At 46.4% G+C, this 144,179-nt stretch overlaps 1 protein-coding gene across 1 annotated transcript; it reads left to right on the plus strand.

Moving 5' to 3' along the window:
* The first annotated feature begins 110,323 nt into the window (after positions 1-110,323).
* On the plus strand, positions 110,324-112,138 carry LOC120978008 (52 kDa repressor of the inhibitor of the protein kinase-like). Its single transcript, XM_040406273.1, has one exon. It carries the CDS (start codon positions 110,324-110,326, stop codon positions 112,136-112,138), a length of 1,815 nt encoding a protein of 604 aa, XP_040262207.1.
* The last annotated feature ends 32,041 nt before the right edge of the window (positions 112,139-144,179 follow it).

Consider the following 144,179-nt stretch of genomic DNA (forward strand, 5'->3'; position numbering starts at 1 on the left):
ATCGTCCGGGCCAGGCGTAATATTGCATGTTACCTGGATCGCCCAGGCCGAATCCAATGTTGAACGTCACCTGGATCGTCCAGGCCGAGTTTTAAATGTTGCATGTCGCCTGGATCGCCCAGGCCGAGTGTAATGCCGCATGTCACCTGGATCGTCCAGGCCGAGTTCAAATGTTGCATGCCACCTGGATCGTCCAGGCCGAGTTTTAAATGTTGCATGTCACCTGGATCGTCCAGGCCGAGTTTAAAGGTTGCATGTCACCTGGATCGTCCAGGCCGAGTTCGACGTTGCACCTCATCTGGACCCCGCTGGGCCAGCTGCGGCAGACCTCAACTATGTCAGTTGTTTGCTACCTGGATCGTCCAGGCCGAGTTTTAAATGTTGTATGTCACCTAATTCTCCCAGGTCTAGCCTCCACAGATACCTGTGATGTTATTGTTCGTTACCAGGATCGTCCAGGCCACGTTAAATGTTGTACGTCACCTGGATCGTCCAGGTTCAGCTACCGTTGACTCCGCCATGTCATCTATTTTGTCTCCCGGGTTCCCCAAGACAAACTAACCGCTTGGCCAACAATTAGACCGCCAGATCCAGCCGCCCGGCTACCACACTATGTCAGGCGGAGCCCTCCACACTCCCGCACACTATCCTGACCCGCCTTTAATTAAGAGCCCCCCGGACGGCTAAGGGTCTCACGGTCCGCATCTTGCCTCCACGGCTACGTTATTCAGTCTACTTAATGTTCCCCCTCAGATTCCTAGAAGTGTCTACCGACCACCATCGTCTCAAATTCAGGCAAAGCCCCGCAAGGAGCAGGTCTTGGCCCGGTTAAAAGACTTGCCAATGGTGACTTGCCAATGGTTATCCACTATTTAGACGACTTCCTGATAGTCGAAAAACAACATCCTCACCCGTCCGGCCTAGTCACGCTAACGGAAACCTTCAGACAGTTACAGGTTCCGATAGCTTCAAATATAAACAGAAGGGCCAGCCACCCAGGTCACCTTCCTAGGCATCATTCTGGACACTGTCCGGATGGAAGCCAGGCTCCCAGCAGAAAAACTGACCAAGATCCGAACAGCCATAACTAAAGCCAGACTCGCAAATTCCGTCACCAAAACGGAGCTCCAGTCTCTTCTGGGGATGCTTAACTTTGCGACCAGCGTCATGCCTCAAGGCAAATCATTCATGTCGAGGTTGCTTCAGCTTCTCCCCGAAGCTCAAGATCAAGGCAGCACCATTCCCCTAGATAGCCATGCCAGAGCAGACCTGTCAATGTGGGAATCTTTTCTAGCGGACTGGAATGGCGTTGCTTTATTCATCCCCCCCTCGAACCACGCTCTCACCCATTGTTTTTTCGGACGCAGCAGGGTCAGCCGGGTTTGCAGCCATTTTCGGCAACCACTGGTTGGCAGGTGGGTGGCCCCTAGAACTAAGCTCAGACACAGAAGCCTTAAAGTCATCTCCTCTACTGGAGTTATATCCAATAGTCGCTGCGGCTCGAGTCTGGGGCGAACAGTGGGCCAACTCCTCCGTCTTGTTTGTCACGGATAGTCAGGCGTTGGTCGACATCCTGGACAAACAAAGAGCCAAGTCACCCAGGATCATGTCTTTGCTGCGCAGGCTAGTATGGCTATCCCTTTCCCTCAACTTCCATTTTTCAGGTGAACACATTCAGGGCCAAAAAAATGTAGCTGCAGACGCACTGTCCAGATTTAATTTTACGGTTTTCTTTCAGGAAATGCCCGACGCGGATCCCTTGGGAGCCTCAGTCCCAGCATACCACACCCTAGTCATGGGTTAGAAGCTTTTGTTTCAATGGCGAAATACCTCATGGGCCAGTCTCTAGCCCCAAATACGTCCAGGAACTACAGAGCGGGGTTGAAAGCGTTCGATCAATTTAAGCTTCGCTATCCTCAGGACGGCCGGGATGAAATATCCTACCTTCTGGCGTTCATAGCCTTCTGTCACTCCCAACAAAAACTTTCACACAGTACCATCAAATTATACCTAGCAGGTCTCCAACATCACTTCATCCTCAGTAACCCAGGTCACTTTTCAATTTTTTCAAACCAGGCCATCAAGGCGGCTCTCAGGGGAATCCAAAAAAGTGCCAAACAGGCTCCCACCAGCAGGCAGCCAGTATCCAGCGAGTTGTTCAGGGACTTGTCTGCCGCCCTGGACGGCAACCCTTTTGGGCCCCTCACCAGCACGGTAATTCAAGCCGCCATGTTCCTAAACTTCTTTGGCTTCCTCCGGCCAGGAGAGTTCACTGGCAGCTCGCTGGGCCATGGCTGTCTCCGCAAAGAACAGCTGTCTCGGCACAATAATAATTTCATACTCAGACTCCCGCTGACCAAGACAAGACAGACGGGGCCACCCACGGAAATAAAATATGTCCCCACCCAGAACAACTGGTGCCCAGTCCAGATCCTCAACAAGTTATTGTCCCTGTTACGAACAGTACCTCCTGACAGTCCTCTCCTGCCGTTCAAAAACAAGCCACTCTCTTCAACCCAATTTATATCCCATATCCGCTCCCTGGCGGCCGGTCTCGGGTACGCCCCCAAAGTCATTTCGGGCCATTCATTCTGCATCGGGGCAGCATCTGCAGCGTCAGGGCACAAGGTCCCCGCTCACGTCATCCGGTCCATGGGGCGCTGGAGATCGTCTTGCTTCAGCAGGTACATCCCCGATCCACACAGGGAAATCTCTCAGGCTTTCCAGTTATTGGCATTATAGATTATGTATGGTGGAAGGAATTCGAATAAACTGATTTAGTCAACACAGTGTCCTTGACTTTTTGCCCTCTCCAGGCCTACCCACGCCCGTGGCTCCAGGCACAACCCAGCCATATAGGTCAGGTTCGGCATGCCTTACCCACGACCAAGACGCATTCAGCCCTGCCCATAAGTATTAAGGCTGAGATCAGCCTGTATTTGTGGGCAGGGCGACGGCACCCTATATATACCTGCCTCCCCCGTTCTCCAGTGGTGTGACTCACTTACCCCTCCCTCCCATCCCCTTTTCTCATACAATCCAACAGGGTATGCCCTCTCCAGGCCTACCAACGTCCGTGGCTCCAGGCACAACCCAGCCATATAGGTCAGGTTCGGCATGCCTTACCCACAACCAAGACGCATTCAGCCCTGCCCATAATAAAACTATTATAGATCTGACTGTGATCAGTTTTGATCACTTACAGATACTATAAAAGTACAAATGCTGATTAGCGATATGCTAATCAGCGAATAAGTGACTGCGGTGCGGTGGGCTGGGCGCTAACCGATGCTAACTACCTAACCAAGGGGCCTAAACTATCCTAAAACCTAACAGTCTATACCAGTGGGAAAAAAAAGTGACAGTTTACACTGATCACTTTTTTCCCTTTCACTAGGTCAGTGGTCGGCAAGCCGCGGCTCGCGAGCCACATGCGGCTCTTTACAGACTTCAATGCGGCTCTTCTGTGTGCCGGGCGCAGTGGCTTTGCAAGGGGGGTGCGGGCCGCACCAGTCTGATGGGGTGTCACCCGGCCGCCGGACTGACTTACTGCAGTGCAATTTCAATGTGTTACATATTTTAATTAATCACCTTGGTAGGTCTGGCTGGCGGCTGCTGCTACAATGGGGTGTCACCCGCCCCCGATGGGGGCAGGTGACACCCCATTGTAGCAGCAGCCGCCAGCCAGACCTACCAAGGTGATTAATTAAATTATGTAACACATTGAAATTGCACTGCAGTAAGTCCTGGGGCCTTACTTACTATTTACTTTCAGTGCGGGCAGCGGGCCTGCGGCTGTCCTGCCTACAAACATGTATGCCGTGTGGCGCTCAGGCCAAAGGAGGCGTCACTGACTGTCAGTGGGGTCGCGGTGGAGGGAGGCGAGGAGGCGGAGCTGCTCTGTCTGCTGTGGCCTGTAAAAGCTGCCCCTCCAGGCTGGCAGCAGAAGAACACAGTCTGTGATAACTTGGCCGACCCTGCTGGACTCTGGAGAAGACACCTTAAGGCAGAGCCACCTGAGATTGGAGCCAGGACCAGACCGACCCCACTCCAGCCAGACCCCAGTGATATATCAGGTACTGTAAGTGTATGGCTAATGATGGATGGGTGCTGACATGGGGGGCTGATGGCTGACTGCTGACATGGGGTGCTGATGGCTGACTGCTGACATGGGGTGCTGACGGCTGACATGGGCATGATGGATGGGGTGCTGACATGGGGGGCTGATGGCTGACTGCTGACATGGGGGGCTGATGGCTGACTGCTGACATGGGGGGCTGATGGCTGACTGCTGACATGGGGGGCTGATGGCTGACTGCTGACATGGGGGGCTGATGGCTGACTGTTGACATGGGGTGCTGACGGCTGACATGGACATGATAGATGGGGTGCTGACATGGGGGGCTGATGGCTGACGGCTGACATGGGGGGCATGATGAATGGGGGCTGACGGCTGTCATGGGGTGCTGACATGGGGGGCTGATGGCTGACGGCTGACATGGGGGGGCATGATGGATGGGGGCTGACATGGGCATGATGGGGTGCTGACGGCTGACATGGGCATGATGGATGGGGTGCTGACGGCTGACATGGGCATGATGGATGGGGTGCTGACGGCTGACATGGGCATGATGGATGGGGTGCTGACATGGGGGGCTGATGGCTGACGGCTGACATGGGGGGGCATGATGGATGGGGGCTGACATGGGCATGATGGGGTGCTGACGGCTGACATGGGCATGATGGATGGGGTGCTGACGGCTGACATGGGCATGATGGATGGGGTGCTGACGGCTGACATGGGCATGATGGATGGGGTGCTGACATGGGGGGCTGACGGCTGACATGGATATGATGGATGGGGTGCTGACATGGGGGGCTGATGGCTGACGGCTGACATGGGGGGCATGATGGATGGGGGCTGACGGCTGTCATGGGCATGATGGATGGGGTGCTGACATGGGGGGCTGATGGCTGACGGCTGACATGGGGGGGCATGATGGATGGGGGCTGACATGGGCATGATGGATGGGGTGCTGACGGCTGACATGGGCATGATGGATGGGGTGCTGACGGCTGACATGGGCATGATGGATGGGGTGCTGACATGGGGGGCTGATGGCTGACGGCTGACATGGGGGGGCATGATGGATGGGGGCTGACATGGGCATGATGGGGTGCTGACGGCTGACATGGGCATGATGGATGGGGTGCTGACGGCTGACATGGGCATGATGGATGGGGTGCTGACGGCTGACATGGGCATGATGGATGGGGTGCTGACATGGGGGGCTGACGGCTGAGATGGATATGATGGATGGGGTGCTGACATGGGGGGCTGATGGCTGACGGCTGACATGGGGGGCATGATGGATGGGGGCTGACGGCTGTCATGGGCATGATGGATGGGGTGCTGACATGGGGGGCTGATGGCTGACGGCTGACATGGGGGGGCATGATGGATGGGGGCTGACATGGGCATGATGGATGGGGTGCTGACGGCTGACATGGGCATGATGGATGGGGTGCTGACATGGGGGGCTGATGGCTGACGACTGACATGGGGGGGCATGATGGATGGGGGCTGACATGGGCATGATGGGGTGCTGACGGCTGACATGGGAATGATGAATGGGGTGCTGACATGGGGGGCTGATGGCTGACTGCTGACATGGGGGGCTGATGGCTGACTGCTGACATGGGGGGCTGATGGCTGACTGCTGACATGGGGTGCTGACGGCTGACATGGATATGATGGATGGGGTGCTGACATGGGGGCTGATGGCTGACGGCTGACATGGGGGGCATGATGGATGGGGGCTGACGGCTGACATGGGCATGATGGATGGGGTGCTGACATGGGGGGCTGATGGCTGACGGCTGACATGGGGGGCATGATGGATAGGGTGCTGACGGCTGACATGGGCATGATGGATGGGGTGCTGACATGGGGGGCTGATGGCTGACGGCTGACATGGGGGGGCATGATGGATGGGGGCTGACATGGGCATGATGGGGTGCTGACGGCTGACATGGGAATGATGAATGGGGTGCTGACATGGGGGGCTGATGGCTGACTGCTGACATGGGGGGCTGATGGCTGACTGCTGACATGGGGGGCTGATGGCTGACTGCTGACATGGGGTGCTAACGGCTGACATGGATATGATGGATGGGGTGCTGACATGGGGGCTGATGGCTGACGGCTGACATGGGGGGCATGATGGATGGGGGCTGACGGCTGTCATGGGCATGATGGATGGGGTGCTGACATGGGGGGCTGATGGCTGACATGGGGGGGCATGATGGATGGGGGCTGACATGGGCATGATGGATGGGGTGCTGACGGCTGACATGGGCATGATGGATGGGGTGCTGACGGCTGACATGGGCATGATGGATGGGGTGCTGACGGCTGACATGGGAATGATGAATGGGGTGCTGACATGGGGGGCTGATGGCTGACTGCTGACATGGGGGGCTGATGGCTGACTGCTGACATGGGGGGCTGATGGCTGACTGCTGACATGGGGTGCTGACGGCTGACATGGATATGATGGATGGGGTGCTGACATGGGGGCTGATGGCTGACATGGGGGGCATGATGGATGGGGGCTGACGGCTGTCATGGGCATGATGGATGGGGTGCTGACGGCTGACATGGGCATGATGGATGGGGTGCTGACATGGAGGGCTGATGGCTGACGGCTGACATGGGGGGGCATGATGGATGGGGGCTGACATGGGCATGATGGGGTGCTGACGGCTGACATAAGAATGATGAATGGGGTGCTGACATGGGGGGCTGATGGCTGACTGCTGACATGGGGGGCTGATGGCTGACTGCTGACATGGGGGGCTGATGGCTGACTGCTGACATGGGGTGCTGATGGCTGACATGGATATGATGGATGGGGTGCTGACATGGGGGCTGATGGCTGACGGCTGACATGGGGGGCATGATGGATGGGGGCTGACGGCTGTCATGGGCATGATGGATGGGGTGCTGACATGGGGGGCTGATGGCTGACATGGGGGGGCATGATGGATGGGGGCTGACATGGGCATGATGGATGGGGTGCTGACGGCTGACATGGGCATGATGGATGGGGTGCTGACGGCTGACATGGGCATGATGGATGGGGTGCTGACGGCTGACATGGGAATGATGAATGGGGTGCTGACATGGGGGGCTGATGGCTGACTGCTGACATGGGGGGCTGATGGCTGACTGCTGACATGGGGGGCTGATGGCTGACTGCTGACATGGGGTGCTGACGGCTGACATGGATATGATGGATGGGGTGCTGACATGGGGGCTGATGGCTGACGGCTGACATGGGGGGCATGATGGATGGGGGCTGACGGCTGTCATGGGCATGATGGATGGGGTGCTGACGGCTGACATGGGCATGATGGATGGGGTGCTGACATGGGGGGCTGATGGCTGACTGCTGACATGGGGGGGCATGATGGATGGGGGCTGACATGGGCATGATGGGGTGCTGACGGCTGACATGGGAATGATGAATGGGGTGCTGACATGGGGGGCTGATGGCTGATTGCTGACATGGGGGGCTGATGGCTGACTGCTGACATGGGGGGCTGATGGCTGACTGCTGACATGGGGTGCTGACGGCTGACATGGATATGATGGATGGGGTGCTGACATGGGGGCTGATGGCTGACGGCTGACATGGGGGGCATGATGGATGGGGGCTGACGGCTGTCATGGGCATGATGGATGGGGTGCTGACATGGGGGGCTGATGGCTGACATGGGGGGGCATGATGGATGGGGGCTGACATGGGCATGATGGATGGGGTGCTGACGGCTGACATGGGCATGATGGATGGGGTGCTGACGGCTGACATGGGCATGATGGATGGGGTGCTGACATGGGGGGCTGATGGCTGACGGCTGACATGGGGGGGCATGATGGATGGGGGCTGACATGGGCATGATGGATGGGGTGCTGACGGCTGACATGGGCATGATGGATGGGGTGCTGACATGGGGGGCTGATGGCTGACGACTGACATGGGGGGGCATGATGGATGGGGGCTGACATGGGCATGATGGGGTGCTGACGGCTGACATGGGAATGATGAATGGGGTGCTGACATGGGGGGCTGATGGCTGACTGCTGACATGGGGGGCTGATGGCTGACTGCTGACATGGGGGGCTGATGGCTGACTGCTGACATGGGGTGCTGACGGCTGACATGGATATGATGGATGGGGTGCTGACATGGGGGCTGATGGCTGACGGCTGACATGGGGGGCATGATGGATGGGGGCTGACGGCTGACATGGGCATGATGGATGGGGTGCTGACATGGGGGGCTGATGGCTGACGGCTGACATGGGGGGCATGATGGATAGGGTGCTGACGGCTGACATGGGCATGATGGATGGGGTGCTGACATGGGGGGCTGATGGCTGACGGCTGACATGGGGGGGCATGATGGATGGGGGCTGACATGGGCATGATGGGGTGCTGACGGCTGACATGGGAATGATGAATGGGGTGCTGACATGGGGGGCTGATGGCTGACTGCTGACATGGGGGGCTGATGGCTGACTGCTGACATGGGGGGCTGATGGCTGACTGCTGACATGGGGTGCTGACGGCTGACATGGATATGATGGATGGGGTGCTGACATGGGGGCTGATGGCTGACGGCTGACATGGGGGGCATGATGGATGGGGGCTGACGGCTGTCATGGGCATGATGGATGGGGTGCTGACATGGGGGGCTGATGGCTGACATGGGGGGGCATGATGGATGGGGGCTGACATGGGCATGATGGATGGGGTGCTGACGGCTGACATGGGCATGATGGATGGGGTGCTGACGGCTGACATGGGCATGATGGATGGGGTGCTGACGGCTGACATGGGAATGATGAATGGGGTGCTGACATGGGGGGCTGATGGCTGACTGCTGACATGGGGGGCTGATGGCTGACTGCTGACATGGGGGGCTGATGGCTGACTGCTGACATGGGGTGCTGACGGCTGACATGGATATGATGGATGGGGTGCTGACATGGGGGCTGATGGCTGACATGGGGGGCATGATGGATGGGGGCTGACGGCTGTCATGGGCATGATGGATGGGGTGCTGACGGCTGACATGGGCATGATGGATGGGGTGCTGACATGGAGGGCTGATGGCTGACGGCTGACATGGGGGGGCATGATGGATGGGGGCTGACATGGGCATGATGGGGTGCTGACGGCTGACATGGGAATGATGAATGGGGTGCTGACATGGGGGGCTGATGGCTGACTGCTGACATGGGGGGCTGATGGCTGACTGCTGACATGGGGGGCTGATGGCTGACTGCTGACATGGGGTGCTGATGGCTGACATGGATATGATGGATGGGGTGCTGACATGGGGGCTGATGGCTGACGGCTGACATGGGGGGCATGATGGATGGGGGCTGACGGCTGTCATGGGCATGATGGATGGGGTGCTGACATGGGGGGCTGATGGCTGACATGGGGGGGCATGATGGATGGGGGCTGACATGGGCATGATGGATGGGGTGCTGACGGCTGACATGGGCATGATGGATGGGGTGCTGACGGCTGACATGGGCATGATGGATGGGGTGCTGACGGCTGACATGGGAATGATGAATGGGGTGCTGACATGGGGGGCTGATGGCTGACTGCTGACATGGGGGGCTGATGGCTGACTGCTGACATGGGGGGCTGATGGCTGACTGCTGACATGGGGTGCTGACGGCTGACATGGATATGATGGATGGGGTGCTGACATGGGGGCTGATGGCTGACGGCTGACATGGGGGGCATGATGGATGGGGGCTGACGGCTGTCATGGGCATGATGGATGGGGTGCTGACGGCTGACATGGGCATGATGGATGGGGTGCTGACATGGGGGGCTGATGGCTGACTGCTGACATGGGGGGGCATGATGGATGGGGGCTGACATGGGCATGATGGGGTGCTGACGGCTGACATGGGAATGATGAATGGGGTGCTGACATGGGGGGCTGATGGCTGATTGCTGACATGGGGGGCTGATGGCTGACTGCTGACATGGGGGGCTGATGGCTGACTGCTGACATGGGGTGCTGACGGCTGACATGGATATGATGGATGGGGTGCTGACATGGGGGCTGATGGCTGACGGCTGACATGGGGGGCATGATGGATGGGGGCTGACGGCTGTCATGGGCATGATGGATGGGGTGCTGACATGGGGGGCTGATGGCTGACATGGGGGGGCATGATGGATGGGGGCTGACATGGGCATGATGGATGGGGTGCTGACGGCTGACATGGGCATGATGGATGGGGTGCTGACGGCTGACATGGGCATGATGGATGGGGTGCTGACGGCTGACATGGGCATGATGGATGGGGTGCTGACGGCTGACATGGGCATGATGGATGGGGTGCTGACATGGGGGGCTGATGGCTGACGGCTGACATGGGGGAGCATGATGGATGGGGGCTGACATGGGCATGATGGATGGGGTGCTGACGGCTGACATGGGCATGATGGATGGGGTGCTGACGGCTGACATGGGCATGATGGATGGGGTGCTGACATGGGGGGCTGATGGCTGACGGCTGACATGGGGGAGCATGATGGATGGGGGCTGACATGGGCATGATGGGGTGCTGACGGCTGACATGGGCATGATGGATGGGGTGCTGACATGGGGGGCTGATGGCTGACTGCTGACATGGGGGGCTGATGGCTGACTGCTGACATGGGGGGCTGATGGCTGATATGGGGGGCTGATCTGAGGTATGATTAACATTGGGGGTCTGATTGGTGGTCTGACCTGAGGTATAATGGAAAATATTGTTTATTATTATACGCCTCTAAAACCTATGTGCATATAGGGCGAAAAGTACAGTCCTCAAATCAGATTGAAGCAGATCGAAGATATCAGGACCACACAGAGGAGAAGCCAGCTGCTGCCGACAGAACCAGGACCAGGTGAGCTGCGGGCGGGGAGGGGGGGGGGGGGGGGTCACCGAGATGTAGCTTTGCTTGTGTTGCCAAAAAATCCTTGCACAGGCTCTGGTCACGTCCACGTGACAGGGCCGGTGCAAAGAGTCCCACAGTACATAATGTGGGCAAAATATACCTACTTACATAACATGTCCAATAAATACATTTATTTTTTTGTGAAAAAAGGCTATTTTACATTTTTATTAGTGATACTCTAAGGTGCCAGGGGGTGTACCCTGGCATTTTTATTATGGTACACCACCTGGCACCATTTTCCACATAAAAATAAGTTTATGTATTAAGAATGTTATGTAATTAGGTATATTTTGCCCACATTATGTACTGTGGGACTCTTTATTTATTATATAAAAATATAGGGGACACGTACTGTGCTGTAAAAATATTGCTATTGCCAAAGTCAGGGGGTAAGCAGGGTGGCCACCTCCAGGCTCTATCATTGTGCCACTCTTTGGCCTTCTCATACTGCCGCCAACTCCTCACCCTGTCATTTTGCCTCTCGGTGGCCTTCTCCTGATGCTGCTGCCCTGAACTCCAGACTCTGTGCTTGTGCCACTCGGTGGCCTTCTCCTGATGCTGCCAACTCCAGACTCGGTCAATGTGCCACTTGTTGGCTTTCTCCTGACACTGCTGCTGCTGACGCCAACTCTAGACTCTGTCATTGGACCACTTCGTGGTCTCCTCATGCTGATGCAAAATCCACACTCTGTCATGCTGCCGCTTTGCGCCTACCTAATTATATCTGGGCGCGGGGGGCATTTCCAAATTTTAACCTGGACTCCAGGTTGGACCTGGAGAGATGTCAGGCACTCAGAGCCCTCTCTGTGGGCACCCATCCCACACCCTGGGAAAAAGTCTATGGGTGTACCAATTTGCCTTAGACTTTTTCTGCCATTCATCAGTGCAGGGCGCGCTATAAACAGCACAGGCAGCGCATTAACTGTAGGCAGGATATTATAGCTATGTAAATGATAAAGTACATGGAAGACAGACCATATTGGTATTCAGGTTAAATTGCCATGTTGGCACTTTGCGATCAATAACTGGTTTTGGGTTGCAGTTTGGGCACTCAGTCTCTAAAAGGTTCACCATCACTGCTCTATACTGGGCCCCCACTATTTACACACACATAAGATGCCATATATGCGTCATCCACAGATAAATACCAGTGCGTCTTCCACAGATAAATAACAGTGCGTCATGGCTCCAAAGAAAAAACAACGAAAAACGGACGACGAAAACCGTGAATTTAAAGTGGAATGGACCGAGATTTTCGCGTTTCAGAACATAAATGGCTTTCCAACCTGTCTTATTTGTAAAGAAAAATTGGCGCATAACAAAAAATCTAATTTGGAGAGACACTTTACAACAAAACACTTGTCCTTTAGTAATAAATATCCTGTTGGTGATGCAAGGAAGAAAGCACTTGGGGAACTTCTGAAGAGTCAAGAAAAATCAAGTTCTGCGTTTAATCAGTGGGTGCAGTCTTCCAACTATGTTAATTTTGCAAGTTTTGCGGTTAGTCAAGAGATTGCTAAGAGAGGCAAACCATATACAGATGGCGAATACATAAAATGTTGTTTTATAAGTGCATCAGAAGAGTTATTCAGGGATTTTAAGAACAAAGAAGAAATTCTAAAAAAAATTAAAGAGTTGCCATTGTCTGCTAAAACAGTGAAGGATAGAACAGCCAAAATGTCTTCCAATATAACCAACCAACAAGTTGATGATCTTAAAGTGGTTTCAGCTTTATCAATAGCAGTTGACGAGTCTTGTGACTTAAATGATACAGCTCAAGTTTCACTTTTTGTAAGATTGATGTCAGCTACAGGTCCTAAAGAAGAACTTTTAGGATTATTGCCACTGAAAGGTCAAACACGTGGAGAGGATATAGCAAATGCTGTAATTGGTTGCATTGAAAAATATCATATTCCACTTGATAAAATCGTCTCAATTGCAACAGACGGGGCAAAAAGTATGACCGGCGTAAGAAAAGGTTTTGTTGCTATTATGAAAGAAAAAATTAGTCACGAGATACTTACATACCATTGCATCATACATCAAGAAGCCCTTTGTGCGCAGACATTTCCAGAAGAAATATGCAAAGTTATGGAATTGGTGATTAAGATGATCAACTCCATTTTATCTAAAGCTCTTCATCATCGCCAATTTAAAGAATTTTTAGTTGAAATGGAGAGTGAGTACGCAGATCTTCTGCTGCATAACAAGGTACGTTGGTTATCAAGAGGAAACGTTTTGAAACGTTTTGCTTCCTTATTATCAGAAATCAAAGCATTTTTCCTCGAGAAGGGTTTTCACTATCCAGAATTAACAAACGATCAGTGGATCCAAAAACTGTATTTCATGGTGGATGTTACTTCCCATCTGAATCAGCTTAATCAGAAACTACAGGGGAAAGGAAACACCATTTTTTCGATGTTAGAAGAAGTTATTTCGTTTGAAAACAAATTATCTGTTTTTGCTCAAGATTTTGACAGAGAAACTTTGATTCACTTTCCAAGCCTGTTGAAACATCGCCAAGAAAATAATTCTGATATTGACATTACCTATTTTAAAACAGCACTTTTAAATATGAGGGAAGCTTTTCTCAAGAGGTTTCAGGAATTCAGAAAAAGCAAAGCGACGTTGGCCTTTGTTAAAAACCTCTGGATGCCACTGTAACGGAATTAAATTTTTCTCCCTTTAATATCGACATTGGCAACTTTGAAATGCAATTGCTGGATTTAAAAAACAAAGAACTGTGGAGCTCGAAATTTGAACGTCTTTGTGCTGATTTAGAAAGATTGGAGAAAAACAAATGTGAACTTAGTTCACAGCACAAGTGGTCTGCTTTGAAAGACCTGGAGAAGGAAGATATGTTGATTTTTAACACCTGGAATAGTATTCCTGACTCATATAATCAACTAAAAAAGCTAGCGTTTGCTGTTCTTTCCTTGTTCGGGTCTACATATTTATGCGAACAATCATTTTCAAGCATGAACCTTATCAAGAGTAAATTGAGAAATCGTCTCATCGATGAGAACCTGGAATCGTGCCTAAAATTAAAAACAACAACATACAAACCTGACTTACTCAAACTATCCAAGGAAATGCAAGGCCAATGTTCACATTAGTGGTTGTGACTTTGTCAGTCATTGTCATGATGTAATTTTCTCTACATTGTAAAGGAAAATTTTACGGAATTTAACGTTATCGATAAAAAATATCGTTCTAAAGTTTTTGTTGTATTAGTTGTGTTATTTGTATCCTCCCGACCTATGTGGATACTTGCATGCAGAATATTCTCAATAAAAAATTATTGAAACTAAAAACAGTGTACCATCCTATGCATTTTCGGTTTTAAAAATGTGGCTCTCAAAATAAATTTCAATCGTGGTTTTGGCGAGATTTGGCTCAGTTGAAAAAAAAGGTTGCCCACCACTGCACTAGGTGATTGACAGGGGCGATCAAGGGGCGATCAAGGGGTTAATTGGGGTGATGGGGGGTGATCTGGGGGCTAAGTGTGGTGTTGGTGGGTACTCACAGTGATGTGTACTCCTCTGCTGGGACCAACCGACGAAAAGGACCAGCAGAGGAGCACAGAAGCCATTTAACACCTTATATTTATAAATATAAGGTGTTATATGGCTTGTGATTAGTTTTTTTGAAAATCGCCAGCCTGCCAGCGACGATCATTGGCTGGCAGGCTGGTGATGTAATACCCCTTTAACTTTTGCCGGCCCGCGATGCGCATGCGAGGGCCGGCTTTGAGCGAAATCTCGCGTCTCGCGAGATGACGCGCCGATGCGTGACTCCTGCATTAGGTGGTCCGGAGGCGGTTAAGAAATTCTATTTGTTACGAATTAATTAGTCACAAATTGCTATAAATCAGGTATACCCAGGCCACACTGCCTTAGGGTATGGCGACACGGAGCGGCCATGCTGCGGTGAAGAACCACACGGCCAATTAGACTGTAGCTACTTTTCATTTAATAATGAAGACCACATTGTATAGTCGGTCGTTTTTATTAATGGCCGTGCGGCACCTTTAATCAGAGGTTGTTGCCGTTGTGGGGTTTGGCTGGTTAGGTGGGGGCACAATATGCTGGCATACCCACTTCTCCAAACCCAGCGCACTCCTGCCCTGCAAGTTGGAGCCCTTATTCTGCAATCTGCTTTTCTTCCTTTTCCATCTAATACCGATTAAAATATGCTATCAGGAACATCCAGCTCCTCCTCTCTTCATCTTGCTGACTTTTCTAGGACATGGAGACTGTGAAGGATGATTTGGAAGAAGTAAAGTCAGCAAAAGAGGAGGATGGTCATCATTAAGACCTAGTCCCCCTAAAGGGTGCAGAATGGATGGTATTGGTTGGCGTGCTGGCAGAGAAATAATGAAGGCTTCCTTCTTTTTGGTATTGCATTACATATTTTAGTTTACGGCTGATGTAGGAAAAGAAAATGTAGGAATAAATAAATAAAACTGACACAGAATATGTCTCCTTTTGGTTGGCACCCTGGACACTGGAATAATAAAGGCTTCTATCTTATTGATATTGAAGTCTTCTATTAATCATTTTCAGCAGCATTGTCCCTAGCACATGAGTGCTTGCCACGTCTCTCCCTATGCTCAGCTCACAGGATGATGGTGGAAACCCCACAGGATCAGGATTTTGTAGGGCTGTGACATCACAGGGGTATGGCTATCTGTGGATTGGCTGGTTACACAGCATTATGGGTGATCTTGCGTTCTCGGGCTTGTATCCTCTACACCTAGTTTCACTTTGTAACACGTTCAGCCGCCATTTTAGAAAAACCTGATTCATTACCACAAAGCACAAAAATATTGGATTTTTTGCGAATCAAAGTTTTCCTGAACTTCAGAATGAACTTCATAATTATGGAAACAAGTAGACAGAAAAGTTAGCAATATGGATAATAACAATACATTAGAAAGTGCCTTGTATTTACTTACTCTACATAATAAATGCTACAGTATTTGCTGAAGTGACACAACCCCTTTAACAATCAACCTATTCTAAATTATACGTTGATGATCATAGATACTAAACATTATCTATTTACTCATCACAGAGAACCCAATTAGAGATGAGCGATTTTCAAAAAAATTCAATTAGGTCGGTTCGCCGAATTTTCCGAAAAGATTCTATTTGATCTGAATTTATTCTTGCCGAATCACGTTACGAAAACAGTTATTTCCTGGCTGCAGAGAGCCTGTAAAGTGGTGTAGAACACTGTCTTGCAGACGCATAGGGAGTCTGCTGTTGTAGTGAAACAATACTGTTAGTCAGCATGACACGCAGATGACAGAAGTTGCTCTTAGAATCACTTCACACTTCACTCATTTTGTCAATTACGGAGCCAAAACTGACAAAATAACTCAAGTGTGAACTCAGCCTTACAGGTCAATGTTAGTGCCAGGTATAAAGAACCATGCAGAGGAACAAGATCCGACTATAGCGTCAAAGAGCGCATTCCTTTTGCACTGTCGTCAGCTGATTCCACATAGATGTCTACAGAACCTATTCTATTAAACGCTTATACAAGTAGAGACCCCCTGACAGAGTGGAGAGGATGTCAGCAGTAAGTTTGAGTTGTCGTCACTGATTATTTTGCCCTTCCTCTGAACTGTCAGAACAATAACCTGCATAAAACGGATCTGATGTTGAACATCCGCCTTCACTGGGTCAGAATTTGGTCAGTAATTCCTCAGCATTGCTAACCCCCCCCAAAAAAAATAAAATAAACAGGAGTGGATCCAAATCAGAGATGACATGTGAATGGAATCTTTGCATGTCTTCTGTGTTTTGTACCCACTCTTGCTTTTGGCTACCAGATCACAAGTCAATTCTGATGCAAAATAGGGACCATATCATAACCTTACAGCTGCTACATAGACAGGATCTGTTGTGCGTCTCTGTGAGGGATGAGACTCCATCTTGGTGTCTGCAGCGGCCATTTTACATTGTATGACCTTTTTGAAGTTAATAGTTTAGGGACTTTTCTTGCATGTCAAAATTTCTGCAGGGAGTAACTTAGCCCCTACCTTTGCTATTCTCCATAGATGGAAACTGCTAGCTATGACACTTATTTCCTGTATTCTGAAATATATGTATCTGCTGTTAACTGACATTTTACACCTTCTGCTTCATAAGCATTTATATATGTCTAGATGTTTTGTGGTAAGTGTGTGGGTGTATAACCGGAACTGGAGAAACTTGCTTGATTACTCAAATGTGTCGGTCAATCAATGCTCCATGAGTACTCATTACTAAATCTATGGGCAATGATGATTTAGAACTCAGCATAAATTAGAGCATGGGGTCTTTGCCCCCACAATTTCTTTGGCGCCCAATGTGGGGCTTGACCAGTGAACTGTGACCTTACGGTTCCAGCCGCAACAGGAGGTGACCCGGACTCACAGATACTACAAACAGTGCTGTAAGGTAAGAAGCTTATTCTTACAAAAATATATTTGTGTTTCCTGTTCACCTGGGTCCGAGAAAGTGGGTCTATTGAAATTTCTCTGACAGTCAAGCCTTTTAAAATGGTAAGAACCTATTTATGCTGAGATATGGAATTTGATTGGTCTTGGTCTTGGGAAACGCTTGGTTTGGTTATTGGTGTTGTGATTTACGTACTAGTTGTTGTTGGGATTTTGTATCGTATCACAGAAAATGCCCGTAGAGGAAATAGTGAACAGTGGAGTCCTCTAAGAAAGTGTTAAGACAATATAAAGTTTTCCTACCTGTAATATAGTTGATACACTAACAGGAGATTAGTGAGGAAATCGGCTATAAGGAAGCAGATAGATGATTGTTGAAATTTAGTTTCAACTGTAGATATTTCAGATGTCTGGTAGAGAAATTCTTAACACATAGACATGGGCAATACACATATCTGAGGGATATAAATTAGCCAAACAGATAGTTGAAGATGCAGAAGGGAAACAAGACAAGAAAAAGATAAAGAAGGAGTTACAGAAGGCGGGTATGAAACATGGTAACTTAGATTCAGAAGTTTGGGAAAGGTTCAAAAGAACACATAGTGGTTGGATGAAGGATCAGGAATGTGAGGAGGTTGTGGAATGTTGGTGTCAGGCAGCAGAGAAAGTGAAGAATGAGAAATGGCCAAATGTAACATTTGGAGGAAATTTGTATTATGACACAAGTGTAAAACATGACAATGACAATGAGACAGAAAAGAAAATATGTCCGCCACCTTCAGCTCCCCCACCGTCATATTCTGGGACGATGGATAGACCAGGCTGGACATGTACTATGTGTGGAAACCAGAATCTTGACTGGACGGAAACTTGTAGAGTATGTGGGGCACCCCGACCTAGACTGCGTACAGGACTCTATCCGGTCAACATACGTACCGGATTCACCCCACAAGTCCCCCCACCTTCACTAGTGGATGGAGGAGGGGGACCTGGAGACGGAGGAGACAATCAAGCCCCTCAGGCACCACCACCCGGTGGTCAAGTCCAATATGTACAACAGCACATATTGTCTTACTCCCCATGGAGTCCGAGGGACCAAATGGGACTTTTAGGTAGAATTCCTGACCCACTGACAAGACCTATGCCTGCCCACCGTTAGAGATGTCGCGAACATAAAATTTTCAGTTCGCGAACGACGAATGCAAATTTTCGCAAATGTTCGCGAACGGGCGAACCGGGCGAACCGCCATAGACTTCAATAGGCAGGCAAATTTTAATACCCACAGGGACTCTTTCTGTCCACAATAGTGATGGAAAAGTTGTTTCAAGGGGACTAACACCTGGACTGTGGCATGCCGGAGGGGAATCCATGGCAAAACTCCCATGGAAAATTACGTAATTGACGCAGAGTCGGATTTTAATCCATAAAGGGCATAAATCACCTAACATTCCTAAATTGTTTGGAATAACGTGCTTTAAAACATCAGGTATGATGTTGTATCGATCAGGTAGTGTAAAGGTTATGCCCGCTTCACAGTGACAGACCAAGCTATGACAGACCAAACTCCCCGTTTAACGCACCGCAAACAACCGCAAATAGTCCATTTACACAACCGCAAACTCCCCATTTGCACAAGGTTGGATACCAAGCTAGCCATGTTCCGTTCCTTGTCCTCACTGACGTCATTGAAGGTCTCTTCCTCCACCCAGCCACGTACAACACCAAGGGTTCCCGAAAGGTGAAAACAAGCCCCCTGGGACGCCTGCTGTGTTTGGTCTTCCACCTCCTCAAAGCCACCTTCCTCCTCTGACTCCTCTTCTTCAGACTCCTCTCTCTGCGTTGCCGCAGGTCCAGCAATCGACGACGACAAGGCTGCTTCTGGGGGTGATGGTGACCACAACTCTTCCTCTTCATGCTCATCTACGGCCTGATCCAGCACTCTTCGCAGGGCACGCTCCAGAAAAAACGCATATGGGATGAGGTCGATGATGTTGCCTTGGGTTTGACTGACCAGGTTTGTCACCTCCGCAAAAGGACGCATGAGAATACAGCCATTGTGCATAAGCGTTCAGTAACGCGGCCAAAAAATACCCGGGTCCGCAGAGGCTATGCTCTATTTTTTAAATTAAAAAAAATTTGTTCTTAACAGTTTAATATCTGTTTTGTCCCCTATCAGGGGCCTTTGTATGGAATAGATTTTAGGAACCGGGAGATGGGAAAAGATGCTTGGTCGGTCCTCTTACTTCCAATCCGGGGCACTGCGCGTGCGCCGTGCAATTTACTGTGCTACCAGATATGAGTGGTATGTTAAGTAGTACTATTCCTATCAGTTTAATCCCTGTTACATCCCCTATCAGGGGATATGTATGGAATAGATTTTAGGAACCGGGAGATGGAAAAAGATGCTTGGTGGGTCCTCATACTTCCAATTTGGGGCACTGCCCGTGCGCCGTGTAATGTACTGTGCAATCCCAATATGAGTGGTATGTTAAATAGTACTATTCTTATCAGTTTAATCCCTGTTATGTCCAGTATCAGGGGACGTGTATGGAATAGATTTTAGGAACCGGGAGATGGAAAAAGATGCTTGGTCGGTCTTCTTACTTCCAATTTGGGGTACTGCGCGTACGCCTTGCAATGTACTGTGCTAACAGATATGAGTGGTATGTTAAGTAGTACTATTCCTTTCAGTTTAATCCCTGTTACATTCCCTATCAGGGGCCGGTCTATGGAATAGATTTTAGACAACCGCAAAGAGTTGTCAATAGTTAACATACGCATGACATAAATTTTATTCCTCTATGCGTCAATCTTGGTGTAGTGATGACTGTGCTCGTGCGCACGTTTGGCAGATTGCAGGCGATGGCGGTTTTTCAAAGCCTATGGTTGTGCTGAGGTAGATCAGTGACAGTTAAGTGACCCAGAAAACAATGATTCTGCAGTGTGGGCCCATTGTTGGCCTAGTAGGCTTTAATGATCACCTTAAATGATCACAAAGAAAATTAATGTTTTTTCTATGCAAAATTATCCAGCCGATCGCTTTTGGTCTGTTCACAATGAAGCAACGACCTTATCATCTGTGGTGTGCCAACATTGCCATTGCCAACACACTCATAGAGGTGATTGCTTCATTGTGATACACAAGCCCCTTCACCACAACAAGGTAACGATCATGAAAGGGAATTGACACATGTATGTGCCTTTTATTTTTGTTTTGTTTTTGCAGCCACAGTGCAGCACCAGAGGCCAGAAAAATTAGGCATGTACACATGCCTGAAAAATTTGGTATTGTTGCAGCTGCAAAATTGATGTTTTTCAGGCAGAAAGTGCACTAAAACATTGCGGCTTGAACCCTAGTTGGTGGCAGATAAGTCCCGCAAGTCATCCGGCATGCAGAGATAAAATACAGCAGCGTGTAGACCATTTTTAGCCCAAGGCAGCTCATCTCATCAGACCTTTTTTAGTCAAATGTATCGCCCACTGTCAGTCCCTTCGGGATCCATGCCTCATTCATCTTAATAAAGGTGAGGTAATCTATACTTTTTTGACCTAGGCGACTTCTCTTCTCAGTGACAATACCTCCTGCTGCACTGAAGGTCCTTTCTGACAGGACACTTGAAGCGGGGCAGGCCAGAAGTTCTATTGCAAATTGGGATAGCTCAGGCCACAGGTCAAGCCTGCACACCCAGTAGTCAAGGGGTTCATCGCTCCTCAGAGTGTCAATATCTGCAGTTAAGGCAAGGTAGCCTGCTACCTGTCGGTCAAGTCGTTCTCTGAGGGTGGACCCCGAAGGGCTGTGGCGATGCGTAGGACTTAAAAAGCTCTGCATGTCCTCCATCAACAACACGTCTGTAAAGCGTCTTGTCCTTGCCGGCGTGGTCGTGGTAGGAGGAGAATTACTTTCACCTCTTCCCCTGTTAGATTCCCTTTGTGCTGTGACATCACCCTTATACGCTGTGTAAAGCATACTTTTTAACTTATTTTGGAACTGCTGCATCCTTTCCGACTTCCGGTAATTCGGTAACATTTCAGGCACTTTCTGCTTATACCGAGGGTCTAGTAGCGTGCCACCCAGTACAGGTCGTTCTCCTTCAGCCTTTTTATATGAGGGTCCCTCAACAGGCACGACAGCATGAAAGACCCCATTTGCACAAGGTTGGATGCCAAGCTACTCATGTCCCGTTCCTCGTTCTCACTAATCTCACTGAAGGTCTGTTCTTCCCCCCAGCCACGTACAACACCACAGGTACCACATAGGTGACAACAAGCACCCAGGGATGCCTGCTGTGGATGGTCTTCCTCCTCCTCAAAGCCACATTCCTCCTCTGACTCCTCTTCCTCAGACTCCTCTTCCAGCGTTGCCGCAGGTCCAGCAAGCGATGCTGATAAGGCGGTTTCTGGTGGTGATGGTGACCACAACTCTTCCTCTTTCTCTTCACGCTCATCTACGGCCTGATCCAGCACTCTTCGCAGGGCACGCTTGAGGAAGAAAACAAATGGAATGATGTCGCTGATGATGCCTTCGGTAAGACTGACTAGGTTTGTCACCTCCTCAAAAGGACGCATGAGCCTGCACATGAGCGTCCAGTAATGTGGCAAAAAGATTCCCAGCTCCGCAGAGGCTGTCCTAGCACCCCGGTCATACAAATACTCGTTGACGGCTTTTTCTTGTTGGAGCAGGCGGTCAAACATTAGGAGTGTTGAATTTCAACGTGTCGGTCTGTCGCAAATCAAGCGCCTCACTGGCATGTTGTTTCACCGCTGAATATCTGAAAAGTGTGCCATGGCCGTGTAGGAACGCCTGAAATGGCAACACACCTTCCTGGCCTGCTTGAGGACGTCCTGTAAGCCTGGGTACTTACGCACAAAGCGTTGTACAATCAGATTCAACACATGTGCCATGCACGGCACATGTGTCAACTTGCCAAAATTCAATGCCGCCAACAAATTGCTTCCGTTGTCACACACCACTTTGCCGATCTCCAGTTGGTGCAGAGTCAGCCACTGATCCACCTGTGCGTTCAGGGCGGACAGGAGTGCTGGTCCGGTGTGACTCTCTGCTTTCAGGCAAGTCAACCCCAAGACGGCGTGACACTGTCGTATCCGGGATGTGGAATAGCCCCTGGGGAGCTGGGGGGGTGCAGTTGATGTGGAGCAAGACGCAGCAGCAGAAGAGGACTCAGCCGAGGAGGTTATCAAAGAGGATGGTGTAGGAGGAGTAGAGGAGGTGGCAGCAGGCCTGCCTGCAAGTCGTGGAAGTGTCACCAACTCCTCTGCAGAGCCACACATTCCATGCTTGGCAGCCGTCAGCAGGTTTACCCAATGCGCAGTGTATGTGATATACCTGCCCTGACCGTGCTTTGCAGACCAGGTATTAGTGGTCAGATGGACCCTTGCCCCAACACTGTGTGCCAGACATGCCATGACTTCCTTTTCCACAATAGAGTACAGGTTGGGGATTGCCTTTTGTGAAAAGAAATTTCGGCCGGGTACCTTCCACTGTGGTGTCCCAATAGCTACAAATTTTTTGAAGGCCTCAGACTCCACCAGCTTGTATGGTAAAAGCTGGCGGGCTAAGAGTTCTGACAAGCCAGCTGTCAGACGCCGGGCAAGGGGGTGACTCTGTGACATTGGCTTCTTACGCTCAAACATTTCCTTGACAGACACCTGACTGTGGGCAGATGAGCAGGAACTGCTGAAGGCGAGAGACGGAGTGGCGGATGGTTGAGAGGGGGCAAGGAGGACAGCAGTGGTTGACGTGGCTGAAGATGCTGGACCAGGAGGAGGATGGTGGCTTTGAGCTTGTGTGCTGCTTGTACTCATCATCATTTGTTGATCCCATAGGCGTTTGTGATGTGAGATCATGTGCCTTCGCAAAGCAGTTGTACCTAGGTGGGTGTTGGATTTCCCACGACTCAGTTTCTTTTGGCACAGGTTGCAAATGGCATCGCTGTCATGCCCCACTCTGACGATGTGCGGAGGTCAGCCAGGATTGCAGCACGAGTCTAGTATTGTTTTGATGATTTGCTGGATCCGCCTCGCATCAGGTGCACTGGGTGGAGTCATTAGTTTAAATAGTCTCCAGCTAAAGTGCTCTGAGCGGATTATACTCATCATTGTGGTCTTGGAAGCTAGGAAGGAAGGTTGGCTGTTTGTTCCTGCTCTCAGCAGATAAGTGTCTTTTCTTGTTTGGTTGTTTATGTCATCTTACCCATTCAGGTTCTGTGCGAGCTGACAGCTCCTTTCTCCCCACTTCACCATCTCAGGGAGTTTAGGGTTCTGTTAGTATAGGCTGGGGGACACAGCAAATCTACCATCATCATTTGTCTGTGGGCTGAGCATTGCAGGGAAAGAGGTCAGGGATAAAGTAGGAGGTGACCCTTCCCCTGTCTCTCGTCCAGAGCCTGGTTGGTGTGTTATCTGTTTAACTGTGCACGTCCGCCGTGACATTATAATCCGCCATAATGTGACTGCCATTTCTCAGTGTTTATGTGATGGCGTCAATTGAAGCACTGGTTGACCGCATGCAGGGTTTGTCCCTGAAGGTTGTGGATCTACGTAGTACGGTCACACAGTGTCAGATGGTGTTGGCTTCAGGTACAGGTCAAATTGTTGAGGAGCCTAAAGTCGCTCTTCCGGAGAAATTTGCAGGGGGTACTGATGATTTTTTTCCGTTTCAAGGAATCATGTAAGTTGTACTTTCGTTTGTGCCCATTTTCATCAGGTAATGAGGATCAGAGGGTGGGTATCGTCATGTCTTTGCTGAAAGGGGACGCGCAATCCTGGGCTTTTTCCCTGCCGCCCGATTCTCTGGCTCTCCGGTCGGTGTAGGAATTTTTTAAAGCCCTGGGATTGATTTACGATGACCCAGATCGAGTTTCAATGGCAGAGTCAAAATTACATAACTTACTACAAGGTAAACATACTGCTGAGGTTTACTGCACAGAGTTTAGGAGGTGGGCTACTGAGTCGGGGTGGAACGACCCCGCGTTACGTAGCCAGTTTTGTCAGGGGTTATCTGAAAGGTTGAAGGATGCTCTGGCTTTTCATGAATACCCTGATACTTTGGAAAATGCAATGTCTTTGGCGATACGTTTGGATAGACGTATCAGAGAGAGGGGTAAGGGTCCCTCTGTGCAAGGGGTTTCTCCCGCGTGTAGTTTTGTTCCACCAGCTGCCCAGGGAGATATTGCTTGTTATTCTGGCCTAGGAGAGGAACCCATGCAGTTAGGTCAGATATCTTTCCATTCGGATAGTAGAGACTTTCGTAAAGCACACAATTTATGTTTCTTTTGTGGAAAGAGGGGTCATTTTGTTTTTTCTTGTCCGTATGTTGAACCACAGGGGAGAGTGATAAAGAAAAAAGAAAAAGAAAAAAGAAAAAGAAAAAAAAAACTCCCTCACACTTGGTAGTATGGATGGTGTAGTAGAGCAGACTGGTATGCAAGTTCCCTGCAGTTCCCGTTTTCTCCTTTCAGCTATGGTGGCGCTAGAGTCTCAAAATGTGTTTGTTGATGTTTTTCTTGATTGTGATGCTGGGGTAAATTTAATTGACTTTCTGTTTCTTGAGGGTTTGGGACTAAGTATTTGCACGTTAGAGAACGAGATTCGTGTTTTTCCCATTGATTCTTCCCCTCTTTCTCAAGGGAGCCTTACTCACATTGTTCATGATATTCATTTAAGGGTGGGTGATACACATGCGGAGATTATTTCCTGTTTCGTCATGAAGGATTTGCCAGCTCCAATAGTTTTGGGGTTGCCATGGTTGTCTAAACATAACCCAATTATAGACTGTCAGGCAAGACAAATCATTGGTTGGAGCAAGTTTTGTTCGGATAACTGTCTTGTCACATCTATTTCTGAAGTGTCCGTTACGGCCTTGCCTCAGTATCTCTCAGATTTTTCGGACGTGTTTGCGGAGGGTGGGGCTCAGGAATTGCCCCCTCATCGTGACTATGATTGTCCTGTGAATCTCATTCCGGGGGCTAAGTTGCCCAAGTCTCGGCTCTACAACCTCTCTCAACCCGAGAGAGAGGTCATGCGAAAGTATGTCGCCGAGAGTTTGGCAAAGGGTCATATTAGACCATCTAAGTCTCCAGTGGCTGTAGGTTTGTTCTTCGTGAAGAAGAAAGATGGATCACTGAGACCGTGTTTGGATTTCCGGGAGCTGAATCGTATTACAGTCCGGGATCCATATCCCCTGCCTTTGATCTCTGATTTTTTTTGATCAGATTGTTGGAGCCAAGGTGTTCTCCAAGTTGGATTTGAGAGGAGCATACAATCTGATCAGGATCAAGGAGGGGGATGAGTGGAAAACGGCCTTTAATACGCACAAGGGTCATTTTGAGAACCTGGTAATGCCTTTTGGGTAGACGAATGCGCCAGCGGTATTTCAGCGATTCGTCAATAATATTTTTCATCATTTGGTGGGGAGGTTCGTAGTAGTCTACCTTGATGACATTTTTTATTTATTCTCCTGATCTGAAGACCCATCAGAATCATGTGATACAGGTTTTGACGATCCTGCGGGAGAATAAGTTATACGCCAAATTGGAAAAATGTTTGTTTGCGGTGCAAGAGCTTCCATTTTTGGGATACATGCTTTCTGATTCTGGTTTTCGTATAGACCCCGAAAAGGTCCGGGCGGTTCTGAAAGCTTTGATGCGATTTTTGGGGTTTACGAATCATTATAGAAAATTTATTTTGAATTATTCCACGCTAGTCAAACCTCTTACTGATATGACCAAGAAGGGTGCTGATGTCTCTGTCTGGTCGGATGATGCATTGCAGGCCTTTTCGGCTATTAAGGAGCGTTTTGCGTCTGCTCCCATTCTGGTGCAGCCGGATGTATCTCAGCCATTCGTGGTCGAGGTTGATGCATCAGAGGTGGGGGTTGGGGCGGTGCTTTCGCAGGGTCCTTCTCCTGGCAAGTGGGTCCCGTGTGCCTTCTTCTCCAGGAAGCTCTCGGTCGCTGAGAGGAATTATGATGTTGGAGATAGGGAGTTGTTGGTGATCAAGTTGGCCTTTGAAGAATGGCGTCATTGGTTAGAGGGGGCTTCTCACCCCGTTACTGTGTATACAGACCATAAGAATTTGGCTTACCTGCAATCTGCCAAGCGTCTGAACCCAAGACAGGCCAGATGGTCATTGTTTTTTACCAGGTTCAATTTCGTGGTTACCTTTCGTCCAGGGGTCAAGAACATCAAGGCAGATGCCTTGTCTCGCAGCTTCCCTGGGGCAGGTGATTCAGAAGATCCAGCGCCGATTTTGGCGGATGGAGTGGTGGTCTCCGCTCTTTACCATGAATTGGAGATGGAGGTGTTGGGAGCTCAGGAGGGGGCTCCTGGTTCGTGTCCCCCAGGGAGGTGGTTTGTTCCTGAGGGCCTACGATACAAGGTGTTCAAGGAACATCACAATACTGTTCTCGCTGGACATCCTGGTGGTAAGTCCACCTGTGATCTGGTGTCCCGGAGGTTCTGGTGGCCAGGTTTGCGTAAGAGTATTGAGAATTACGTGGCAGCTTGTGAAACCTGGCTCGGTCTAAGGTTGCTCATACTCGACCGCCTGGTTCACTTCTTCCATTGTCTATTCCATCTCGTCCTTGGACACATTTGTCCATGGACTTTATTACGGACCTACCGAGTTCCTCCGGGAGAACAGTGATTTTGGTGGTAGTCGATCGTTTCAGTAAAATGGCTCACTTTATTCCACTAACAAGTCTGCCTAACGCTAAGACTCTTGCGCAGATTTTTGTGGATAATATTGTTAAATTGCACGGTATTCCTTCGGATATTGTCTCTGATAGGGGCACGCAGTTTGTCTCCAGGTTTTGGAGGGCGTTCTGCTCTCGACTTGGCATTTAACTTTCTTTCTCGTCAGCTTTTCATCCACAGTCGAATGGTCAGACGGAGCGTACCAATCAAAACCTGGAGACCTACTTGAGGTGCTTTGTGGCTGAGAATCAGGAGGACTGGTCCTCATTCTTGCCCTTAGCAGAATTTGCATTGAATAACCGTAAGCAGGAGTCCACGGGTAAGTCGCCATTTTTTGGCGCATACGGTTTCCATCCTCAGTTTGGTACCTTTTCTGGGTCTGGTTCCTCCGGGATGCCGGAGGAGGTGAGATTCTCTTCTGCCTTATCCTCTATCTGGCGGGGGATTCAAGGGAATTTGGAGAGGATGGGTGAGAGGTATAGACGAATGGCTGACAGGAGACGTGTGACAGGTCCGGACCTGTGTGTGGGTGATTTGGTGTGGTTGTCCACTAGGAATATCAAGTTGAGAATGCCATCTTGGAAACTGGGTCCAAGATTTGTTGGTCCATATAAGATTTCTGCTGTGATCAATCCTGTGGCATTTTGACTTGATCTGCGGCAGACTTGGAGGATCCACGATGTCTTCCACAAGTCTTTACTAAAAAAATATGTTAAACCATCGCCATTGCCTCCTCCTCCTGTTCTGGTCGAGGGAAACTTGGAGTTCGAGATCTCCAGGATTCTCGACTCAAGAGTTCTGCGGGGTTCCCTCCAGTACATGGTTCACTGGAGGGGATACGGTCCTGAGGAGAGGATGTGGGTTCCGGCGTCAGATGTCAACGCCAGCCGTCTGGTGAGGGCCTTTCATAGGTCCCATCCGGATAAAGTTGGTCCAGGGTGTCCGGAGGTCACCCGTAGAAGGGGGGGTACTGTCATGCCCCACTCTGACGATGTGCGGAGGTCAGCCAGGATTGCAGCACGAGTCTAGTATTGTTTTGATGCTGTGCTGGATCCGCCTAGCATCAGGTGCACTGGGTGGAGTCATTAGTTTAAATAGTCTCCAGCTAAAGTGCTCTGAGCGGATTATACTCATCATTGTCGTCTTGGAAGCTAGGAAGGAAGGTTGGCTGTTTGTTCCTGCTCTCAGCAGATAAGTGTCTTTTCTTGTTTGGTTGTTTATGTCATCTTACCCATCCAGGTTCTGTGCGAGCTGGCAGCTCCTTTCTCCCCACTTCACCATCTCAGGGAGTTCAGGGTTCTGTTAGTATAGGCTGGTGGACACAGCAAATCTACCATCAAGATTTGTCTGTGGGCTGAGCATTGCAGGGAAAGAGGTCAGGGATAAATTAGGAGGTGACCCTTCCCCTGTCTCTCGTCCAGAGCCTGGTTGGTGTGTTATCTGTTTAACTGGGCACGTCCGCCGTGACAATCGCTGTTAGCGGCAGACACAAAAAAAAATGCCACACTGCTGAGCTTTGCAATGACGGCATTCTGGTGGTGGCAACAGCATGCGTTGATTGGCGTGCTGTCTGGCTGACCCCGGGTGCCGATACATGCTGTCTGACTGTGCCACTAGCTCCTTGCTACGACCTCCCCCTGCTTCCAACTCGTCTCCTCCTCAACTCTGTCTCCCCATCTGAACTTTCCCCCTGTTCTTCTTCTCTTCGAGCAGGCACCCACGTGACATCCACGGACACATCGTCATCATCAACCGCTTCACTTGTATCTGACAACTCAGCAAAGGAAGCAGCAGCGGGTACAACATCATCATCATCACACCGTACGTCCATGTGTGTAATGCAGCCTGACTGAGACATATCCCTGTTATCTACATCCTCTGGCAATAATGGTTGCTCATCACTCATTTCTTCCAACTGATGTGTAAATAGCTCCTCTGACAGATCAAGTGAAGCAGCTCTGGTGCTAGTGTTGGTTGTGCTGGCGGCAGGCGGGCGAGTGGTAACTTGAGAGGTGCCCGAAGCTGAGCTGGAGGAGGATGGTGCGTCAAGGTTCCGAGCGGAAGCTGTAGAAGATTGGGTGTCCTGTGTTAGCCAGTCAACTATGTCTTCAGAACTTTTTGAGTTCAGGGTACGTGGCCTCTGAACACTGGGCATTATTCTAGGGCCAAAGGGAATTACAGCACCATGACCACAACGGCCCCTGCGGGGTGGCCTGCCTCTGCCTGTCATTTTTTTTAGATTAGTTTACTTGTACTATGCGTGCAAGCTACTGTGACACCAGATATGAGTGGTGGCACTGGCAGTAGTTGGCACAGTACACACTGTAGGCCTAACACACATGCTTGCAGGCAACTAACTGCAATTATATTACAGTCAAAAAAATTTTTTTTTTATATTTTTTTATGTAATCTACTGTGACACCAGATATGAGTGGCACTGTGCACTGGCAGTAGTTGGTACAGTACACACTGTAGGCCTGACACACACGCTTGCAGGCAACTAACTGCAATTATATTACAGTCAAAAATGTTTTTTTTTTAATGTAATCTACTGTGACACCATATATGAGTGGCACTGGTGGCACTGTGCACTGGCAGTAGTTGGCACAGTACACACTGTAGGACTGACACACACGCTTGCAGGCAACTAACTGCAATTATATTACAGTCAAAAAAGTTTTATTATTTTTAAAATGCAAGCTACTGTGACACCAGATATGAGTGGTGGCACTGGGCAAGTGGGCACAGTATATGCTGTGTGCCTGACACACACGCTGGCAGGCAACTGCAATTAGATTACAGAGAAAAAAAAAAAAGCAGACTGATGTACTAGCCCTAAAAAGGGCTTTTTGGGGTGCTGTACTTACAGCAGAGATCAGATGAGTTTTTCAGGACTCGAGTGGACACTGAATACACTGGCCTAGCTATTGATTTCCCTATTAAATCAGCAGCAGCTACACTGTCCCTCCTCTCACTAAGACTGCAGCTTCCGAATTAATCTAAGGCTACTTTCACACTTGTGGCAGTGTGATCCGGCGGGCAGTTCCGTCGTCGGAACTGCCCGCCGGATCCGCCGATCTGCCGCTGACTGAAAGCATTTGTGAGACGTATCCAGATGCGGATCCGTCTCACAAATGCATTGCAAGGACGGATCCGTCTCTCCGCTTGTCATGCGGACAGACGGATCAGTCTTGTACATTTTTTCACATTTTTATCGGTCTGCGCATGCGCAGGCCGGAAGGACGGATCCGGAATTCCGGTATTCTGAATGCCGGATACGGCGCTAATACATTCCTATGGGAAAAAATGCCGGATCCGGCATTCAGGCAAGTCTTCAGTTTTTTTCGCCGGAGAGAAAACCGTAGCATGCTGCGGTTTTCTCTTTTGCCTGATCAGTCAAAACGACTGAACTGAGGACATCCTGATGCAAACTGAACGGATTACTCTCCATTCAGAATGCATGGGGATAAAACTGATCAGTTCTTTTCCGGTATAGAGCCCCTGTGACAGAACTCTATGCCGGAAAAGAAAAACTCAAGTGTGAAAGTAGCCTTAAATGGATGCTGTCCAGGAGGTGGGAGGGTCTGGGAGGGAGGGTATGCTGCTGATTGGCTGGAATGTGTCTGCTGACTGTGAGGTACAGGGTCAAAGTTTGCTCAATGATGACAAATAGGGGGCGGACCGAACATCGACTATGTTCGCCCGCCGTGGCGAACGCGAACAAGCTATGTTCGCTGGGAACTGTTCGCCGGCGAATAGTTTGGGACATCTCTACCCACCGTATGTTACAACAGATACAAGCCACATATAGGGTGACATGGGCTGACTTAAATGACCTAGTGGCCTTAAAAATGGGAGAATCACCATATAACCCTCTAAAAGAACAGTTACTGTCTGAAAGAGTAAAAACTGACCAGTCCACACGGACAGTGTGGACAGAAATGGATTGGGATACCACTGGACCTATGGGACAGAAGTTACTGACATCTGCTTTCATGGAGGGACTGAGACCTGCCCCCCAGACAAAACTGAAGGCATGTAAGCCTGAATGGAGGGTGACAGCACTACCTTAGTTAGTTGCTGCTGCTAAGGCTTTGGAACTAGACATGTCCACTAGCAAATCCTCAAAAATCAATATGGTACAAGGACAACAGAGACCATGGTCTGGTCAACAGGGACAGACCAGACAGAGGAGGGGTGACTTCAGATGTTACAATTGTGGCAAACCTGGTCACATAAGCAGAAATTGCCGGTTACCCCCTCAAGGACAACAGGTGAACTCACAGAACCAGGGTTCAGTGCACACCCCTGGTCCGGTGACCTCACAATAGGAAGCCGGCAACCCCGCGTCCTTATCTACCATGACTGCAGCAGCTGTGGGCTGCCAAATTGAGATACCAGTCCAGGTAGGCAACCAATAGGTTCCTTTCTTAATTGACACGGGGGCAGCCAAGATGATCAATCCTGATTATATTAAGCCATGGCAGATAAGCACACAATGTGTCCCCGCATCAGGGTTCACAGGGGAAGTGGTCTTCATCCCAGAGACCATACCTATGAAATTAAAAATCAAAGACAGTACAGTGGTGACTCAGTTGTTAGTAAAAGAAAATATCCCATTCAATTTGCTGGGTACTGAGGTCCTGCAGTCACTGGGGGCTCATATTCACTTTAATGAGGATGGTACCACACATGTTGATATTAACACCCCAATGATGTTTTAACCTGGGTTCTAGCTTTACACCTGGAGCTGGACCAAACATCCTGTGTGGTACAATTGTAACAGGACCTGCAGCCAGTCCCCGACAAATTGTGGGCAAAGGGTAAAACTGATATTGGCAGACTGGATGTCACTCCTTTCATGGTACATTAAAAACCAGGATGTACACTACCCTGAGTCCGTCAGTATCCCTTGAGTCATGCACAAGAACAATCTGTGGTCAGCCTGTGACTTATAGGATGGTGCTTGACTTACAGAAAGTCAATGAGGTTATTGTCCTGCAGACTCAAATTGTCTCGAACCCACACACCTTGTTGTCACAGGTCCCTCCGAGAGCATTGTGTTATATTGTGATTAATTTTGCAAGTGCATGTTTCAGTGTCCCGATCCACATGACATTTCAATATCTTTTTGCATTCACATTTAAGGGTAAACAGTATACATGGACAGTATTGTCACAGGGAGCTCAAAACTCTCCCACCATGTATACTCAAGCCCTCCAATCAGTCCTGACAGGTTGGCGGGTTCCTGATCAGGTTATTTTGTTACAATATGTTGATGATCTATTGTTATGTGCTCCTGACTATGACACTTGTAAAAATGCATCTCTGTCACTGTTGATTTTCCTGGCAGAAAATGGGTGTAAGTCTTCCAAAGACAAGCTGCAGTTTTGCCAATCCCAGTCACTGTTTGTCAGAAGGTGCTCAGCACCTCACCGAGGAAAGAAACCAGGCTGTGAAGGACATCCCGCTCCCTCAGGGGCCGAAGCCCCTCAGAATGTTTTTGGGACTGGTGTCCTATTAGAGACCTTGGATCCAGAATGCATCCATGTTGATGCATCCCCTTTATGAATGCCTGGCCTCTGACCCTTTTTCAATCAGCGGCCCTGCAGAGGATTCTTTTTACTCACTCAAATTCGCAATCCTATCAGCACCGGCACTGGGCATACCAGACTATGACCAGCCTTTTAACCTGTTCTGCTCAGAACTGAGTGGCCATAGTACCTCAGTCCTGACCCAGAAACATGGGGACAGACAAAGGCCGATTGCCTATTTTTCTGCCAGATCATATCCAGTCTCACGCGGTGCCCCCTCCTGTGCCAGGGTGGTCGCGGCAGTGCAGCTGATGGTGGAAAAAGCTTCTGAAGTGTACTTGACTATCCCCTGGTGGTACAGACCCCTCATGACATCCAAGGTATCCTTAGTCAGGTGCAACCAAAGCACATATCCATGGCACACCAACTACGGTTGCAATGTTCTTTATTCATGCCTGACTCCATTACTTTCAAGAGATGTACTACTTTGAATCCTGCAACTCTCCTACCGATTAAGGATTCGGAAATGGGGGAAGGGGGTACAGGCCCTCTTTTACAAAAATTACAAGATACTGATGAACATGATTGTGTCCAATTAATGCGACAAGAAACTTCTGGCTTTTCACATGTACATGATAAACCCATACCTAATCCTGATTTTTGAGTTTTTTGTAGATGGCATCAGATACATGGGTGAGGATGGCTGATTTCATACTGGATATGCAGTGGTCACGCAACATGAGGTAGTACTGGCTGAACCACTCCCTCCTCACATGTCAACACAGGAGGCTGAGTTAAAGGCAATCTCTGAAGTATGTAAAATGGCCCAAGGTAAATGAGCAAATGTTTTTACAGACTCCAGGTACAGGTTTGGTATTGCACATGATTATGATTTGATTTGGTATTGCACATAATTACCAGACAACAAACCTGTGAGGCTAGGGGCAACAACAGGGCAGATGGGGCTTAAAAAGAGGCAGCAGTGAAGCCTTGGAAACCCAAGGTTATCCCTGTCAGCATCCTGGAGCCTCATCACATGTCTGAAGACATGTTGATTAAACTGTCTGCACAGGCAGATGAAGGAGAAAAGAGCTCCTGCACTCAGAGGAGCAGTGCTGAATGGGCAGGGACTCTGGGAAGTGTCAGGAAAAATATGCCTACCCAGAGCCATCCATCCTATGATGGCACAGGAGGCCCACGGGCCCACACACCAAGCAAAGGGTCCTATGGTAAGCACGGTACTGAAGAGATGGGTCGCACCTGGTTTCTCCACTATTGCCAGTAGATTTGTGCAAGGCTGTATGATCTGTGCTCTAAACAACCCCAGACAGGTAGTTAAGACACCTACGAAACATACACCTAGGCCATTTTACCCATTCCAGAGACTGCAAATAGACTATATACCGTTTCTCAAGGTATAAATATACGAATATGTGCTTGTGTGCGTTGATTTCTTTTCAGGATGGCCGGAGGCTTACCCTGTATCTACTGCAAATGCCAAGAATACTGCAAAAAAACTGGTCATTGAACTTGTGTGCAGGTATGAAGTTCCTGAAGTGATAGAATCAGACAGAGGAAGCCATTTCACAGGGGAGGTGATGAGGGGGGTGATGGGAGCCTTGGGATCACTCAGGCTTTTCACGCGGTCTATCACGCACAGTCCAGTCGCCGTGTGGAGAGGCTGAACGGCACTATTAAATTAAAAATCCAGAAGGCTATGAAGGAGACCGGGAAGCCCTGGACTGAGTGCCTCCCCCTTGCCCTGTATTCAATCCGCACCACCCCAGGGAAAAGGTCTGGCCTATCCCCATATGAAATCTTGTTTGGTTCTGTACCCAAACTGGGGCTGTATTTTCCTCAACAGTTGCAGCTCCAGACTGACAGCATGGTCAGTTACATGAAGGCCCTCACCCGCAGGTTGGAGCACAATCATGAAAAAGTGTTTGCTTCCATTCCAGATCCAGACTCAGTGGAAGGGACACACCCCCTGGTGCCTGGTGATTGGGTTGTCATAAAAAGGCACGTGAGAAAGACATTTAAGCCCAGATTTGATGGTCCTTTCCAAGTTTTGTTAACCACCTCAGCCCCCATAGCTTAAACACCCTGAAAGACCAGGCCACTTTTTACACTTCTGACCTACACTACCTTCACCGTTTATTGCTCGGTCATGCAACTTACCACCCAAATGAATTTTACCTCCTTTTCTTCTCACTAATAGAGCTTTCATTTGGTGGTATTTCATTGCTGCTGACATTTTTACTTTTTTTGCAAAAGAAATGAAATTTTTCACTTTCAGTTGTAAAATTTTGCAAAAAAACCGACATCCATATATAAATTTTGCTCTAAATTTATTGTTCTACATGTCTTTTTGGGTAAAAAAAAAAAATGGTTTGGGTAAAAGTTATAGCGTTTACAAACTAACGTACAAAAATGTGAATTTCCGCTTTTTGATGCAGCTCTGACTTTCTGAGCACCTGTCATGTTTCCTGAGGTTCTACAATGGCCAGACAGTACAAACACCCCACAAATGACCCCATTTCAGAAAGTAGACACGCTAAGGTATTCGCTGATGGGCATAGTGAGTTCATAGAACTTTTTATTTTTTGTCACAAGTTAGCGGAATATGATGATTTTTATTTTTTCTTTTTTTTTCTTACAAAGTCTCATATTCCACTAACTTGTGACAAAAAATAAAAAGTTCTATGAACTCACTATGCCCATCAGTGAATACCTTTGGGTGTCTACTTTCTGAAATGGGGTCATTTGTGGGGTGTTTGTACTGCCCTGGCATTTGAGGGTCTCCGCAATCATTACATGTATGCCCAGCATTAGGAGTTTCTGCTATTCTCCTTATATTGAGCATACGGGAAATGAGATTTTTTTTTTCCGTTCAGCCTCTGGGCTGAAAGAAAAAAATGAACGGCACAGATTTCTTCATTCGCATCGATCAATGTGGATGAAAAAATCTCTGCCAAAAAAAGAAAAAGGAGGGGAAAGGCGTCTGCCAGGACATAGGAGCTCCGCCCAACATCCATACCCACTTAGCTCGTATGCCCTGGCAAACCAGATTTCTCCATTCACATCAATCGACGTGGATGAATAAATCATTGCCGGGATTTTTTTTTTTATATATACAAAGTGTTTGCCAAAGTATATGAACACCGCCACCTCCTCAGCTCATATGCCTCGGCAAACGTATCTTTTACTGCATAAATCTCGTCTTGCAGCGCCGCATACACCGACTTGCGTGTAATCTGACAGCAGCGCAATGCTTCTGTCAGAATGCACATCAGTGCTGCAGCTAGTCGATCGGTTGGTCCACCTGGAAGGTAAAAAAAACAAAAGAAAAAAACAGGCCGCAACGCAATAAATTTATTAACTTTTGAACAGAACATATAAACTTTTTTTAACTGAACGTTAACTTTTTTACTTACCGGTAATTTTTTATTTGTTTAGTTTTTTTTACCTTTATAGAACAAACCTCTCCTTCCCCATGGGACAATGTGCAAAGCGCAAATCGCCCAAAGATGTGGCGAAGTACGTTATGCACTTTATCCCAGGTGAAAGGAGAGGTTTGCAGCAGCTGTGAGTAAAAGGGCCCTAATAGCCCTGTGTGCCTGTCCTGTGAGATGCAATCCCTATGCTAAGTGTACCTGTGTGTGGTACTTCCGGAAACACTTTCCTAAGCATAGGGCAGGGTGGTCAGGACAGTCAGGACAGAAATAGCGGGTGTCACGCCTTATTCCACTCCTGCTACAGACACAACATTTTTTTCGGGGTGGCGGTTGGGTTGAGGTACCAGGAACGACACTGGGGAAATGTCGCTCGTGTAGACGGCTAACTACACTGGTGGTTGGGGCCAAGGAACCTCCTGGATACAGGAGGTTCTCGATGATCTCTTCCTGGAATTTGAGGAAGGATCGTGTTCTCCCAGCCTTACTGTAGAGAACAAAACTATTATACAGAGCCAATTGAATTAAATATACAGACACCTTCTTATACCAGCGTCTGGTGCGTTGGGAAACTAAATAGGGAGCCAACATCTGGTCATTGAAGTCCACCCCTCCCATGAGCGCATTATAGTCGTGGACTGAGAGGGGCTTTTCAATGACACGGGTTGCCCTTTCAATTTGGATTGTCGTGTCTGCGTGAATGGAGGAGAGCATGTAAACGTCACGCTTGTCTCTCCATTTCACCGCGAGCAGTTCTTCGTTACACAAGGCAGCCCTCTCCCCCCTTGCAAGGCGGGTGGTAACGAGCCGTTGGGGGAAGCCCACGCGACTAGTTCGCGCGGTGCCACAGGCGCAAATCCGTTCTAGAAACAAATGCCTAAAGAGGGCCACACTTGTGTAAAAATTGTCCACATAAAGATGGTACCCCTTGCCGAATAAGGGTGACACCAAGTCCCAGACTGTCTTCCCACTGCTCCCCAGGTAGTCAGGGCAACCGACCGGCTCCAGGGTCTGATCTTTTCCCTCATAGATCCGAAATTTGTGGGTATAGCCTGTGGCCCTTTCACAGAGCTTATACAATTTGACCCCATACCGGGCACGCTTGCTTGGGATGTATTGTTTGAAGCCAAGGCGCCCGGTAAAATATGTTAGGGACTCGTCTACGCAGATGTTTTGCTCAGGGGTATACAAATCTGCAAATTTCTGGTTGAAATGGTCTATGAGGGGCCGAATTTTGTGGAGCCGGTCAAAAGCTGGGTGGCCTCTGGGACGGGAGGTGGTGTTGTCGCTAAAATGCAGGAAACGCAGGATGGTCTCAAATCGTGTCCTGGACATAGCAGCAGAGAACATGGGCATGTGATGAATTGGGTTCGTGGACCAATATGACCGCAATTCATGCTTTTTAGTTAGACCCATGTTGAGGAGAAGGCCCAGAAAAATTTTAAGTTCGGAAACTTGGACTGGTTTCCACCGGAAAGGCTGGGCATAATAGCTTCCCGGGTTTGCGGTTATAAATTGTGTGGCATACCGGTTTGTCTCTGCCACGACTAAGTCCAAGAGCTCCGCAGTCAAGAACAGCTAAAAAAATCCCAGGGCCGAACCGATCTGAGCCGTCTCAACCCGAACTCCAGACTGGGCGGTGAAAGGGGGAACTACTGGTGCGGCTGAAGTTGGTGACTGCCAATCAGGGTTTGCCAGCACCTCAGGGACTCTAGGGGCTCTACGGGCCTGTCTGTGCGGTGGCTGCGACGGGGTAACTACTGCACGTGCCACCGTACCAGCTTCAACTGCCCTTCTGGTGCTCGCTACTTCACCATGTTGTACGGCAGTGCTGGTACTAGGTCCAGGAAGGGCTGCGCTGCTGGTGTATGCCTCACCACGTGATCCGGCAGCGACAGCCCCACTCTGCTGCTCTTGAAACAGATCCTGCACAACCTGTGGTCTAGCGACACGGGGCCGGGTACGCCTGGTTCTATCAGGGACATCCACCTCCTCGTCCGAACTTTGGGTCAGAGAGCCACTGCTTTCTACAGGTTCATATTCTGACCCGCTAGATTCGTCAGATGAGGGTTCCCATTCCTCATCCGACTGGGTCAGAATCCTGTAGGCCTCTTCAGAAGAATACCCCCTGTTTGACATTTTGGACTACTAAATTTAGGGGTATTCCCTGAGACTACCCAAGAAAAAAAGCAAGCCTGTCTTACAAAGGGGAGGCTAGTGAAGTACAGGAGGCCGCTGCGGTTGATAAAAAATATCAAAACTGATTTTTTTTTATCGCCGCAGTGCGTGTAAAGTGAATGTGCAGTGATCAAAAAAAAGAATTTTTTTGTCACTGCGGTGGGGCAGGCGTGGGTGAACGCACGTGTGGGCGACCGATCAGGCCTGCGTTTTGGGTGGAGGGCCTGCGTTTTGGGTGGAGGGCGAGCTAAGGTGACACTAATACAATTATAGATCTGACCGTGATCAGTTTTGATCACTTACAGATTCTATAAAAGTACAAATGCTGATTAGCGATACGCTAATCAGCAAATAAGGGACTGCGGTGCGGTGGGCTGGGCGCTAACTGATCCCTAAACTACCTAACCAAGGGGCCTAAACTAATCCTAAAACCTAACATCCAATACTAGTGGAAAAAAAAGTGACAATTTACACTGATCACTTTTTGTCTTTCACTAAGTGATTGACAGGGGGCGATCAAGGGGTTAATTTGGATGATGGGGGTGATGGAAGGTGATCTGGGGCTAAGGACAGTGTTTGGTGTGTACTCACAGTTCAGTCTGCTCCTCTGCTGGATCCAACCGACGAAAAGGACCAGCAGAGGAGCAGAGAAGCCATATAACAGATCATATTTACTAATATGATCTGTTATATGGCTTGTGATTCGATTTTTTAAAAATCAGCAACCTGCCAGCCACGATCATTGGCTGGCAGGTTGCTGATGCAATTCTCCTCGAACTTTTGCCGGCCCGCGATGCGCATGCGCGGGCCGGCTGTGACCGAAATCTCGCGTCTCGCGAGAGGACGCCCCGGCGCGTCCAGGCGGAATGAATCAACCACCTCCAGGACGCGTCGCTGCGTTCGGCGGTCCGGCGGTGGTTAAAGACTAAAGCTGCTGTAAAAGTTGAAGGAAAACCCAACTAGATACACGCTTCTCATTGCAAGAAAGTCTTGGAACCACAGAATGAGGGTCCTTCTGTTGGCAGTGGCTCTGACCTTGAGCATATCAGCAGTGTTTCATCCACTGAATGATGAATGGGACAATGCTTTGATACAGCACCATCAGTTGTTGTTTGAGGTGCTAAGCGACACTGAAAATTTGAGAGACTTGGATCTGCACTCACAGTCCTGTGAGCTCAGCCAGTATGCTCTATTTTGCTGTGGCCCTCAGTTTTTCTGAATTAACTGAACTTGCCAACTCTACTATCTTTTTCACAGGCATGCTGCAGGTTAAGTCCAAAACTAAAAACAAGGAGGTACCCTTACCCGTTGCAGGATGGGCTGAGCCCTCCTGGCTCATGGTAAACAGATGAGGGCCACCAGTTGATTATAGCTCTACCCCCTGGAAAGAGAACATGTGGTGCAATGTGTCATGTTTTCCAAGTTGGTCACACTGTTATTGTTTAAAAATACAGTTGAAAGGTATGTCTTTTAGTCCTCATGACAAATTTGGCTACAATGACTCTAACCCGAACAGCCTGGTACAGTGTGTTGGTATAGAACTTGTAAAGGATAACAATTTGGCCTGCAACAACCATACCCTTAGTTGATTTAATTGTTGGAATGACCTCTAACTCCTCAGAGAGTCAGAAAAAGGCACAAAAACTGGCAGAAGGTGTCCAGCTGGCCAAATTGATAACTCAGTTCTTTAATATTTTGTATTTAGAGATGGCTCACTTCTTGGACAGTAATTGGAATGGGTGCACCTACAAAGAAGATTACACCCAATCTTCAGAGAATAATATATAAATAAAAGAGTAGTAGGGCACACCTACACTTGAATACACATAGGAGATTTTATATAATACAATTTAATTTATTCAAACAGACACTGTGTATGATAACACATATGTATAATAACACATAAAACTTGATTAAACAAATATTCACATGCTATAAATTCTCATGATAAAATTAATAAAATCGATAAAAGTGCACACTAAAACACACACATATATATAGTCCTGAAAAAAAGAGATCCTGGTGTGAACAGAGAAGGGTAAATCCTTCCTATAACTATGTTTGTCGGTAGTGTGGTGCTCACATAGCAAATCAAATTGTTCAGCTCTTTGACATAGTTCGTAATATTCAGGAACTGCAAGGCAAAGTTCACAGAATGGCCTCAGTGTAATCAGATAGGGGTAAGTAGTCTAATCACTTATGTTCCTTTTGTTTGGTTTTAGTGTCCCAAAGCTCACTGTCTGTATATACACTAGTTCGGCATTCGTTTTCTACTCACGGTTTCGTAAGATTGTGCCGGCTGTGTTGCGGTTAGCGTGGCGTCCCACGTGTATTATGCTTGCAGGCAGTGGTATAGCTTCCAGGGTATGGATCCAGGGATCTTCGGTCATCAATTGCAGGAGTGCCGTAGTTGAGAATTTGTAGGTAGAGGTTCCTGCCAGGTGCTGTAATCAAGCAGCAGGCTGGTTTTCACTGCGGCAATCAGTCTTAGATTTTTCCTGCCAATTTTGTTTGATACCGATCCCTCTCCTAATAGTTGGTTTGAAGTGCTTCAATATTCCGGTTGTATATTCAGTTTCATGGGATCCTCTTTCCTCAAACGCGTTTCGGAGTTGGCTATGACTCCTTCCTCAGTGGCTAGTTTTCCCAAGAGACTGGTCGACTTTTATATCCGGCTGTCCAGGTGAGAATTGATTCAGATGCATTAAAATCATGGAGTGGAGTTTTCTGAGCACTCACAAAGCTATTGTGGCAAACATATTTATATCTGTAATCACCAAAAAAATTAATGAAAATAACTTACATATGTATGAAGATCCAAACAACTTTATTGTAAGTATATATAAACATATAAACAATACATACATATATAATAAAACAGGCAGCTTGTATTGTTTATATATACTTACAATAAAGTTGTTTGGATCTTCATACATATGTAAGTTATTTTCATTCTTTTTTTGGTGATTATTTTGACTCCTTGGGGGTCCGATGTTTTTGATATTAATCTGTCCGGTTAATATTGGTTGACCATATTTATATCTGTATATATTAACAATATAAAGCTTAAAAAGTTAGGTGCGATCTATAAACTGTGCAAAGATATACTCCGTTATATACTATGGATACATTCATCATTATTATCCATTGCTAATTATCCTGCGGTAATCCTGCGGTTTTAAATTATAATGGTACTCTCTATGTTTTTCTTTTATATCAAATCATGTTAGAATACATATTTGTCTGACTCCGTATTTAATCCTATTTTATCAACTCTGTGATATACAAATTAATATATGTGAATAAAATTAAACATGAAAAATGAAAAAAGATGAAGTCAATAAATCGTATAGAGAATATCAATTTGTATCAACCTTTTATTCAGGCGGATTTAACCCTTGCAGATAGTCTTGTATTTTGCTGTGTGTGTACATAGGAGTAATTTATCTGCAATTTTTTACCAATGTTGTTGTTCTCTATATATTTTTAAAGGATCGCTGTATCTTATTGATACCAGCAGACAGAGAATGAATAGAATATATAGAACATAAGGTTTGATAATTCTGTTTTTACTGAACTATTTGGTGAATATATTCATCATTGTTCTCTATCATTAGTATTGTTTTTACTATTTTTTATTCCAAGCAGATTTAACCCTTGCGGTAATCTTGCATTTTTCTATATGTACACATAAGAGCAAAGTTTTTGCGGTTTTTTACCAATATTATAAAATTCTATCTAATTTTCTTATATGTCTTAGAAAAAACGCTGTATCTGATTGAAATATACGAATAGATAAAAAATAATAAATAAACATAAAAATTAAAAATGTTAAAAAAAAATTTTTATTATAAAAATGTAAGATTTAATAAAACTATATATATTTACTTTCGTTTTTGTTTGATCATTGTAATTAATTTCATCGCCTTCTTAAATTATGTGAAGTAGAATAAATCGGGCAATGAGGTTACCCACCGAGGGGGGGGCCCGCGTAGGTTATAACCCGCGGATCCCTCATCGGTGAGGGGCCCCACCATCCTAAAGGAAGCCATAAAGTTCTAACTCAGCGTTCAGTCCTGCTGGTAGAAGAGTATTGAATTCAAAGATATGCCTAGATTCAGTTCTTGACATTTTTTTGATTTGGTTGCCGCCCCTCCAGTCAGTTTCGACTTTTTCTAGAGCGGCAAAAGTTAGACCTTTTGGGTCCTGATTGTGATCAGTTCTTTATTAGTACAGTGGTTGCAGTCCCAGAAAGTATATACTTAGTCTGTGGGCATAAGGCATACAAGTGGTTGCCCAGAAATGTCACTAGTTTATGTACAATTGCCCGACTTACTCCTGAAACCTTTATAATACCCCATTCCGACATAGATATAAACGCTGTACTGAAACATACTCTGTATCAAAGGGCTAAGGACGAGATACCCAAACCAAATGGTAAACCTCACGTAGTAGAGATGAGCTTCACCAATAAGTTATTCAGTACCTTGTTTCTGTACCCTATGGCAATGCAGATGTGGGACAAGCTAGTGGTGGCAACTGATTATTTGGATGATCAGATATGGGAGGTGTTAAAACACATGAACGTCTCTAACATTGTCTAGAATCAGAAAACCTTTGTCACCAATCAGCACACCTTGGTTTTAGACTACCTGACAGCAAAGGAAGAAGGTATGTGTCACGGCTCAGGATGGGGGAAACCCTCAGCCGTGTGCCGAAGGATAATGGTCGCTGCTTGACCAGGACAAACAGGATTAGGGAGCAGGTCACCTCCTACAGCGTCCCTAACCTGACCCTAACTCCTACCTGCATGGGCCGACCTTGAAGGTAGGAGGACCCATGCGCAGGAACCTCAGATCCCTACTCGCCCTCCGCCGGTCCCTAGGCTAGGAGTCAGAGTAAGACATCCTGTTCCTTCTGGATCCGGAGGAACAGGAGTCTCACTGGCCAAGCTGCAAGCAAGGGGAAACAAATGCAACCTATGGCAATGGCAGGTACTTGTCACAAACATAGCAGAGACCTACCACAGACAACCAAGCCTGGAACCTGTGTGGATGTACTGCCCACAGACAGCAGGACTCAGCACACAAACACACAACACACGGGAACCCAGGACCACAGGTGCAATAAAGAAACATAAAACCAAACACATCTTCCAGACACCAAGGACATATATTTAGCTTATGACCAGAAGGTTGGCCCCCACTGGCAGTTGGTAAGTAAACAGGAGGATGTCTGCAGCCAGCAAAGCTGAAACACCCTCTCTGGCTACTGCCTACAACTGAGGCTATATAGGGCCAAGAGGCCACACCCAACAATCAGACACACCCCATGACTCACACACACTGAAAGGGAGTTAACCCTTCCAAAACCACAGAAGGGAAAACATAACTTAAAGGGGAAGTGTCCAAACAACAAACACACTGTGGCTGTTGCCGCAGGCAATGACATGGGTGGCAAGCGTGTCCTGGGAGTCAGCCCAAAGGCCGGGACACTGCCACCACATGTACATCATACCACCAAATGTTGCCACGGACAGCCACAGTGCAGGGAAAAATGTCAGTGCACACCAAACAAAAACAAAGTGCACACAGACATACAAAAGTGCTTACAAACGCGCACACAACTCCGAAGGAACCGCACACATAGCAGTTGTCCGCGGCAACCGCACTTGAGGTTAACAACCTTATGCCGTAAGCTGCGGTTGACACTACAACCCAAAACCGCGGGCAACCGTATGCAGCTCCCAAGGAGTCACGGCCAAAACCGTGGCTGTGACAGTATGTGTCAGGTTATAGGACCTGCTTGTTGCCATTATATAGATCCCCAAGGTAACCTACAGGTAAAAGTTGGAATAGAAAAGATGAAAATCATGAGAGACAAATGGTTACAGGAAAATAGTGCAGACAAAAACTCATGGTAGGGAGACACTTTTTCCTTTCTCAATCCTGCCAACTGGTTCAAAGTGCTGGGTGGCTGGCTAATGGGGCTTATTCAAACAGTAGTACAAGTAGTGCTAATTATATTAGTCATTTACATTATAATCAAGTTTATGCTTATGTGTATCAATAAAGTTTGTAAAAAGGAGAAGAAACAATATCGAGACTACTGAGAGTATCTGTGGTACTGTCCAAACCCCCCATCCCCCCATCCCCACCCCCCGGAAGGGATCCCAAAGGGCAGCATAGGATTAGCTTGTTCTTAAGTACTTCTGGGCGGTGACAGTCCACAGATGTCTTAAAGATGGAGGGTCCATCTTGAATATTTGTATCACTGCTTGTTGTTATAATCTTGCTTCTGCCATGTATTAGAAGACTGCTTGAAAAGACCGCAGACAGAAGTAACTTTTTACCAATTCCATGGTGAGACAATGGATGAGCTTGGAACCCTGGTTCAACTGACCTTTGCACGGCTGCCGGCAGATGTACATTTCATCCATGAGGTGAAACATCTGGGATACGTGTGGCCGGATCCTATGGGCTCACCATGGTCTCAAAGGGGGAGATGTGAGGGATGAGACTCCATCTTGGTGTCTGCAGCGGCCATTTTACATTGTATGACCTTTTTGAAGTTAATAGATCGGGGACTTTTCTTGCATGTCAAAATTTCTGCAGGAAGTAACTTAGCCCCCACCTTTGCTATTCTCCATAGATGGAAACTGCTAGCTATGACACTTATTTCCTGTATTCTGAAATATATGTATCTGCGGTTAGCTGACATTTTACAACTTCTGCTTCTGTCTAGATGTTTTGTGGTAAGTGTGTGGGTGTATAACCCCAACTGTCTCTAATGATAAATATTTGCTACCATGAAAAATAAAGGAGAGACTTGTTTGATCACTCAAATGTGTCAGTCAATCAATGCTCCATGAGTACTCATTACTAAATCTATGGGCAATGATGATTTGAAACTCAGCATAATTTAGAGTAAGGGTTCTTTGCCCCAACAGTCTCATTTTTCCTTCCTTCTGACAGATCAGAAGAAGGGTCAAATAAATAATGATGTTAACCAGGCAAAAAGGGCAAAATAGTGGCTCAGTCATGGAGTGGTGAGGTAGCAGCAGCATGAGGAGACCACAGAGTGGCCTGATGACATAGTGGGGAGGTGGGGGGCAATACCAGTATCAGCTAAATATGCTGGGTAGCTGTGGGAGCACCTGGCAGCAGATGTGGCATCAGGCAGGTGGCAGTATCAGAATGCCACACTGCTGATGCCACACTGCTGGCCGGGTATTAAAGCTTGTCCAGGGCAAACTCGGCCAGTTGTGTCCACAAACCGAGTTTGGCTGCCCAGTAGTCCAGGGAATCCTTCAATGTGGAGTGGCAGGGTGCAGTTCAAGTATGCCGCAACCTGCTGGTTCAGGTTCTGCTCTATGTCTAGCTGCTGCTGATTTGTTTCTTCACTAGGCAGATGAAGAAAGTGACTCTAGACTTAAATTGCTGCTGATGGAGCTGGTACTGCTCCTGCCCCCCCCCCCCCCCCCCCCCCACCCTCCCAGCAGTCATGGCAGTGGATCCTCAGAAGTATGTGAGGATGGGCGATGGCAAACACATAGGCAGTGGCCAACTGACTACATAGGATGTCTCGATAGTATTTCAGTTTGTCCTCTATTTCACAGGTGTAAAAGAGGCCCCTATTTTGGACTGGTAGCAAGGTTCTAACATGGTGGAGAGCCAGTAGTCATCCCTCTGCCGATTAATGACAATTTGGCTGTCACTACGTAAGCAACTGAGCATGCAATAAATTATTTGCTCAAGTGACTTGGAGGGACTCCTTGCCTCCATCTCCACTGCATACTGCCAAGGTGTGTCTAGGTCATCTGCCTCATCGCCCTGTAGCTCCTCCTCTCCTATCACCTATGTAGAAAACCCACTAAATTCTCTATGCATTGCTTGTGCTCGAATGTCCTCCTCTAGTTCAGCCCCCACAGGGCTCATGTGGCCGTGAGATATAGTCGCCACATATCCTGTTCCCTGGCAAGCCAGATTTAGCAGCATCGGTTCCAGGACATAAATCAGTGGAATGACGTTGTGCATCCCGTAGTCTTGATGACTGACAAATAAAGTGGCCTCCTCAAGAGCAAACGGCAGGTGTCACGCAGGATTTGCCACTGGCTAATATCGAACTTACACAGGGAAGTACCTCTGTCCGCCTGTATCATCAAGAAATCGTTCATGTCCTTTCTCTGTTCATGTAATCGTTCCAACATATTGAGGGTGGAATTCCAACGGGTGGAAAAGTCGCATATCAGCCTATGTTGGGGGATGCCTTTCTGCTGCTGCAGCTCAAGGAGGGTGTGTTTTCTGGTGTACGAGTGGCTGAAGTGCATGTAAATTTTCCTGGTCATTTTCAGGATGTCTTGCAGAAGGGGTGAATAGTTTAGGAACCGCTTACCAACCATATTGAACATGTGCGCCATGCAGGGCGCATGGCTCAGCCATCCTTGAAGCAGCGCCAACACCATGTTCTTCCCATTGTCGGTCACCGTGGTTCAGATTTTAAGTTGTTGAGGAGAAAGTCAGGATTCAATTTCTTGATGAAGAATGCAGAGTAGTTCCTCCCCTGTTTGACTCCGTTTGCCCAGGAAAACTAGGTGCAGAACAGCGTGACACTGCCGTGCCCTGAACATGTGGTATGCTGGAGGAGCACTGTGAATTGTCCCTGCAGGGGAGGCTGATGACACAGTGGAGGATGAGGAGGCAAAGGCGGACCAGTGGCGGATCCAGAGCCTGGTCTCGGGAGGGGCACTTCCAGATTATTTTTTGTCCGCAGCTACAAAACAATGGTGCTTATAGAACAGACTACACAGTGTAGAGGTATACTGTATATTGTGTGGCACAGTGTATGCTATATGTGTATAAAAAACATATTTTACATTAAAACTTACAATTGCTTGGCTTGACCCTTGGGGATCTCGGACACCACTTCAACAGTTTGGCTGGGGGGCTAGGTGGAGCTGATGTTGTGTTTTATCCTAATGAGAAAGATTTCATAATAAGGATTTGGAGAAGGGACATAGGGATAGCAGAGCAGGGAGAGGATGGTGCTGCTACTAGGGGGCTCATACCATGGGGGAGTAATAAAGCCCACTATAATGCCCCCCTAGTAGAAATAATTCTCCTTATAATGTGACAGTGCAAAAAATACCCCCTTGTAATGCCCCCAGTTGAGCTAATGTTCCCATAATGTGCCAGTATAAAATACCCCTATATAGTGCCCCCTGTAAATGCCCCCATAGTGCTCCTCTCCCCCTTCCTACTAGTGCCCCCCATAATGTACCAGTATAAAATTCCCCATTTATAGTGCCCCAGTAGATGACCTCAGTGTCCCCCATAATTTGCAAGTATAAAATACCCCTTCTTAGTGCCCCCCGTAGATGACCCCATAGTACTCCTCTCCCCCTTCCCCATAGTACCCACCATAATGTGTCCCAGTATAAAATGTTACTGTACTGAGCCCCCCATATAAAATACCCCTTCTTTGTGGCCTCAGTAGATGCCCCTATAGTGCCCACCAATAATGTGCCAGTAAGAAGTGCTCCCAATAATGTGCCAGTAATAAGTGCCCCCAATAATGTGCCAGTAATAAGTGCCTCCAATAATGTGCCAGTAAAATGTGCCCACAATCATGCGCCAGTAAAATGTGCCCCCATAGATGCCCCCCAATCATGTGCCAGTAACAAGAGCACCCCCATCATGTGTCAGTAATCAGAGCCCCCCCATCATGTGCCAGTAATAAGAGCCCCCCATCATGTGCCAGTAACAAGAGCCCCCCCATCATTGTTGCAGTAACAAGAGCCCCCAATCATGTGCCAGTAATAAGAGCCCCCCCCAATCATGTGCAGTAACAAGAGCCCCCCAATAATGTGCCAGTAACAAGAGACCCCCCAATCATGTGCCAGTAATAAAAGCACCCCTCCATCATGTGCCAGTAATAAGAGCCCTCCCCCATCATATGCCAGTAATAAGAGCCCCCCCATCATGTGCCAGTAAAAGTGCATATAAAATAATAACATTTATACTTCCCTCCATGTCAGCGATGCGATGCAGGCCTCTTCCGGCCTGTGTCCTCTGCTGTACGGCTCAGGTGGGCGCCGCCTGCGCAGGCCTCTGCTAGTGCCGGCAGCCTATCAGAGGAACAGGGAAGGGACACGCCTCTCCCTCCCCTGCCCCGCCGCAGCACAGCCATCTGTATTGCTGCCCTGTTGCCCCCCCCTGGATCCGCCAGTGAGGCGGACATTGTGGAATGACCAATGAAATGAGAACGTGGAGGTGGGAGTGGCGTCACCTCGCTAAATTGCTGATGTGACTAGGCAGGAACCACATTTACAAAGTGGGCCGTAAAGGACATATATTGTCTTTGACCGTAGTTATAGCTCCACACGTATGCGCTGCTGTGCACTGGGCAGACACCGACAAGCTCAAGGACTGGCCCACCTTCTGTTCTACATGTGTGCAGGGCCGGTACTGCCTTTTTTGGCAAAGATATGACGGTTTGGGACTCTCCACCTTAGCTCAGCACAAGCCATCAGTAATTTGAAGAGTACACCACTGGAAAGGGAGGGACCACAGCACCAGCAACTTGGCCAGGAACACGTTTAGCTTCTGCGCCATTGGATGAGTGCACGCATACTGTTGTCTTTTGGCAATCACTTCGGTGATCGATTGCTGATGGAATGACTGACAAGGAGTAGGAGGATGAGGAGCATCAGGACCAGCAGATGATGGGAAGGACAGACAGCTCCTTTCGGCTGAGGTGATGGAGCCTTGACTTCATGAAATTGGGTGCATGCCACTGGGTGATGCAGCGATTGCTGCGGCAGGCTGGACCACTACATCGGAGCCACGGTTCTCCCAGGCCACTTTATGGTGACACTGCGTGTGTTGACACAGGACTGTGGTGCCAACATTGGCACCCTGGCCATGCTTCAACTTCTGCCCACAAATTCTGCAAATGGCAATGTTCACATCCTCCGGCGGCCTAACAAAAAATTGCCACAACGCTGTTTATGGATTCTTCCCTCCAACACTCCACACTGCCTGCCTGCTACCACTGCCTTCGTGAACCCCTGCACTGCTATTTTCCGGGCCGGTAGGCTCCTGCAAAGTGGGTGGTTTACCCCGGGCACATTTTGCTCCTTACCTCCCACTGCTGCCACTCTGCTGACTCCTAGCCACGATAGCGACTTGCTGGCTCCACCGCTGCCTCACGGGCAAGCTGACACCCTCTTCTCTCTTCTTCTTCTGATGATGAAGCCCCTTCATCACCTGGCTCCCAAGTGCGATCAGCTACATCATCATCATCCGCTACAGTCTGCACGTCACTGAAGTCCCCTCCCAGGGCCAGGAGCCTCGCCGTTCCCCTGAGGAAGCTGAAAAAAGTGAAACGTACATCAGGGTGGAGGCACGCTGTTCGGTATTTGATAGTTACATACTGTAGGGCTATATCTGTAATTGTTTTTGGACTTTGACGCCTTCATTATCTATTGTCTTTGTATTGTTACTCTCCTAATCGTATTAGCACTTAGCAGTTTATATGCAATTTCTTTAATTGCATCTACTCAGTCTAATGATAGATTTGAATGCCTTACTAGACCTTGTAGGCCCCTTCTTATATATGTTATTTTTTACTACTTGACCATTGTGACCATATATATATATATATATATATATATATATACAGTACAGACCAAAAGTTTGGACACACCTTCTCATTCAAAGAGTTTTCTTTATTTTCATAACTATGAAGGCATCAAAACTATGAATTAACACATGTGGAATTATATGCATAACAAACAAGTGTGAAACAACTGAAAATATGTCATATTCTAGGTTCAAAGTAGCCACCTTTTGCTTTGATTACTGCTTTGCACACTCTTGGCATTCTCTTGATGAGCTTCAAGAGGTAGTCCGTCTTCCAACAGTCTTGAAGGAGTTCCCAGAGATGCTTAGCACTTGTTGGCCCTTTTGCCTTCACTCTGCGGTCCAGCTCACCCCAAACCATCTCGATTGGGTTCAGGTCCGGTGACTGTGGAGGCCAGGTCATCTGGCGCAGCACCCCATCACTCTCCTTCATGGTCAAATAGCCCTTACTTTCAACGTTTTCCCAATTTTTTGGCTGACTGACTGACCTTAATTTCTTAAAGTAATGATGGCCACTCGTTTTTCTTTGCTTAGCTGCTTTTTTCTTGCCATAATACAAATTCTAACAGTCTATTCAGTAGGACTATCAGCTGTGTATCCACCTGACTTCTCCTCAACGCAACTGATGGTCCCAACCCCATTTATAAGGCAAAAAATCCCACTTATTAAACCTGACAGGGCACACCTGTAAAGTGAAAACCATTTCAGGGGACTACCTCTTGAAGCTCATCAAGAGAATGCCAAGAGTGTGCAAAGCAGTAATCAAAGCAAAAGGTGGCTACTTTGAAGAACCTAGAATATGACATATTTTCAGTTGTTTCACACTTGTTTGTTATGTATTTAATTCCACTTGTGGTCATGGCTACGGCAGAGAGCTAGTGCCCCGAACGTGCCGAGACCTGAGAGAGGAAACCAACCTGCCTAAACTGATATGGCTGGAGAGGTGCCCTTAGCCATGCCGCGGGTAAGCCTAAAAGGGGGCATACCCTGAGGAGTATGGAAAGAAAAGGGGAGGGAGGGTGGGGCACCGAAAACGCCTGCACATGAGGAGAGGGCGTGCCTCTTTTTAAGAGCGCCTACGCCCCTCCCACAAATGCAGGCTGACATGTCAGCCTTAAGCTACTTGTGGTCATGGCTACGGCAGAGAGCTAGTGCCCCGAACGTGCCGAGACCTGAGAGAGGAAACCAACCTGCCTAAACTGATATGGCTGGAGAGGTGCCCTTAGCCATGCCGCGGGTAAGCCTAAAAGGGGGCAAAAATACATATGAGTAGGGAGAGAGAACCTCTGCCACTGACCAAGTTACAAAACCAAACTGTGGAATGCCTGGGATATCTTGGCCTGAGGGTAGGTATGTAACGTGGGAAGCCTGAGAAGCGCCAGCGACCCATTTGCGGATGACGTGGCCGGGGACGTGGTGCTTGAAGCCGCGGATGCAGCTCCAATACGGAAGGAGTGTCCTGAAATGGTCTTGGGGTTGAAACCCAAGCCCGCCGCCAGAGTGCGAACGTGGGAGATGAAACTGCGAGGCCGTGCGGGCCAAGACCTGGAACGGGAGCAATGGGCGGTCAGGGGCGGAGTCCCCCAGAGCTGCCAGCCAGCTCCTGAGCACCTGGACCGGGCACCATGCGTTGGTGGACTGGAAGAACTTCACCTCCACTGGTGATCCCACCTGTCAGGTTGGAAGTGAGGAGCTGTGAGGAGAAATGGTCGTCGGGCCATACCAGCTGACCCCCGGTTAAACCCTTGGACCTGACTGAACTGTGGGTGAATTCGCTGTGTCCTAAGAACCCGCAGAACTAAAGTACATGGCAGCCTTTATGACAGTGCTGGAAGGAGCCCAAAAGGAAGACCATCTAGGGAGGTGGAAAGCTTCTAAATAATCCCCTGACACAGCCTGCCTGCTCGGGACGACAGCGTGACTACTCTCCTGAACACCCCCTAACCGTTTGAGACAGAAAAACCGACCTACTTTCGGGGTCTTCCAACATGGAGAAATGTTGGACTTCGGCCAAATATCGTTGATGGTGTTAAAGGATAGTTGTGGAACAGGATGGCGTGGATCTTGAGGACACATCAGCTGGGGGTGAGCCCTGAAACATGCATGAAGGGGCCCTACATTCGTTGTAATGACAAGCAGTTTGGCTGCGGCAGGGAATGAAAAGCGAGGGAGCAGTCTCGGTAGCGTATGGAACCCTACCTGGGGGAACGGGCCCTAGGGTGGAGGTTATTGGCAAGGCTAGAGTGGACTGGGCAGGTGGCAGCCCCCCGTAGGACTTGACGGCCAAGAGGCTGGACTGGACGTCCGAAACCAAGGAGGCGACGGAGTACATCCCGGCATGTAGCTGCGCCAGGGACACCTGAAGGGTGGACATGGAGACTTGCTCCAAGTCCGGGGCTGCTGGTTCAACCATCAGTAGCCGATACAGCTCTGCTTTACGGCGGAAGCAGGGTATTGGAACCCTCTCCGGTTAAGCTCCGTAACCAACTTCGAAATTGACCAACTCCTTAGGGCCGCTTGGATGCGGGTGTTTCCGGTACAGATAGGCCTTCTTCGATGTTGGAAATGCGACATACTTCAGCTGCGAAGTGACAAATAGAAAATAACATTTGACCAGGAAGCCCCGTACCTTGCAAGCGACACCCGAGACGTGAATGGTGGTTAAAGGAGGACTAGCGAGTGTCTAGTGCTCTGAACGGCGGGACCATGGACTAAGCGTGAAATGACGTGAGAAGGTTAACCGTACTTGGCCCCAGACAGGAAAAAGAAAACTGAAGAGAAAACAAACATCAAACCTGAAATCGTACCGGAGAAAGGACTACCGAATCGAGTCTAAAACATGACAGGCGACAGAAACAGTAAATTAACAGTGTGAACCTGAAGTGACAGGTAACAGAAAATAAATGATACCACGTAAGACTTTGAGTGATCCGGACCCTTATGTACGCCTGAGCGCGATAACCATGGCATGAGAAGTGACGAACGTGGACCCTAAACGAAAGAGGCAACGAAAACTGGAAACGTACATCGATGCGCAGCCGGAGGCAGACACGGCGTGACATGAACGTAAGCCTGAAGCGTGACAGGCAACACCTGAAAAATAAAAAACACGTGAGCCTGAAGCGCAACAGGCAGCAGATTATTGATTGAAACGTGACAAATTGAAAACGTAAGCCTGAAACGTAACAGGCAACAGATAATGAAAATAACACGTAAGCTTGAAGCGTAATAGGCAACCTAAGATAAATTAGAAACGTAAGCCTGAAACGTAACAGTCAACAGATAACGAAACTAACACGTAAGCCTGAAGCGAGACAGGCAACCTGAGATGAATTAAAACGTAAACCTGAACGTAACAGGCAACAGATAATGAAAATAACACGTAAGCCTGAAGCGTAACAGAAACAGATGATGAATTGAAAACGTGAGCCTGAAACGTGACAGGCAACAGATAAAACATGGCAAAAAGATGAGATTGAAACGTGCGTTTGAAACGTGACAGGCAACAGATGATACACTGAACAAAAAAAACGTGAGCTTGAACCGTGGCAGGCACCCGACATGGTGAGATGTGCACGTGAGCCTGAAGCGCAAAAAGTGGCAATGGTAATAAAGCGTGAGTCTGAAACGTGACAGGCCAATGATTGAGAAAGGAACGGACGCCTGAACAGAACAGGCCGTGGGAGGCAAGAGGCGTGAGCCTGGCCGTGACCGCCAATTGATACATAGGCCTGACACGTGACAGCAACAGCCTGTCGTGGACAGGTATGACAGAGAAACAAAACATGGTGACATGAACAAGAAGTGACCTGGGACGTGACTGGAGACAACCTGGTGACTACGACGTGACCCTGACGCGGGTGACAAAGGAATAGGAAGTTGCATAGCAGCGAAGCCTGGAAGACCGCGAATGTGTGGTAGAAAATGAAGCAGTCGCCGGAAATGTCCGTGGATGTGGAGAGTGGAAAGCGATGGTCGGCAAACGGGACAAATGAGCGCAACCTAGCTGACGAGCGCAGCCAGAGTGGCGCAGCACCCGGGGACTGCAAAATAATTGGTAACGTGAGGGGGAGACTACGCAGACCGGAACGCGCCAATGCGTCCCAACCGTGACATGGGGAACCATCATTTTTTTTTTTTTAAAGACTTCGATGCAGCTGCTTGACTGTGTGGAGAGAATAAAAACTTTGGGTGTGACTGGAGTGAGAAGGACTAAAAAACCAGCACCTACCTGTTTGAACCCTGAGTGGGGAATTTTATGACCTCTGTAAGGATGCATGGATCCCTGGTTGAAGATTAACGGCAGAGTACCCAGGGTCTGCAACAATAATATATATTTTTTTTTTTTTGGAAAAAGAACACAAAACTGGGGTCGTACTGTAGAAAATAATATTGATCGAATCTGGAATAAAAATCATAGCGACAAAGAATAGTGATTAACAGCATGAACCTGGCCTGTAACCGGAAATGGATGAAAAAACGTAAACCTGAAGCGTAACGGGGAATAAATACATAAGAGAAACGTAAGCCTGACACACGTGACAGGCCACGGACGTGGTACGGTGGATACGTAAGCCTGAAACGTAACAGGCGACAAAAATAAAAGAAAAACGTAAGCCTGAAGCGTAACAGGCAACATAATACATTGGGAACGTAAGCCAGAAACGTAACTGGCAACAGAAAAGAAAAACGTAAGCCTGAAACGTAACAGGCAGCAGACATGATAGATTAGAAACGTAAGCCAGAAACGTAACTGGCAACAGAAAAGAAAAACGTAAGCCTGAACGTAACAGGCAGCAGACATGATAGATTAGAAACGTAAGCCAGAAACGTAACTGGCAACAGAAAAGAAAAACGTAAGCCTGAAACGTAACAGGCAGCAGACATGATAGATGAGAAACGTAAGCCAGAAAAGTAACAGGCAACAGACATGATATATTAGAAACGTGACCCTGAAACAGGCACTGACGGCAAATAATACGTAAGCCTGAAGCGTGACTGGCAACAGGTATAGTCTGGGAAAACCGTAAGCCCGTGGCGACATGGGCAACAAATGGTAAGAATGATGCGTAAGCCTGACACGGAACAGGCCACAGACATGTTGGAGCATGAAAAGACATGCGTGAAACATGAAGAAAACCCGGCAATGAACATGGTGGGATGACATGGAAGCAAACCCGCCGTGTGACTGGTGACAGAACGGTGACTGAAAATAAGTATTTACCGAACAACGTCCGCAGATGTAGCAGAGTGGAACAGGCGGTGGTCGACACGGGCGGAATTTGTTTGAAAACCTTGGCAGACGATGGATGGCAAGCACGGCAGAGTAACCAGAGTCTGCAACAATAACCAGTGGCGTGAGGGGGGGGGGGTTGGTGGACCCTGCTACGCCATTACTCGACCCTTGACCCAGAGAACTGCGAGTCCCTGTGATCTAATGAGACTGTGTGTGTGGGAGCTGACGTGTGAGGTGGCGGAACCGCTGCTGTGGGGTGTGGAGGGTTAACTGGTCTGCTGCTTTAACAAGACAGGGGAGGGCACGTGGGAGCTAGCGGTGTGCCATGACCCTGGCAAGCAGCTATGCTATGTATGTGCTGGCGAGGGCCTGTGGTGGGGCTTATTATGACGAACCAGTGTGTAGACCAATGCTTTCAAGTGTATTTTTTTTTTTTTTTTTCCAAACTTTATTGATGGTAAACAGCAGCCGGCCGCCGGCCAGTAGCTGCATGGGAAGAAACGGCACCCCTGGGTCTGGACGGACCCGCCCGTGGGGAGAGCGCCAGGACCAGCCAGACAAGGGGGGTGTGAGCTGCTGCGGCGGCCGGCGCCAGGAAGAGAGCCGACAGCAGAGGCCGGCCGGGACGCAAGCTCCGTCGTCAAGGCAACGGAAGCGCTGCCCGGCGTCCTGCGAGATCTGCTCAGGGCGGCGCCTGAGCGAGGACGTGTCGGCCGTACCACCCGGGATGCGAGGTGGGTAGCGAGCGGACCGGACCGGGGGGGGGATGGGTGGACATGCCGGAGAGGGGTGCGGGAGGAGCGTGAACTTACCCAGGCAGATGAGCGGGAAGCGCTGGAGGGGAACCCTCGGTAAACTTACCTGCACCGCAGCACAGCAGGACGGGGCGTGACGTCAGGCGGGGAAAGGCACCGCACCGAAAACGCCCGCACATGAGGAGAGGGCGTGCCTCCTTTTAAGAGCGCCTACGCCCCTCCCACAAATGCAGGCTGACATGTCATCCTTAAGCTACATGTGTTAATTCATAGTTTTGATGCCTTCAGTGTGAATCTACAATTTTCATAGTCATGAAAATAAAGAAAACTCTTTGAATGAGAAGGTGTGTCCAAACTTTTGGTCTGTACTGTATATATATTGTACTAAAGCCCAAGGGGCCATCAAAAAAAATAAAATAAAATAAAATGCAGAAAAAAAAAAATTAAATGCAGAAAAAAAAAATGATCCCACAATCTATCCACATTGTTGCTGTCAACGGTGTAATCCGTAAATTGTGTGATCTGCGCTTTAACACCTTGTGTGGTTGTCAGGCCCAGATATAAGAAAAAAATTATAATACAGAAAACGATTTATCTCCCATAATCTGTCCACATTTTTGCTGTCAACGGTGTACTCCAAGAATTGTGTGATCTGCGCTTCTATACCTGGTGTGGTTGTCAGGCCTAGATATAGTGAAAACATTTTTAATCCGCAAAAAAAAAATCTCCCATAATCTATCCACATTTTTGCTTTCAACAGTCTAATCCTTAAGGCTGGGGTCAGACCTGAGCGTTTTACAGCGCGTTCCTACGCGCTGTAAAACGCTCAACAGGCAAGAACCAATGCTTCCCTATGGGCAGGGTTCTCACCTGAGCGTTTTACAGCGCGTACGATCGCGCTGTAAAACGCCCGACGCCCCAAGAAGTACAGGAGCTTCTTTGGGGCGTCTTGTCGCGCGTTCCCGCTGAAGTCTATGTACGGGAACGCGCGACAAGACGCCCCAAAGAAGCTACTGCATTTAAATTCAAGCGTTATGTACTGCTGTCATATTCTGTTAGTAAAAAAGCACCCTTTTTTTGCAAAATACTAAATTTGCGGCCTTGTCTGCATCTGTCAGTGTGAGATTCAAGCTTGAAATACAGCAATAATATTCTGGGTTTAACCACTTCCCATCTGGGCCCTTTGCCCCCTTCCTGACCAGGCCAAATTTTGCAAAACTGACATATCTCACTTTATGTGGTAATAACTTTGGAACGGCTTTATTTATCCAAGTCATTCAGAGATTGTTTTCTCGTGACACATTGTACTTCATGATAGTCATAAATTTGAGTCAAAATATTTCACCTTTATTTATGAAAAAATCCCAAATTTACCCAAAAATTTGAAAAATTCTTAATTTTCTAAATTTCAATTTCTCTGCTTTTAAAACAGAAAGTGATACCTCATAAAATATTTATTACTTAACATTCCCCATATGTCTACTTTATGTTGGCATCATTTTGGAAATGTCATTTTATTTTTTTAGGACGTTAGAAGGCTTAGAAGTTTAGAAGCAATTCTTCAAATCTTTAAGAAAATTGCCAAAACCCACTTTTTAAGGACCAGTTCAGGTATGAAGTCACTTTGTGGGGCCTACATAGTGGATACCCCCATAAATGACCCCATTGTAGAAACTACATCAAATTTTTAAATTTCACTTTTTTGGCAGATTTTCCATTTTAATCAATTTTTTTCTTTAACACATCGATGGTTAACAGCCAAACAAAACTTAATATTTATTACCCAGATTCTGCGGTTTACAGAAACACCCCACATGTGGTCATAAACTGCTGAAGGGGCACACGGCAGGGCGCAGAAGAAAAGGAACTCCACATGGTTTTTAGATGCCATGTCCCATTTGAAGCCCCCTGATGCACCCTTACAGTAGAAACTCCCAAGAAGTGACCCTATTTTGGAAACTAGGGGATAAGGTGCCAGTTTTATTAGTACTATTTTTGGGTACATATGATTTTTTGATCATTCATTATAACACTTTATGGGGCAAGGTGACCAAAGAATTGGTTGTTTTAGCACAGTTTCTATTTATTTATTTTTACAGCGTTCACCTGAGGGGTTCAGTCAAGTGACATTTTTATAGAGCAGATTGTTACGGACGTGGCGATACCTAATATGTATACTTTTTCTCATTTATTAAAGTTTTACACAATAATAGCATTTTTGAAACCAAAAAATTATGTTTTAATGTGTCCATGTTCTGAGAGCTATAGTTTTTTGATTTTTTGAGAGATTTTCTTATGTAGGGGCTCATTTTTTGCGGGATGAGGTGACGGTTTTATTGGTACCATTTTGTGGGACATACGCGTTTTTGATCACTTGGTGTTGCACCTTTTGTGATGCAAGGTGACAAAAATTGCTTGTTTTGTTTTTTTACGGTGTTCACCCGAGGGGTTAGGTCATGTGATATTTTTATAGAGCTGGTTTTTACGGACGCGGCAATACCTAATATGTATACTTTTTTTTATTTGTTTCACTTTAACACAATAATAGCATTTTTGAAACCAAAAAAATGATGTTTTAGTGTCTCCATGTTCTAAGAGCTATAGTTTTTTTTATTTTTTGAGAGATTTTCTTATGTAGGGGCTCATTTTTTGCGGGATGAGGTGACGGTTTTATTGGTACTATTTTGTGGGACATACGCGTTTTTGATCACTTGGTGTTGCACCTTTTGTGATGCAAGGTGACAAAAATTGCTTGTTTAGACACAGTTTTTTTAATTTTTTTTTACGGTGTTCACCCGAGGGGTTAGGTCATGTGATATTTTTATAGAGCTGGTTTTTACGGACGCGGCAATACTAAATATGTCTATTTTATTTTATTTTTTCTACTTTAAAAAATTTTTTTTATTCCTTACTTGGGATTTTTTTTTTTTTTACATGTGAAACTTTTTTTTTTTTTTTTTTTTCAACCCTTTATTTTATTTTTATTTTATTTTACACTTTTTGTCCCCCATAAGGTCATACAAGATCTCTGGGGGACATTTGCTTCACTTTTTCATTTTTTTTTCACTGTTGATTTCTCCTGTAACTGGGGCTGACATAGTAGCCCCAGTTACAGGACAAATGCACCCCTAGAGAGGCTGTACAGCAGCAATCCAGCGCTGTACAGCCTCAGAGCAGGGCTGATCGAGGTCTCTGAGACACCTCACACAGCCCCTGCACTCTCCGGTCACGGCGGTCACATGACCGCCGGGCCGGAACAGGAAGCGCACAGCGCTTCCTTCTCTGCAGACACAGCGCTCGGTGAGCGCTGTGTCTGCATCGATCGTGAAGGCAGGGACACCTGGGAACTGTCCCTGCCTTGTGTTAGGGTTGCCCTGCTGTCACTGACAGCGGGCAACCCGATCAGCAGCTGCACGATTATCGTACAGCTGCTGTTTTTGAAAAGACATTTTAAAACGTGCATTAGGAGATAGACGTCCACCCATAGGACGTTTATATCCTATGGGCGGACGTGAAGTGGTTAAAAAAACACCCATTTTGGGCAAATTACTTAATATTGCAGCCCTTGCTGCATTTGTCAGTGTGAAATTCAAGCGTTATATACTGATGTCATATTCTGTTATTTAAAAAAACACCCATTTTGGAAAGTATTTAATTTGCAGCCTTTGCTGCATCTGTCAGTGTGAGATACATGCATTAGATACTGCTGTTCTATTCTGCTATTAAAAAAACACCTATTTTGGGCAAAAAACGTAATTTTGCAGCCTTTACTGCATCTGTCATTCTGAGATACACCGTTTAGATGCTGTTGTTCTATTCTGTTATTTAAAAAAAACACCCATTTTGGGCAAGATCCTAAATTTGAGAAATATGAGGAGAGCATCAAATAAGGGACGTAGCCCCGGTCGTTTTGCTGCTGGTGGAGCTCCTGTTGCAGGGAGAGGACGTGGTCGATCTGTGCCAGCTACATGCACAAGTGAAACACCTTCCTCAGGTGCGAGTAGGCGACAGAACCTTCAGAGGTATTTGGATGGTCCTATTGCGGCTCTACGAATGGTGAGGCCAGAACAAGTACAGGCGATAGTAGAGTTCGATCACATTGTCTTCCATCCAGTCTCCTGCTGAAAGATCAGAGTTGGCAACTGCAGCCGATGTCCATCAGTCTTTCACCTCACCCCCTTGCAAATCAGCCAAGCAGTCTGAGCTGCAAGTCATGCAGCTGTCTCTTATGCTTTTTGATGACTCTGCTAGCAGGTTTTCCCAGGGCCATCCACCTAGCCCTGCTCCAGAAGTGGAAGAGATTGAGTGCACCGATGCCCAACCACTTATGTTTTAAGATAAGTACATGGGAGGTCCATCGCAGCACGTCTCGGATAATGACAAAACAGAGGTGCCAACTGCTGTGGCTTTCGAAAGTGTGCAGACCAACAAGAAGGGCAGGGGTGAAGCGTGAGTGGAAGATGATGTGGAGGATGATGAGGTCCTCAACCCCACATGGAATCAAGGTCATGCGAGTGACCTGTGTAATTCGGAGGAGGAGGCGGTGGTCGCACAGAGCCACCAGCACAGCAGAAGAAGGAGCAGGGTGCAAAAGCGGAGAAGCTAACCCCTAGACAGTACGCCTGCTACTGCCCACCGCAGCAAGGGACCAAGCACACCAAAGCCAGCTCCAAGGAGTTCCCTGGCGTGGCAGTTCTTCAGACAATGCGCTGATGACAAGACACGAGTGGTTTGCACACTGTGCAATCAGAGCCTGGAGCGAGGCATAAACGTTTCCAACCTGAGCACAACCTGCATGACCAGGCATTTAAGTGCAAAGCACGAGCTGCAGTCGAGTAGACACATCAAAAACCAAGAAAGGTCTCTGGCTCCTTCTGCTTCCTCTTCTGCTGCAGTCTCAGCCTTTTCATCCACCTCTAGAGTGACAGTGCCACCTGCCACCCCGCAAACAGAGTATCTGCCAGCAACACCACTACCTGGGTCACCAATCATCTCCACAATGTCCCACGGAAGCGTTCAACTCTCCATCTCCCAAACACTGGAACGAAAGAGGAAGTATCCCCCTACCCACCCACGATCCCTGGCACTGAATGCCAGCATTTAAAAATTACTGGCCTTTGAAATGCTGTCATTCCGTCTGGTGGAGACGGAGAGTTTTAAAAGCCTTATGGCGGTGGCTGTCCCACAGTATGTCGTGCCCAGCCGCCACTACTTTTCCAGGTGTGCCATCCTTTCCCTCCACAACCAAGTGGGGGATAAAATCAGGTGTGCACTGTGAAACGCCATGTGTGGCAAGGTCCACCAGTAAGCACGGTCAGGGACGTTATATCTCCCTAACAGCACACTGGGTAAATGCAGTGGCGGCTGGGCCTGAGGCGGATGGCAGTTTGGCACATGTCCTTCCACCACCGAGGATTGCAGGGCGCTTCTCTTTGCCTCCTGTTGCTTCCTCCTCCTACTCCGCTTCCTCATCATCTACCGGCTCCTCATCCGGTCAGCATAACACCTTCACCACCAACTTCAGCAAAGCCAGGGTAAATGACAGAAGGCAGTTTTAAAACTTATCTCTTTGGGGGACAAACCCCACACCGTGCAGGAGCTGTGGACGGGCCTGGAACAACAGACCGGTGAGTGGTTGGTGCCAGTGAGCCTCAAGCCCGGCCTGGTGATGTGCGATAATGGGCGAAATCTCGCAGCAGCTCTTGGACTAGCCGGTTTGACGCACATTCCTTGCCTGGCACATGTGCTGAATTTGGTGGTGCAGAGGTTCCTTAAAAATTACTCCGATATGTCCGAGCTGCTGCATATAGTGTGGGCCGTCTGTGCGTACTTTCGGCGTTCTCACCCTGCTGCTGCTTGCCTGTAAGCGCTGCAGCGTAACTTTGGCCTTCCCGCTCACCGCCTCATATGCGACTTGCCCACAAGGTGAAAGCCCACCTTGCACATGCTGGCCAGACTGTGCCAGCAGCAGCAGGCAATAGTGGAGTTTCAGCTGCAGCATGCACAGGTGAGTCGCTCTGCAGAACAGCACCACTTCACCACCAATGACTGGGACTCCATGCAAGACCTGTGTTCCTTGTTGCACTGTTTTGAGTACTCCACAAACATGGCCAGTGCCGATAATGCCGTTCTCAGCATTACTATCTCACTTCTATGTCTCCTTGAAAAAACGCTGCTGGCGATGATGAAAGAGGATGTGGCACAGGAGGAGGAAGAGGGATCATTTCATGTTTCCGGCCAGTCATTCACAAATGGCTCCGAGGGTGGGTTCCTGCACCCACAAACCCCAGGTACACAATTGTCCAGCCAGGGCACAGTTCTCGAGGATAACGAGGTGGAGGATGAGGAGAAGGAGATGGAGGATGAGGAACCATGTTCACAGCAGGGTGGCACCCAAACCAGCTCATGGCCATCACTGGTGTGTGGCTGGGGGGATACAGAGGACACAGACGATACACCTCCCACAGAGGACAGCTTTTTGTTGCCTCTGGGCAGGCTGGCACACATGAGCGATTACATGCTGCAGTGTCTCCGCAATGACAGCCGAGTTGCCCACATTCTAACTTGTGCTGATTACTGGGTGGCCACGTTGCTGGATCCCCGTTACAAGGACAACGTACCATTCTTAATTCCATCACTGGAGCGTAATCGTAATATGCGCGAGTTCAGGCCCACGCTGCTAATGGCCTTCCCATCTGACAGTGGGGGCACAGTGGAAGCACAAGGCGAAGGCAGAGGAGGAGAAAGAGGTCTCCATTGCAGCTGGGGAACCACCAGCACCTCAGAAGGCAGGGTTAGCATGGCCGAAATGTGGAAAAGCTTTGACAGCACGCCACAATAACCAGCACCACCAGCTGATATGAAACGTCTTAGCAGGAGGCAGCATTTCAGCAACATGGTGGAGCAGTATTACGTGCACACTCCTACACGTACTGAATGACGGGTCTGCCCCCTTCAGCTTCTGGGTCTCCAAATTGGGCATATGGCCTGAGCTTGCCCTTTACGCCTTGGAGGTGCTGGCCTTCCCTGCAGTCAGTGTATTGTCTGAACGTGTGTTTAGCACGGCAGGGGGCGTTATCACAGACAAGCACAGCCGCCTGTTTACAGCCAATGTGGACAAGCTCACGTTCATTAAAATGAACCAGGCATGGATCCCACAGGACTTGTCCGTACCATGTGCAGAATAGACATGTATACCGGCCTTAACCAGCCATTGTTATTCTACAGCGCAATTGCTCATTGATGTATTTTGGATATTTCACACTCTTTGAGTGAACCCTAATAAAAAATATATATATAAATTAAAACCAAAAAACAGTGTTGGCTACCTCGTCCTTCTCCACCACTGTTTCCACCTACACCACTACATCCACCGCATACTCAAACTCCTACTCCATATGGACATCCACCTCATAAATCAAGTTTAATTCTTTTTTATTTGTACGTATTTTATGTAATTTCACTAATTTGTTTGTTACATTGTCGGTTGAAATTCACCACATTTTGGGTGTGATATACCCCTGCTCTACCTAGTAGACAGGTAACATTTCACTAATTTGTCTGTTACATTCTTGGGTAACATTTGACCATTTTTGCCATGATTAAACTCCTGCTATGCATAGGTGATAGTCCCTTTTTTTAAAAAAAATTGTCTGTTACATTGTCAGGTGACATTTTACCAATTTTGCCATATACAAACCCCTGCTCTGCATAGGTGACAGGGAATTAAATTAAATCAAAAATTCTTCTTTAATTGATGCACGCCCCCTCCTTTCATTCATTGCTTAAACTTTAACAACTTGTCCCACATTTGCGCTTCAATAATTTGTCCCACTTTTCCACTCGATCATATTTAATTAAAAAAAATTAACCTCCCTTGGTTGTGGTCTCTCTTTCTCATGCGCCCTCTCCGGTGTGGAACCATGATTCGCCGATAACCGTGATCAACATGGTAGGCTCAGAAAAGTACATCGAAAGTTGATAGAGAATATATCCAAATGGATTGTGGACGTCACGGTGACATGCGATCAGGCAGAAGTTATCTAGAGTCAACAAAGCGGCAGCAGGGCCTCTCCTGTCTAACGTTTCCAAATCCTAAATACCCCAGTGACATTCCCTATAATTTATTTATTAATCATTCCAATAACAGGGCATCTTAAGAGTCCTGTATTGTTATTTATCATCACTACCTCCCCAAGTTGGGAGTGGTTAATTGCCGCGCGCCCCCTCCTTTCCTTCGATTCTTCCGTTTTAATAACTTCTACCACATGTCCGCTCGATCACAATAAAATTTCATCCATTGATCTCCCTTGGATGTGTTATCCCCTTCTCACGCTCCCTCTCCGGCGTGGAACCCTGATTTGCTGCTAACCTTGATCAACATGGTATGCGCAGAAAAGAACATCTAAAGTTGATAGAGCAGATATCCAATTGGATCGTGAACATCACAGGGACGTGCGACATGGTGGGGTAGTATGTGTGCACACAAAACTCACTGAAAAAATTGGCCTAAATGGGGGAAAATGCTCAAAACCAGACACTGGTGGGTGTCTATAACTGTGGGAGCAATTTCTCCACATGCGGTCTGCAAACAACTGCAATCCCCAGCAAAAGAGGCGTACAATGGAGGATGCCGGGGCGGAACATTTTCACCCGTTCAGTATGTGTGCACACGCCTACACGAACTGACTCATGGGTATGCCCCCTGCAACTTCTGGGTCTCCAAATTGGGCACATGGCCTGAGCTTGCCCTTTAGGCCTTGGAGGTGCTGGCCTGCCCTGCAGCCAGTGTATTGTCTGAATGTGTGTTTAGCACAACTGGAGGGGGTTATCGCAGGTTATATTTCCCAATGTTTTGAGGTGCACCCTAATTAAAAATAAAAATAAAAATTTAAACAAAAAAAAAAGGTTTAGGCTACCTCCTCCTCCTCCACCGCCACTTCCACCTACACCGCCACATACAATGCCTACTCAACCTCCTACTCCATATGGACCTCGTCCTCCTTGATCAAGATTATTATTTTTTTATTTTTACGTATTTTATGTTATTTGAAGTAATTTCCCTATCCACATTTGTTTGCAGAGCACTTGCCATGCTCTTAACCACATTTTGCTGGCATTTGCAGCCCTCTAGCCATTTCCGTGACATTTTTAGAGCCATTTTAGTGCTCAAAAGTTTGGGTCCCCATTGATTTCAATGGGGTTCGGGGTCGAGTTCGGGTCAAGTTCGGGTCCCAAACTCAAACTTTTTTGTGAAGTACGGCCGAACCCGTTGAACCCGAACATCCAGGTATCCGCTTAAATGTTATAGATAATACAATCGGATCCGTTATGAACGGATGCAGACGGGTGTATTATCTGAACGGATCCTTCCATGACGTATCCGCACAAAAAGCGAGTGTGAAAGTAGCCTTAATACAAACACACACTTGACTTCAAACACGCAAACAATCACAAACTCGCGTTGTTTGTCTGCTTGTATAAGTGCAGCTCTCAAACCAGACTGCTTTTTTTTCTTTGTTTTCAGAGGACTGAGCTTCCCCTTAGTCCCTTTTGCTGACCTATGACGTACCACTATGTCATGGGAACCATTGCGTTCCCGCAATTTGACATAATAGTGTGTCATAGTGATCGCGCGATCACTGCAGGCCCTGCTGTATCGGCCAGCATTGCTGTAAAAGCCGATGCTGGCGGATTAACCCATTCTATGCCGCTGTTTGAGCTTACCGCGGCATAGAAGGAGTTTGTGTCGGGTGAGTGATTGCATCGAGTCCCCGCGCTGCTTGGCCGGGACCCGATGCGTCACAAGGCAGCCCGATGCTGTGCAGAGGCTGCCCAATGCCTTGCACGGCATCGGGAACTGCCTTCTACGGGTGCTGAGGAGATCCATCCTCAGATTCCTAGATCCTTTTCCATGTCAGTGTTACCGAGTGTTTTATCATTTAGTATGTACGGGTGACTTGCATTATTCCTTCCCATGTGCAGAACTTTACATTTGTCAGTGTTAAACCTCATCTGCCACTTATCTGCCCAAGCCTCCAATCTATCCAGAGTGTCATCTGCAAAAATTGATACTTTACTATGCAAGCCTTCTACAAGATCATTAATAAATATATTGAAGAGAATAGGGCCCAATACTGACCCCTGAGGTACCCCACTAGTGACAGTGACCCAATCTGAGTGTGTACCGTTAATAACCACCCTCTGTTTTCTATCATTGAGCCAGTTACTTACCCACATACAGATGTTTTCTCCCAGTCCGAGCATTCTCATTTTATATACTAACCTTTTATGTGGTACAGTGTCAAATGCTTTGGAAAAGTCCAGATATACGACATCCATTGATTCACCGCTGTCAAGTCTAGAACTTACCTCCTCATAGAAACTGAAATACTAAAATATCAAGGGCAATGTATTACAATACAAGATGTATTGTAATGTATTGCAGAGGGGTTCAGACCTCTAAAAGTGAACATCAGAAATAAAGTAAAGAAAAAAGTGTTTTTAATAAAATTAATAAAGTAATAAAATTAATAAAGTACAAAAGAAAAAAAAAACGCCCCTTTTCTCTTATTTTATAATAAAAAGCTGAAAGAAAAACAAAAAAACACACATCTCAGGTATCCCCGCGTCAGTAATGACCAGCTCTATAAATATATCACATGATCCACCTTGTCCAATAAACACCATTGAAAAAACGGTGTAAAAAAAAGCCATTTTTGTAACCTTACATAACAAAAAGTGCAACGCCAAGTGATCAAAAAACTATAGCTCTCAGAACATGGAAACACTAAAATATAATTTTTTTTGTTTAAAAACTGCTATTATTGCGCTAAAGTGAAATACATAAAAAAAAATATATACATATTAGGTATTGCCACGTCCATGACAACCAGCTCTAAAAAAAATCTGACATGACCTAACCCCTCAGGTGAACACTATAAAAAAAAAAAAAATAATGTGTAAAAAAAAAAGCAATTTTTGTCACATTACATCACAAAAATTGCATCAGCAAGTGATCAAAAAGGTGTATGCCCCTCAAAATAGTACCAATAAGACCATCACCTCGTCCCACAAAAATTGAGATCCTACCTAAGAGAATCGGTCAAAAAATAAAAAAGCTATGGCTCTCAGACTATGGATACACTAAAATATCATTATTTTAGTTACAAAAATGCTATTATCGTGTAAAACTTAAATAAATAAGAAAAAGTAGACATATTAGGTATTGCCACGTCCGTAACGATCTGCTCTATAAAAAAGCCACATGACCTAATCCCTTGGGTAAACGCTGTAAAAATAAAAAATAAAAATGGTGCCAAAACATCCATTTTTTGGTTACCTTGCCTCACAAAAAACTTAATATAGAGCAATTAAAAATCATATGTACCCCCAAAATAGTACCAATAAAACTGGCACTTTATCCTGTAGTTTCCAAAATGTGGTCACTTTTTTGAGTTTCTACTGTAGGGGTGCATCAGGGGTCTTCAAATGGGACATGTCATCTAAAAACCAGTTCATCTAAATCTTCCTTCCAAAAACCATATGGCATTCCTTTCCTACTGCGCCATGCCGTGTGCCCGTACAGCAGTTTACTATCACATGTGGGGTGTTTCTGTAAACTGCAGAATCAGGGTAATAAATATTGAGTTTTATTTGGCTGTTAACCCTTGCTTTGCTATTGGAAAAAATGGATTAAAATGTAAAATCTGCCCAAAAATCTGCCATGAAATTCAGAAATTTCATCTCCATTTTCCATTAATTCTTGTGGAACACCTCCAACATTAGTTTTGTATACCTGGAGGGGTGTAGTTTCTAAAATGGGGTAATTTTTCGGTGGCTTATATTATGTAAGGCTACATGCACACGACCGTGCCTTTTTTGCGGTCCGCAAATCGCAGATCCGCAAAAGACGGAAGCCGTCCGTGTGCCTTACGCAATTTGCGGAATGGGCGGCCCATTGTACACATGCAATGTAGGGGTTAAGACCGGCTATTTAACTTCTCCTAATTAGATATTGATATGCTAATTACTCACCTGTGTAACACCCTGGTTTCAATATGCACTAACATGGTTTAAATATATTGATGACACATTCATTGGGTGAACAGGACATGAAAATATGCTAAAAGCTTTTCTAGCAGAATTGAATTGTGTTTTTAAGGAACTGCAATTCACCATGGTATACGCTACTGATTACCGAGAAATAGTAATAGTAGTTGAGAAAACAACACAACAGAATCCCTTTGTCAGCACATGTAACACTCTCAGCAAACAGATTGTTAGGATTATTAATAATAATTGGGACCTAGTCAAAAGAACCACTAATCTAATGGAACCACCCATTATGCCACATAGAAGAGGGAAAATGTGAAGGATCTGTTGGTTACCACAGATGTGGGACGTAGATTATAGAACCAACAAACCTACCTACTTCCACCAAGAATGGGGAATTTTTCACACTTGGAATGTAGCCATTGCAACAGTATCATAAAAAGTGACACCTTGGTACATCCCCATACTGGTCGGAAATACAAAATTAAGAGCAGATATACGTGAAAATCTGAATCCGTAATTAATATGATATGTTGCCCTTGTCGTTTATACTACATAAGGAGATAACAAAAGAATGCAGAATTCATCTAAATCAGGGATGCTTAGCTTGCGGCACTCCATTTGTTGTAAAACTACAACTCCCACCATGCCTTGCTGTAGGTTGACTGCTGTAGGCTGTCCAGGAATGGCGGGAATTGTAGTTTTGCAACAGCTGGAGGGCCACAGGTTGGGCATCCCTGATGTAAATAATCACAAATCATCCATCCACAAAAAAAACATATGGATCTTCCAGTGTCTAAGCATTTCATTGAACAAAACCATAATAGTAGCATTTCAAAATCATAGATGATATTCCTCCTCTATGTAGGAAGGGGCAGAGAAAAATTATTGAGACAATTAGGGCAAAAGCTTAGGGCAAGGACCTCAAAGGTAGTATTTTCCGAAATACTACCGGTACCACGGGCCACACAAGAAAGGCAGCGGGAGATTAGGGAAATTAACAAGTGGCTCAAGAACTGGTGTAGGATGGAGGCGTTTGGGTTCCTGGAGAACTGGGCCGACTTCGCTGTCGGCTACAGCCTCTATCGTAGGGACGGGCTGCACCTCAATGGGGAAGGAGCAGCTGTGTTGGGGAAGAAGATGGCTAGAAGGTTGGAGGAGTGTTTAAACTAGGGACTGGGGGGGAGGGTAATTACACTATAGAAGGGGAAGATAGTGCAGATAGAGACCGGGGGCAAGGTAGTGGGACTGGGGGAGAAATGGAAGGAGGGACAAGAACAGTTCAGAAGGAAAGGTGTAGGGTAAAAAATATACATAAACCTCTCATATGTATGTATACTAATGCCAGAAGTCTGACTAATAAAACTGGTGAACTGGAATTAGTGATGTGTGAGGAGGACTATGACATAGTGGGAATAACTGAGACATGGCTGGATGATAGCTATGACTGGGCAGTTAATGTACAAGGTTACAGTCTGTTCAGAAAGGATCGTCAAAACCGGAGAGGTGGAGGGGTCTGCCTTTATGTAAAATCTTGTCTAAAGCCCACACTCCGTGAAGATATAAGTGAGGGACATGAACATGTGGAGTCACTGTGGGTAGAGATACATGGAGCTAAAAACAACAATAAATTACTAATAGGAGTCTACTATAAACCACCTAATATACCAGAGTCCACAGAAAATCTACTACTAAACGAGATAGACAAGGCGGCAAATCATAATGAGGTGGTTATTATGGGGGACTTCAACTACCCAGATATAGACTGGGAAACTGAAACTTGTATATCTCATAAAGGAAACAGATTCTTGGCAATAACCAAAGACCATTATCTCTCCCAACTGGTTCAGGACCCGACTAGAGGGACGGCCATACTGGACTTAATATTAACCAATAGACCTGACAGAACAACAGACGTGCAGGTTGGGGGACACCTGGGAAATAGTGACCATAAAGTAATAACCTTCCAATTATCATTCAAAAGAGCGTTTCTACAGGGAGAAACAAAAATACCAAACTTCAAAAAAGCAAAATTTAGCCAACTAAGAGAGGCCATAGGCCTAACTAACTGGGACAAAGTCCTCAAAAATAAAAATACAGCCGAAAAATGGGATATCTTTAAAAACATCCTAAAATCTCATTGTGAGAGGTACATACCGTATGGGAATAAAAGGTTAAGGAACAAAAAGAAACCAATGTGGATAAACAGAACTGTAAAGAAAGCAATAAATGACAAAAAGAAAGCATATAAAACCCTAAAACAGGAGGGTAGCACGGAAGCACTGAAAAACTATAAGGAAAAAAACAGAACATGTAAAAAACAAATAAAAGCGGCCAAACTAGAGACCGAGAGATTAATTGCCAAACAGAGTAAAACTAACCCTAAAATGTTCTTCAATTATATAAATGTTAAAAAGTATAAATCTGAAGGTGTCGGCCCTTTAAAGAGTAATGAGGGGGGAGTCGCAGAGAGCGATGAGGAGAAAGCAAAGCTGTTAAATATTTTTTTCTCCAATGTATTCACTGAGGAAAATAAACTGTCAGATGAAATGCTGAATGCTGAAATAAATTCGCCATTAAAAGTGTCCTGTCTGACCCAGGAAGAAGTACAACAGCGACTTAAAAAAATCAAAATAGACAAATCGCCAGGACCGGATGGCATACACCCCCGTATCCTAAGGGAATTAAGTAATGTCATAGCCAGACCCTTATTTCTGATATTTGCGGACTCTGTACTGACAGGGAATGTCCCACAGGATTGGCGCATGGCAAATGTGGTGCCAATATTCAAAAAGGGTCCAAAAACAGAGCCTGGAAACTATAGGCCGGTAAGTTTAACATCTGTTGTGGGTAAACTGTTTGAAGGTTTTCTGAGAGATGCTATGTTAGAGCATCTTATGGGAAATAAGCAAATAACGCCATATCAGCATGGCTTCGTGAGGGATCGGTCATGTCAAACTAATTTAATCAGTTTCTATGAGGAGGTAAGTACTAGACTTGACAGCGGCGAATCAATGGATGTCGTGTATCTGGACTTCTCCAAAGCATTTGACACTGTACCTCATAAAAGGTTAGTATATAAAATGAGAATGCTCGGACTCGGAGAAAACGTCTGTAAGTGGGTAAGTAACTGGCTCAATGATAGAAAACAGAGGGTGGTTATTAACGGTACATACTCAGATTGGGTCACTGTCACTAGTGGAGTACCTCAGGGGTCAGTATTGGGCCCTATTCTTTTCAATATATTTATTAATGATCTTGTAGAAGGCTTGCATAGTAAAATATCAATTTTCGCAGATGACACTAAACTGTGTAAAGTAATTAACACTGAAGAGGACAGTATACTACTACAGAGGGATCTGGATAGATTGGAGGCTTGGGCAGATAAGTGGCAGATGAGGTTTAACACTGAGAAATGTAAAGTTATGCACATGGGAAGGAATAATGCAAGTCACCCGTACATACTAAATGGTAAAACACTCGGTAACACTGACATGGAAAAGGATCTAGGAATTTTAATAAACAGCAAACTAAGCTGCAAAAAACAGTGTCAGGCAGCGGCTGCCAAGGCCAATAAGATAATGGGTTGCATCAAAAGGGGCATAGATGCCCGTGATGAGAACATATTCCTACTACTTTACAAATCACTGGTCAGACCACACATGGAGTACTGTGTACAGTTCTGGGCTCCTGTAAACAAGGCAGACATAGCAGAGCTGGAGAGGGTCCAGAGGAGGGCAACTAAAGTAATAACTGGAATGGGGCAACTACAGTACCCTGAAAGATTATCAAAATTAGGGTTATTCACGTTAGAAAAAAGACGACTGAGGGGAGATCTAATTACTATGTATAAATATATCAGGGGGCAGTACAGAGATCTATCCCATCATCTATTTATCCCCAGGACTGTGACTGTGACGAGGGGACATCCTCTGCGTTTGGAGGAAAGAAGGTTTGTACACAAACATAGAAAAGGGTTCTTTACGGTAAGAGCAGTGAGACTATGGAACTCTCTGCCTGAGGAGGTGGTGATGGTGAGTACAATAAAGGAATTCAAGAGGGGCCTGGATGTATTTCTGGAGTGTAATAATATTACAGGCTATAGCTACTAGAGAGGGGTCGTTGATCCAGGGAGTTAGTCTGATTGCCTGATTGGAGTCGGGAAGGAATTTTTTATTCCCCTAAAGTGAGGAAAATTGGCTTCTACCTCACAGGGTTTTTTTGCCTTCCTCTGGATCAACTTGTAGGATGACAGGCCGAACTGGATGGACAAATGTCTTTTTTCGGCCTTATGTACTATGTTACTATGTAAATGGAATTATGTGGGATTAAGGAAGAAGACAGTTTGAGTCCTAAGGGGTTAAACATAGATTTTCCCCTTATACCTGTTTTTTGAATATATTACAGTACACATAAGACATTACATACAGTATATGCATAAAGATTATTTGTCTTTAACCTTCACCTTTTTCTATCATTATAAGTTACATGCATGGTACTACACATGCCGGATCTAAAGCATCCTGACATTTATAGAACACCTTTGTGCTTGCTGCGCTAGTTCCTCACAGTCTAATATGATTCAATGTATTATCATAGTAACTTTATGTTGCTATAGACTACATCCCTGTACCAAGATGCCTAGCAACATGAGGCATCGCCCAGGCACTTTCTGGTTGAGTTTTCACTCAGGAAGAAGAGATTCTATCAGCACATTCTTATTGATCTTGGCTCTTATATATACACACGATCAGATGGAGCGGTATGTGTTTGTCCAAACGTGGATACCTAATGTTTTTATATTTTATATGACACATATCTTCATCATGTTTAAAAGGGAAGAGTTGCTATGTGCCTAATTATAAAATAATGAAATCTGTGGTTTAAACAATGGTATATTCGGTGGGGGTATATGCACTTTGATTTTATGCTTGAAAATGGTAGTTGTACTGTTAGATAGAGTCATTACCCAAAAGATTTCCCTGTAGTAAAATGGCGGATAAGGCAGTGAAGTGACGCTGGTGCCTGTGGCGGCAGGATCGCGGGCACGTGATGCACGCAGTGTTTGCTTACGCAGTATGCCGGACGTCACGGCGCTTGGTCTCCGCCCGTTGGTGACGCATAGCGGTTATGTACCGCCTAACAACAGGGGAAGGGCTGACACACATGCGCATTGGCGAAGACGAGACGCGGAGAATCACCGTGCGTCCACACGAGTTAAGACGCCATCCCCCTGGTTTATTTCATATACGCGTAGCAAGGTATTGAGGTTAATATGTTTTAATAGCACTATGCACTGTTATTGGCACTTTATATATGCACTATGATTATGAAAAAGGTGAAAGCATAGTATGATTACAATAGCACAGTATATATAGAAGATGTTTGTTAGTCTGTCTATATTGACATGTGGGGTAAATGAATGAATTGTAATACATCCACAAAGGGGAGTGCACTATTTTTGTATTGGTTGATGAACTGATTGGTAACAACCTTATCATGTATTTATACTGGCACTGCTGCACTTTGTTTCACCTGACTTGAGAAAGGTTCTGTGAGAGAACCGAAACGTTGTCACTTGATATGTGTGAATAAAAGAGCACATTTTATCTTTCAAGGAGTGCTGCGAACTTTCTTTGTTGTCTTCCGTCCTGAATCGAGGGACCACCGCGGGCACCCTACATCTTATACAGCTTCCAAGGGAGTGCTGCCACAGTTTTCTTATGGATCTAACTACGATTGAAGGCTCTGCACCCAACTCTACCATCATACAAGGTAGTACATCTCCACAAAGGGACATTGACGCACATGTCTTTTCATACAGCAGTATGGATATACAGAGGATTATGGGCAATGTGGAGGGAGACGTTGCCTTCCTCAATGTCCCCTCGGCTATGAATATCAAGAGGGATTATGAAAATATTACTAAGAAGCTATTGTCCATTGAGTTACATTCGCTCACATTAGTGCAATATTATAAAAATAAGCGCATACCCAGGGGAATGCGATCCCGTTTAACACCTAATATGTTTTCACAAGATAATAATTTCAGAGCACGATTTGAAGCCATTGCAAACAAATATTCGATGGATGTTATGTTATTAAACATTGAATTTTCGCAGAAGGAAATGTCGACATTGAAAAGCAAGTTACAGGAGGCTGAACAACAGCTTAAATCCATCCTGACTATCAATGAGGTCGAAACGTTTTTGGTAAAACAACAAGCGTTCCTGGATAAGATGTGAAAAGACCTTGAAGAGATCAAAAGGTCTAAATGGCATAGGGATCAAAATGATTATGAGTCTGGACATGTGTATATTTGGGAACAACCCTGGCATGTTGATAGGACCATGATGCCAAGAAAGATACCTAAACGGAATAAGGAATTGAAGAAGTGGGAGAGTAACAAAGATACCACAAATTATGACAACAATACTATTCTACCAGGGACTTTTTTAGGAGCACACTACAATATGGGAGACGCCCCACACGAAGGGGAGGTCAAAGACACAGAAGAGCTGGGAAAAACCAGAGCACAAAGATTGACGAGGACCAACAACTCCAGACAGATGAATGTAAAGAAGAAGTAGAGATAAAGTAGTGGTAAACATTTCTTCACATATATTGACTGAACATGAATTGAAGGTATTGAATAAAGGACTGTCCTTTTGTCCTCAGGCTAAGCCTGATTGGTTTCAGTTGGAACTGGACTTGAACCGCCTCTTCAGGAATCTTAGACTGAGGGTGTGGTTCGACTCTGGTTCCACTGACACTTTGATTGCAAATGAGGCTGTTTCATCAGATGTTGGGTTAACGTTGAAGCAATTTGGTTTACATTTAAAAAGTGATTTTTTTCCCATTGTGAATTTACATGCCCTAGAAAGTTTTATTGAAGCAGTGAAAAGGGATATAGCCCTATTGAGATGAAAAACTAAATTGGATGTATTTGTGAAACCAAACATTACTGTACAAGAAATGTCTGCCCTGGAGGGGTTGTCCATGAACCCCGATCTCACCATAAAACCCGCTGATAAGGGGGGTGGGATTGTGGTCATGGACACCACTCAATATGTAAAGGAGATACACAGACAATTAGCAGAACCTGGTGTGTACAAACCATTGGGCAAGGACCCCAGGTTTGAGATTGTGAAAAAAAATAGAGACACAGTTAAATTTGGGAGGAAAAGGGCATTATTAATAAACAATTCAAAGAGTTTTTGGTGGTGAAGTCTCCAGTTACTCCAACTATATATGTATTACCCAAAATACATAAGAGGCTGATAGACCCTCCGGGACGTCCGATAATTTCTGGCAGGAACTCCATTTTCTCAAATATTAATGTCTTTCTTGACAAAATATTGAGCGAATATGCCATGGGTGCGAAATCATATATCAGAGATACTGGAGACTTCATCACCAAAATAAGAGAGATACGGATTCCGAAGGGGGCTATTTTAGCGTCCTTTGATATTGTATCACTATACACTTCGATTAACCATGAAAAGGGCCTGGCGGCAGTTGCGGAGATGCTGTGTGATATACAGTATTCTGCACATACCCGCCAATTCATTTTGACACTATTGGAGCTGTCGTTGCGGAACAATTACTTTGTGTTCCAGGGAAAGTTCTATTTGCAGATGGTGGGCGAGGCGATGGGGTCCAACGCCACGCCCACTTACGCAAATATATTTGTGCGGTCATTTGAGGAGCATCTTATCTATGTATCTCCCCACTTCAACCAAGTTTTGACATGGTGGAGATACATAGATGACATTTTCCTCATTTGGACTGGCACCATGGATGCACTGATGGACTTTCATGTATTTTTGAACTCCCTAGATAGGGAGATCCAATTTACATTAACGGCATCGGTGGACCGGGTGCAGTATCGAGATACTCAGGTTTATATAGAGAATGAACAAATACACATGGATTTGAATATTAAACCCACTGATAAGAACACATTATTGCATTTTTCAAGTGGACACCCAAGAAGGATGGTTAATTCCCTACCATTTAGTCAAATGCTCAGAGTAAGGAGAATAGTGGATAAGGATGACAATATGAATCAAGCATTAAAAAATATGGAGCAATCTTTTGTGAACAGGGGATACCCTAGAAATCTGGTGAAAAGACACGCGGATAAAGTGAGAGGCATGTCCAGAGAGGAATTGCTAGTCACTAAACCAAAACAGGGTAGTGAAAGGTTACCTTTTGTGTCATCCTATAATGAGTTGAGCCCAAATATAATACGTATAGTGAGGCGCCATTGGGGGTTATTGAGTAGTGGTCACCCCAATATAGCAGCCTTTAAAGAACCACCTATGATGACATATAAAAGAGCAAGATATATTAGGGATAAAGTGGTGCACTCCCAAGTCCGTGAAAAAAATCAGTCAAGACAAACTTTCCTAAAGATGAAACGTACAGGATGTTTCCCATGTTTGGGGTGTGTGAACTGTAAATTTATGCAGAAGGGGTCAGTATTCACGCATCCCGAAACAGGGGAAACATTTAATATTAAATATTATCTCACATGTGACTCATCATGGGTAATCTATGTGCTATGGTGCCCTTGTAAAAAGCTCTATGTGGGTGAAACCACATGTGATCTGAAAACCAGGTTAAACAATCATAGACAATCCATCAGAAATAAAAGAAAAGATCTGCCGGTGTCAAAACACTTCGCGGAGAAGAATCATAAGGAAAGTGATCTGAGATTTATGATCTTGGATCATGTGAAACCATTAGAAAGAGGAGGAGATAGGTTAACTGTTTTAAAGAAAAATGAACTCAGATGGATCTTTTGTTTGGATACTTTGAAACCCAAAGGATTAAACATCGAGTTTAGGGTAACAGGGGGGATGGTGGGCTAGTGCCCTTCCTCTATTGCCCTCTTTCTCATATGTCCAGAATGCTGTATTGGGAGAACCTAGTGGAAATTATGTTGATTAATTATGTTACAATACGACTTTTCATGTTGTTTTACTATCGGACAGGATCATTGTTAACCTATCTTGCTGGGTTGGTAATATGAATTGTAGAAATCAACAGGAGGAAGGAGGGTGTTAGATAGAGTCATTGCCCAAAAGATTGCCCTGTAGTAAAATGGCGGATAAGGCAGTGAAGTGACGCTGGTGCCTGTGGCGACAGGATCGCGAGCACGTGATGCGCGCAGTGTTTGCTTACGCAGTATGCCGGACGTCACGGCGCTTGGTCTTCGCCCGTTGGTGACGCACAGCGGTTATGTACCGCCTAACAACAGGGGAAGGGCTAACACATGCGCATTGGCGAGTACGAGACGCGGAGAATCACCGTGCGTCCACACGAGTTAAGACGCCATCCACCTGGTTTATTTCATATACGCCCAGCAAGGAATTGAGGTTAATATGTTTTAATAGCACTATGCACTGTTATTGGCACTTTATATATGCACTATGATTATGAAAAAGGTGAAAGCATAGTATGATTACAATAGCACAGTATATATAGAAGATGTTTGTTAGTCTGTCTATATTGACATGTGGGGTAAATGAATGAATTGTAATACATCCACAAAGGGGAGTGCACTATTTTTGTATTCGTTGATGAACTGATTGGTAACAACTAGGGATGAGCGAACCCGAACTGTATACTTTCGTAAAAGTCCGTGTTCGGGTTCGGTGTTCGGCGCTTTCTTGGTGCTTTTTGAAAGGCTGCAAAGCAGCCAATCAACAAGCGTCATACTACTTGGCCCAAGAGGCCATCACAGCCATGCCTACTATTGGCATGGCTGTGATTGGCCAGTGCACCATGTGACCCAGCCTCTATTTAAGCTGGAGTCACGTAGCGCCGCACGTCACTCTGCTATGATCAGTATAGGGAGAGGTTGCAGCTGCGACGTTAGGGCGAGATTAAGCAGATTAACTCCTCCAAAAGACTTGATTCTGTGATCGATCTGCAGCTGTGGATCATTGAAGTGCTATTATTGACTTGCTCACTTTTTTGAGGCTGCCCAGAGCGTTTTTAAAACACTTTTTTTCTGGGGTGATCGGCGGCCATTTTGTGACTTGTGGTGCGCCAGCACGAGCTATCACCAAGTGTATTTAGCCATCGATAGTGTGGTTATTTTGTGCTATATCCTACATCAGCTGCAGGCTGAGCCTGTGTCACCCAAGTGCATTTAACCATCAACAGTCTGATTATTTTTTGGCCATATACAACATCAGCTGCAGGCTGAGCCTGTGTCACCCAAGTGCATTTAACCATCAACAGTGTGGTTATTTTTTGGCCATATATTACATCAGGGGCAAGTTGAGCCTGTCACCCAGCGCCTAAAAAATAGACCTGACATTTCTATTCAACCAAATCTGCACAGTTTTAGCTGGTCAAGTTATTTGTAGTGACCGTAAAAGCAGACTTTTTGTTCTGGGTTGAAAAAGCATTCCCAAATTTGCCATTCTGAAAATAACTAGTTTGTGGTATTTGAGGCCTACTTGAAATCTATCCCAAAAAGAAAATCTTACATTGAAGGTATTGATAGTGTGATTCAGAAAAACCTAAGACACACGCTAGCGTGCTGATAGAAGTGTCATTCTGTGATTAAACCTATAACTGTCACACAGCGAGAAAAAAAAACAGGTCTCACATCTCTATTCAACCAAATCTGCACAGTTTTAGCTGGTCAAGTTATTTGTAGTGACCGTAAAAGCAGACTTTTTGTTCTGGGTTGAAAAAGCATTCCCAAATTTGCCATTCTGAAAATAACTAGTTTGTGGTATTTGAGGCCTACTTGAAATCTATCCCAAAAAGAATATCTTACATTGAAGGTATTGATAGTGTGATTCAGAAAAACCTAAGACACACGCTAGCGTGCTGATAGAAGTGTCATTCTGTGATTAAACCTACTGTATAACTGTCACACAGCGCAAAAAAAAAACAGGTCTCACATCTCTATTCAACCAAATCTGCACAGTTTTAGCTGGTCAAGTTATTTGTAGTGACCGTAAAAGCAGACTTTTTGTTCTGGGTTGAAAAAGCATTCCCAAATTTGCCATTCTCAAAATTACTAGTTTGTGGTATTTGAGGCCTACTTGAAATCTATCCCAAAAAGAAAATCTTACATTGAAGGTATTGATAGTGTGATTCAGAAAAACCTAAGACACACGCTAGCGTGCTGATAGAAGTGTCATTCTGTGATTAAACCTATAACTGTCACACAGCGCAAAAAAAAAACAGGTCTCACATCTCTATTCAACCAAATCTGCACAGTTTTAGCTGGTCAAGTTATTTGTAGTGACCGTAAAAGCATACTTTTTGTTCTGGGTTGAAAAAGCATTCCCAAATTTGCCATTCTCAAAATTGTTGTGAACGGGAACAATGAGGAAAACATCTAATAAGGGACGCGGACGTGGACATGGTCGTGGTGGTGTTAGTGTACCCTCTGGTGCTGGGAGAGGACGTGGCCGTTCTGCCACAGCCACACGTCTTAGTGAACCAACTACCTCAGGTCCCAGTAGCCAGCAGAATTTACAGCGATATTTGGTGGGGCCCAATGCCGTTCTAAGGATGGTAAGGCCTGAGCAGGTGCAGGCATTAGTCAATTGGGTGGCCGACAGTGGATCCAGCACGTTCACATTATCTCCCACCCAGTCTTCTGCAGAATGCGCACAGATGGCGCATGAAAACCAAGCCCATCGGTCTGTCACATCACCCCCATGCATATCAGGGAAACTGTCTGAGCCTCAAGTTATGTAGCAGTCTCTTATGCTGTTTGAAGACTGCTGCCAGGGTTTCCCAAGGGCATCCACCTAGCCCTTCCCCAGGGGTGGAAGAGATAGAATGCACTAACGCACAACCACTTATTTTTCCTGATGATGAGGACATAGGAATACCACCTCAGCACGTCTCTGATGATGACGAAACACAGGTGCCAACTGCTGCGTCTTTCTGCAGTGTGCAGACTGAACAGGAGGTCAGGGGTCAAGACTGGGTGGAAGACGATGCAGGGGACGATGAGGTCCTAGACCCCACATGGAATAAAGGTCGTGCCACTGACTTTCACAGTTCGGAGGAAGAGGCAGTGGTGAGACCGAGCCAACAGCGTAGCAAAAGAGGGAGCAGTGGGCAAAATCAGAACACCCGCCTCCAAGAGACTTCGCCTGCTACTGACCGCCGCCATCTGGGACCGAGCATTCCAAAGGCAGCTTCAAGGAGTTCCCTGGCATGGCACTTCTTCAAACAATGTGCTGACGACAAGACCCGAGTGGTTTGCACGCTGTGCCATCAGAGCCTGAAGCGAGGCATTAACGTTCTGAACCTTAGCACAACCTGCATGACCAGGCACCTGCATGCAAAGCATGAACTGCAGTGGAGTAAACACCTTAAAAACAAGGAAGTCACTCAGGCTCCCCCTGCTGCCTCTTCTGCTGCTGCCGCCTCGGCCTCTTCTGCTGCTGCCTCGGCCTCTTCTGCTGCTGCTGCCGCCGCCTCGGCCTCTTCCTCTGCCTCTGGAGGAACGTTGGCACCTGCTGCCCAGAAAACATGGGATGTACCACCAACACCACCACCTGCGTCACCAAGCATCTCAACCATGTCACACGGCAGCGTTCAGCTCTCCATCTCACAAACATTTGAGAGAAAGCGTAAATTCCCACCTAGCCACCCTCGATCCCTGGCCCTGAATGCCAGCATTTCTAAACTACTGGCCTATGAAATGCTGTCATTTAGGCTGGTGGACACACACAGCTTCAAACAGCTCATGTCACTTGCTGTCCCACAGTATGTTGTTCCCAGCCGCCACTACTTCTCCAAGAGAGCCGTGCCTTCCCTGCACAACCAAGTGTCCGATAAAATCAAGTGTGCACTGCGCAACGCCATCTGTGGCAAGGTCCACCTAACCACAGATACGTGGACCAGTAAGCACGGCCAGGGACGCTATATCTCCCTAACTGCACACTGGGTAAATGTAGTGGCGGCTGGGCCCCAGGCGGAGAGCTGTTTGGCGCACGTCCTTCCGCCGCCAAGGATCGCAGGGCAACATTCTTCGCCTCCTGTCTCCTCCTCCTCCTACTCAGCTTCCTCCTCCTCTTCTTCCACCTGCTCATCCAGTCAGCCACACACCTTCACCACCAACTTCAGCACAGCCCGGGGTAAACGTCAGCAGGCCATTCTGAAACTCATATGTTTGGGGGACAGGCCCCACACCGCACAGGAGTTGTGGCGGGGTATAGAACAACAGACCGATGAGTGGTTGCTGCCTGTGAGCCTCAAGCCCGGCCTGGTGGTGTGCGATAATGGGCGAAATCTCGTTGCAGCTCTGGGACTAGCCTGTTTGACGCACATCCCTTGCCTGGCGCATGTGCTGAATTTGTTGGTGCAGAAGTTCATTCGCAACTACCCCGACATGTCAGAGCTGCTGCATAGAGTGCGGGCCGTCTGTTCGCGCTTCCGGCGTTCACACCCTGCCGCTGCTCGCCTGTCTGCGCTACAGCGTAACTTCGGCCTTCCCGCTCACCGCCTCATATGCGACGTACCCACTAGGTGGAACTCCACCTTGCATATGCTGGACAGACTGTGCGAGCAGCAGCAGGCCATAGTGGAGTTTCAGCTGCAGCACGCACGGGTCAGTCGCACTGCGGATCAGACACACTTCACCACCAATGACTGGGCCTCCATGCGAGACCTGTGTGCCCTGTTGGGCTGTTTTGAGTACTCCACCAACATGGCCAGTGGCGATGACGCCGTTATCAGCGTTACAATACCACTTCTATGTCTCCTTGAGAAAACACTTAGGGCGATGATGGAAGAAGAGGTGGCCCAGGAGGAAGAGGAGGAAGAGGGGTCATTTTTAACACTTTCAGGCCAGTCTCTTCAAAGTGACTCAGAGGGAGGTTTTTTGCAACACCAGAGGCCAGGTACAAATGTGGCCAGACAGGGCCCACTACTGGAGGAGGAGGAGGATGTGGAGGAGGATGAGGATGAGGATGAAGCATGTTCACAGCGGGGCGGCACAGCGGGCCCATCACTGGTGCGTGCCTGGGGGGAAACAAAGGACGATGACGATACGCCTCCCACAGAGGACAGCTTGTCCTTACCTCTGGGCAGCCTGGCACACATGAGCGACTACATGCTGCAGTGCCTGCGCCACGACAGCAGAGTTGCCCACATTTTAACGTGTGCGGACTACTGGGTTGCCACCTTGCTGGATCCCCGGTACAAAGACAATGTGCCCACCTTACTTCCTACACTGGAGCGTGATAGGAAGATGCGCGAGTACAAACGCACGTTGGTAGACGCGCTACTGAGAGCATTCCCAAATGTCACAGGGGAACAAGTGGAAGCCCAAGGCGAAGGCAGAGGAGGAGCAAGAGGTCGCCAACGCAGCTGTGTCACGGCCAGCTCCTCTGAGGGCAGGGTTAGCATGGCAGAGATGTGGAAAAGTTTTGTCACCACGCCACAGCTAAGTGCACCACCACCTGATACGGAACGTGTTAGCAGGAGGCAACATTTCACTAACATGGTGGAACAGTACCTGTGCACACCCCTCCACGTACTGACTGATGGTTCGGCCCCATTCAACTTCTGGGTCTCCAAATTGTCCACGTGGCCAGAGCTAGCCTTTTAAGCCTTGGAGGTGCTGGCCTGCCCGGCGGCCAGCGTTTTGTCTGAACGTGTATTCAGCACGGCAGGGGGCGTCATTACAGACAAACGCAGCCGCCTGTCTACAGCCAATGTGGATAAGCTGACGTTCATAAAAATGAACCAGGCATGGATCCCACAGGACCTGTCCATCCCTTGTGCAGATTAGATATTAACTACCTCCCCTTAACAATATATTATTCTACTCCAGGGCACTTCCTCATTCAATACTATTTTTAATTTCATTTTACCATTATATTGCGGGGAAACCCAAAGTTTAATGAACCTCTCCTCTGTCTGGGTGCCGGGGCCTAAATGTGTGACAGTGGCCTGTTCCAGTGGTGGGTGACGTAAAGCCTGATTCTCTGCTATGACATGAAGACTTATTCTGTGTTGACATGAAGCCAGATTCTCTGTTACGCGACCTCTCTCCTCTGCCTGGGTGCCTGGGCCTAAATATGTGACAGTGGCCTGTTCCAGTGGTGGGTGACGTGAAGCCTGATTCTCTGCTATGACATGAAGACAGATTCTGTGCTGACATCAGGCCAGATTCTCTGTTACGGGACCTCTCTCCTCTGCCTGGGTGCCTGGGCCTAAATGTGTGACAGTGGCCTGTTCCAGTGGTGGGTGACGTGAAGCCTGATTCTCTGCTATGACATGAAGACAGATTCTGCGCTGACATCAGGCCAGATTCTCTGTTACGGGACCTCTCTCCTCTGCCTGGGTACCTGGGCCTAAATGTGTGACAGTGGCCTGTTCCAGTGGTGGGTGACGTGAAGCCTGATTCTCTGCTATGACATGAATACAGATTCTGCGCTGACATAAGGCCAGATTCTCTGTTACGGGACCGCTCTCCTCTGTCTGGGTGCCGGGGCCTAAATGTGTGACAGTGGCCTGTTCCAGTGGTGGGTGACGTGAAGCCTGATTCTCTGCTATGACATGAAGACAGATTCTGCGCTGACATAAGGCCAGATTCTCTGTTACGGGACCTCTCTCCTCTGCCTGGGTACCTGGGCCTAAATGTGTGACAGTGGCCTGTTCCAGTGGTGGGTGACGTGAAGCCTGATTCTCTGCTATGACATGAATACAGATTCTGCGCTGACATAAGGCCAGATTCTCTGTTACGGGACCTCTCTCCTCTGCCTGGGTGCCTGGGCCTAAATATGTGACAGTGGCCTGTTCCAGTGGTGGGTGACGTGAAGCCTGATTCTCTGCTATGACATGAATACAGATTCTGCGCTGACATAAGGCCAGATTCTCTGTTACGGGACCGCTCTCCTCTGTCTGGGTGCCGGGGCCTAAATGTGTGACAGTGGCCTGTTCCAGTGGTGGGTGACGTGAAGCCTGATTCTCTGCTATGACATGAAGACAGATTCTGCGCTGACATAAGGCCAGATTCTCTGTTACGGGACCTCTCTCCTCTGCCTGGGTACCTGGGCCTAAATGTGTGACAGTGGCCTGTTCCAGTGGTGGGTGACGTGAAGCCTGATTCTCTGCTATGACATGAATACAGATTCTGCGCTGACATAAGGCCAGATTCTCTGTTACGGGACCTCTCTCCTCTGCCTGGGTGCCTGGGCCTAAATATGTGACAGTGGCCTGTTCCAGTGGTGGGTGACGTGAAGCCTGATTCTCTGCTATGACATGAATACAGATTCTGCGCTGACATAAGGCCAGATTCTCTGTTACGGGACCTCTCTCCTCTGTCTGGGTGCCGGGGCCTAAATATTAGTGATGAGCGGCAGGGGTCATATTCGAATTCGCGATATTTTGCGAATATTTTGTAGAATATTCGTCGAAAATTCGCAAATTCGAAAATTCGCTATTTTTTTTTTACTCAAAAAATCCGAAAGGTAATGATTGTGTAATATGCGAATTTTCGGAATTCAAATTTTCGGATTCAAATTTTTATTGCAAATTTTTCAACTTAAAACTATTAGACAAAGAAGATTATATCACTATTAGAGCAATTTAGCTAATTTCGATTTTTTTCGAATATTCTCTATATTGCTATAACTTAGTTTTTTCAAATATTCGTAATATTCTAAAACAAGAATATATAGCAATATAGCGAATATTCAAAAAAAACGAATATAGAGCAAAATTCGCAAACACTACTACTCCTAAAGTCAAGTATATTGCAGCCTTCTTATTGGCCCACAAGCTAGAAGCAGTGAGGGATCATGTGTATCAAAAAAAATAAAAAATAAAAATAAATTTGAATATTCGAAATTTCTAATATATTTAACTATATTCGAAATTTTCGCGAATTTTCGAAGTACCTATATTCGCGAAAAAAATTCGAAATTCGAATATTCGTGATCAACACTACTAAATATGTGACAGTGGCTTGTTCCAGTGGTGGGTGACGTGAAGCCTGATTCTCTGCTATGACATGAAGACAGATTCTGTGCTGACATAAGGCCAGATTCTCTGTTACGGGACCTCTCTCCTCTGCCTGGGTGCCTGGGCCTAAATGTGTGACAGTGGCCTGTTCCAGTGGTGGGTGACGTAAAGCCTGATTCTCTGCTATGACATGAAGCCAGATTCTGTGCTGACTTGAAGCCAGATTCTCTGCTATGGCATGAAGAGACTGATTCTGTGCTGACATGAAGCCAGATTCTTTGCTATGGCATGAAGAGACTGATTCTCTGCTGACGTGAAACCAGATTCTCTGCTATGGGACCTCTGTCCAATTGATATTGGATCATTTTTTTTAATTTTTTTTTAATTTTAATTCATTTCCCTATCCACATTTGTTTGCAGGGGATTTACCTACATGTTGCTGCCTTTTGCAGCCCTCTAGCTCTTTCCTGGGCTGTTTTACAGCCTTTTTAGTGCCGAAAAGTTCGGGTCCCCATTGACTTCAATGGGGTTCGGGTTCGGGACGAAGTTCGGATCGGGTTCGGATCCCGAACCCGAACATTTCCGGGAAGTTCGGCCGAACTTCTCGAACCCGAACATCCAGGTGTTCGCTCAACTCTAGTAACAACCTTATTATGTATTTATACAGGCACTACTGCACTTTATGTTTCACCTGACTTGAGAAAGGTTCTGTGAGAGAACCAAAATATTGTCACTTTATATGTGTGAATAAAAGAGCACATTTTATCTTTCAAGGAGTGCTGCAAACTTTCTTTGTTGTCTTCCGTCCTGAATCGAGGGACCACCGCGGGCACCCTACATCTTATACAGCTTTCAAGGGAGTGCTGCCACAGTTTTCTTATGGATATATATATATATATATATATATATATACACTGCTCAAAAAAATAAAGGGAACACAAAAATAACACATCCTAGATCTGAATTAATTAAATATTCTTCTGAAATACTTTGTTCTTTACATAGTTGAATGTGCTGACAACAAAATCACACAAAAATAAAAAAAATGGAAATCAAATTTTTTAACCCATGGAGGTCTGGATTTGGAGTCATACTCAAAATTAAAGTGGAAAAACACACTACAGGCTGATACAACTTTGATGTAATGTCCTTAAAACAAGTCAAAATGAGGCTCAGTGTGGTGTATGGCCTCCACGTGTCTGTATAACCTCCCTACAATGCCTGTGCATGCTCCTGATGAGGTGGCGGACGGTCTCCTGAGGGATCTCCTCCCAGACCTGGACTAAAGCATCTGCCAACTCCTGGACAGTCTGAGGTGCAACGTCGTGACGTTGGTGGATAGAGCGAGACATGATGTCCCAGATGTGCTCAATTGGATTCAGGTCTAGGGAACGGGCGGGCCAGTCCATAGCATCAATGCCTTCGTCTTGCAGGAACTGCTGACACACTCCAGCCACATGAGGTCTAGCATTGTCTTGCATTAGGAGGAACCCAGGGCCAACCGCACCAGCATATGGTCTCACAAGGGGTCTTAGGATCTCATCTCGGTACCTAATGGCAGTCAGGCTACCTCTGGTGAGCACATGGAGGGCTGTACGGCCCTCCAAAGAAATGCCACCCCACACCATTACTGACCCAATGCCAAACCGGTCATGCTGGAGGATGTTGCAGGCAGCAGAACGTTCTCCACGGCATCTCCAGACTCTGTCACGTCTGTCACATGTGCTCAGTATGAACCTGATTTCATCTGTGAAGAGCACAGGGCGCCAGTGGCGAATTTGCCAATCTTGGTGTTCTCTGGCAAATGCCAAACGTCCTGCACGGTGTTGGGCTGTAAGCACAACCCCCACCTGTGGACGTCGGGCCCTCATATCACCCTCATTGAGTCTGTTTCTGACCATTTGAGCAGACACATGCACATTTGTGGCCTGCTGGAGGTCATTTTGCAGGGCTCTGGCAGTGCTCCTCCTGTTCCTCCTTGCACAAAGGCGGAGGTAGCGGTCCTGCTGCTGGGTTGTTGCCCTCCTACGGCCTCCTCCTCGTCTCCTGATGCACTGGCCTGTCTCCTGGTAGCGCCTCCATGCTCTGGACACTACGCTGACAGACACAGCAAACCTTCTTGCCACAGCTCGCATTGATGTGCCATCCTGGATAAGCTGCACTACCTGAGCCACTTGTGTGGGTTGTAGACTCCGTCTCATGCTACCACTAGAGTGAAAGCACTGCCAGCATTCAAACCAAAACATCAGCCAGGAAGGATAGGAACTGAGAAGTGGTCTGTGGTCACCCCCTGCAGAACCACACCTTTATTGGGGGTGTCTTGCTAATTGCCTATAATTTCCACCTGTTGTCTATCCCATTTGCACAACAGCATGTGAAATTGATTGTCACTCAGTGTTGCTTCCTAAGTGGACAGTTTGATTTCACAGAAGTGTGATTGACTTGGAGTTACATTGTGTTGTTTAAGTGTTCCCTTTATTTTTTTGAGCAGTGTATATATATATATATATATATATATATATATATATATACATACACACTGCTCAAAAAAATAAAGGGAACACTTAAACAACACAATTATCCACAAAATGAAAAATAAGATACAAATAATATTTTCCCCTTTCATTTCTTATCATTTGAGTTAATGAGTAATGTGTTCCATTTTTATATTCAAGCATATAACAAATCAAGCAGAACTGTTAATATAGTGATTGCAGGCTTTGACTTGCTATAATAACAGAAACTGGTGGTAACATTTAGATTATAATGGTCTTTGATAAGTTCATTGCATTGCTTTGAGGTTGAATATAATTAGTATGGGCAGTATTGTAGCGAAAGCCACATCTTATAAAATAGAAAGTTTCTGTACATACTGTAAATGTGTTATGTGAGATATACAGTTTTGCTAACAGGTTCTAGGATTGTTTTTTTCTCTTTTAAGATGAAACAGACAATCTGACAGCATGTGGGATCATAAGGTCAAGGTGGCTGAGTATAGAGTCCATCTGTTACCTTGGCAAATGTTTCTCATGAAGAAATGAATGGCTTTGTAAATTCCAGTTTAATCACAAAAAAGAGCTATCAGAAAACATTTGCATTAAGAATGTTTCACAGAAATCCAGCTGTTGCCTTCACAAATGAAATTGTGCAAAAAGTAGCATCATTTTTTTTAACAACATGGATTTAACTGTCAAGGTATAGGAAGTACTTGAAAATGTTACTTGTCTAATCATCCCACATTGATATGAAGTTACTGCTCAGTTCCCAATTATCCCCTTTTGGAAGATCAACATTTACTTGATCCTTTTATTGTTTTCTTCTTTTTAAAATGCTATTTTTTATGGTGTGTGAAAACTTTTAAGAGGAGACTGGTTATTCATAATCTATGCCTTAATTATTATTCCCAAATGTACTTTTTTTTGTTGTATATTGCAAGCGTATTTCATTTAAAGGGGGTTGTCTAACTTCAGAAAATAGCATTTGTTATGTAGAGGAAGATATTACAAGCCACTTACTAATGTATTGTTATAATCCATATTGCTTCCTTTAATGGCTGGATTCATTTTTCCATCACATTTTTTTCCATGGTTATGACCACCCTGCAATCTTGCAGCAGTGGCCCTACTCGCACACTATAGTAAAAAGGTGTTTTTTCCTATAGTGTGCAAGTACTGATGGATTGTAGGGTGGTCGTAACCATGGAAACGAGCAGTTTAAAATGAATCCAGTCAGCAAAGTAAGTAATATGGATAATAACAAAACATTAGTAAGTGGCCTATATTAACTTCCTCTACATAATAAATGTCACTTGCTGAAGTGAGACAACCCCTTTAAAGAGTAACAAAACTTTTCCCCCCTCAGATAGACTGTGCCAGAGCATAGTTATTACTTACTAATATACTTCATTCACCAGTTCCATTCTTTTCCCTGCATAAATTCTGTCTAAAGATCATTTGTTTTTGGGCTTGTTCACATGATCGTTGCCACTCTGTTGCCGTATTGCGGACCACATATGCGGATCCGCAATAAACGGACACCGCTCCTCATGCATTCCATATCACAGATGCGGACCCATTAACTTGAATGGGTCCGCAAATCCGGAGATGTGGAGCGGTGCAGAACGGAAGCACGGAACGGAAACCCACGGAAGCACTATGGAGTGCTTCTGTGGGGTTCCGTTCCTTACTTCCGTTCCGCACAAAGGCAGAACACATTCTATCTTTTTGCGGAACGAAGGGATGCGGACCCATTCAAGTTGAATGGGTCTGGATCCGTCCCGGAGGCCTCACGAATGTTCTCCGTGCATTGCGGACCACAAATTGCGGCCCCAATGCACGGAACGGAACCCATATGTTTGTGTGAACAAGCCCTTAGCTCCTAAACTTGTCACCCACTGCATCAAAACAGCGCAGGATGGGATGAGCGCTCCAGGCTAGAGCTGCCCACAGTAGTTTAAAAATTGTCTACAGAGTCCTTGGAGACAACATAAAGTGTCACTGGGTTACTGTGGTTCACAATTAGGAAAAAAGGGGGCCGGGCAACAACAGCCAATCAGATTTCAACCTTTGACCTTAAAGGGTTTCTATCACTTCGTTTCACATAATTAGCTGTCAGACACTAGCGATCCGCTAGTGTCTGCTCTGCCAAACCATCCTAATATAATAGCTTTTGGGGCAGCCGTTTTGCTAAAATAAGAACTTATATCTATATGCTAATGAGCCTCTAGGTGCTATGGGGGCGTCATTAGCACCTAGAGGCTCCGTCTACCTTCATAAACTGCCGCCGCCCAGCGCGTCCCTCCAGCCCGCCCATCTCCTCCTGAATGCAATCCTCCCTGTGAGCGCCTGTATTCGGCGCCTGCGCAGTGAATGTCTGACCGCTTCCCTGCTCAGACATCTCCACTGCGCCTGTTCCTCGGAGCACTATGACGTCATCGCGCAGGCGCAGTGGAGATGTCTGAGCAGGGAAGCGGTCAGACATTCACTGCGCATGCGCTGAATACAGGCGCTCACAGGGTGGATCGCATTCAGGAGGAGATGGGCGGGCTGGAGCGACGCGCTGGGCGGCGGCAGTTTGTGAAGGTAGACGGAGCCTCTAGGTGCTAATGAGGCCCAATAGCACCTACAGGCTCATTAGCATATTAATAAAAGTTCTTTTTTTTAGCAAAACAGCTGCCCCAAAAGCAATTATATTAGGATGGTTTGGCAGAGCAGACACTAGCGGATCGCTAGTGTCTGACAGCTAATTATGTGAAACGAAGTGATAGAAACCCTTTAACGAAAAGCAGATAAACTGCTGCTATTATCACAGTTTAAATGCCAAGTGTCCCAAACTTAGCACAATTACTCACTGGGTGACTGCGGTCAAAATTTAGGTTAAGTGGGTGGAGCCTAAAACCTATTAACTTCAATGTAAAACTTTCAAATACTGCCATTTTCACAGTTTTAAAGCCAGAGGACCCAATCTTGGCACAGACCATGACTAGGTGACTGGGGTTAAAAATTTGGAAAACTGGGCGGAGCTTAAAACATATTACCTAGTGCTATTCAATAGGAATATTTAAATTGCTGCCATTCTTACACTGTTAATGGCAGGGTCTTCAAACTTGGTACATTCGGTTACTGGGTGACTGGAAATTTTAAAAGTGCTCGGAGCAACAAACAACCAATCAGATTTTCCCTATTGACTTCAATGAGAAAATATGAAGCCAGAGTCCCAAAACTGGCACCATGGGTCACTGGGTGAGTGTGGTTAGAATTTAGGAAAAGTCGGTGGAGCCTTTGACAGCCAATCACATTTCAGCCATTTGTTTTATATGTGAAAATTTTAATTACCGCCGCTCTTAAACTGTTAATGCCAGGGTCCTCAAATTTGGCACAGTCAGTCATTGGGTGACTTGGGTACAAATTTTAAAAACTCGGTGGAGCCACAAACAGTTAATCTGATTTCAAGCCTGTGGTTTCTTCAGAAATGACACCATCTAGTTACTATTTAACATACGCCAGAAAATGTAGCATAAGGAAAACATTGAAATATTTTCTGGCTTTCCCTTGCACCTACACAGCTACCTCTCTCCTTGTCTCCTCTTATAGCCAACTACCTTTGCCCACCTCGACATGGCAATTGGGGATCTGTGGACCACTGTTATACAGTTAACCATTTCACCCCCAGAGGTTTTTTTTTTTTTTTTTTTTTTACTTCCCAGATCCATAACTTTTTTTATTTTTTTGTTCACATAGCCAAATGAGGAATTATTTTTTGTGGGACAAGTTGTAATTTCCAACGCCACCATTTAATATTGCATATGATTTAGTGGGAAGCGGGGAAATAAATTCCAAATGGGGTGAAATTGCATAAAAAAAAGCAATTCCACAACAGTTTTACAGGTTTTTTATTTACGAATTTCAATGTGCAATAAAACTGACCAGTTACGTTTATTCTACAGGTCAGTACAAATCTGGCAATACCTTATATGTATCGTTTTTCTAGCGTTTTGATAGTGAAAAAACATTAAAAAGTGGGAAAATTTCTGTTTTATTTTTTTTGTCACCATGTTTTGACCCCAATAACTTTTTTGTAATTATGTGTACGGGGCTGTATGGGAACTCATTTTTTGAGGGGCGATCTGAACTTTCACTGATACCATTCTGGGGTTTGTATGACTTTTTGATCACTTTTTGTAAAAAAAATTGTAGAAAATAAAGCGACCAAAAATGGCGACACCCATTATGTGTATTTTTTTATTTTTTAGTTCTTTTATTTTTATTTTGGGAAAAGGGGGTGATATGAATTTTTATGTTTTTGTTTTTTTTTACCCTTTTTTTATAGTTCCCATAGGGAACTATAACATGCAATCATTAGATTGCTATTATCATAGACTCCAATGCACTAGCATTGGAATCTATAATTATTTTACTACACTGCGTGCAGAATTATTAGGCAAATGAGTATTTTGACCACATCATCCTCTTTATGCATGTTGTCTTACTCCAAGCTGTATAGGCTCGAAAGCCTACTACCAATTAAGCATATTAGGTGATGTGCATCTCTGTAATGAGAAGGGGTGTGGTCTAATGACATCAACACCCTATATTAGGTGTGCATAATTATTAGGCAACTTCCTTTCCTTTGGCAAAATGGGTCAAAAGAAGGACTTGACAGGCTCAGAAAAGTCAAAAATAGTGAGATATCTTGCAGAGGGATGCAGCACTCTTAAAATTGCAAAGCTTCTGAAGCGTGATCATCGAACAATCAAGCGTTTCATTCAAAATAGTCAACAGGGTCGCAAGAAGCGTGTGGAAAAACCAAGGCGCAAAATAACTGCCCATGAACTGAGAAAAGTCAAGCGTGCAGCTGCCAAGATGCCACTTGCCACCAGTTTGGCCATATTTCAGAGCTGCAACATCACTGGAGTGCCCAAAAGCACAAGGTGTGCAATACTCAGAGACATGGCCAAGGTAAGAAAGGCTGAAAGACGACCACCACTGAACAAGACACACAAGCTGAAACGTCAAGACTGGGCCAAGAAATATCTCAAGACTGATTTTTCTAAGGTTTTATGGACTGATGAAATGAGAGTGAGTCTTGATGGGCCAGATGGATGGGCCCGTGGCTGGATTGGTAAAGGGCAGAGAGCTCCAGTCCGACTCAGACGCCAGCAAGGTGGAGGTGGAGTACTGGTTTGGGCTGGTATCATCAAAGATGAGCTTGTGGGGCCTTTTCGGGTTGAGGATGGAGTCAAGCTCAACTCCCAGTCCTACTGCCAGTTTCTGGAAGACACCTTCTTCAAGCAGTGGTACAGGAAGAAGTCTGCATCCTTCAAGAAAAACATGATTTTCATGCAGGACAATGCTCCATCACACGCGTCCAAGTACTCCACAGCGTGGCTGGCAAGAAAGGGTATAAAAGAAGAAAATCTAATGACATGGCCTCCTTGTTCACCTGATCTGAACCCCATTGAGAACCTGTGGTCCATCATCAAATGTGAGATTTACAAGGAGGGAAAACAGTACACCTCTCTGAACAGTGTCTGGGAGGCTGTGGTTGCTGCTGCACGCAATGTTGATGGTGAACAGATCAAAACACTGACAGAATCCATGGATGGCAGGCTTTTGAGTGTCCTTGCAAAGAAAGGTGGCTATATTGGTCACTGATTTGTTTTTGCTTTGTTTTTGAATGTCAGAAATGTATATTTGTGAATGTTGAGATGTTATATTGGTTTCACTGGTAAAAATAAATAATTGAAATGGGTATATATTTGTTTTTTGTTAAGTTGCCTAATGATTATGCACAGTAATAGTCACCTGCACACACAGATATCCCCCTAAAATAGCTAAAACTAAAAACAAACTAAAAACTACTTCCAAAAATATTCAGCTTTGATATTAATGAGTTTTTTGGGTTCATTGAGAACATGGTTGTTGTTCAATAATAAAATTAATCCTCAAAAATACAACTTGCCTAATAATTCTGCAGTCCCTGTAGTTTTAGTCTATTAAAGGCAAGGGCTCCATAGAATACTATGCAGCAGCCTCCTGTCATTTACAAAGACAGGGGCTGCTGCACACAAACGTGCACACTTTCGGTTTTCAGCATGCTCAGATGACGTGGTCTGGATTGACCACAGCATATGAAGGGTTAAATGTCCATGATCGGTATTACTGCCAGTTGCGGACATGAGCCGCGGGTGTCTGCTATAAGAAGCAGGTGGCCACCTGAAGCTATGGCGCCCACAGTGCTCAGGAGCGGGCGTCATCTTTAAAAACCGAGCCAGTGCCGTACTATTACAGCGCTGGGGGTGAAGGAATTAAGAGAATGTTGCCAATGTTAAATATAGAATAAAGAATTGTAGAATATCTGTAACATATGAGACATAAATTTTCCTTCCACCCTTTTCTTATACATCCTCTTCTTATACATGTACATGTATATCTATCTGAAATTAAATTGTATTATCAACCAATTTCGCAGTGAGGGTTTGACCCTAGTGCAAAGCTTCATTAATAACATAAACATTCCTGTGGCCCTAGGACATAGTATTATTTAGAGCTACTACAATATGAGGAGAAGAAGACGAAGAAGAAACTCCTACAAAAGCAAAACCAACACGCAGTAATGTTCGTACAAATCTTTATTGAACAAATATGCACACATACAAGATAAATAATTAGATAAATAATTAAAACCCAGTAGGGAAATGCAGAGAAGTGTGGATAACCCCCCCCCCCCAAGCCAGTGCGTATATCAATGCATAATGATTGCATACAGTTACCGCTGCTTGTGTGGTACACCAAAAAATATATCAGAAAGGAATGAACCAATCCATGTGCTCAATGACAGTCTCATCAATAAATGCAAGGATATACCACAGGCCTGAATAATTCAAACCTGGGTGGCTTGAAGAGACCAATGAGCATAATACTCTATAAGGTACCACATGCCCTCGGTATTACCACACAAGAAGCAATACTAGCATGATAAGTACATAGCGGATAACCAACCTGGCTGGAGGGACGGCCCGACGTCCGTTTCGCTCACTAGCTTTTTCACAGGGCACAATGAACCTGCCATGTGACCCACCCTTTATACCCAACCTATCTACGTAAACCAATCAAAGATACAACATCAGATCCCTCCCATCCTGCACCTGGGAAGCGCTACCTTCTATCCCATTTCACACGCAGAGCGGCCGTCATGCGTGATGTAACAAACGCACATGCGCACTCGACCAGACCAGACCGAATACTGATGGAACGCCCCAACCACGCCCCCGGCCCGAGCCACACCAGCTCTGCACAGCAAACCGGATAAGACATCACAATCGGAAGCAAGGATGACGCGCCCCCAACAATCACATGATCCGGACGTCGCGTTACGGCCGCCTTGCAACGGTAACCACTAGGGATGAGCAGGTTCGTACCGAATTTTCAGGTGTTTGTGACACGGACCCGAACATTTATGTAAAAATTTGGGTTCGGGTTCGTTGTTCGGCGATTTCTATGGTGCATTTTGGAAGCCTGCAAAGCAGCCAATCAAAAAGCGTCATACTACTTGCCCCAAGAGGCCATCACAGCCATGCCTACTATTGGCATGGCTGTGATTGGCCAGTGCAGCATGTGACCCAGCCTCTATTTAAGCTGGAGTCATGTAGCGCCGCACGTCACTCTGCTCTGATCAGTGTAGGGAGAGGATGCAGCTGCTGTTAGGGCGAGATTAGGCAGGGATTAACTCAGCAAAAACACTTAATGAAGTGATCGATCTACAGCTGTGAATCATTCAAATTCTGCTAGTTAATTGCTCACTGTTTTTAGGCTGCCCAGAGCGTTTTTCTGTCACTTTTTTCTTGGGTGATCGGCGGCCATTTTGTGTCTTGTGGTGCGCCAGCACAAGCTGCCACCAAGTCCATTTAACCATCAATAGTAGGTTTTTATTTTTGCTATATCCTACATCAGGGGCTTGGCTGTGCTTATTGTCACCCCTAGAAACTCAGGATAGAATTTTCTATATTTTATTGAGGGGTGAAATTCACTTGCAAAAATAGCAGTCCCCTAAATCTGGTGTTCCAGATGTGGCTAGCCAAGTGTAATACTGTCTGCTGTCTGGCAAAGGATATATTTTTTTCTGACGTGAAATTTAATTGCCAAAATAGCAATACCCTAAATCTGGTGTTCCAGGGCAGGACAAGTTTTATAGTGTCCGTCAAAGCATAGATTTTGTTCTGGGGTGAAATTCAATTGCCAAAATAGCAATACCCTAAATCAGTGGTTTCTGCTGTGGCTGGACAAGTTTCATAGTGTCCGTAAAAGAATAGCTTTTGTTCTGGGTTGAAATTCAATTGCCAAAATAGCAATACCGTAAACCTGGTGTTCCAGCTGTGGCTGGACAAGATTCATAGTGTCCGTCAAAGGATAGCTTTTGTTCTGGGGTGAAATTCAATTGCCAAAATAGCAATACCCTAAATCAGTGGATTCTGCTGTTGCAGGCCAAGTATAAATCTGTCCATAAAAGGGTATTTTACACTCAGCTTGCATCTCCAAGTGTATTTCTTTCCTTAAAAGGGTATATTACACAAAGTGTTAAATTACAATTGCTGAAAGCATAATCCTTTAAATTTGCACGCACTATTGTGCATCTCATAGTGTATTTCTGTCCGTGCTGATAGGGTCATCCTCAATAACTTCACAAGCTACCGTGCATCTCCAAGTGTATTTCTTTCCGTTAAAGGGTATATTACAATAAGTGTTAAAATACAAGTGCTCAAAGCATAATCCTATATATTTTTTCACACGCTACTGTGAATCTCCAAGTGTAATTCTGTCCGTAAAAGGATACCTTTCATCCAGGGCCTTAATACTAGGCCTACAATTGATATTCCCCTAAATCTGTGGTTACTGCTATGCCTGCATTAGTGTAATACGGTACATAAATAGATAGCCAGATAGTGTTAGGTGCCTGTAAAAAAAGGCCTGAATTTGAATTCAATACATTGGGCCAAATAATTTTTTTCTTATTGTGGTGAATGGTAACAATGAGGAAAACATCTAGTAAGGGACGCGGACGCGGACATGGTCATGATGGTGTTAGTGGACCCTCTGGTGCTGGGAGAGGACGTGGCCGTTCTGCCACAGCCACACGTCTTAGTGAACCAACTACCTCAGGTACCAGTACCTGCCAGAATTTACAGCGATATTTGGTGGGGCCCAATGCCATTCTAAGGATGGTAAGGCCTGAGCAGGTACAGGCATTAGTCAATTGGGTGGCCGACAGTGGATCCAGCACGTTCACATTATCTCCCACCCAGTCTTCTGCAGAAAGTGCACAGATGGCGCCTGAAAACCAAGCCCATCAGTCTGTCACATCACCCGCATGCATATCAGGGAAACTGTCTGAGCCTCAAGTTATGCAGCAGTCTCTTATGCTGTTTGAAGACTCTGCTGGCAGGGTTTCCCAAGGGCATCCACCTAGCCCTTCCCCAGCAGTGGAAGACATAGAATGCACTGACACACAACCACTTATGTTTCCTGATGATGAGGACATGGGAATACCACCTCAGCACGTCTATGATGACGAAACACAGGTGCCAACTGCTGAGTCTTTCTGCAGTGGGCAGACTGAACAGGAGGTCAGGGAGGAAGACTGAGTGGAAGACGATGCAGGGGACGATTAGGTCCTAGACCCCACATGGAATTAAGGTCATGCCACTGACTTTCAGAGTTCAGAGGAAGAGGCAGTGGTGAGACCGAGCCAACAGCGTAGCAAAAGAGGGAGCAGGGGGCAAAAGCAGAACACCCGCCGCCAAGAGAGGTCGCCTGATACTTCCACTGCCACCTGGAAGAGACAAATGAGCATAATGAGCTTCAAGGAGTTCCCTGGCGTGGCAGTTCTTCAAACAATGTGCTGACGACAAGACCCGAGTGGTTTGCACGCTGTGCCATCAGAGCCTGAAGCGAGGCATTAATGTTCTGAACCTTAGCACAACCTGTATGACCAGGCATCTGCATGCAAAGCATGAACTGCAGTGGAGTAAACACCTTAAAAACAAGGAACTCACTCAGGCTCCCCTTGCTACCTCTTCTGCTGCTGCCTCAGCCTCTTCCTCCGCTTCGGGAGGAACGTTGGCACCTGCCGCCCAGCAGAGGATTTACCACCAACACCACCACCTCCGTCACCAAGCATCTCCACCGTGTCACACGGCAGCATTCAGCTCTCCATCTCACAAACATTTGAGAGAAAGCGTAAATTCCCACCTAGCCACCCTCGATCCCTGGCCCTGAATGCCAGCATTTCTAAACTACTAGAATATGAAATGCTGTCCTTCAGGCTGGTGGACACAGACAGCTTCAAACAGCTCATGTCGCTTGCTGTCCCACAGTATATTGTTCCCAGCCGCCACTACTTCTCCAAGAGAGCCGTGCCTTCCCTGCACAACCAAGTATCCGATAAAATCCAGTGTGCACTGTGCAACGCCATCTGTGGCAAGGTCCACCTAACCACAGATACGTGGACCAGTAAGGACGGCCAGGGACGCTATATCTCCCTAACTGCACACTGGGTAAATGTAGTGGCGGCTGGGCCCCAGGCGGAGAGTTCTTTGGCGCACGTCCTTTCGCCGCCAAGGATCGCAGGGCAACATTCTTTGCCTCATGTAGCCTCCTCCTCCTTCAAGGTTTCCTCCTCCTCTTCTTCCATCTGCTCATCCAGTCAGCCACACACCTTCACCACCAACTTCAGCACAGCCCAGGGTAAATGTCAGCAGGCCATTCTGAAACTCATATGTTTGGGGGACAGGCCCCACACCGCGCAGGAGTTGTGGCGGGGAATTGAACAACAGACTGACGAGTGGTTGCTGCCAGTGAGCCTCAAGCCCGGCCTGGTGTGCGATAATGGGCAAAATCTCGCACTTTATGTCAGAGCTGCTGCATAAAGTGCGGACCGTCTGTGCACGCTTCCGGCGTTCTCATCCTGCCGCTACTCACCTGTCTGCGCTACAGCGTAACTTCGGCACTCCCGCTTACCAACTCATATGCGACGTGTCCACCAGGTGGAACTCCACCTTGCACATGCTGGACAGACTGTGCGAGCAGCAGCAGGCCATAGTGGAGTTTCAGCTGCAGCACGCACGGGTCAGTCGCACTGCACCACCAATGACTGGGCCTCCATGCGAGATCTGTGTGCCCTGTTGCGATGACACCGTTATCAGCGTTACAATACCACTTCTATGTCTCCTTGAGAAAACACTTAGGGCGATGATGGAAGAGGAGGTGGCCCAGGAGGAGGAGGAGGAGGAGAAGGAAGAGGGGTCATTTTTAGCACTTTCTGGCCAGTCACTTAGAAGTGACTCAGAGGGAGTTTTTTTGCAACAGCAGAGGCCAGGTACAAATGTGGCCAGCCAGGGCCCACTACTGGAGGACGAGGAGGACGAGGATGAGGAGGTGGAGAAGGATTAGGATAAAGCATGTTCACAGCGGGGTGGCACCCAACGCAGCTCGGGCCCATCACTGGTGCGTGGCTGGGGGAAACGGAGGACGATGACGATACGCCTCCCACAGAGGACAGCTTGTCCTTACCTCTGGGTAGCCTGGCACACATGAGCGACTACATGCTGCAGTGCCTGCGCAACGACAGCAGAGTTGCCCACATTTTAACGTGTGCGGACTACTGGGTTGCCACCCTGCTGGATCCCCGGTACAATGACAATGTGACCACCTTACTTCCTGCAATGGAGTGTGATAGGAAGATGCGCGAGTACAAGCACACGTTGGTAGACGCGCTACTGAGAGCATTCCCAAATGTCACAGGGGAACAAGTGGTAGCCCAAGGCGAAGGCAGAGGAGGAGCAAGAGGTCGCCAACGCAGCTGTGTCACGGCCAGCTCCTTTGAGGGCAGGGTAAGCATGACTGAGATGTGGAAAAGTTTTGTCACCACGCCACAGCTAACTGCACCACCACCTGATATGGAACGTGTTAGCAGGAGGCAACATTTCACTAACATGGTGGAACAGTACGTGTGCACACCCCTCCACGTACTGACTGATGGTTCGGCCCCATTCAACTTCTGGGTCTCCAAATTGTCCACGTGGCCAGAGCTATTTTTTTTATGCCTTGGAGGTGCTGGCCTGCCCGGCGGCCAGCGTTTAGTCTGAACGTGTATTCAGTACGGCAGGGGGCGTCATTACAGACAAACGCAGCCGCTTGTCCACTGCCAATGTGGACAAGCTGACGTTCATAAAAATGAACCAGGCATGGATCCCACAGGACCTGTCCATCCCTTGTGCAGATTAGACATTTATAACTACCTCCCCTTAACCATATATTCTTGTACTCCAGGGCACTTCCTCATTCAATCCTCTTTTTTTAATTTTACTATTATATTGTGGGGCAACCCAAAATTGAATGAACCTCTCCTCCATCTGGGTGCCAGGGGCCTAAATATCTGACAGTGGCCTGTTCCAGTGGTGGGTGACATGAAGCCTGATTCTCTGCTATGGGACCTATCTCCTTTGTCTGGGTGTCAGGGGCCTAAATAAGTAAAAGTGGCCTTCTCCATCGGTGTGTGACATGAAGCCTGATTCTCTGCTATGGGACCTCTCTCCTCTGTCTGGGTGCCGGGGCCTAAATATCTGACAGTGGCCTGTTCCAGTGGTGGGTGACATGAAGCCTGATTCTCTGCAATGGGACCTCTCTCTTCTGTCTGGGTGTCAGGGGCCTAAATAAGTAAAAGTGGCCTTCTCCATCGGTGTGTAACATGAAGCCTGATTCTCTGCTATAGGACCTATCTCCTCTGTCTGGGTGTCAGGGACCTAAATAAGTAAAAGTGGCCTTCTCCATCGGTGTGTGACATGAAGCCTGATTCTCTGCTATGGGACCTTTCTCATCTGTCTGGGTGCCGGGGCCTAAATATCTGAAAGTGGCCTTCTCCATTGGTGTGTGACATGAAGCCTGAGTCTCTGCTATGGGACCCTCTGTCTGGGTGTCGGGGCCTAAATATCTGACAGTGGCCTGTTCCAGTGGTGGGACATGAAGCCTGATTCTCTGCTATGGGACCTCTCTCCTCTGTCTGGGTGACGGGGCCTAAATATCTGACAGTGGCCTGTTCCAGTGGTGGGTGACATGAAGCCTGATTCTCTGCTATGGGACCTCTCTCCTCTGTCTGGGTGCCGGGTCCTAAATATCTGACAGTGGCCTTTTCCAGTGATGGGTGACATGAATCCTGATTCTCTGCTATGGGACCTCTCTCCAATTGATATTGGTTAATTTTTATTTATTTTATTTTATTTTAATTAATTTCCCTGTCCACATTTGTTTGCAGGGGATTTACCTACATTTTGCTGCCTTTTGCAGCTTTCTAGCCCTTTCCTGGGCTATTTTACAGCCTTTTTAGTGCCGAAAAGTGACTTCAATGGGGTTTGGGTTCTGGGCGAAGTTCCGGTCGAGTTCGGATCCCGAACCCGAACATTTTCGGGAAGTTCGGCCGAACTTCTCGAACCCCAGCATCCAGGTGTTCGCTCAACTCTAGTAACCACCTGATCCGTAAGTGGGTGGAGGAACTCACATATGTCTGTATATCTCCCATACTGTCTCAAATACACACAGACATTCGAGTCAGACACCCGTATTGAGAGAGTAGTGTAATCTACTCATACATATTAGGAGAGAAGTGCTAACTCCTCATACATCAATTAGTGAATACACCATGATTATGCATGATTATGCAAATGATCATGATCAATATAGAAAGAAAGAATGATAATAATAAAAAGTGCAAAAAAGAAAGTCCGAGTGCGAGTGAAAGTGCGCAGTGAGAAAGTGCAAGTGCAAAAACCAATAATAACCAAATGCAACGAAATTAATACACAATATTATTCATAAAGTGTGAAAAATAAATAAACCCTAATACTTTATATACAGAATAGGGGCAGTAAGTATCAAATACATAGTCTGTGCCACTACAGTAATAATAACCCAATCCCATTATTGCACATCTTTTAGTGTTATACACTTTGCTACATGCAACTTGCTCGTGTCCACAAACAATATATCCAAATGTAACAAAGAGTTAAAAAACAAAAAAATGCTGAATACATTAATTCATAATGCACCCTACATCCAGATGGGTATAAAATGTCAGTGCATCATTGTATCTCCACACAGGACGTCCACTGTTGAAACAACACACCGCCATGTGTGCTACTTGGTCAACGCGCTGAATAATCAGCGAAATCTAGGGGAAACTGAGCAAAAGAAGGCTGAGGTCACAGGCAGATAACCAGACAAAACACTAGAACTGATAAAAACATGTTAATCAAGCAATAAAAAACATATCCTGATAAAAACCAGAACTTACCTAGTGAATGTCAGGATCACAGCAAGCGGAGCACGAGGAGTCTACAAGAAAGGCACAAAACTATTATAATATATTAAGTCCATATGGTGTGATGGAATTGAGGGTGAAAATCCATCGAGATTTCCGCTGAGCAAGAATTCTCTTCCAGTTGTCCCCCCTAGGAGATATTTTGACATGATCAATGCCCCTAAACCTCATCAGGGAGCCATTACAGCCATGTACTTCCTTGAAGTGTCTTGGTATCGTGGTGAGGAGATCATCGTCAGTGACATCAGCTGCAGCTGTGATCGCCAGTTTATGTTCCCGAATGAGTTTTTTAAATTGGCGTGTCGTCAGCCCCACGTAAATTCTGTCACATGGGCATAAAGCCCAGTATATCACCCCAGTAGTAGCACAGTCAATTTTGTAGGTGATCCGGTATTCCTTTCTATGTGCCGTATCCCATAAAATATCTGTCCTGTCCATATTGCAACAAGCAACACATTTACCACATGGTTTATTGCCCCATTTGGGGCCCTTGGACCCAAAAAGTCCAGGTTGTCTCACAATGTGATGGCTTCGTACCAGGTGGTCCTTAAGATTCTTGGACCGTCTGAATGTTAAGCGTGGGCGAACCGAAATTGTCCCCCGGAGCTGTAGGAAAAAGAGACCCCCAAATGTGAAAAAGTTGTTTGTAAGCACAAACTCCAACAGGGTCATGATCAACTTACATTTCTTTGCTTCCAAGTTGGAGCTATGTAGAGAGAACTCGGCTGCCTTGAGCCCATCCGAATGCTTGATGGATGTATACAGCGACTCAACGTCGCATGTCGCCAGCAACATATCGGGGTCCAGGTGTAAATCTTCGACCTTTCTGATAACGTCCATTGTATCCTTCAAGTGTGACGGTAGCTCTTCAACCAACGGATGTAAGAATGAGTCGATGTACTTGCATACTGCCTGTAATGCAAGGCACCAACAAACAGACCAGTGATGAAAGCAAAAAGGTGTTTATTCACCAGAAACATAAACGTCCAGGACACTTGCTGGTAACAAGGAATAATAACAAAAACCAGGCATAATAATAACAAAAACCAGGAATAGTCCCAACCAGTGCTGAATGATGCTGTGCACTTGGCAGTCGAGTCACTCCAGATCTTGGGTCCGCTGCAAAGGACAAAGTTCCTGGCAGTCTTCAGTCACTAGCAGTTGTGACCTATACCTGGTTGAGGGAAAATAACAGTGGGCACTGATCACCCTGAGAGACCTCCTTTTAAATGCCTGCTGACCAATCCCAGGGTGCCAAGTGTCCACTACCATAGGTGAACAAATTGCCCTGCACCTGAGTACATGGCCTAAGGCAATCACAAGTTGATTGAACCCATGGCTGGCTCCCTAATCCACTTTGCTCTTGTGAGTCAGTATATTATGCGCCACTGGTCGACGAAGCGCATAAGAAGCGCGTACCCGCGACCGTGTATCCCTTTGCAAACCTGCCCTCGTGCGTACGCACGGACGCATGATTGACTCAGCGCGAGTATGCGAGCGTGTGGACCCAGATGCGGAAACGGAAGTCGCAGGAGACACCGGAGACAACCCTGGCCGCGGCGTCTTGTCACTCGCCTGGCCACTCTGTCCCCGGGACTCCGACGGTCCTCCCCTCCGATGTCCACGCGAACGCATCCCCGCACTGGCTCGCAAAGGGGTCAGCGCTGGTGCATCAGAGACACGCATAACCTGTCCCGCAACTCCACGAGGACCCCTCTTGGTTCCCCTGGAGTGCAAAGCAGGTGAGGATCTTACACTGCCTCATTTAGACTGTTGGATCCCAACACTATCGGGCGTCCCGGGGGTTCTCGTAAATCTTTATGCACCTTGGGGAGAAGGTATAAGGTGGGAATGTTTAGCCAAAATTACTCCTTTAATAACTGCCCCATTCAATATGCTGTTTAACTCATCAATGTATTTTATGGTGGGATTGAAGGTCAGCTTAACATAGCACTCCTTGACATGCAGCTGCCTCCAGGCAAATGACAATATTGCCCCCCTTATCGGCCCCTTTGATCACCACTTCATTCCAAGTTTTCATTTCTTTCAGGGCAGACCTTTCCCCCTTGGCACAATTATCAACGGCATTAGATGCCGGAATCTTAGTCAGATCATTGCACACCATTTGTACAAATAGAAAATGAAACTTGGATAAATATTTTATCGAATATTATCTGCCATTTTTTGATTATTTGCACTGTCTCGTATCTTCGCTACATTGGCTGCTATTTAATCTTTATTGTGTTGCTATTATATACAGAGTCAAATATTTGTCTACACTCTATGCTGCTACCCTTTTATTGATTTTATTGATTGCTGACCAATAGCATTAACAAATAAAATTGTATTTTTTGTATAATCACATGGTCCCGAATTTCTTTGAGTGCTCTGCCCATACCTATCATTATTTGTACGAATAGGTCAATGTTGGGAAAGAGCGATAGTGGGGGAAATTTCTTAGATTTGGGACATAGTTTCTTGGGAAACTAACCCGTTTCTGAAGAAACTTCTTGCTCCTCCAACGGGGAAGTTAATGTAGCCAATGCCTCCTGCTCCTGTGGGGTTGGAAAATTGGGATCTGGCCTCTGATAAAATAACTTCTTTAAAACCAGCTTGCGTGCAAACAGATGCACATCTCTTAGGCCTTGTTCACACTTCAGTGTTTGGTCAGTGATTTCCATCAGTGATTTGTGAGCCAAAACCAGAAGTGGAGCCTCCACAGACATGAGGTAGAAGGGAAAGATCTGCGCCTGTTCTGTGTTTAGAGCAGCACCTGGTTTTGGCTCACAAATCACTGATGGAAATCACTGACCAAACACTGAAGTGTGAACGAGGCCTTACTGTCAAAAACAAGCCAAAATCACTGCTGGGAGAAAATGAAAGACCCTTCTCCAAAATAGATTTCTAATCATCCATGAGTACACGGGTGGACAGATTAATTACCTGTAATGTTCCAAACATCCCACCCGGGCGTCTCTTTCCTGTCGGCACCCGGGGATTCGCCTCCTTCCGTTTATTAGATTTGTGAGGGTATCTCCTAGAGTCCGAGACCCCAGAGCTATTATCCTCACTTCTTGACGTGATAGAGGTTACAGATACCGATTAGAGTTGAGCGAACACCTGGATGTTCGGGTTCGAGAAGTTCGGCCGAACTTCCCGGAAATGTTCGGCTTCGGGATCCGAACCCGACCCGAACTTCGTCCCGAACCCGAACCCCATTGAAGTCATAGGGGACCCGAACTTTTCGGCACTAAAAAGGCTGTAAAACAGCCCAGGAAAGGGCTAGAGGGCTGCAACAGGCAGCAAAATGTAGTTAAATCCCCTGCAAACAAATGTGGATAGGGAAATAAATAAAAATAAAAATAAAATAAATAAAAATTAACCAATATCAATTAGAGAGAGGTCCAATAGCAGAGAATCAGGCTTCATGTAAGCAGAGAATCAGTCTTCATGTCATAGCAGAAAATCAGGCTTCACGTCAGCCAAAACTGGAACAGTCCATTGTCATATATTTAGGCCCCGGCACCCAGACAGAGGAGAGAGGTCCCATAGCAGAGATTCAGGCTTCATGTCATAGCAGAGAATCCGTCTTCATGTCAGCCAAAACTGGAACAGTCCATTGTCATATATTTAGGCCCCGGCAACCAGACAGAGGAGAGAGGTCCCATAGCAGAGATTCAGGCTTCAAGTCATAGCAGAGAATCAGGCTTCATGTCAGCCAAAACTGGAACAGTCCATTGTCATATATTTAGGCCCCGGCACCCAGGCAGAGGAGAGAGGTCCCATAACAGAGATTCAGGCTTCATGTCAGCAGAGAATCAGTCTTCATGTCATAGCAGAGAATCAGGCATCACGTCAGCCAAAACTGGAACAGTCCATTGTCATATATTTAGGCCCCGGCACCCAGGCAGAGGAGAGAGGTCCCATAACAGAGATTCAGGCTTCATGTCATAGCAGAGAATCAGGCTTCATGTCAGCCAAAACTGGAACAGTCCATTGTCAGATATTTAGGCCCCGGAACCCAGAAAGAGGAGAGAGGTCCCATAGCAGAGATTCAGGCTTTATGTCAGCAGAGAATCATGCTTCACGTCACCCAACACTGGAACAGGCCACTGTCAGATATTTTTAGGCCCCGGCACCCAGACAGAGGAGAGGTTCATTCAACTTTGGGTTGCCCCGCAATATAATGGTAAAATGAAAATAAAAATAGGATTGAATGAGGAAGTGCCCTGGAATACAATAATATATGGTTAAGGGGAGGTAGTTAATGTCTAATCTGCACAAGGGATGGACAGGTCCTGTGGGATCCATGCCTGGTTCCTTTTTATGAACATCAGCTTGTCCACATTGGCTGTAGACAGGCGGCTGCGTTTGTCTGTAATGACGCCCCCTGCCGTGCTGAATACATGCTCAGACAAAACGCTGGCCGCCGGGCAGGCCAGCACCTCCAAGGCATAAAAGGCTAGCTTTGGCCACGTGGACAATTTGGAGCCGAACCATCAGTCAGTACGTGGAGGGGTGTGCACACGTACTGTTCCACCATGTTAGTGAAATGTTGCCTCCTGCTAACACGTTCCGTATCAGGTGGTGGTGCAGTTAGCTGTGGCGTGGTGACAAAACTTTTCCACATCTCTGCCATGCTAACCCTGCCCTCAGAGGAGCTGGCCGTTACACAGCTGCGTTGGCGACCTCTTGCTCCTCCTCTGCCTTCGCCTTGGGCTTCCACTTGTTCCCCTGTGACATTTGGGAATGCTCTCAGTAGCACGTCTACCAATGTGCGCTTGTACTCGCGCATCTTCCTATTACGCTCCAGTGCAGGAAGTAAGGTAGGCACATTGTCTTTGTACTGTGGATCCAGCAGGGTGGCAACCCAGTAGTCCGCACACATTAAAATGTGGGCAACTCTGCTGTCGTTGCGCAGGCACTGCAGCATGTAGTCGCTCATGTGTGCCAGGCTGCCCAGAGGTAAGGACAAGCTGTCCTCTGTGGGAGGCGTATCGTCATCGTCCTGCGTTTCCCCCCAGCCATGCACCAGTGATGGGCCCGAGCTGCGTTGGGTGCCACCCCGCTGTGAACATGCTTCATCCTCATCCTCCTCCACCTCCTCCTCATCCTTGTCCTCCTCGTCCTCCAGTAGTGGGCCCTGGCTGGCCACATTTGTACCTGGCCTCTGCTGTTGCAAAAAACCTCCCTCTGAGTCACTTTAAAGAGACTGGCCTGAAAGTGCTAAAAATTACCCCTCTTCCTCCTCCTCCTCCTGGGTCACCTCCTCTTCCATCATCGCCCTAAGTGTTTTCTCAAGGAGACATAGAAGTGGTATTGTAATGCTGATAACGGCGTCATCGCCACTGGCCATGTTGGTGGAGTACTCGAAACAGCGCAACAGGGCACACAGGTCTCGCATGGAGGCCCAGTCATTGGTGGTGAAGTGGTGCTGTTCTGCAGGGCGACTGACCCGTGCGTGCTGCAGCTGAAACTCTACTATGGCCTGCTGCTGCTCGCACAGTCTGTCCAGCATGTGCAAGGTGGAGTTCCACCTGGTGGGCAGGTCGCATATGAGGCGGTGAGCGGGAAGGCTGAAGTTACGCTGTAGCGCAGACAGGCGAGCAGTAGCAGGATGTGAACGCCGGAAGCGCGCACAGACGGCCCACACTTTATGCAGCAGCTCTGACATGTCGGGGTAGTTGTGAATGAACTTCTGCACCACCAAATTCAGCACATGTGCCAGGCAAGGGATGTGCGTCAAACCGGCTAGTCCCAGAGCTGCAACGAGATTTCGCCCATTATCGCACACCACCAGGCCGGGCTTGAGGCTCACCGGCAGCAATCACTCGTCGGTCTGTTGTTCTATACCCCACCAGAACTCCTGTGCGGTGTGGGGCCTGTCCCCCAAACATATGAGTTTTAGAATGGCCTACTGACGTTTACCCCGGGTTGTGCTGAAGTTGGTGGTGAAGGTGTGTGGCTGACTGGATGAGCAGGTGGAAGAAGAGGAGGAGGAAGCCGAGTAGGAGGAGGAGGCAACAGGAGGCAAAGAATGTTGCCCTGCGATCCTTGGCGGCGGAAGGACGTGCGCGAAACAGCTCTCCGCCTGGGGCCCAGCCGCAGTGGCGTATCCAAGCTATGGCAGCCATGGCTAGTGCCATAGGCGCCAAGCGGGGGGGGCGACAAAAAAAAAAATATCATGAAAAAAAAATTCCCACCCATTCTGCAGCCACCTCCTTTAGCCCCAGCGCTGGCGGCGGCACGCAAATTAACTTGGAAAGTACTTTTACCTTGGCTGGACAGTCTGGACTGAGGGCTGGCATGTAGGAGAAAGACAGGCGCCCCCATGATTTTCTATGAATGGGATCGCCCAGTCCGTCCGTGTATCTGCTAACTTGCAGAGGCTCCGCCTCCAGCTCCGCCTCAAGCTCCGCCAGGTGCGATTGTGCGTATGTGCTAAGCAGACAGGGCCGCTGGTGATCCTACTTCCTCTCTCCCCCTGTACAGTGTCAGAGCCTGAGGCGCTGGAGTGGAGCAGCAGTGGCGGAGGACTGTATCCATTATGAGGAAACATCCCCTGCACTGCTGCGTGTCCCTGATCATCACAGTGCCACTGCCAGTGAGTGTGACCTGTGTGTGTTCCACTGTGCACAGTCACTTGTCTCTGATGTTCCGTTCCACTCTGCCGTTCTGCCCAGTGCTGTGCCCGTACACCACATGATCCGCCCCCATGGAGGCCACTCTCTCCCTCCTGCTAAGTGCCCATACACCGCACGATTCCTCTGCATTTATGGGTGCTGATGTTACTGTATTTATGGGTTCTGGTGAGGCCACATTTATGGGTGCTGATATTACTGCAATTATGGGCGCTGATGTTACTGTATTTATGGGTTCTGGTGAGGCCACATTTATGGGTGCTGATATTACTGCAATTATGGGCGCTGATGTTACTGTATTTATGGGTTCTGGTGAGGCCACATTTATGGATGCTGGTAAGGCCGCATTTATGGATGCTGGTAAGGTTGCATTTATGGGTGCTGATGTTACTGCAATTATGGGTGCTGATGTTACTGCATTTATTGGTGCTGGTAAGGCCGCATTTATGGGTGCTGATTTTACTGCATCTATGGGTACCGTTACCGCATTTATGGGTGCTGATATTACTGGAGCCAGGGGATCGGCAAAATTAGGTTTCGCCTAGGACGTCAACAATCCTCTCTGTCCTCATCACACTGCGTCCCTCTCCATCTGTCACCAGTGTCCCTCCCTGTTCCTTGATTGTGTGTTAGCGTGTGTCATTGTTTTTGTATGAGTTACTGTGTGCACCAATTTATATTAATGAGTGTGAGTTGGCATCATCAGTGATTTTTTTTATATCACTGTGTGCCCACGGGCCATTGTGTGTGTGTGCCACAGTCAGCATGTGTATCTGAGAGCATGTGTATGGGTCATTGTCAGTGAAAAGTGTAAGTCGTTTATATATATATTAGTGTGTGTATGTGTTCTTCTTTAAAATTACTAAAGAAAAAAATTGGAGAGCCCAGTGATAGAAGTGGAGAGCACCAGCCCTGACAGCCCACTTCTATCAATTTTCAGGTGTATTGCAAAACCATGAAAGCTTTCTTGACGAAGAAGAAGGAAAGTGGAGCTGAAGGACGGAAGAGACGAAAGTTGGAGGCGGAGGAAGCCAAGAAGTCAAGCAAGTTCTTCATGACCTTCTTTGAAAAGCCTGGAACAAGTTGTTTGACACCTTCCATGGAGTCCCCTGCACCTGCTACATGTTTATTAGAATCTGAAGGTGGATCAAGTAAAAATGCATCACAAGCCGAGGAGGAAGTCAAGTCAGATAAATCTGAGTATGATGAGATTAGAAGTGAGGAGGCCAGAGAGAACATGAACATGACAGGAGGGGAAGACGATGGTGGCGGAAATTCTGTGTTTATTGATGAGATTGAAACTGACGATACTGAACCTGGTGAATTTGATGGTGTTGAAGAGCCTCAAACTGTCTTACCAGAAGACGTTATTGAACACCATGACATTGGACTTCTGAAGTTCAACAAGGAATCTGGAAAAGCAATTCTGCCTGATGCATTAAGAACAGAAATAATAAAGCTGGGTTCAAAGTATTTCCAAAACAGTGAGGGGCCTTTCCTACCAACAAGTAACCGCTCAATGAACAAAACTTGGTTCAAGAGGAAATTGGGAAATGGTCGTGGTGAGGAAGTGACCCGCTCTTGGCTGGTCTATTCCCCTTTTAAAAAGTCTGCATTTTGTATCTGTTGTCTTCTATATTCCCGGTCAGACCATCAATCCTCATTGGAGCAGGAAAGTGGATTCAGCCAATGGAAAGCACCTGAAAGGATTAGTGTTCATGAAAATGCTAAGAATCATCGGGAGTGCTTTGCACAGTGGAAAGAAATTTAGCTGAAAACAGAGGAGTTATTGACATGGAACTTCAGTCACAGATTGAGAAGGAAAAGCAGAAGTGGCGTGATATCTTGAGGAGAATCCTTCATTGCATAAAATTCCTTGCGACTCAGAACCTGGCTTTGCGAGGACATAGGGAGTCACTTCAGCTGGATGATGACTCCAACGTGGGAAATTTCCTTGGCCTACTGAAACTACTGGCCATCTTTGACCCTGTCATGAAAGAACACCTCAGTCATGTGGAAAGTCATCCTGGATCCACATCTTATCTTTCACCAGGTGTTCAGAATGAATTCATTCACATGATGGCATCTACTGTTCGCCAAAGTTTACTGACAAGTATTCATAAGGCCAAGTACTATGGTCTCATGTTTGATTCGACTCCTGATCATGCACACCGTGAGCAGATGTCAGAAGTAGTGAGGTACGTGGAGGTTGATTTTGAGAGCAAAATTGTCTGTGTTAGAGAGTCCTTCCTTGGATTTATTCAGATAAGCCAGAAGGATGCTGAGAGCTTGGTTGAAGACATCTTGAAACAGCTAGAGAAGGACGGAATGGAGCTACAGGATTGTCGGTCACAGTGCTATGACAACGCTGCTGTGATGGCTGGACACAAAAGTGGTGTTCATCAAAGAATAAGTGAGAAAAACAACCTGGCAGTGTTTGTGAATTGCAACAATCACTCACTCAACTTGGTGGGTGTACATGCAGCCAAGCAGGATACAATGATGGTCACATTTTTTGGTACAATCGAAGCTCTCTATGTGTTCTTCTCTCGTTCAACACAGCGATGGGAAAAACTCAAAAACGCTGTGCCTATGGTTGTTAAGTCAGAGTCTGAAACAAGGTGGAGTGCAAGGACAGAAGCAGTGAAGCCTGTCAACAACTACTTTGAGGAGATAGTTCAAGTTCTCCAAGACATGACAGATAATGAAAACGAGACCAGTGAAACAAGAAGTGATGCAAGACAGCTGTGTAACCGCATGTTGAGTTACGATTTTCTGACTTTGCTAGGATTTTGGAACAAAGTACTCATTTGCATCGACCGTATTCAAAAGAGGCTGCAGGATCCTAGCATGAACTTTCACGATGCTGCCCTGGATTTGAAAGCCCTCCGAGATCATTTTGATGATGACAGAGAAGTTTTAGTCAGTGAGTCACTCGAAGAAGGACTCAGTCTCTGTCAAGACTGGAATATTGAAGTTGAAAGACGTCGGAGACGAAAGAAACAAATGCCTGGTGAGAACTTAAGAGATGTTGGGTTATCAGCCAAGGAGGAGATGGAAAGAGTCATGAAGGGAACACTCGTCCGCCTTCACAGAGAAATGGATGAAAAGTTCACCCGTTTGCATGACACTGACGCCAAGTTTGGGTTCCTTCTCGATGTTGGGGGACTGTGTTCCGGTGCCTACAATAACGACCTAAAAAAAAAGTGTGAAAATTTGGCAGAATTCTACAGCTCTGATGTTGATGGACAGCAGCTATATGAAGAAATTTTGGATTGCAGAATGTTGCTATTAAGTCGTGCCAACATGAAAATATCAAGACCTAAAGAGCTTCTCGAATTTATTGTTCAATATGGAGATGAGAGTGTCTTCCCCAATCTTCGCATTGCTATTCAGATAATGCTAACTATTGCAGTTTCCATCGCCAGCTGTGAGAGATCATTTAGCAAGTTAAAACTAATACTTTCATATTTGAGAGCCTCCATGGGTCAAGACAGACTCTGTGATCTTGCTCTGCTGAGTGTAGAAAGAGAAGAAACAGAAAAAACTGACTTTGAGCAGATCATAGACCAGTTTGCATCAGTAAAAGCAAGGAGGGTGCAGTTCTAATTTTTATGTAGTGCCAATCCAAGGGGTTGTAAAGGAAAAAAAAAATGTTCATAATAAGCATCCTTTACCTGCAGACATTCCTCTTTTCACTTCCTCATTGTTTGTTTTTGCTCAGAAGTTGCTCTATTTCTTCTCTGTTCTGTTCACTTCCTGCTTGTCTGATTGTTACTCACCACCGTGAAGGGAGGCTTTACTGCGGTGGTCAGTAACGTGCTCATCCCCTCCTGGGAACTACATCTGTGTGGCAGGACGCTCTCTACGTGTTAGAGACATCAAGGAGATGTGAATTACTATGCGTGCTGCAATGCATACTGGGAAATGTAGTTCTTACATGAACGAGCGCCGCAAGCCAGGAAGTGAATGAGAGAACAGAAACTAGAACGCCGGAGGTGATATAGATGAAGGAATTTAATAAGTATTTACTCGTTTTTTAACAGAATCATTACACTATTCTGTTTTTCTACCTTACAAACATTAATTTTAGGCAACAAAAACTTTAATTGGAAGATTAAAGAGTTTGACTTGAAGATTTGTCAGCTGTTTTTTTTTTTGTTAAGGTTATCTGAAAGATGGGTTTAAAATATTTTGACAGGGGCGCAGTTTCAGTGCTTGCCATAGGCGCCATTTTCACTAGATACGCCTCTGCCCAGCCGCCACTACATTTACCCAGTGTGCAGTTAGGGAGAAATAGCGTCCCTGGCAGTGCTTACTGGTCCACGTATCTGTGGTTAGGTGGACCTTGCCAAAGATGGCGTTGCGCAGTGCACACTTGATTTTATCAGATACTTGGTTGTGCAGGGAAGGCACGGCTCTCTTGGAGAAGTAGTGGCGGCTGGGAACAACATACTGTGGGGCAGCAAGCGACATGAGCTGTTTGAAGCTTTCTGTGTCCACCAGCCTGAATGACAGCATTTCATAGGCCAGTAATTTAGAAATGCTGGCATTCAGGGCCAGGGATCGAGGGTGGCTAGGTGGGAATTTACGCTTTCTCTCAAATGTTTGTGAGATGGAGAGCTGAACACTGCCGTGTGACATGGTTGAGATGCTTGGTGACGGAGGTGGTGGTGTTGGTGGTACATCCCCTGTTTGCTGGGCGGCAGGTGCCAACGTTCCTCCAGAGGCGGAGGAAGAGGCTGAGGCGGCAGCAGCAGAAGAGGTAGCAGGGGGAGCCTGAGTGAGTTCCTTGTTTTTAAGGTGTTTACTCCACTGCAGTTCATGCTTTGCATGCAGGTGCCTGGTCATGCAGGTTGTGCTAAGGTTCAGAACGTTAATGCCTCTCTTCAGGCTCTGATGGCACAGCGTGCAAACCACTCGGGTCTTGTCGTCAGCACATTGTTTGAAGAAGAACCATGCCAGGGAACTCCTTGAAGTTGCCTTTGGGGTGCTCGGTCCCAGATGGCGGCGGTCAGTAGCAGGCGGAGTCTCTTGGCGGCGGGTGTTCTGCTTTTGCCCACTGCTCCCTCTTTTGCTACGCTGTTGGCTCGGTCTCACCACTGCCTCTTCCTCCGAACTGTGAAAGTCAGTGGCACGACCTTCATTCCATGTGGGGTCTAGGACCTCATCAACCCCTGCATCGTCTTGCACCTAGTCTTCCTCCCTGACCTCCTGTTCAGTCTGCACACTGCAGAAAGACGCAGCAGTTGGCACCTGTGTTTCGTCATCATCAGAGACGTGCTGAGGTGGTATTCCCATGTCCTCATCATCATGAAACATAAGTGGTTGTGCGTCAGTGCATACTATGTCTTCCACCGCTGGGGAAGGGCTAGGTGGATGCCCTTGGGAAACCCTGCCAGCAGAGTCTTCAAACAGCATAAGAGACTGCTGCATAACTTGAGGCTCAGACAGTTTCCCTGATATGCATGCGGATGATGTGACAGACTGATGGGCTTGGTTTTCAGGCACCATCTGTGCGCTTTCTGAAGAAGACTGGGTGGGAGATAATGTGAATGTGCTGGATCCACTGTCGGCCACCCAATTGACTAATGCCTGTACCTGCTCAGGCCTTACCATCCTTAAAATGGCATTGGGCCCCACCGAATATCGCTGTAAATTCTTGCGGCTACTGGGACCTGAAGTAGTTGGTTCACTACGACATGTGGCTATGGCAGAACGGCCATGTCCTCTCCCAGCAACAGAGGGTCCACTAACACCACCACGACCATGTCCGCGTCCCTTACTAGATGTTTTACTTATTGTTACTGTTCACCACAATAAGAAAAAAATTATTTGGCCCAATGTATTGAATTCAAATTCAGGCCTTTTATTACAGGCACCTAACACTATCTGGCTATCTATTTAGGTACCGTATTACACTAATACAGGCACAGCAGTAACGACAGATTTAGCTGAGTATAAATTTTAGGCCTAGTATTTAGGCCCTGGATGACAGGTATACGTTTACGGACAGAATTAGACTTGGAAATGCACGGTAGCGTGTGAAGTTATTGAGAATGACCCTATCCGCACCTTCAATCTAATATATAAGGATGAGCGAACCCGAACTGTATAGTTCGGGTTCGTACCGAATTTTGGGGTGTCCGTGACACGGACCCGAACATTTTCGTAAAAGTCCGGGTTCGGTGTTCGGCGCTTTCTTGGCGCTTTTTGAAAGGCTGCAAAGCAGCCAATCAACAAGCGTCATATTACTTGTCCCAAGAGGCCATCACAGCCATGCCCACTATTGGCATGGCTGTGATTGGCCAGTGCAGCATGTGACCCAGCCTCTATATAAGCTTGGGTCACGTAGCGCTGCACGTCACTCTGCTGATACAAGCGTAGGGAGAGGTTGCAGCAGCGACGTTAGGGCGAGAATTGGCAGATTAACTCCTCCAAAAGACTTCATTCAGTGATCGATCTACAGCTGTGGATCATTGAACTGCTGAAATTCAATTGCTCACTGTTTTTAGGCTGCCCAGAGCGTTTTTAAGTCACTTTTTTCTGGGGTGATTGGTGGCCATTTTGTGGCTTGTGGTGCGCCAGCAGAAGCTACCACCAAGTACATTTAACCATCAATAGTGTGGTTATTTTTTGCTATATCCTACATCAGGGTCAAGCTTTCATCAAGTGCATTTAACCATCAATAGTGTGGTTATTTTTTGGCCATATACTGCATCAGGGGCAAGCTGAGCTTGTGTCACCCAAGTGCATTTAACCATCAATAGTGTGGTTATTTTTTGCTATATCCTACATCAGGGTCAAGCTGTCATCAAGTGCATTTAACCATCAATAGTGTGGTTATTTTTTGGCCATATACTACATCAGGGGCAAGCTGAGCCTGTGTCACCCAAGTGCATTTAACCATCAATAGTGTGGTTATTTTTTGCTATATCCTACATCAGGGTCAAGCTTTCATCAAGTGCATTTAACCATCAATAGTGTGGTTATTTTTTGGCCATATACTACATCAGGGGCAAGCTGAGCCTGTGTCACCCAAGTGCATTTAACCATCAATAGTGTGGTTATTTTTTGGCTATATACTACATCAGGGGCAAGTTGAGCCTGTCACCCAGTGCCTAAAAAATAGGCCTCACATTTATATTCATCCAAATCTGTACTGTTTTATCTGGTCAAGTTATTTTTTGTGAACTTCAAAGCACAGTTTTTGTTCTGGGTTGAAAAACAATTCCCAAATTTGCAATTCTCAAAATTAGTGTTTTCTGCTGTATCAGGCCTACTTTAAATCTATCCCTAAAAGGGTATATTAGATTCAAGGTGCTGATAGGGTCATTCTCAAGAACGTCACACACGCGCTACAGTGCAGATCCAAGTCTAATTCTGTGATTAAACGTATACCTGTCACCCAGCGCCTAAAAAATAGGCCTCACATTTATATTCATCCAAATCTGTACTGTTTTATCTGGTCAAGTTATTTTTTGTGACCGTCAAAGCACAGTTTTTGTTCTGGGTCTAAAAACAATTCCCAAATTTGCAATTCTCAAAATTAGTGGTTTCTGCTGAATCAGGCCTACTTTAAATCTATCCCTAAAAGGGTATATTAGATTCAAGGTGCTGATAGGGTAATTCTCAAGAACGTCACACACGCGCTACAGTGCAGATCCAAGTCTAATTCTGTGATTAAACGTATACCTGTCACCCAGCGCCTAAAAAATAGGCCTCACTTTTATATTCATCCAAATCTGTACTGTTTATCTGGTCAAGTTATTTTTTGTGACCGTCAAAGCACAGGTTTTATTCTGGGTTAAAAAACAATTCCCAAATTTGAAATTCTCAAAATTAGTGGTTTCTGCTGTATCAGGCCTACTTTAACCACCTCAGCCCCCAGTGCTTAAACACCCTGAAAGACCAGGCCACTTTTTACACTTCTGACCTACACTACTTTCACTGTTTATTGCTCGGTCATGCAACTTACCACCCAAATGAATTTTACCTCCTTTTCTTCTCACTAATAGAGCTTTCATTTGGTGGTATTTCATTGCTGCTGACATTTTTACTTTTTTTGTTATTAATCAAAATTTTACGATTTTTTTGCAAAAAAATGACATTTTTCACTTTCAGTTGTAAAATTTTGCAAAAAAAACGAGATCCATATATAAATTTTGCTCTAAATTTATTGTTCTACATGTCTTTGATAAAAAAAAAATGTTTGGGTAAAAAAAAAAAATGGTTTGGGTAAAAGTTATAGCGTTTACAAATTATGGTACAAAAATGTGAATTTCCGCTTTTTGAAGCAGCTCTGACTTTCTGAGCACCTGTCATGTTTCCTGAGGTTCTACAATGCCCAGACAGTACAAACACCCCACAAATGACCCCATTTTGGAAAGTACACATCCTAAGGTATTCGCTGATGGGCATAGTGAGTTCATAGAACTTTTTATTTTTTGTCACAAGTTAGCGGAAAATGATGATTTTTTTTTTTTTCTTACAAAGTCTCATATTCCACTAACTTGTGACAAAAAATAAAAAGTTCTATGAACTCACTATGCCCATCACGAAATACCTTGGGGTCTCTTCTTTCCAAAATTGGGTCACTTGTGGGGTAGTTATACTGCCCTGGCATTCTAGGGGCCCAAATGTGTGGTAAGGAGTTTGAAATCAAATTCTGTAAAATCTGACCAGTGAAATCCGAAAGGTGCTCTTTGTAATATGGGCCCCTTTGCCCACCTAGGCTGCAAAAAAGTGTCACACATCTGGTATCTCCGTACTCAGGAGAAGTTGGGGAATGTGCTTTGGGGTGTCATTTTACATATACCCATGCTGGGTGAGAGAAATATCTTGGCAAAAGACAACTTTTCCCATTTATTTTATACAAAGTTGGCATTTGACCAAGATATTTATCTCACCCAGCATGGGTATATGTAAAAAGACACCCCAAAACACATTCCTCAACTTCTCCTGAATACAGAGATACCAGATGTGTGACACTTTTTTGCAGCCTAGGTGGGCAAAGGTGACCAAATTCCTTTTAGGAGGGCATTTTTAGACATTTGGATACCAGACTTCTTCTCACGCTTTGGGGCCCCTAAAATGCCAGGGCAGTATAAATACCCCACATGTGACCCCATTTTGGAAAGAAGACACCCCAAGGTATTCAATGAGGGGCATGGCGAGTTCATAGAAAAAAAAAAATTGGCACAAGTTAGCGGAAATTGATTTTTTTGATTTTGTTCTCACAAAGTCTCCCTTTCCGCTAACTTGGGACAAAAATTTCAATCTTTCATGGACTCAATATGCCCCTCAGCGAATACCTTGGGGTGTCTTCTTTCCAAAATGGTGTTATTTGTGGGGTGTTTGTACCACCCTGGCATTTGTGGGTCTCCGCAATCATTACTTGTATGCCCAGCATTAGGAGTTTCTGCTATTCTCCTTATATTGAGCATACAGGTAATGAGATTTTTTTTTTCTGTTCAGCCTCTGGGCTGAAAGAAAAAAATGAACGGCACAGATTTCTTCATTCGCATCGATCAATGTGGATGAAAAAATCTCTGCCAAAAAAAAAAAAAGGAGGGGAAAGGCGTCTGCCAGGACATAGGAGCTCCGCCCAACATCCATACCCACTTCAGCTCGTATGCCCTGGCAAACCAGATTTCTCCATTCACATCAATCGATGTGGATGAATAAATCATTGCCGGGATTTTTTTTTTTATATATACAAAGTGTTTGCCAAAGTATATGAACACCGCCACCTCCTCAGCTCATATGCCTCGGCAAACATATCTTTTACTGCAGAGGAGAAATCTCGTCTTGCAGCGCCGCATACACCGACTTGCGTGTAATCTGACAGCAGCGCAATGCTTCTGTCCGAATGCACATCAGTGCTGCAGCTAGTCGATCGGTTGGTCCACCTGAAAGGTAGAAAAAACAAAACAAAAAAGAAAAAACCAGGCCGCAACGCAATAACTTTATTAACTTTAGAACAGAACATATTAACTTTTTTAAAACTTTTTAAACTTTTTTACTTACCGGTAATTTTTTTTTTTGTTTATTTTTTTTTACCTTATTAGAACAAACCTCTCCTTCCTCATGGGACAATGTGCAAAGCGCAAATCGCCCAAAGATGTGGCAAAGTACGTTATGCACTTTATCCCAGGTGAAAGGAGAGGTTTGCAGCAGCTGTGAGTAAAAGGGCCCTAATAGCCCTGTGTGCCTGTCCTGTGAGATGCAATCCCTATGCTAGGTGTACCTGTGTGTGGTACTTCCGGAAACACTCACCAAAGCATAGGGCAGGGTGGTCAGGACAGTCAGGACAGAAATAGCGGGTGTCACGCCTTATTCCACTCCTGCTACAGACACGACATCTTTTTCGGGGTGACGGTTGGGTTGAGGTACCAGGAACGACACTGGGGAAATGTCGCTCGTGTAGACGGCTAACTACACTGGTGGATGGGGCCACGGAACCTCCTGGGTAAAGGAGGTTCTCGATGATCTCTTCCTGGAATTTGAGGAAGGATCCTGTTCTCCCAGCTTTACTGTAGAGAACAAAACTATTATACAGCGCCAATTAAATTAAATATACAGACACCTTCTTATACCAGCGTCTGGTTCTGCGGGAAACTAAATACGGAGACAACATCTGGTCATTGAAGTCCACCCCTCCCATGAGCGCATTATAGTCGTGGACACAGAGGGGCTTTTCAATGACACGGGTTGCTCGCTCAATTTGGATTGTCGTGTCTGCGTGAATGGAGGAGAGCATGTAAACGTCACGCTTGTCTCTCCATTTCACCGCGAGCAGTTCTTCGTTACACAAGGCAGCCCTCTCCCCCTTTGCAAGACGGGTGGTTACAAGCCATTGGGGGAAGCCCACGCGACTAGTTCGCGCGGTGCCACAGGCGCAAATCCGTTCTAGAAACAAATGCCTAAAGAGGGCCACACTTGTGTAAAAATTGTCCACATAAAGATGGTACCCCTTGCCGAATAAGGGTGACACCAAGTCCCAGACTGTCTTCCCACTGCTCCCCAGGTAGTCAGGGCAACCGACCGGCTCCAGGGTCTGATCTTTTCCCTCATAGATCCAAAATTTGTGGGTATAGCCTGTGGCCCTTTCACAGAGCTTATACAATTTGACCCCATACCGGGCACGCTTGCTTGGGATGTATTGTTTGAAGCCAAGGCGCCTGGTAAAATGTATTAGGTACTCGTCTACGCAGATGTTTTGCTCGGGGGTATACAAATCTGCAAATTTCTGGTTGAAATGGTCTATGAGGGGCCGAATTTTGTGGAGCCGGTCAAAAGGTGGGTGGCCTCTGGGACGGGAGGTGGTGTTGTCGCTAAAATGCAGGAAACGGAGGATGGCCTCAAATCGTGCCCTGGACATAGCAGCAGAGAACATGGGCATGTGATGAATCGGGTTCGTGGACCAATATGACCGCAATTCATGCTTTTTGGTCAGGCCCATGTTGAGGAGAAGGCCCAAAAAAATTTTAAGTTCGGAAACTTGGACTGGTTTCCACCGGAAAGGCTGGGCATAAAAGCTTCCCGGGTTGGCGGATATAAATTGTGTGGCATACAGGTTTGTCTCTGCCACGACTAAGTCCAAGAGCTCCGCAGTCAAGAACAGCTCAAAGAATCCCAGGGCCGAACCGATTTGAGCCGTCTCAACCCGAACTCCAGACTGGGCGGTGAAAGGGGGAACTAATGGTGCGGCTGAAGTTGGTGACTGCCAATCAGGGTTTGCCAGCACCTCAGGGATTCTAGGGGCTCTACGGGCCTGTCTGTGCGGTGGCTGCGACGGGGTAACTACTGCACGTGCCACCGTACCAGCTTCAACTGCCCTTCTGGTGCTCGCCACGTCACCATGTTGTACGGCAGTGCTGGTACTAGGTCCAGGGAGGGCTGCGCTGCTGGTGTATGCCTCACCACGTGATCCGGCAGCGACAGCCCCACTCTGCTGCTCTTGAAGCGGATCCTGCATAACCTGTGGTCTAGCGACACGAGCCGGGTACGCCTGGTGCTGCCAGGGAACTCAACCTCCTCGTCCAAACTTTGGGTCAGAGAGCCACTGCTTTCTACAGGTTCATATTCTGACCCGCTAGATTCGTCAGATGAGGGTTCCCACTCCTCATCCGACTGGGTCAGAATCCTGTAGGCCTCTTCAGAAGAATACCCCCTGTTTGACATTTTGGACTACTAAATTTAGGGGTATTCCCTGAGACTACCCAAGAAAAAAAGCAAGCCTGTCTTACAAAGGGGAGGCTAGCGAAGTACCGGAGGCCGCTGCGGTTGATAAAAAATATCAAAACTGATTTTTTTATCGCCGCAGTGCGTGTAAAATGAATGTGCAGTGATCAAAAAATATATATTTTTTGTCACTGCGGTGGGGCGGGCGTGGGTGAACGCACGTGTGGGCGACCGATCAGGCCTGATTGGGCAAACACTGCGTTTTGGGTGGAGGGCGAGCTAAGGTGACACTAATACTATTATAGATCTGACCGTGATCAGTTTTGATCACTTACAGATACTATAAAAGTACAAATGCTGATTAGCGATACGCGAAACAGCGAATAAGTGACTGCGGTGCGGTGGGGTGGGCGCTAACTGACGCTAACTACCTAACCAAGGGGCCTAAACTATCCCTAAAACCTAACAGCCAATACTAGTGAAAAAAAAAAAGTGACAGTTTACACTGATCACTTTTTTTCCTTTCAATAGTGATTGACAGGGGCGATCAAAGGGATGATCAAAGGGTTAATTGGGGTGCAGGGGGGTGATCTGGGGCTAAGGTGTAGTGTTTGGTGTACTCACAGTTCAGTCTGCTCCTCTGCTGGATCCAACCGACGAAAAGGACCAGCAGAGGAGCAGACAAGCCATATAACAGATCATATTTACTAATATGATCTGTTATATGACTTTTGATTGGATTTTTTGAAAATCGCCAGCCTGCCAGCCAATGATCGTTGCTGGCAGGCTGGTGACGCACTTGTTCTTTTAATTTTGCCGGCCCGCGATGCGCATGCGCGGGCCGGCTTTGAGCGAAATCTCGCGTCTCGCGAGATGACGCGTATATGCGTGATTGTGCGCAGCGCTGCCACCTCCGGAACGCGAATCTGCGTTAGGCGGTCCGGAGGTGGTTAAATCTATCCCTAAAAGGGTATATTAGATTCAAGGTGCTGATAGGGTCATTCTCAAAAACTTAACACACACGCTACAGTGCAGATCCAAGTCTAATTCTGTGATTAAACGTATAGCTGTCACCCAGCGCCTAAAAAATAGGCCTCACATTTATATTCAGCTATATCTGTCATTACTGGTGTGCCTGTATTAGTGTAATACGGTACCTAAATAGATAGCCAGATAGTGTTAGGTGCTTGTAAAAAAAGGCCTGTATTTTAATTCAATACATTGGCCCGAATAATATTTTTCTTATTGTGGTGAACGGTAACAATTAGGAAAACATCTAGTAAGGGACGCGGACGCGGACGTGGACATGGTCGTGGTGGTGTTAGTGGACCCTCTGGTGCTGGAAGAGTACATGGCCGTTCTGCCACAGCCACAAGTCCTAGTGTACCAACTACCTCAAGTCCCAGTAGCCGCCAGAATTTACAGGGATATTTGGTGGGGCCCAATGCCGTTCTAAGGATGGTAAGGGCCTGAGCAGGTACAGGCATTAGTCAATTGGGTGGCCGACAGTGCATCCAGCACGTTCACATTATCTCCCACCCAGTCTTCTGCAGAAAGCGCACAGATGGCGCATGAAAACCAAGCCCATCAGTCTGTCACATCACCCCCATGCATATCAGGGAAAGTGTCTGAGCCTCAAGTTATGCAGCAGTCTCTTATGCTGTTTGAAGACTCTGCTGGCAGGGTTTCCCAAGGGCATCCACCTAGCCCTTCCCCAGGGGTGGAAGAGAGAGAATGCACTAACGCACAACCACTTATGTTTCCTGATGATGAGGACATGAGAATACCACCTCAGCACGTCTCTGATGATGAAGAAACACAGGTGCCAACTGCTGCGTCTTTCTGCAGTGTGCAGACTGAACAGGAGGTCAGGGATCAAGACTGGGTGGAAGACGATGCAGGGGACGATGAGGTCCTAGACCCCACATGGAATGAAGGTCGTGCCACTGACTTTCACAGTTCAGAGGTAGAGGCAGTGGTGAGACCGAGCCAACAGCGTAGCAAAAGAGGAAGCAGTGGGCAAAAGCAGAACACCCGCCGCCATGAGACTCCGCCTGCTACTGACCGCCGCCATCTGGGACCGAGCACCCCAAAGGCAGCTTCAAGGAGTTCCCTGGCATGGCACTTCTTCAAACAATGTGCTGACGACAAGACCCGAGTGGTTTGCACGCTGTGCCATCAGAGCCTGAAGTGAGGCCTTAACGTTCTGAACCTTAGCACAACCTGCATGACCAGGCACCTGCATGCAAAGCATGAACCGCAGTGGAGTAAACACCTTAAAAACAAGGAAGTCACTCAGGCTCCCCCTGCTACCTCTTCTGCTGCTGCCGACTCGGCCTCTTCTGCTGCTGCCGCCGCCTCGGCCTCTTCCTCCGCCTCTGGAGGAACGTTGGCACTTGCCGCCCAGCAAACATTGGATGTTCCACCAACACCACCACCTGCGTCACCAAGCATCTCAACCATGTCACACGGCAGCGTTCAGCTCTCCATCTCACAAACATTTGAGAGAAAGCGTAAATTCCCACCTAGCCACCCTCGATCCCTGGCCCTGAATGCCAGCATTTCGAAACTACTGGCCTATGAAATGCTGTTATTTAGGCTGGTGGACACAGACAGCTTCAAACAGCTCATGTCGCTTGCTGTCCCACAGTATGTTGTTCCCAGCCGGCACTACTTCTCCAAGAGAGCTGTGCCTTCCATGCACAACCAAGTATCCGATAAAATCAAGTGTGCACTGCGCAACGCCATCTGTGGCAAGGTTTACCTAACCACAGATACGTGGACCAGAAAGCACGGCCAGGGACGCTATATCTCCCTAACTGCACACTGGGTAAATGTAGTGGCGGCTGGGCCCCAGGCAGAGAGCTGTTTGGCGCACGTCCTTCCGCCGCCAAGGATCGCAGGGCAACATTCTTTGCCTCCTGTCTCCTCCTCCTCCTCCTACTCAGCTTCCTCCTCCTCTTCTTCCACCTGCTCATCCAGTCAGCCACACACCTTCACCACCAAATTCAGCACAGCCCGGGGTAAACGTCAGCAGGCCGTTCTGAAACTCATATGTTTGGGGGACAGGCCCCACACCGCACAGGAGTTGTGGCGGGGTATAGAACAACAGACCGACGAGTGGTTGCTGCCGGTGAGCCTCAAGCCTGGCCTGGTGGTGTGCGATAATGGGCGAAATCTCGTTGCAGCTCTGGGACTAGCCGGTTTGACGCACATCCCTTGCCTGGCGCATGTGCTGAATTTGGTGGTGCAGAAGTTCATTCACAACTACCCCGACATGTCAGAGCTGCTGCATAAAGTGCGGGCGTCTGTTCGCGCGTCCGGCGTTTACACCCTGCCACTGCTCGCCTGTCTGCGCTACAGCGTAACTTCGGCCTTCCTGCTCACTGCCTCATATGCGACGTGCCCACCAGGTGGAACTCCACCTTGCACATGCTGGACAGACTGTGCGAGCAGCAGCAGGCCATAGTGGAGTTTCAGCTGCAGCACGCACGGGTCAGTCGCACTGCGGATCAGCCCCAGTTCACCACCAATGACTGGGCCTCCATGCGAGACCTGTGTGCCCTGTTGCGCTGTTTCGAGTACTCCAACAACATGGCAAGTGGCGATGACGCCGTTATCAGCGTTACAATACCACTTCTATGTCTCCTTGAGAAAACACTTAGGGCGATGATGGAAGAGGAGGTGGCCCAGGAGGAATAGGAGGAAGCGGGGTAATTTTTAGCACTTTCAGGCCAGTCTCTTCGAAGTGACTCAGAGGGAGGTTTTTTGCAACAGCAGAGGCCAGGTACAAATGTGGCCAGACAGGGCCCACTACTGGAGGACGAGGAGGACGAGGATGAGGAGGAGGTGGAGGTGGAGGAGGATGAGGATGAAGCAGGTTCACAGCGGGCTGGCACCCAACGCAGCTCGGGCCCATCACTGGTGCGTGGCTGGGGGGAAACATAGGATGATGACGATACGACTCCCACAGAGGACAGCTTGTCCTTACCTCTGGGCAGCCTGGCACACATGAGCGACTACATGCTGCAGTGCCTGCGCAGCGACAGCAGAGTTGCCCACATTTTAACGTGTGCGGACTACTGGGTTGCCACCCTGCTGGATCCCCAGTACAAATACAATGTGCCCACCTTACTTCCTACACTGGAGCGTGATAGGAAGATGCGCGAGTACAAGCGCACGTTGGTAGACGTGCTACTGAGAGCATTCCCAAATGTCACAGGGGAACCTGTGGAAGCCCAAGGCGAAGGCAGAGGAGGAGCAAGAGGTCGCCAACGCAGCTGTGTCACGGCCAGCTCCTCTGAGGGCAAGGTTAGCCTGGTAGAGATGTGGAAAAGTTTTGTCACCACGCCACAGCTAACTGCACCACCACCTGATATGGAACGTGTTAGCAGGAGGCAACATTTCACTAACATGGTGGAACAGTACCTGTGCACACCCCTCCACGTACTGACTGATGGTTCGGCCCCATTCAACTTCTGGGTCTCCAAATTGTCTACGTGGCCAGAGCTAGCCTTTTATGCCTTGGAGGTGCTGGCCTGCCCGGCGGCCAGCGTTTAGTCTGAACGTGTATTCAGCACGGCAGGGGGCGTCATTACAGACAAACGCAGCCGCCTGTCTACAGCCAATGTGGACAAGCTGACGTTCATAAAAATGAACCAGGCATGGATCCCACAGGACCTGTCCATCCCTTGTGCAGATTAGACATTAACTACATCCCCTTAACAATATATTATTGTACTCCAGGGCACTTCCTCATTCAGTCCTATTTTTATTTTCATTTTACCATTATATTGCGGGGCAACCCAAAGTTGAATGAACCTCTCCTCTGTCTGGGTGCCGGGGCCTAAATATGTGACAGTGGCCTGTTCCAGTGGTGGGTGACGTGAAGCCTGATTCTCTGCTATAACATGAAGACTGATTCTCTGCTGACATGAAGCCAGATTCTCTGTTACGGGACCTCTCTCCTTTGCCTGGGTGCCTGGGCCTAAATATGTGACAGTGGCCTGTTCCAGTGGTGGGGGACGTGAAGCCTGATTCTCTGCTATAACATGAAGACTGATTATGTGCTGACATAAGGCCAGATTCTCTGTTACGGGACCTCTCTCCTCTGTCTGGGTGCCGGGGCCTAAATATGTGACAGTGGCCTGTTCCAGTGGTGGGTGACGTGAAGCCTGATTCTCTGCTATAACATGAAGACTGATTCTCTGCTGACATGAAGCCAGATTCTCTGTTACGGGACCTCTCTCCTCTGCCTGGGTGCCTGGGCCTAAATATGTGACAGTGGCCTGTTCCAGTGGTGGGTGACGTGAAGCCTGATTCTCTGCTATGACATGAAGACTGATTATGTGCTGACATGAAGCCAGATTCTGTGTTACGGGACCTCTGTCCTCTGTCTGGGTGCCGGGGCCTAAATATGTGACAGTGGCCTGTTCCAGTGGTGGGTGACGTGAAGCCTGATTCTCTGCTATAACATGAAGACTGATTCTCTGCTAACATGAAGCCAGATTCTCTGTTACGGGACCTCTCTCCTCTGCCTGGGTGCCGGGGCCTAAATATATGACAATGGACTGTTACAGTGGTGGGTGACTTGAAGCCAGATTCTCTGCTATCGCATGAAGAGACTGATTCTCTGCTGACATGAAGCCAGATTCTCTGCTATGGGACCTCTGTCCAATTGATATTGGTTATTTTTTTTTTTTTTTTATTCATTTCCCTATCCACATTTGTTTGCAGGGGATTTACCTACATGTTGCTGCCTTTTGCAGCCCTCTAGCTCTTTCCTGGGCTGTTTTACAGCCTTTTTAGTGCCGAAAAGTTCGGGTCCCCATTGACTTCAATGGGGTTCGGGACGAAGTTCGGGTCGGGTTCGGATCCCGAACCCGAACATTTCCAGGAAGTTCGGCCCAACTTCTCGAACCCGAACATCCAGGTGTTCGCTCAACTCTACTAATATGCCCTTTTATGGATAGATTTAAAATAGGCCTGATACAGCAGAAACCACAGATTTAGGGAATTGCTAAGTTGGGAATTGTATTTCAACCCAGAAGAAAAACTGTGCTTTGGCGGACACTAAATGAATTGACCAGCCTCAGCAATAAACACAGATTTAGCTGAATATAAATTTTAGGCCTATTATTTAGGCGCTGGGTGACAGGTATACGTTTACGGACAGAATTAAACTTGGAAATGCACGGTAGCGTGTGAAGTTATTGAGGATGACACTATCCGCACCTTCAATCTAATATACCCTTTTATGGATCGATTTAAACTTGGCCTGATACAGCAGAAACCACTGATTTAGGGAATTGCTAAGTTGGGAATTGTATTTCAACCCAGAACAAAAACTGTGCTTTGGCGGACACTAAATGAATTGACCAGCCACAGCAGTAACAACAGATTTAGCTGAATATAAATTTTAGGCCTATTATTTAGGCGCTGGGTGACAGGTATACGTTTACGGACAGAATTAAACTTGGAAATGCACGGTAGCATGTGAAGTTATTGAGGATGACACTATCCGCACCTTAAATCTAATATACCCTTTTATGGATCGATTTAAACTTGGCCTGATACAGCAGAAACCACTGATTTAGGGAATTGCTAACTTGGGAATTGTATTTCAACCCAGAACAAAAAATTATCCTTTGCCAGACAGCAGACAGTATTACAATTGTCTAGCCACAGCTGAAACACCAGATTTAGGGTACTGCTATTTTGGCAATTGTATTTCACCCCTCAATAAAATAGTAAGCACAGCCAAGCCCCTGATGTAGGATATAGCAAAAAGATAACCGCACTATTGATGGTTAAATGGACTTGGTGGCAGCTTGTGCTGGCACACCACAAGACACAAAATGGCCGCCGATCACCCAAGAAAAAAGTGACATAAAAACGCTCTGGGCAGCCTAAAAACAGTGAGCAATTAAATAGCAGCAGTTCAATGATCCACAGCTGTAGATCGATCACTGAATTAAGTGTTTTTGCTGAGTTAATCACTGCCTAATCTCGCCCTAACAGCAGCTGCAACCTCTCCCTACACTGATCAGAGCAGAGTGACGTGCGACGCTACGTGACTCCAGCTTAAATAGAGGCTGGGTCACATGCTGCACTGGTCAATCACAGCCATGCCAATAGTAGGCATGGCTGTGATGGCCTCTTGGGGCAAGTAGTATGACGCTTGTTGATTGGCTGCTTTGCAGCCTTTCAAAAAGCGCCAAGAAAGCGGCGAACACCGAACCCGGACTTTTACGAAAATGTTCGGGTTCGGGTCCGTGCCCCAAAATTCGGTAGGAACCTGAACTATACAGTTCGGGTTCGCTCATTGTAATACCGATCTCAGTCTTGCACCAGGGTCTCTGTGCTTCCAACAATATACCCTATTCATCTCAACATCTAGGCGATCCCTCTGTAGTTTTTTCATCTTGGTAGTTTTAATCTGCTCCTCCCATTTGACAAATAGTGCATCCACCTCTTTTCTAAAGGCTTCCAATTCACTTGTAGACATTGTAACGGACCATTTCAGCAGACAAGGGGTTAAAATCCGTTTAGGCGATATGCCCCTTTCTGAGAGACAGGCACAGCTACTGCAGAACACCAAACCCCCGAACTGGATACAAAATAGCACTCCAAACTGGAACCTCACGAATAGCTGCTAGCAGACGAACAGGAATCAGCTTACACTCCTGGCAATCAGTCTATAACAGCATACAGCGGATCCCCCCAATAACGAGACAAGGCTCCGTGTTGAGGGTCAAGCAGTGGTCTGACTGTACTTCAAGTACAGCCTCTTTTATTCATAAACCACAAACATAGTACTGCCCACAGGGTTTTGAAATACAACCAATCAGTAATTTACAACACATACAATGTAAGTACAGCAACCAATCGTTCATGCCCCCAGAGGACCAGAAGGGAGACTGCGACACAGGACAGATACAACATATCCCCACAATGCATCATGGTTTCCTCCTCTCTGTCCCGGAGACAACTGAGGAGCAATCCAATTATCTCTCAGGACAAAGGGAAATCGCCAATACACATGTGCAGACAACAGGACAGACATCACCATTTAAACACACAATGGGACAATGGCACAATAGAAACACACCCAGCATATTCCTCCCAAGCTGACAAGTTACACTTATTATAAATTGTTACAACTTTGTGAGTTTACATTGTCCATACATATAACTTACATCAATTTAAACAGTATAACTTGGGGACAAACCTATCCAAAATTCACTTGAATAGGTTCAGGGGTTTAAAAGTTAGTATGGGCCATAATCCTGAGGCAAGAGGCTTTTAAACAGGCCTCTTCAAAACCCAGTTGCGAGGTTGGTTTCGCCACAGACATTTTTGGGGACAATGATGATTCCACCTCCCCAATTTCACCTTCAAGCTGGGATAAGGTTTTAGTATACTATTAAGCTCAATAACAAGCTGCATCTGGCTGCGTGAGCAGCCATCACAAGTCGCCTCCCACTTAGCACAAAACTCATTATGCTCCCAACCATAGGAGGGGAATGTCTGTACCCTCAAACCCCTCGGAATTAGCGATTTGAGAATATATTGTTCCAATGTAGCCTTATTCCACCACGTTCTAATACGTTTATGCAATAGACTCTTGTACCTTAACTTGAGCTCCCTCGTGCTCCGCTGACCAGAATCCTCCACACTTCCTGCCCCTCCTGAGAATACTGCTTCCACCTGGGCAATCCAGGTTTGATCACGTGATCGATAATCCATGTTAGATTCTTCTGTAATGCAACAGGGAAAATTAGTAATATACCAACAAACGCTGAGACCAGCAATTATGTGTACCGCACAGCCACAAAACATGAAACTCCTACAAAAGCAAAACCAACCCGCGGTAACGTTCGTACAAATCTTTATTGAACAAATATGCACACATACAAGATAAATAATTAGATAAATAATTAAAACCCAGTAGAGAAATGCAGAGAAGTGTGGATAACCCCCCCCCCTCCCAAGCCAGTGCGTATATCAATGCATAATGATTGCATATAGTTACCGCTTGTGTGGTACACCAAAAAATATATCAGAAAGGAATGAACCAATCCACGTGCTCAATGACAGTCTCATCAATGAATGCAAGGATATACCACAGGCCTAAATAATTCAAACCTGGGTGGCTTGAAGAGACCAATGAGCATAATACTCTATAAGGTACCGCATGCCCTCGGTATTACCACACAAGAAGCGATACTAGCATGATAAGTACATAGCGGATAACCAACCTGGCTGGAGGGATGGCCCGACGTCCGTTTCGCTCACTAGCTATTTCACAGGGCACAATGAACCTGCCATGTGACCCCCCCTTTATACCCAACCTATCTACGTAAACCAATCAAAGATACAACAATCAGATCCCTCCCATCCTGCACCTGGGAAGCGCTACCTTCTATCCCATTTCACACGCAGACCGGCCGTCATGCATGTTGTAACAAACGCACATGCGCACTTGACCAGACCGCGTACTGATGGAACGCCCCAACCACGCCCCCGGCCCGAGCCACACCAGCTCTGCACAGAAAACCGGATATGACATCAGAATTAGAAGCAAGGATGATGGGCCCCCAACAATCACATGATCCGGACGTCGCGTTAGGCCGCCTAGCAACGGTAACCACCTGACCCGTAAGTGGGTGGAGGAACTCACGTATGTCTGTATATCTCCCATACTGTCTCAAATACACACAGACAATCGACTGAACACGAGCGGTCAGACACCCGTATTGAGAGAGTAGTGTAATCTACTCATACATATTAGGAGAGAAGTGCGAACTCCTCATACATCAATTAGTGAATACACCATGATTATACAAATTAGTGAATGCACCATGATTATACATGATTATGCAAAGAATGATAATAATAAAAAGTGCAAAAAAGAAAGTGCAAGTGCGAGTGAAAGTGCGCAGTGAGAAAGTGCAAGTGCAAAAACCAATAATAACCACATGCAACGAAATTAATACACAATATTATGCATAAAGTGTGAAAAATAAATAAACCCTAATACTTCATATACAGAATAGGGGCAGTAAGTATCAAATACATAGTCTGTGCCACTACAGTAATAATAACCCAATCCCATTATTGCACATCTTTTAGTGTTATACACTTTGCTACATGCAACTTGCTCGTGTCCACGAACAATATATCCAAACGTAACAATGAGTTAAAAAACAAAAAAGCAGAATACATGAATTCATAATGCACCCTACATCCAGATGGGTATAAAGTGTCAGTGCATCATTGTATCTCCACACAGGACGTCCGCTGTTGAAACAACACACCGCCATGTGATCTACTTGGTCAACACGCTGAATAATCCGCAAAATCTAGGGGAAACTAGTGAATGTCAATGACGTTCTCAGAAAGGTCGAAGATTTACACCTATACATCCATCAAGCATTCGGATGGGCTCAAGGCAGCCGAGTTATTTCTACATAGCTCCAACTTGGAAGCAAAGAAATGTAAGTTGATCATGACCCTGCTGGAGTTTGTGCTTACCCACAACTTTTTCACATTTGGGGGTCTCTTTTTCCTACAGCTCCGGGGGACAGCGATGGGGGCGTCTTGTGCGCCCTCATACGCTAATTTGTTCCTGGGGCTGTGGGAGAGAGAGATCCTACAAACCAGTGTGACTTCTCTGGGGCTGAAGGTTCAGTACTGGGGAAGATACATTGACGACCTGCTTATCATCTGGCTGGGCTCCAGTGAGAAATTCAAATTGTTTGTGGATGAACTGAATAATAACCAGTTGAACATCCGACTCATGTATACATGCAGTAGAACAGAGATTGACTTCTTGGATGTGAAACTACGGGTGGATGCTGATGGGAGTATCACTTCAGATCTATTTAGGAAACCTAAATAGCTGTTAGCTCAGTCCTCTCACCTGAGGAATCTGATCAACAGTATTCCTGTTGGCCAGTTCCTGCGGGCTAGAAGAATCTGCTTCACTGATCGTTTATTTGAAATTCAGGCTGACGCCTGCCGAAGAGATTTCAGCAGAGAGTATACAAGATGGCCGATTGAGAGGGCATATCGTCGAGCACAGTTGGTTAAGCGCCCTGAACTTATACAACCAAGAGCACGGCGGGACGCATCTGATGAGATACGGTTTATCACAACGTACAACAATATCTGCACCGAAATAGGTGAGGTACTATCTAAATATTGGGGAATCTTGCGTGGGGACTCACAGTTGGGACCGACAATTTTGGTTCGCCCACGCTTAACATTCAGACGGTCCAAGAATCTTAAGGACCACCTGGTACGAAGCCATCACATTGTGAGACAACCTGGACTTTTTGGGTCCAAGGGCCCCAAATGGGGCAATAAACCATGTGGTAAATGTGTTGCTTGTTGCAATATGGACAGGACAGATATTTTCTGGGATACGGCACATAGAAAGGAATACCGGATCACCTACCCAATTGACTGTGCTACTACTGGGGTGATATACTGGGCTTTATGCCCATGTGACAGAATTTACGTGGGGCTGACGACACGCCAATTTAAAAAACGCATTCGGGAACATGTACTGGTGATCACCGCTGCAGCTGATGACACGGACGATGATCTCCTCACCACGATACCAAGACACTTCAAGGAAGTACATGGCTGTAATGGCTCCCTGATGAGGTTTAGGGGCATTGATCATGTCAAAATATCTCCTAGGGGGAAAAAACTGGAAGAGAATTCTTGCTCAGCGGAAATCTCAATGTATTTTCACCCTCAATTCCATCACTCCATATGGACTTAATGATTATAATAGTTTTGTGCCTTTCTTGTAGACTCCCCGTGATCCTGACATTCACTAGGTAAGTTCTGGTTTTTAGCAGTATATGGTTTTTATTGCTTGATTAAGATGTTTTTATCAGTTCTAGTGTTTTGTCTGGATATCTGCCTGTGACCTCACCCTTCTTTTGCTCACTTTCCCTAGATTTCGCGGATTATTCAGCGCATTGACCAAGTAGCACACATGGCGGTGTGTTGTTTCAACAGCAGACGTCCTGTGTGGAGATACAATGAGGCACTGACACTTTATACCCATCTGGATGTAGGGTGCATTATGAATTAATGTATTCAGCATTTTTTTGTTTTTTAACTCATTGTTACGTTTGGATATATTGTTCGTGGACACGAGCAAGTTGCATGTAGCAAAGTGTATAACACTAAAAGATGTGCAATAATGGGATTGGGTTATTATTACTGTAGTGGCACAGACTATGTATTTGATACTTACTGCCCCTATTCTGTATATGAAGTAATAGGGTTTATTTATTTTTCACACTTTATGCATAATATTGTGTATTAATTTCGTTGCATGTGGTTATTATTGGTTTTTGCACTTGCACTTTCTCACTGTGCACTTTCACTCGCACTTTTTTTTTTTGCACCTTTTATTATTATCATTCTTTGCATAATCATGTATAATCATGGTGCATTCACTAATTGATGTATGAGGAGTTAGCACTTCTCTCCTAATATGTATGACTAGATTACACTACTCTCTCAATATGGGTGTCTGACCGCTCGTGTTCAGTCGATCGTCTGTGTGTATTTGAGACAGTATGGGAGATATACAGACATACGTGAGTTCCTCCACCCACTTACGGGTTAGGTGGTTACCGTTGCTAGGCGGCTGTAACGCGACATCCGGATCATGTGATTGTTGGGGGCGCGTCATCCTTGCTTCCGATTCTGATGTCTTATCCGGTTTGCTGTGCAGAGCTGGTGTGGCTCGGGCCGGGGACGTGGTTGGGGCGTTCCATCAGTACGTGGTCTGGTCGAGTGCGCATGTGTGTTTGTTACATCACGCATGACGGCCGGTCTGCATGTGAAATGGGATAGAAGGTAGTGCTTCCCAGGTGCAGGATGGGAGGGATCTGATTGTTGTATCTTTGATTGGTTTACGTAGATAGGTTGGGTATAAAGGGTGGGTCACATGGCAGGTTCATTGTGCCCTGTGAAAAAGCTAGTGAGCGAAACGGACGTCGGGCCGTCCCTCCAGCCAGGTTGGTTATCCGCTATGTACTTATCATGCTAGTATCGCTTCTTGTGTGGCAATACCGAGGGCATGCGGTACCTTATAGAGTATTATGCTCATTGGTCTCTTCAAGCCACCCAGGTTTGAATTATTCAGGCCTGTGGTATATCCTTGCATTTATTGATGAGACTGTCATTGAGCACATGGATTGGTTCATTCATTTCTGATATATTTTTTGGTGTACCACACAAGCAGCGGTAACTATATGCAATCATTATGCATTGATATACGCACTGGCTTGAGGGGGTTTTATTCACACTTCTCTGCATTTCCCTACTGGGTTTTAATTATTTATCTAATTATTTATCTTGTATGTGTGCATATTTAATCAATAAAGATTTGTACGAACATTACTGCGGGTTGGTTTTGCTTTTGTAGGAGTTTCATGTTTTGTGGCCGTGCGGTACACATAATTGCTGTTCTCAGCATTTGTTGGTATATTACAATATGAGGAGCTAACTTCTGAGGGCAAAATAACCACATATGGCTATACAGTAGAGATGAGCAAACCCCTCGAGATTCAGTTCAGATTCACGACTCAAATCAAAGTTGCTCTAGCCTTCTAGGAATTTTTAGGAAAACTTGTCTCTTTTTGTAATTTTTTTTTTATTTTTCTCTTTCCCCTCCCCAAGCTCTTAAACACAATGACAGCAAAAGTAAATTATGTCTGAGTGACACTGACATACTGTACATTGCTATTGGTAAAAGCCTGTTTGACGGCATTAACATACAGCGTGTTTGAAAAGGCATTGCGCCGGCACATGCTTTTTCATTTTCCAAAGGTCCCAAAAATTGTCCCTTATATGACACAAAATTTTGGGGTTAAAAATAAACAAATAAATAAATAAAAAAGTGGCTTGGCGGACCAAGCATCCAAAAATTATTCACTGACAGGGTCAGAATGTCTGCCGATATGATACACACAAGTATTAAAGCAGTATAGTGAGGACACACGGGACGGAGTTGCAGGGAGGACGACATGAGAGGTGTTGGTAAGTAGGGCCATTGTAGGTAAGGGTTAAGGCTGGTTAGTGCAGGGGATGGGGGGGAATGGCCAGTGGGGGGTTGGTCATAGGAGTTAAATAATAGAGTGTGTGGGGAGCGGGCACCATTTTGAGGGAGCAGGAGACACTGAACTCCATCCCTCCCTCCCTAGGTATTTATTGAGGTGTTGGGATGAATGAATAAAAAAATATGTAATTTAATAAACGAGATGGTTCAGTGGACAGGGTGTGTGAGGTTTTGGCAATTGTTGTTGCGGCAGTCATGGCGGTGGGTGGTCCTAGAAGCTGGTGGTACAGGATGGTATAGGTGAATGGGAGGGCCTCAATGGGGGCTGGACTCTCATAGGTTGAGCACCTGGTTGGTTTGGAGAGGCGTCCATCAGTTGGTGTCTCCAAGCTAGTGTTACACGGCTGGAGGCAAGATGGAATCGCCATGGTAGTCTTTATAAAGGTTATTTTTTTTGGGCCTTCTACGACCTCCCTCGTCAGGTTTAATGTTAATATTAATGTTATTTATGTTATGTATTTTAATTTATTAATAAAACGGCTGCTGTGGCCGATTTAATCCGAATGGTGGCTGTGTGTTTCTTTTGGGGGAAGGTGGAACTGGGGTGAATCTACAGGAGGGGTGGGGGGCCCGAAGAATAACAAATAACCTACTCAAGCGTGGAACATACAAGACAGAACAATGACTGTCTATGGGTAGTAATAGTAATAGCTGTAGTAGCAGATGTTTTGCATTAATAGTGGTAGCAGTAGGAGATTAGCAGTGAGGAGCTGGTGCAGCTGAGGCAGCAGTGGTAGCAGCAGCCATATAGTAGATGTTGGCAGGTAGGCATCAGCCTTATGGAAGATAATGGTAGGCAGGCCACAGCAGTGGCATGATGGAGGAAGCAGCAGCCTTACAGAACATGATGATAGGCAGGTCACAGCAGTGGCATGATGGTGGTGGTGGCATGATGGAGGCAGGCAGAAACAAAGGCAAGATGGCGTATCACCAGCAAGGCCAGATCTATTCATTGGCCTCAGTTGGAGGAGTGTGAAAATCCTGGTTCTTTTTGGTTCATTGTGACCAAAATGATGTTTTGGACACTGGTGTAAGACAAATTGGTCTGTTTGGGTGCCACCACGCCCCCCATGGTGCTAAAAACCCTCTCTGATATGACCCTGGAGGTTGGGAAAGAAAAAAGAAATAGAACGTGCTGTGCTAGTCCAGCCACTGGTCCGGTCTGCCTGCCCAAAAATCCATGGGGTCAGGGAATAAGTTATACACTAGAGACTGGCCAAAGTTTAGGAAGGCCTGAAGCTGGGTGTTGAGGCAGGAGTTGTTGGCTTGTTAACTGGCTGCAGCTTGGCGTGACATGTGCAAAAACTGCTCCATCATGTTGAGGAGACTGAAATGGCTGCTGCTGCTGCATAATCTGCTGCTTGTGGCTGTAGGGGGTGACTCTGCGGAGGTGGAGAGGGGTTTTACAACACACTAGGGGCAGGGGTTTGCTTGCAGTAAGCTGCGGCAAGCTACCCCAGAGTTGTGTTACTGCACGCCTCCACCCCGCTACTATCTTCTAGGAGCCTGTATATTGTCATCTGATGTAATTTACTTTATGTCCTCAACAAATGTGCATCTAAAACCATGTTAAACACAATTGTTATTGTAATTTTCCAGGTTCACCAGCAGGTGGCAGCAACGCATTGGCAAGGTACTAGTTATAGTTTAGTGAATCTAAGCTAGAATGGATTATTCTAGCTTAGCTCCCCCTCTGTGAGAGAGTGGGCTGTTCCCACATCCTGCAGCATGGGTGGAGAAGGAAGTTAAAGTCAGTGTAGCCTCTCCCCTGCTAGGACAAGGCTGTATGATAGCGTTCAGGAGATCCCCTGCATAGGGAAGACAGCAAGGATCTTGTCTCGGCTGAGACTTGATCATATTCCCAGTCTGAGAACCTTCAGCCTCAGATGGATGCAGAAAGCAGAAACTACAACCTCCAGAGTTCCAGGAAGAAAGCATCCCCTGAGAAACCATCTGAGAGATAAGTCCAGAGCCCTAAGAGAAGCCAATCTTCCTCAGCTAGCCTGTCCCCATAAAGCAGAAGTTATAGAAAAGTGCAGAAGATTAATTCCTGTCACAATTACAGAGCTACCAAGCAGACGACTTATCCTGCAAGCTCCAAGTTTAAAGCAAAAGCATTCATTTCCTGCCGATCATTGCTAAAACCTGCTGGGAACAGACCCCAAAGCTGTATACTGCTTGGATACAAGTTATCTTCAGTAAAGAAGCGTTTGAGCTTCATCTAAAGGTCTGGACATCATTTCTGCTGCAAAACTCCTCTATTATTCCTACTATCACTACACTCAAATTTATTGCAAGTGAGCCAGGAGCTACGAGTCCAGCCATCCCCAGGTAGGAGACAACGTTGACACAATTATCACCCCCCTATAGAGACATTATCGGCCATTATACCACTCTGGCATTCCTAATCTGGGACGTGCGTTATAACACCTTGGAAGGCCCTGGGGTAATACCCTGCGCACGCTGCAATTGGCATTACGACAAATACAGACTATTATTCAACCGTACCTGGTCACTGCAAAAGTGGCGTCAGAGTACCCGTTACTGGTCACTGCAAGTGTTTTCTGCTAATAATGTAATTTGTCCTCCCTTTCTGCAAGAGGAAAACATTCCCTCTTTTTGCCTTGATTGTGAGGGTCTAAAAGCATGGCTATCCAGTAATCATCAGTATTACAACTGTAGGTAGGGACAGACAAGTACAGTGAGCTCTAAGGCTGGAACACAGCCCACTTTCCTACCTGTTTGCAGTACAAGGCTTAGATAGCTAGACCACAACTGACCGACGGTCCCTATGCTATTTAAGTGCATAGATGGACCAACAATACAGACAAACACAATACCAGAGTTGAGTATAAATACAGACAAACACAATACCAGAGTTCACACGCTATGCAGTAACAAACGAGAGACAGAGAGTGGTCAGAAGACAAGCGGAGATCAAAAGCAGATGGGTAATGCATACCAAAAGAGAGACAGACAGTTGTCAGAAGACAAGCAGGGGTCAAATCCAATAAGCAATCCAAAAAATACAGGAACAAGGAACCAGGAACACAGCTAGTGAGTCATAGACTATTACTAGCACTATTGTCTGGCCAGGAAGGGGTTTAAATAGATCATAGAGTCCCAGGATCAGAATCTGATATCTCATGACTCGGCGCTCCATAAGTCAAAAACACAAGCACATAGAAATGGAGCAGCTGAGCAATCAGTCCACTGCTAATTTCTTTCAGCACATGCCCGCTGTGGGGAGAAACAGAACATTGCATCCTTTTGCTAGGGGTGCTGTTGTATCACCAGGGGGTGTGGCTTAGCACAGTGTCTCTCCTGGTGGGGCCGTGCCAAGGCTGAGGATCATGTTGTGGACCCCAGACAGGTAAGTATGTTACAATCAGACTGCTTGATGTCAATGATACGCTTGTCATTGTATAAGCAAGTGAGTATACAGGTCGCCATTCTGGCCGTCATGTCCGAGGAGCCTGTTGTTTCCGGTTCCATCCCCCACTGAGATGATTGGGTGTCCTGGTCAGTGCCATCGTCATTATCATTGCTCCTCCACCTTTGATTCTTTGTCCTCCTCTTGCATTGCAGCTCCTCATCCTCCCCATTGCAGATTCCCATTTCCTGTTTCCCCAAAAGCTATAGGGCAGGCAGCAAGATGTGTTAGCTGTTCTTCTTCCATTGTCATCTCCTGCTGCATGAGTGTCAGCAAATGTTCTAAAATAAATATAAGAGCAGGCTCGGACTGGCCCACCGAGGAGGCGGGGGATTCCTTGGTGGGCCTTCAGTCTCCTGAGCCCGGAGATAAGACGGAGGAGTAATTATTTCTCTTGTTTCTCAGGAGAGATAATTATTGTAGCCACTAGGTGGCAGTATCACACATAGTGTTGATCATGAATATTCCAATTGCGAATTTTAATTGCGAATATTGGCACTTCGAGAAGATGTAGAACAAAGTGCTATATATTCATAATCACAAATATTCTAGATATTTTTTTTTTCATTAGTAACCTCCCTTCTTGCTTGTGGGCCAATGAGAAGCCTGCAATATCTTTATCAGAGCTAGCATTATCCCTAGCAACCAATAGGAAAGTTTACTATATAAGAAACTCTCCAGCAGCCATTTTCTGCAGTTTTTTTTTGCAGTTCAGAGAGAGAGAGAGAGAGAGCAGTGACATTGCTGTGCTCTGTGCTTTCATCTGGATCCTATTCCTTATCCAATTACATTAGATAGTTAGTTAGCTCATATATATAATAAGGATAGTTAGTGGGAGATAGTCAGTGTAAGTTAGATAGTAATATAGTGTGCAGGGTGTTAGGTAGTGTAATAGGAATTACTGTTTCTCTTCTGTCTATACTAGTGTTGAGCGCGAATATTAAAATAAATAATTTTTATCTCGAATATCGCAACTTCGAGATTTCATGCAATATTTCAAATATATTTCTATATATTTTCAAAATCGAATATTCGTTTTTTGCTTCTTGCTTGTGGGTCAATGAGTCATATACGAATATTCGAAATAACAAATATAATCGCTATATTGCTGTATATTCGTCCTATTCTAAACCAATAATCTCGGTTATAATATTCGAGTTAACGAATATTACAACAGAAAAGTCGTAAATGTTAATAAGTGTGCCCGACCGCATCACATCAATAACGTCACCTGAGGTGACTCACCTCATGTAGATCGCGACGATAAAATGTTTTCCAAGTATTTCCTGTCTCCACTGGACTCTCCACTCCAGACACTCGCAGACACTCAGTACAATGTGCTCGGCAAAGATCATCAGACACCGCTTTATAAAAGCCGAGGATGAAATCATCGTAGCCGTAAGTAATATTATATTACAGTACTTTCGCATGCATGTCAGAACAATTATTATAAGTAGATTGAGTCTAGCGAAATATTCGTAAATCCGAATATTTTCAATATGAATCCGATTTTTTTTCTTATGAAAATGTTTTATTTTATTTTTTTATGGCAAAAATTGATAATACAGATTTGTGCACTAAGTATTCTTGTTACTTCACAGCACTATGTTTGTAGCCTGTATGTATGGACAACAGATACATTTATATCACATGCACATAGCACGTCCATTTTCCTGTCACTCAATATATACCACACACTATATACGGTACCATACACTATATACCATACACACACAATATATATATAGATTATATTTTATGTCCATGAGCTTTCTTTGTCTCACCGTATTTGCTGTTTCATTTAGCGTTACCCAGGGTGCACCACGGTGATGCAAACCAGCAGTACACCCAATACCGTACCGTCACTTCACTAGACAAGTACATCGCAGCTTAGCCGGCCAATATCCGATTGCTCCCTCAGCCCCCACACACATAGAATCGCAATACAATCCGATCTTATAATGGTAACATTCAATCTAATATTTCCCTTTTAAAGACATAACTGCTTTTTGCAGGTTTGTTGAGGACATATGTTTTAAAATTTTGAATGTAAAAAATTTGAATTATATGCTTGTATCTTTATCTTGCAGCGTTTGTTGGTGCGGGGATACAACCGTACCAGGTAGAGAGAGGATAAGCGGGCCATCATGAGGTCTCTCCGTGCCGAGTTGTTCATGAAATTCTCCTTGTGGCACAAATACAGAGAACTACAAAAGAAGTGGTGCGATATAAAGAGGTTTAAGCCCAATCTTGTAAAGGAGATGAGCGAACGATTATGTCCAGGTACAATATTTACATGACTTTTGTATCTCTCTCTACAACACTATGTAATGTATATATTCAGTTATGCTGCTAATCTGTACAGATGTAGTTGGGATAACACACAACCTCTTAACTCATTGCGTTATCTAGAAACAAAAGCCACTGTTAAAAAATAGTGTAACGCATTTAATTGCATTTTGTTTACATAACATGTCTCATAAAGCATCTGTGTTAAATCTACTACATCCGTATTTAATCCCTTTAAAAATGATTACTTAATACTGTCACGGATGGTGTTGCAGAAAGCTGGAATTTATAAATAAACATCCGACTGGCTTGATCACAAACTAAGGAGCATATGGGTGAGCCCTACAAAACCCCTAGAGCTCTCCCTGACTGCTATGCCCATGCAAAGGTCTTTATGGTAGACGATTGCATGCCCACGTACCTTATACTGTGTGACACCTGAAGACCCTATAATAGTGAGGGGACACGACCACCGGCTCCCTACACTTAATACGGACGGAGTCAGGGTCACCTAGAATCAAGCCAGCAAGGAAACACAAATAAAGGAAAAAAAAAACTTATCTGAGGAATCAGCAGTAGCAGCCTCCAGCAGTGAACAACTCATCCAGGAAGAAGTATAAACCGCAAAGTGAGGCAGTATGGGAGGGAATATAAAGGGAGACAATTAGTGTAAATAGGTGACAGCTGGGAGAAGGAAAGGAGATGACAAAGTGAAACCAAAACAAAGAAGGTCATGCAAGAGGCAGAGAAGAATGCCTAACAGACCTTCTCACAGAACTGGCAGTGACAGTACCCCTCCCTCTACGGGTGGACTCCGGACACTCAGAGCCCACCTTCTCAGGATGAGACCTATGGAAAGCCCTGATGAGACGAGTGGCCTTAATGTCCGCCACTGGAACCCACATCCTCTCCTCAGGACCATAACCCTCCCAATAAACGAGGTACTGGAGAGAACCGCAGATAATGCGAGAATCCACAATCCTAGAGACCTGAAATTCAAGATTACCATCAACAACAATCGGAGGAGGAGGCAAAGAGGAGGGTACAGTGGGTTGGACATAAGGTTTTAATAGGTACCTGTAAAAAACATTATGGATCTTCCAAGTCTGAGGAAGATCAAGATGGAAGGCAACGGGATTGATGACGGACAATATCTTGTAAGGCCCAATAAACTTAGGACCCAACTTCCAGGAGGGAACCTTCAGTTTGATATTCTTTGTAGACAACCACACCAGATCACCCACATTCAGGTCCGGACCAGGCACACGTCTCTTATCTGCCACACGCTTATATCTCTCACTCATCCTCTTCAGATTACCCTGAATCTTTTGCCAAATGAATGACAAAGATGAGGAAAATCAGAAGACCCCTCTCCAGAGAATGTCCCAAACTGCGGATGAAACCCATATGCACCAAAAAATAGTGACTTATCAGAGGACTCCTGGCGACGGTTATTTAAAGCAAACTTAGCAAGGGACAAAAAGAACACCAATCCTCCTGATTCTCCGCCACAAAACAGCGCAGATATGTCTCCAGATTCTGATTGACGCGTTCGGTCTGACCAATCAACTGCGGGTGAAAAGCAGAAGAGAATGACAACTGAACCCCCAAGCGAGAACAGAAGGCCTTCCAGAATCTGGAAACAAATTGCGTGCCCCTATCAGCACTGATGTCTGAAGGAATGCCATGCAATTTAACAATGTGAACAAAATCAACAAACGCTTGCGCCAGCGTCTTAGCATTGGGTAACCCAGGAAAGGGAATGAAATGCGCAATTTTGCTAAAACGGTCCACTACTACCAGAATCACAGTCTTCCCCGAGGAACGAGGCAGGTCTGTAATGAAGTCCATGGACAGATGCGTCCAAGGACGGGAAGGAATGGGTAACGGGAGGAGAGAACCCGATGGCCGTGAATGAGGGACCTTGGCACAAGCGCAGGTCTCGCAGGCTGCCACAGAAACCCTCAATCGTCTTACGAAGAGCCGGCCACCAGAATCTCTGAGCAATGAGATCCACTGTGGCTCTACTCTCCGGGTGCCCAGCAAGGACAGTATCGTGGTGCTCCTTAAAAACCTCCCGGAAAACAACGTGACAGGTCATCCACCTTCACATTTTTAACCCCAGGGCGGAATGTAACAACAAAATTAAACCTAGAAAATAACAAAGACCATCTGGCCTGTCTCGGGTTCAGACGCTTGGCCGATTCCAAGTAGGCCAGTTTCTTATGGTCTGTAAACACGGTAATAGGGTGTCTGGCTCCCTCTAACCAATGGCGCCATTCCTCAAAAGCTAATTTGATGGCCAACAACTCCCTATCTCCCACATCGTAATTTCTCTCTGCAGAGGAGAGTTTCCTTGAGAAAAAGGCACACGCCATTTGGCAGGAGAGGGACCCTGAGATAAGACCGCACCCACACCCACCTCAGAAGCGTCCACCTCAACAATAAAAGGTAGAGAGACATCAGGTTGTACCAAAATGGGAGCGGAAGCAAAACTCTCTTTGATATTAGAAAAGGCTTTAAGCGCATCTAGCGACCACAAAGAAAAATCTACCCCCTTTTTAGTCATATCAGTGAGTGGCTTAACAACAGAGGAATAATTCAAAACTTTCTGTAATAATTGGCAAAACCCAAAAACCGCATCAGCGCCTTCTGATTCTCAGGAAGCTCCCAATCAAGCACAGCGCTGACCTTCTCAGGGTCCATGCGAAAACCAGAAGCGGAGAGAAAAAAAACAAGAAATTGAATCTCCGGAACCGCAAACACACATTTTTCCAGTTTAGCGTACAATTTATTATCCCGCAGAATCAGCAAGATCTGACGTAGGTGGTCTCGATGAGTTTTGAAAATCAGGAGAAAAAATCTAAATGTCATCTAGATACACCAGTACAAATTTCCCCATTAAATGATGAAAAATGTTGTTCACAAAATGTTGGAAGACGGCCGGAGCATTCATCAAACCAAAGGGCATAACCAAATTCTCAAAATGACCCTCAGGGGTATTGAAGGCCGTCTTCCATTCGTCCCCTGACCCTGACTAGGTTGTATGCCCTTCTTAAATCCAACTTAGAAAAAACCTTAGCCCCAACAATCTGGTTAAACTTGTCCGGGATCAGAGGAAGTGGATATGGGTCACGAATCGTGATACGGTTCAGCTCCCTGAAATCTAGACAAGGTCTTAAAGAACCATCTTTTTTCTTAACAAAAAAAAAAAAAAAACAGCGGCAAAAGGTGACTTCGAGGGTCGGATGTGTCCCTTTCTCAGGCTCTCAGAGATATAAGTACGCATAGCGACTCTTTCAGGTTGGGAGAGATTGTATAAACGTGATTTTGGCAGTTTGGCGCCTGGGATGAGATTAATAGGGCAGTCGTACTCCCAGTGAGGGGGCAACTCCTGGACACCACTCTCGGAAAACAAATCCGAAAATTCAGAGAGAAAAGATGGCACAGTCTTGGTAGAAACCTCTGAAAGAGACGCCGTGAGACAATTCTCTCTGCAAAACTCACTCCAACCATTTATTTGCCTTGCTTGCCAATCAATGGTGGGGTTATGTTTAGTGAGCCAGGGTAGCCCCAACACTAGAGGAGTA

The sequence above is a fragment of the Bufo bufo genome, chromosome 1 (assembly GCF_905171765.1).
Source record: "Bufo bufo chromosome 1, aBufBuf1.1, whole genome shotgun sequence".
NCBI classification, from domain to species: Eukaryota; Metazoa; Chordata; class Amphibia; order Anura; family Bufonidae; genus Bufo; species Bufo bufo.

Excerpts from the sequence above, each read along its gene's own strand:
- LOC120978008 (XM_040406273.1), top strand. The coding sequence starts at position 110,324 with ATGGAACTTCAGTCACAGATTGAGAAGGAAAAGCAGAAGTGGCGTGAT.